This window comes from Phyllobates terribilis, unplaced genomic scaffold, assembly GCF_046119375.1.
Source record: "Phyllobates terribilis strain yellow unplaced genomic scaffold, ASM4611937v1 Scaffold_14__1_contigs__length_39327217, whole genome shotgun sequence".
Taxonomy (NCBI): Eukaryota; Metazoa; Chordata; class Amphibia; order Anura; family Dendrobatidae; genus Phyllobates; species Phyllobates terribilis.
The window spans coordinates 35,189,392-35,333,570 of NW_027362774.1; the positions used below are offsets into that span (position 1 = coordinate 35,189,392).

The following is a 144,179-nucleotide window of genomic DNA, read 5'->3' on the forward strand; positions in this document are numbered from 1 at the left end:
CTCCTGTACATTATTCTCCTCCTGTACATTTTTCCCCTCCTGTACATTATTCTCCTCTCCTGTACATTATTCTCTCCTCCTGTACATTTTTCCCCTCCTGTACATTATTCTCCCCTCCTGTACATTATTCTCCTCCTGTACATTATTCTCCCCTCCTGTACATTATTCTCCTCCTGTACATTATTCTGCTCCTGTACATTGTTCTCTCCTCCTGTACATTATTCTCCTCCTGTACATTATTCCCCTCCTGTACATTATTCTCCTCCTGTACATTATTCTCCTCCTGTACATTATTCTCTCCTCCTGTACATTATTCTCCCCTCCTGTACATTATTCTCCTCCTGTACATTATTCTCCTTGTATACATTATTCTCCTTCTGTACATTATTCCCCTCCTGTACATTATTCTCCTCTCCTGTACATTATTCTCCTTCTGTACATTATTCCCCTCCTGTACATTATTCTCCTCTCCTGTACATTATTCTCCTCCTGTACATTATTCTCCTCTCCTGTACATTATTCTCCTCCTGTACATTGTTCTCTCCTCCTGTACATTGTTCTCCTCTCCTGTACATTATTCTCCTCCTGTACATTATTCTCCTCTCCTGTACATTATTCTCCCCTCCTGTACATTATTCTCCTCCTGTACATTATTCTCCTCTCCTGTACATTATTCTCCCCACCTGTACATTATTCTCCCCTCCTGTACATTATTCTCCCCTCCTGTACATTATTCTCCTCTCCTGTACATTATTCTCTCCTCCTGTACATTATTCTCCTCCTGTACATTATTCTCCTCTCCTGTACATTATTCTCCTCTCCTGTACATTATTCTCCTCCTGTACATTGTTCTCTCCTCCTGTACATTGTTCTCCTCTCCTGTACATTATTCTCTCCTCCTGTACATTATTCTCCTCCTGTACATTATTCTCCTCCTGTACATTATTCTCCACTCCTGTACATTATTCTCCTCCTGTACATTATTCTCTCCTCCTGTACATTATTCTCTCCTCCTGTACATTATTCTCCTCCTGTACATTATTCTCCCCTCCTGTACATTATTCTCCTCCTGTACATTATTCTCCTCTCCTGTACATTATTCTCCTCCTGTACATTATTCTCCTCTCCTGTACATTATTCTCCTCCTGTACATTATTCTCCTCCTGTACATTATTCTCCTCTCCTGTACATTATTCTCTCCTCCTGTACATTATTCCCCTCCTGTACATTATTCCCCTCCTGTACATTATTCTCCTCTCCTGTACATTATTCCCCTCCTGTACATTATTCTCCCCTCCTGTACATTATTCTCCTCCTGTACATTATTCTCCTCTCCTGTACATTATTCTCTCCTCCTGTACATTATTCCCCTCCTGTACATTATTCCCCTCCTGTACATTATTCTCCTATCCTGTACATTATTCTCCTCCTGTACATTATTCCCCTCCTGTACATTATTCCCCTCCTGTACATTATTCTCCTCTCCTGTACATTATTCTCCTCCTGTACATTATTCTCCTCCTGTACATTATTCTCCTCCTGTACATTACTCTCCTCTCCTGTACATTATTCTCCTCCTGTACATTATTCTCCTCCTGTACATTATTCTCTCCTCCTGTACATTATTCTCCCCTCCTGTACATTATTCTCCTCCTGTACATTATTCTCCTCCTGTACATTATTCTCCTCTCCTGTACATTATTCTCCCCTCCTGTACATTATTCTCCTCTCCTGTACATTATTCTCTCCTCCTGTAAATTATTCTCCTCCTATACATTATTCTCCTCCTGTACATTATTCTCCTCTCCTGTACATTATTCTCCTCCTGTACATTATTCTCCTCTCCTGTACATTATTCTCCTCCTGTACATTATTCTCCTTCTGTACATTATTCTCCTCCTGTACATTATTCTCCCCTCCTGTACATTATTCTCCTCTCCTGTACATTATTCTCCTCCTGTACATTATTCTCCTCTCCTGTACATTATTCTCCCCTCCTGTACATTATTCTCCCCTCCTGTACATTATTCTCCTCTCCTGTACATTATTCTCCCCTCCTGTACATTATTCTCCTCCTGTACATTATTCTCCCCTCCTGTACATTATTCCCCTCCTGTACATTATTCTCCTCTCCTGTACATTATTCTCCCCTCCTGTACATTATTCCCCTCCTGTACATTATTCTCCCCTCCTGTACATTATTCTCTCCTCCTGTACATTATTCCCCTCCTGTACATTATTCTCCTCCTGTACATTATTCTCCTCTCCTGTACATTATTCTCCTCTCCTGTACATTATTCTCCCCTCCTGTACATTATTCTCCTCCTGTACATTATTCTCCCCTCCTGTACATTATTCCCCTCCTGTACATTATTCTCCTCTCCTGTACATTATTCTCCCCTCCTGTACATTATTCCCCTCCTGTACATTATTCTCTCCTCCTGTACATTATTCTCCTCTCCTGTACATTATTCTTCCCTCCTGTACATTATTCTCTCCTCCTGTACATTATTCTCCCCTCCTGTACATTATTCTCCTCATGTACATTATTCTCCTCCTGTACATTATTCTCCCCTCCTGTACATTATTCTCCTCTCCTGTACATTATTCTCCTCCTGTACATTATTCTCTCCTCCTGTACATTATTCTCCCCTCCTGTACATTATTCTCCTCTCCTGTACATTATTCTCCTCCTGTACATTATTCTCCTCCTGTACATTATTCTCCCCTCCTGTACATTATTCTCCTCTCCTGTACATTATTCTCCTCTCCTGTACATTATTCTTCCCTCCTGTACATTATTCTCTCCTCCTGTACATTATTATCCTCTCCTGTACATTATTCTTCCCTCCTGTACATTATTCTCCCCTCCTGTACATTATTCTCCTCCTGTACATTATTCCCCTCCTGTACATTATTCTTCCCTCCTGTACATTATTCTCCTCCTGTACATTATTCTCCTCCTGTACATTATTCTCTCCTCCTGTACATTATTCTCCTCTCCTGTACATTATTCTTCCCTCCTGTACATTATTCTCCTCCTGTACATTATTCTCTCCTCCTGTACATTATTCTCCTCTCCTGTACATTATTCTCCCCTCCTGTACATTATTCTCCTCCTGTACATTATTCTCCTCTCCTGTACATTATTCTCTCCTCCTGTACATTATTCTCCTCCTGTACATTATTCTTCCCTCCTGTACATTATTCTCCCCTCCTGTACATTATTCTCCTCCTGTACATTATTCTCCTCCTGTACATTATTCTCTCCTCCTGTACATTATTCTCCTCTCCTGTACATTATTCTCCTCCTGTACATTATTCCCCTCCTGTACATTATTCTCCTCTCCTGTACATTATTCTCCTCTCCTGTACATTATTCTCACCTCCTGTACATTATTCCCCTCCTGTACATTATTCTCCTCTCCTGTACATTATTCCCCTCCTGTACATTATTCTCCCCTCCTGTACATTATTCTCCTCCTGTACATTATTCTCCTCTCCTGTACATTATTCTCTCCTCCTGTACATTATTCCCCTCCTGTACATTATTCCCCTCCTGTACATTATTCTCCTATCCTGTACATTATTCTCCTCCTGTACATTATTCCCCTCCTGTACATTATTCCCCTCCTGTACATTATTCTCCTCTCCTGTACATTATTCTCCTCCTGTACATTATTCTCCTCCTGTACATTATTCTCCTCCTGTACATTACTCTCCTCTCCTGTACATTATTCTCCTCCTGTACATTATTCTCCTCCTGTACATTATTCTCTCCTCCTGTACATTATTCTCCCCTCCTGTACATTATTCTCCTCCTGTACATTATTCTCCTCCTGTACATTATTCTCCTCTCCTGTACATTATTCTCCCCTCCTGTACATTATTCTCCTCTCCTGTACATTATTCTCTCCTCCTGTAAATTATTCTCCTCCTATACATTATTCTCCTCCTGTACATTATTCTCCTCTCCTGTACATTATTCTCCTCCTGTACATTATTCTCCTCTCCTGTACATTATTCTCCTCCTGTACATTATTCTCCTTCTGTACATTATTCTCCTCCTGTACATTATTCTCCCCTCCTGTACATTATTCTCCTCTCCTGTACATTATTCTCCTCCTGTACATTATTCTCCTCTCCTGTACATTATTCTCCCCTCCTGTACATTATTCTCCCCTCCTGTACATTATTCTCCTCTCCTGTACATTATTCTCCCCTCCTGTACATTATTCTCCTCCTGTACATTATTCTCCCCTCCTGTACATTATTCCCCTCCTGTACATTATTCTCCTCTCCTGTACATTATTCTCCCCTCCTGTACATTATTCCCCTCCTGTACATTATTCTCCCCTCCTGTACATTATTCTCTCCTCCTGTACATTATTCCCCTCCTGTACATTATTCTCCTCCTGTACATTATTCTCCTCTCCTGTACATTATTCTCCTCTCCTGTACATTATTCTCCCCTCCTGTACATTATTCTCCTCCTGTACATTATTCTCCCCTCCTGTACATTATTCCCCTCCTGTACATTATTCTCCTCTCCTGTACATTATTCTCCCCTCCTGTACATTATTCCCCTCCTGTACATTATTCTCTCCTCCTGTACATTATTCTCCTCTCCTGTACATTATTCTTCCCTCCTGTACATTATTCTCTCCTCCTGTACATTATTCTCCCCTCCTGTACATTATTCTCCTCATGTACATTATTCTCCTCCTGTACATTATTCTCCCCTCCTGTACATTATTCTCCTCTCCTGTACATTATTCTCCTCCTGTACATTATTCTCTCCTCCTGTACATTATTCTCCTCTCCTGTACATTATTCTCCTCCTGTACATTATTCTCCTCCTGTACATTATTCTCCCCTCCTGTACATTATTCTCCTCTCCTGTACATTATTCTCCTCTCCTGTACATTATTCTTCCCTCCTGTACATTATTCTCTCCTCCTGTACATTATTATCCTCTCCTGTACATTATTCTTCCCTCCTGTACATTATTCTCCCCTCCTGTACATTATTCTCCTCCTGTACATTATTCCCCTCCTGTACATTATTCTTCCCTCCTGTACATTATTCTCCTCCTGTACATTATTCTCCTCTCCTGTACATTATTCTCCTCCTGTACATTATTCTCCCCTCCTGTACATTATTCTCCTCTCCTGTACATTATTCTCCTTCTGTACATTATTCCCCTCCTGTACATTATTCTCCTCTCCTGTACATTATTCTCCTCCTGTACATTATTCTCCTCTCCTGTACATTATTCTCCTTCTGTACATTGTTCTCTCCTCCTGTACATTGTTCTCCTCTCCTGTACATTATTCTCCTCCTGTACATTATTCTCCTCTCCTGTACATTATTCTCCTCCTGTACATTATTCTCCCCTCCTGTACATTATTCTCCTCCTGTACATTGTTCTCTCCTCCTGTACATTGTTCTCCTCTCCTGTACATTATTCTCCTCCTGTACATTGTTCTCCTCTCCTGTACATTATTCTCCTCCTGTACATTATTCTCCCCTCCTGTACATTATTCTCCTCCTGTACATTATTCCCCTCCTGTACATTATTCTCCTCTCCTGTACATTATTCTCTCGTCCTGTACATTATTCCCCTTATGTACAATATTCCCCTCCTGTACATTATTCTCCTCTCCTGTACATTATTCCCCTCCTGTACATTATTCTCCACATTTACATTATTCTCCCCTCCTGTACATTATTCTCCTCTCCTGTACATTATTCTCCTCCTGTACATTTTTCCCCTCCTGTACATTATTCTCCTCTCCTGTACATTATTCTCCTCCTGTACATTATTCTCCTCCTGTACATTATTCTCTCCTCCTGTACATTATTCTCCCCTCCTGTACATTATTCTCCTCCTGTACATTATTCTCCTCCTGTACATTGTTCTCTCCTCCTGTACATTATTCTCCTCCTGTACATTATTCTCCTCCTGTACATTTTTCCCCTCCTGTACATTATTCTCCTCTTCTGTACATTATTCTCTCCTCCTGTACATTTTTCCCCTCCTGTACATTATTCTCCCCTCCTGTACATTATTCTCCTCCTGTACATTATTCTCCCCTCCTGTACATTATTCTCCTCCTGTACATTATTCTGCTCCTGTACATTGTTCTCTCCTCCTGTACAATATTCTCCTCCTGTACATTATTCTCCTCCTGTACATTATTCTCTCCTCCTGTACATTATTCTCCCCTCCTGTACATTATTCTCCTCCTGTACATTATTCTCCTCGTATACATTATTCTCCTTCTGTACATTATTCCCCTCCTGTACATTATTCTCCTCTCCTGTACATTATTCTCCTTCTGTACATTATTCCCCTCCTGTACATTATTCTCCTCTCCTGTACATTATTCTCCTCCTGTACATTATTCTCCTCTCCTGTACATTATTCTCCTCCTGTACATTGTTCTCTCCTCCTGTACATTGTTCTCCTCTCCTGTACATTATTCTCCTCCTGTACATTATTCTCCTCTCCTGTACATTATTCTCCTCCTGTACATTATTCTCCCCTCCTGTACATTATTCTCCTCCTGTACATTGTTCTCTCCTCCTGTACATTGTTCTCCTCTCCTGTACATTATTCTCCTCCTGTACATTGTTCTCCTCTCCTGTACATTATTCTCCTCCTGTACATTATTCTCCCCTCCTGTACATTATTCTCCTCCTGTACATTATTCCCCTCCTGTACATTATTCTCCTCTCCTGTACATTATTCTCTCCTCCTGTACATTATTCCCCTTATGTACAATATTCCCCTCCTGTACATTATTCTCCTCTCCTGTACATTATTCTCCTCCTGTACATTATTCTCCTCCTGTACGTTATTCTCCTCCTGTACATTATTCTCCTCCTGTACATTATTCTCCTCTCCTGTACATTATTCTCTCCTCCTGTACATTATTCTCCTCTCCTGTACATTATTCTCCTCCTGTACATTATTCTCTCCTCCTGTACATTATTCTCCTCCTGTACGTTATTCTCCTCCTGTACATTATTCTCCTCCTGTACACTATTCTCCTCCTGTACATTATTCTCCTCCTGTACATTTTTCTCCCCTCCTGTACATTATTCTCTCCTCCTGTACATTATTCTCCTATCCTGTACATTATTCTCCTCCTGTACATTATTCTCCTCTCCTGTACATTATTCTCCCCTCCTGTACATTATTCTCCTCCTGTACATTATTCTCCTCCTGTACATTATTCTCCCCTCCTGTACATTATTCTCCCCTCCTGTACATTATTCTCTCCTCCTGTACATTATTCTCTCCTCTTGTATATTATTCTCCTCCTGTACATTATTCTCCTCCTGTACATTATTCCCCTCCTGTACATTATTCTCCTCTCCTGTACATTATTCTCCTCCTGTACATTATTCTCCTCCTGTACATTTTTCCCCTCCTGTACATTATTCTCCTCTCCTGTACATTATTCTCCTCCTGTACATTATTCTCATCCTGTACATTATTCTCCCCTCCTGTACATTATTCTCCTCCCGTACATTATTCTCCTCCTGTACATTGTTCTCTCCTCCTGTACATTATTCCCCTCCTGTACATTATTCTCCTCCTGTACATTATTCTCCTCTCTTGTACATTATTCTCCTCCTGTACATTATTCTCCTCCTGTACATTTTTCCCCTCCTGTACATTATTCTCCTCTGCTGTACATTATTCCCCTCCTGTACATTATTCTCCTCCTTTACATTATTCTCCCCTCCTGTACATTATTCTCCTCTCCTGTACATTATTCTCCTCCTGTACATTTTTCCCCTCCTGTACATTATTCTCCTCTCCTGTACATTATTCTCCTCCTGTACATTATTCTCCTCCTGTACATTATTCTCTCCTCCTGTACATTATTCTCCCCTCCTGTACATTATTCTCCTCCTGTACATTATTCTCCTCCTGTACATTGTTCTCTCCTCCTGTACATTATTCTCCTCCTGTACATTATTCCCCTCCTGTACATTATTCTCCTCTCCTGTACATTATTCTCTCCTCCTGTACATTTTTCCCCTCCTGTACATTATTCTCCCCTCCTGTACATTATTCTCCTCCTGTACATTATTCTCCCCTCCTGTACATTATTCTCCTCCTGTACATTATTCTGCTCCTGTACATTGTTCTCTCCTCCTGTACATTATTCTCCTCCTGTACATTATTCCCCTCCTGTACATTATTCTCCTCCTGTACATTATTCTCCTCCTGTACATTATTCTCTCCTCCTGTACATTATTCTCCCCTCCTGTACATTATTCTCCTCCTGTACATTATTCTCCTCGTATACATTATTCTCCTTCTGTACATTATTCCCCTCCTGTACATTATTCTCCTCTCCTGTACATTATTCTCCTTCTGTACATTATTCCCCTCCTGTACATTATTCTCCTCTCCTGTACATTATTCTCCTCCTGTACATTATTCTCCTCTCCTGTACATTATTCTCCTCCTGTACATTGTTCTCTCCTCCTGTACATTGTTCTCCTCTCCTGTACATTATTCTCCTCCTGTACATTATTCTCCTCTCCTGTACATTATTCTCCCCTCCTGTACATTATTCTCCTCCTGTACATTATTCTCCTCTCCTGTACATTATTCTCCCCTCCTGTACATTATTCTCCCCTCCTGTACATTATTCTCCCCTCCTGTACATTATTCTCCTCTCCTGTACATTATTCTCTCCTCCTGTACATTATTCTCCTCCTGTACATTATTCTCCTCTCCTGTACATTATTCTCCTCTCCTGTACATTATTCTCCTCCTGTACATTGTTCTCTCCTCCTGTACATTGTTCTCCTCTCCTGTACATTATTCTCTCCTCCTGTACATTATTCTCCTCCTGTACATTATTCTCCTCCTGTACATTATTCTCCACTCCTGTACATTATTCTCCTCCTGTACATTATTCTCTCCTCCTGTACATTATTCTCTCCTCCTGTACATTATTCTCCTCCTGTACATTATTCTCCCCTCCTGTACATTATTCTCCTCCTGTACATTATTCTCCTCTCCTGTACATTATTCTCCTCCTGTACATTATTCTCCTCTCCTGTACATTATTCTCCTCCTGTACATTATTCTCCTCCTGTACATTATTCTCCTCTCCTGTACATTATTCTCTCCTCCTGTACATTATTCCCCTCCTGTACATTATTCCCCTCCTGTACATTATTCTCCTCTCCTGTACATTATTCCCCTCCTGTACATTATTCTCCCCTCCTGTACATTATTCTCCTCCTGTACATTATTCTCCTCTCCTGTACATTATTCTCTCCTCCTGTACATTATTCCCCTCCTGTACATTATTCCCCTCCTGTACATTATTCTCCTCTCCTGTAAATTATTCTCCTCCTGTACATTATTCCCCTCCTGTACATTATTCCCCTCCTGTACATTATTCTCCTCTCCTGTACATTATTCTCCTCCTGTACATTATTCTCCTCCTGTACATTATTCTCCTCCTGTACATTACTCTCCTCTCCTGTACATTATTCTCCTCCTGTACATTATTCTCCTCCTGTACATTATTCTCTCCTCCTGTACATTATTCTCCCCTCCTGTACATTATTCTCCTCCTGTACATTATTCTCCTCCTGTACATTATTCTCCTCTCCTGTACATTATTCTCCCCTCCTGTACATTATTCTCCTCTCCTGTACATTATTCTCTCCTCTTGTAAATTATTCTCCTCCTATACATTATTCTCCTCCTGTACATTATTCTCCTCTCCTGTACATTATTCTCCTCCTGTACATTATTCTCCTCTCCTGTACATTATTCTCCTCCTGTACATTATTCTCCTTCTGTACATTATTCTCCTCCTGTACATTATTCTCCCCTCCTGTACATTATTCTCCTCTCCTGTACATTATTCTCCTCCTGTACATTATTCTCCTCTCCTGTACATTATTCTCCCCTCCTGTACATTATTCTCCCCTCCTGTACATTATTCTCCTCTCCTGTACATTATTCTCCCCTCCTGTACATTATTCTCCTCCTGTACATTATTCTCCCCTCCTGTACATTATTCCCCTCCTGTACATTATTCTCCTCTCCTGTACATTATTCTCCCCTCCTGTACATTATTCCCCTCCTGTACATTATTCTCCCCTCCTGTACATTATTCTCTCCTCCTGTACATTATTCCCCTCCTGTACATTATTCTCCTCCTGTACATTATTCTCCTCTCCTGTACATTATTCTCCTCTCCTGTACATTATTCTCCCCTCCTGTACATTATTCTCCTCCTGTACATTATTCTCCCCTCCTGTACATTATTCCCCTCCTGTACATTATTCTCCTCTCCTGTACATTATTCTCCCCTCCTGTACATTATTCCCCTCCTGTACATTATTCTCTCCTCCTGTACATTATTCTCCTCTCCTGTACATTATTCCCCTCCTGTACATTATTCTCCTCCTGTACATTATTCTCCTCTCCTGTACATTATTCTCCCCTCCTGTACATTATTCCCCTCCTGTACATTATTCTCCTCTCCTGTACATTATTCTCCCCTCCTGTACATTATTCCCCTCCTGTACATTATTCTCTCCTCCTGTACATTATTCTCCTCTCCTGTACATTATTCCCCTCCTGTACATTATTCTCCCCTCCTGTACATTATTCTCCCCTCCTGTACATTATTCTCTCCTCCTGTACATTATTCTCCTCTCCTGTACATTATTCCCCTCCTGTACATTATTCTCCTCCTGTACATTATTCTCCTCTCCTGTACATTATTCTCCTCTCCTGTACATTATTCTCCCCTCCTGTACATTATTCCCCTCCTGTACATTATTCTCTCCTCCTGTACATTATTCTCCTCTCCTGTACATTATTCCCCTCCTGTACATTATTCTCCTCCTGTACATTATTCTCCTCTCCTGTACATTATTCTCCCCTCCTGTACATTATTCCCCTCCTGTACATTATTCTCCTCTCCTGTACATTATTCTCCCCTCCTGTACATTATTCCCCTCCTGTACATTATTCTCCTCTCCTGTACATTATTCTCCCCTCCTGTACATTATTCCCCTCCTGTACATTATTCTCCTCTCCTGTACATTATTCTCCCCTCCTTTACATTATTCCCCTCCTGTACATTATTCTCCCCTCCTGTACATTATTCTCCCCTCCTGTACATTATTCTCTCCTCCTGTACATTATTCTCCTCTCCTGTACATTATTCTCCTCCTGTACATTATTCCCCTCCTGTACATTATTCTCTCCTCCTGTACATTATTCTCCTCTCCTGTACATTATTCTCCTCCTGTACATTATTCTCCTCTCCTGTACATTATTCCCCTCCAGTACATTATTCTCCTCCTGTACATTATTCTCCTCCTGTACATTATTCTCCTCTCCTGTACATTATTCTTCTCCTGTACATTATTCCCCTCCTGTACATTATTCTCTCCTCCTGTACATTATTCTCCTCTCCTGTACATTATTCTCCTCCTGTACATTATTCTCCTCTCCTGTACATTATTCCCCTCCAGTACATTATTCTCCTCCTGTACATTATTCTCCTCCTGTACATTATTCTCCTCTCCTGTACATTATTCTCCTCCTGTACATTATTCTCCTCTCCTGTACATTATTCCCCTCCAGTACATTATTCTCCTCCTGTACATTATTCTCCTCCTGTACATTATTCTCTCCTCCTGTACATTATTCTCCTCTCCTGTACATTATTCTCCTCCTGTACATTATTCTCCTCTCCTGTACATTATTCCCCTCCTGTACATTATTCTCCTCCTGTACATTATTCTCCTCTCCTGTACATTATTCTCCCCTCCTGTACATTATTCCCCTCCTGTACATTATTCTCCTCTCCTGTACATTATTCTCCCCTCCTGTACATTATTCTCCTCCTGTACATTATTCTCCTCTCCTGTACATTATTCTCCCCTCCTGTACATTATTCCCCTCCTGTACATTATTCTCCTCTCCTGTACATTATTCTCCCCTCCTTTACATTATTCCCCTCCTGTACATTATTCTCCCCTCCTGTACATTATTCTCCCCTCCTGTACATTATTCTCTCCTCCTGTACATTATTCTCCTCTCCTGTACATTATTCTCCTCCTGTACATTATTCCCCTCCTGTACATTATTCTCTCCTCCTGTACATTATTCTCCTCTCCTGTACATTATTCTCCTCCTGTACATTATTCTCCTCTCCTGTACATTATTCCCCTCCAGTACATTATTCTCCTCCTGTACATTATTCTCCTCCTGTACATTATTCTCCTCTCCTGTACATTATTCTCCTCCTGTACATTATTCCCCTCCTGTACATTATTCTCCTCCTGTACATTATTCTCCTCTCCTGTACATTATTCTCCTCCTGTACATTATTCTCCTCCTGTACATTATTCCCCTCCTGTACATTATTCTCCTCCTGTACATTATTCCCCTCCTGTACATTATTCTCCCCTCCTGTACATTATTCTCTCCTCCTGTACATTATTCTCCTCTCCTGTACATTATTCCCCTCCTGTACATTATTCTCCCCTCCTGTACATTATTCTCCCCTCCTGTACATTATTCTCTCCTCCTGTACATTATTCTCCTCTCCTGTACATTATTCCCCTCCTGTACATTATTCTCCTCCTGTACATTATTCTCCTCTCCTGTACATTATTCTCCTCTCCTGTACATTATTCTCCCCTCCTGTACATTATTCCCCTCCTGTACATTATTCTCTCCTCCTGTACATTATTCTCCTCTCCTGTACATTATTCCCCTCCTGTACATTATTCTCCTCCTGTACATTATTCTCCTCTCCTGTACATTATTCTCCCCTCCTGTACATTATTCCCCTCCTGTACATTATTCTCCTCTCCTGTACATTATTCTCCCCTCCTGTACATTATTCCCCTCCTGTACATTATTCTCCTCTCCTGTACATTATTCTCCCCTCCTGTACATTATTCCCCTCCTGTACATTATTCTCCTCTCCTGTACATTATTCTCCCCTCCTTTACATTATTCCCCTCCTGTACATTATTCTCCCCTCCTGTACATTATTCTCCCCTCCTGTACATTATTCTCTCCTCCTGTACATTATTCTCCTCTCCTGTACATTATTCTCCTCCTGTACATTATTCCCCTCCTGTACATTATTCTCTCCTCCTGTACATTATTCTCCTCTCCTGTACATTATTCTCCTCCTGTACATTATTCTCCTCTCCTGTACATTATTCCCCTCCAGTACATTATTCTCCTCCTGTACATTATTCTCCTCCTGTACATTATTCTCCTCTCCTGTACATTATTCTTCTCCTGTACATTATTCCCCTCCTGTACATTATTCTCTCCTCCTGTACATTATTCTCCTCTCCTGTACATTATTCTCCTCCTGTACATTATTCTCCTCTCCTGTACATTATTCCCCTCCAGTACATTATTCTCCTCCTGTACATTATTCTCCTCCTGTACATTATTCTCCTCTCCTGTACATTATTCTCCTCCTGTACATTATTCTCCTCTCCTGTACATTATTCCCCTCCAGTACATTATTCTCCTCCTGTACATTATTCTCCTCCTGTACATTATTCTCTCCTCCTGTACATTATTCTCCTCTCCTGTACATTATTCTCCTCCTGTACATTATTCTCCTCTCCTGTACATTATTCCCCTCCTGTACATTATTCTCCTCCTGTACATTATTCTCCTCTCCTGTACATTATTCTCCCCTCCTGTACATTATTCCCCTCCTGTACATTATTCTCCTCTCCTGTACATTATTCTCCCCTCCTGTACATTATTCTCCTCCTGTACATTATTCTCCTCTCCTGTACATTATTCTCCCCTCCTGTACATTATTCCCCTCCTGTACATTATTCTCCTCTCCTGTACATTATTCTCCCCTCCTTTACATTATTCCCCTCCTGTACATTATTCTCCCCTCCTGTACATTATTCTCCCCTCCTGTACATTATTCTCCTCTCCTGTACATTATTCTCCTCTCCTGTACATTATTCTCCTCCTGTACATTATTCCCCTCCTGTACATTATTCTCTCCTCCTGTACATTATTCTCCTCTCCTGTACATTATTCTCCTCCTGTACATTATTCTCCTCTCCTGTACATTATTCCCCTCCAGTACATTATTCTCCTCCTGTAAATTATTCTCCTCCTGTACATTATTCTCCTCTCCTGTACATTATTCTCCTCCTGTACATTATTCCCCTCCTGTACATTATTCTCCTCCTGTACATTATTCTCCTCTCCTGTACATTATTCTCCTCCTGTACATTATTCTCCTCCTGTACATTATTCCCCTCCTGTACATTATTCTCCTCCTGTACATTATTCCCCTCCTGTACATTATTCTCCCCTCCTGTACATTATTCTCTCCTCCTGTACATTATTCTCCTCTCCTGTACATTATTCTCTCCTCCTGTACATTATTCTCCCCTCCTGTACATTATTCTCTCCTCCTGTACATTATTCTCCTCTCCTGTACATTATTCTCCTCCTGTACATTATTCTCCTCTCCTGTACATTATTCCCCTCCAGTACATTATTCTCCTCCTGTACATTATTCTCCTCCTGTACATTATTCTCTCCTCCTGTACATTATTCTCCTCTCCTGTACATTATTCCCCTCCAGTACATTATTCTCCTCCTGTACATTATTCTCCTCCTGTACATTATTCCCCTCCTGTACATTATTCTCTCCTCCGGAGCTGCACTCCTCCCCTCTCTGTGTCGCCGCCCCCGGTCTCTGGGCTGCAGCAGGCGGAGGATGGCCGGGGAGAGCCGGAGCGCGGTGCTGAGCTGTTTGCTGATCTGCGCCCTGTGTGCGCCCTGCGCCGCCCGGAGCCTGAGGAAGAGGGCGCTGCACCCGCGGGTCACCGACAAAGACGAGGTAACCGAGCGCCAACACAGACCACATATACCGGGGGCACATGTCATGTATGCACTACTACTCTCATCCTGCATAGATGGACAGTGCACAGTACTACTACCCTCATCCTGTATAGATGGACAGTGCGCAGTACTACTACCCTCATTCTGTAAAGATAGACAGTGCACAGTACTACTACTCTCATGCTGTATAGATGGACAGTGCACAGTACTACTACTCTCATCCTGTATAGATGGACAGTGCACAGTACTACTACCCTCATCCTGTATAGATGGACAGTGCACAGTACTACTACCCTCATTCTGTAAAGATAGACAGTGCACAGTACTACTACTCTCATCCTGAATAGATGGACAATGCACAGTACTACTACTCTCATCCTGAATAGATGGACAGTGCACAGTACTACTACTCTCATCCTGAATAGATGGACAGTGCACAGTACTACTACTCTCATCCTGAATAGATGGACAGTGCACAGTACTACTACTCTCATGCTGTATAGATGGACAGTGCACAGTACTACTACTCTCATCCTGTATAGATGGACAGTGCACAGTACTACTACTCTCATCCTGTATAGATGGACAGTGCACAGTACTACTACTCTCTTGCTGCATAGATGGACAGTGCACAGTACTACTACTCTCATCCTGAATAGATGGACAGTGCACAGTACTACTACTCTCTTGCTGTATAGATGGACAGTGCACAGTACTACTACTCTCATCCTGAATAGATGGACAGTGCACAGTACTACTACTCTCATCCTGAATAGATGGACAGTGCATAGTACTACTACTCTCATCCTGAATAGATGGACAGTGCACAGTACTACTACTCTCATCCTGAATAGATAGACAGTGCACAGTACTACTACTCTCATCCTGTATAGATGGACAGTGCACAGTACTACTACTCTCTTGCTGTATAGATGGACAGTGCACAGTACTACTACTCTCATCCTGAATAGATAGACAGTGCACAGTACTACTACTCTCATCCTGAATAGATGGACAGTACACAGTACTACTACTCTCATCCTGAATAGATGGACAGTGCACAGTACTACTACTCTCATCCTGTATAGATGGACAGTGCACAGTACTACTACTCTCTTGCTGTATAGATGGACAGTGCACAGTACTACTACTCTCATCCTGAATAGATGGACAGTGCACAGTACTACTACTCTCATCCTGTATAGATGGACAGTGCACAGTACTACTACCCTCATCCTGTATAGATGGACAGTGCACAGTACTACTACCCTCATTCTGTAAAGATAGACAGTGCACAGTACTACTACTCTCATGCTGTATAGATGGACAGTGCACAGTACTACTACTCTCATCCTGTATAGATGGACAGTGCACAGTACTACTACCCTCATTCTGTAAAGATAGACAGTGCACAGTACTACTACTCTCATGCTGTATAGATGGACAGTGCACAGTACTACAACCCTCATTCTGTAAAGATAGACAGTGCACAGTACTACTACTCTCATCCTGAATAGATGAACAGTGCACAGTACTACTACCCTCATTCTGTAAAGATAGACAGTGCACAGTACTACTACTCTCATGCTGTATAGATGGACAGTGCACAGTATTCCTACTCTCATCCTGTATAGATGGACAGTGCACAGTATTACTACTCTCATTCTGTAAAGATAGACAGTGCACAGTACTACTACTCTCATCCTGTATAGATGGACAGTGCACAGTACTACTACCCTCATTCTGTAAAGATAGACAGTGCACAGTACTACTACTCTCATCCTGTATAGATGGACAGTGCACAGTACTACTACCCTCATTCTGTAAAGATAGACAGTGCACAGTACTACTACTCTCATCCTGTATAGATGGACAGTGCACAGTACTACTACCCTCATTCTGTAAAGATAGACAGTGCACAGTACTACTACTCTCATGCTGTTTAGATGGACAGTGCACAGTAATACTACTCTCATCCTGTATAGATGGGCAGTGCACAGTACTACTACCCTCATTCTGTAAAGATAGACAGTGCACAGTACTACTACTCTCATGCTGTATAGATGGACAGTGCACAGTACTACTACTCTCATGCTGTATAGATGGACAGTGCACAGTACTACTACTCTCATCCTGTATAGATGGACAGTGCACAGTACTACTACTCTCTTGCTGTATAGATGGACAGTGCACAGTACTACTACTCTCATCCTGAATAGATGGACAGTGCACAGTACTACTACTCTCATCCTGAATAGATGGACAGTGCACAGTACTACTACTCTCATCCTGTATAGATGGACAGTGCACAGTACTACTACTCTCATCCTGAATAGATGGACAGTGCACAGTACTACTACTCTCATCCTGTATAGATGGACAGTGCACAGTACTACTACTCTCATTCTGTAAAGATAAACAGTGCACAGTACTACTACTGTCATCCTGTATAGATGGACAGTGCACAGTACTACTACCCTCATTCTGTAAAGATAGACAGTGCACAGTACTACTACTCTCATCCTGTATAGATGGACAGTGCACAGTACTACTACCCTCATTCTGTAAAGATAGACAGTGCACAGTACTACTACTCTCATCCTGTATAGATGGACAGTGCACAGTACTACTACCCTCATTCTGTAAAGATAGACAGTGCACAGTACTACTACTCTCATGCTGTTTAGATGGACAGTGCACAGTAATACTACTCTCATCCTGTATAAATGGACAGTGCACAGTACTACTACCCTCATTCTGTAAAGATAGACAGTGCACAATACTACTACTCTCATGCTGTATAGATGGACAGTGCACAGTACTACTACTCTCATGCTGTATAGATGGACAGTGCACAGTACTACTACTCTCATCCTGTATAGATGGACAGTGCACAGTACTACTACTCTCATCCTGTATAGATGGACAGTGCACAGTACTACTACTCTCTTGCTGTATAGATGGACAGTGCACAGTACTACTACTCTCATCCTGAATAGATGGACAGTGCACAGTACTACTACTCTCATCCTGAATAGATGGACAGTGCACAGTACTACTACTCTCATCCTGTATACATGGACAGTGCACAGTACTACTACTCTCATCCTGAATAGATGGACAGTGCACAGTACTACTACTCTCATCCTGTATAGATGGACAGTGCACAGTACTACTACCCTCATTCTGTAAAGATAGACAGTGCACAGTACTACTACTCTCATGCTGTATAGATGGACAGTGCACAGTACTACTACTTTCATCCTGAATAGATGGACAGTGCACAGTACTACTACTCTCATCCTGAATAGATAGACAGTGCACAGTACTACTACTCTCATCCTGAATAGATGGACAGTACACAGTACTACTACTCTCATCCTGAATAGATGGACAGTGCACAGTACTACTACTCTCATCCTGTATAGATGGACAGTGCACAGTACTACTACTCTCTTGCTGTATAGATGGACAGTGCACAGTACTACTACTCTCATCCTGAATAGATGGACAGTGCACAGTACTACTACTCTCATCCTGTATAGATGGACAGTGCACAGTACTACTACCCTCATCCTGTATAGATGGACAGTGCACAGTACTACTACCCTCATTCTGTAAAGATAGACAGTGCACAGTACTACTACTCTCATGCTGTATAGATGGACAGTGCACAGTACTACTACTCTCATCCTGTATAGATGGACAGTGCACAGTACTACTACCCTCATTCTGTAAAGATAGACAGTGCACAGTACTACTACTCTCATGCTGTATAGATGGACAGTGCACAGTACTACAACCCTCATTCTGTAAAGATAGACAGTGCACAGTACTACTACTCTCATCCTGAATAGATGAACAGTGCACAGTACTACTACCCTCATTCTGTAAAGATAGACAGTGCACAGTACTACTACTCTCATGCTGTATAGATGGACAGTGCACAGTATTCCTACTCTCATCCTGTATAGATGGACAGTGCACAGTATTACTACTCTCATTCTGTAAAGATAGACAGTGCACAGTACTACTACTCTCATCCTGTATAGATGGACAGTGCACAGTACTACTACCCTCATTCTGTAAAGATAGACAGTGCACAGTACTACTACTCTCATCCTGTATAGATGGACAGTGCACAGTACTACTACCCTCATTCTGTAAAGATAGACAGTGCACAGTACTACTACTCTCATCCTGTATAGATGGACAGTGCACAGTACTACTACCCTCATTCTGTAAAGATAGACAGTGCACAGTACTACTACTCTCATGCTGTTTAGATGGACAGTGCACAGTAATACTACTCTCATCCTGTATAGATGGGCAGTGCACAGTACTACTACCCTCATTCTGTAAAGATAGACAGTGCACAGTACTACTACTCTCATGCTGTATAGATGGACAGTGCACAGTACTACTACTCTCATGCTGTATAGATGGACAGTGCACAGTACTACTACTCTCATCCTGTATAGATGGACAGTGCACAGTACTACTACTCTCTTGCTGTATAGATGGACAGTGCACAGTACTACTACTCTCATCCTGAATAGATGGACAGTGCACAGTACTACTACTCTCATCCTGAATAGATGGACAGTGCACAGTACTACTACTCTCATCCTGTATAGATGGACAGTGCACAGTACTACTACTCTCATCCTGAATAGATGGACAGTGCACAGTACTACTACTCTCATCCTGTATAGATGGACAGTGCACAGTACTACTACTCTCATTCTGTAAAGATAAACAGTGCACAGTACTACTACTGTCATCCTGTATAGATGGACAGTGCACAGTACTACTACCCTCATTCTGTAAAGATAGACAGTGCACAGTACTACTACTCTCATCCTGTATAGATGGACAGTGCACAGTACTACTACCCTCATTCTGTAAAGATAGACAGTGCACAGTACTACTACTCTCATCCTGTATAGATGGACAGTGCACAGTACTACTACCCTCATTCTGTAAAGATAGACAGTGCACAGTACTACTACTCTCATGCTGTTTAGATGGACAGTGCACAGTAATACTACTCTCATCCTGTATAAATGGACAGTGCACTGTACTACTACCCTCATTCTGTAAAGATAGACAGTGCACAATACTACTACTCTCATGCTGTATAGATGGACAGTGCACAGTACTACTACTCTCATGCTGTATAGATGGACAGTGCACAGTACTACTACTCTCATCCTGTATAGATGGACAGTGCACAGTACTACTACTCTCATCCTGTATAGATGGACAGTGCACAGTACTACTACTCTCTTGCTGTATAGATGGACAGTGCACAGTACTACTACTCTCATCCTGAATAGATGGACAGTGCACAGTACTACTACTCTCATCCTGAATAGATGGACAGTGCACAGTACTACTACTCTCATCCTGTATACATGGACAGTGCACAGTACTACTACTCTCATCCTGAATAGATGGACAGTGCACAGTACTACTACTCTCATCCTGTATAGATGGACAGTGCACAGTACTACTACCCTCATTCTGTAAAGATAGACAGTGCACAGTACTACTACTCTCATGCTGTATAGATGGACAGTGCACAGTACTACTACTTTCATCCTGAATAGATGGACAGTGCACAGTACTACTACTCTCATCCTGAATAGATAGACAGTGCACAGTACTACCACTCTCTTGCTGTATAGATGGACAGTGCACAGTACTACTACTCTCATCCTGAATAGATGGACAGTGCACAGTACTACTACTCTCATCCTGAATAGATGGACAGTGCACAGTACTACTACTCTCATCCTGAATAGATGGACAGTGCACAGTACTACTACTCTCATCCTGAATAGATGGACAGTGCACAGTACTACTACTCTCATGCTGTATTGATGGACAGTGCACAGTACTACTACTCTCATCCTGTATAGATGGACAGTGCACAGTACTACTACTCTCATCCTGTATAGATGGACAGTGCACAGTACTACTACTCTCTTGCTGTATAGATGGACAGTGCACAGTACTACTACTCTCATCCTGAATAGATGGACAGTGCACAGTACTACTACTCTCATCCTGAATAGATGGACAGTGCACAGTACTACTACTCTCATCCTGAATAGATGGACAGTGCACAGTACTACTACTCTAATCCTGTATAGATGGACAGTGCACAGTACTACCACTCTCTTGCTGTATAGATGGACAGTGCACAGTACTATTACTCTCATCCTGAATAGATGGACAGTGCACAGTATTACTACTCTCATCCTGAATAGATGGACAGTGCACAGTACTACTACTCTCATCCTGAATAGATGGACAGTGCACAGTACTACTACTCTCATCCTGAATAGATGGACAGTGCACAGTACTACTACTCTCATCCTGAATAGATGGACAGTACACAGTACTACTACTCTCATCCTGAATAGATGGACAGTGCACAGTACTACTACTCTCATCCTGAATAGATGGACAGTGCACAGTACTACTACTCTCATCCTGTATAGATGGACAGTGCACAGTACTACTACCCTCATCCTGTATAGATGGACAGTGCACAGTACTACTACCCTCATTCTGTAAAGATAGACAGTGCACAGTACTACTACTCTCATGCTGTATAGATGGACAGTGCACAGTACTACAACCCTCATTCTGTAAAGATAGACAGTGCACAGTACTACTACTCTCACCCTGAATAGATGAACAGTGCACAGTACTACTACCCTCATTCTGTAAAGATAGACAGTGCACAGTACTACTACTCTCATCCTGTATAGATGGACAGTGCACAGTATTACTACTCTCATTCTGTAAAGATAGACAGTGCACAGTACTACTACTCTCATCCTGTATAGATAGACAGTGCACAGTACTACTACCCTCATTCTGTAAAGATAGACAGTGCACAGTACTACTACTCTCATCCTGTATAGATGGACAGTGCACAGTACTACTACCCTCATTCTGTAAAGATAGACAGTGCACAGTACTACTACTCTCATCCTGTATAGATGGACAGTGCACAGTACTACTACCCTCATTCTGTAAAGATAGACAGTGCACAGTACTACTACTCTCATGCTGTTTAGATGCACAGTAATACTACTCTCATCCTGTATAGATGGACAGTGCACAGTACTACTACCCTCATTCTGTAAAGATAGACAGTGCACAGTACTACTACTCTCATGCTGTATAGATGGACAGTGCACAGTACTACTACTCTCATGCTGTATAGATGGACAGTGCACCGTACTACTACTCTCATCCTGTATAGATGGACAGTGCACAGTACTACTACTCTCTTGCTCTATAGATGGACAGTGCACAGTACTACTACTCTCATCCTGAATAGATGGACAGTGCACAGTACTACTACTCTCATCCTGAATAGATGGACAGTGCACAGTACTACTACTCTTATCCTGTATAGATGGACAGTGCACAGTACTACTACTCTCATCCTGAATAGATGGACAGTGCACAGTACTACTACTCTCATCCTGTATAGATGGACAGTGCACAGTACTACTACCCTCATTCTGTAAAGATAGACAGTGCACAGTATTCCTACTCTCATCCTGTATAGATGGACAGTGCACAGTATTACTACTCTCATCCTATATAGATGAACAGTGCACAGTACTACTACTCTCATCCTGTATAGATGGACAGTGCACAGTACTACTACTCTCATCCTGTATAGATGGACAGTGCACAGTACTACTACTCTCATCCTGAATAGATGGACAGTGCACAGTACTACTACTCTCATCCTGAATAGATGGACAGTGCACAGTACTACTACTCTCATCCTGAATAGATGGACAGTGCACAGTACTACTACTCTCATCCTGAATAGATGAACAGTGCACAGTACTACTACTCTCTTGCTGTATAGATGGACAGTGCACAGTACTACTACTCTCATCCTGAATAGATGGACAGTGCACAGTACTACTACTCTCATCCTGAATAGATAGACAGTGCACAGTACTACCACTCTCTTGCTGTTTAGAGGGACAGTGCACAGTACTACTACTCTCATTCTGTAAAGATAGACATTGCACAGTACTACTACTGTCATCCTGTATAGATGGACAGTGCACTACTACCCTCATTCTGTAAAGATAGACAGTGCACAGTACTACTACTCTCATCCTGTATAGATGGACAGTGCACAGTACTACTACCCTCATTCTGTAAAGATAGACAGTGCACAGTACTACTACTCTCATCCTGTATAGATGGACAGTGCACAGTACTACTACCCTCATTCTGTAAAGATAGACAGTGCACAGTACTACTACTCTCATCCTGTATAGATGGACAGTGCACAGTACTACTACCCTCATTCTGTAAAGATAGACAGTGCACAGTACTACTACTCTCATGCTGTTTAGATGGACAGTGCACAGTAATACTACTCTCATCCTGTATAGATGGACAGTGCACAGTACTACTACCCTCATTCTGTAAAGATAGACAGTGCACAGTACTACTACTCTCATGCTGTATAGATGGACAGTGCACAGTACTACTACTCTCATGCTGTATAGATGGACAGTGCACAGTACTACTACTCTCATCCTGTATAGATGGACAGTGCACAGTACTACTACTCTCTTGCTGTATAGATGGACAGTGCACAGTACTACTACTCTCATCCTGAATAGATGGACAGTGCACAGTACTACTACTCTCATCCTGAATAGATGGACAGTGCACAGTACTACTACTCTCATCCTGTATAGATGGACAGTGCACAGTACTACTACTCTCATCCTGAATAGATGGACAGTGCACAGTACTACTACTCTCATCCTGTATAGATGGACAGTGCACAGTACTACTACCCTCATTCTGTAAAGATAGACAGTGCACAGTATTCCTACTCTCATCCTGTATAGATGGACAGTGCACAGTATTACTACTCTCATCCTGTATAGATGGACAGTGCACAGTACTACTACTCTCATCCTGTATAGATGGACAGTGCACAGTACTACTACTCTCATCCTGTATAGATGGACAGTGCATAGTACTACTACTCTCATCCTGAATAGATGGACAGTGCACAGTACTACTACTCTCATCCTGAATAGATGGACCGTGCACAGTACTACTACTCTCATCCTGAATAGATGGACAGTGCACAGTACTACTACTCTCATCCTGAATAGATGAACAGTGCACAGTACTACTACTCTCTTGCTGTATAGAAGGACAGTGCACAGTACTACTACTCTCATCCTGAATAGATGGACAGTGCACAGTACTACTACTCTCATCCTGAATAGATAGACAGTGCACAGTACTACCACTCTCTTGCTGTATAGATGGACAGTGCACAGTACTACTACTCTCATTCTGTAAAGATAGACAGTGCACAGTACTACTACTGTCATCCTGTATAGATGGACAGTGCACTACTACCCTCATTCTGTAAAGATAGACAGTGCACAGTACTACTACTCTCATCCTGTATAGATGGACAGTGCACAGTACTACTACCCTCATTCTGTAAAGATAGACAGTGCACAGTACTACTACTCTCATCCTGTATAGATGGACAGTGCACAGTACTACTACCCTCATTCTGTAAAGATAGACAGTGCACAGTACTACTACTCTCATCCTGTATAGATGGACAGTGCACAGTACTACTACCCTCATTCTGTAAAGATAGACAGTGCACAGTACTACTACTCTCATGCTGTTTAGATGGACAGTGCACAGTAATACTACTCTCATCCTGTATAGATGGACAGTGCACAGTACTACTACCCTCATTCTGTAAAGATAGACAGTGCACAGTACTACTACTCTCATGCTGTATAGATGGACAGTGCACAGTACTACTACTCTCATGCTGTATAGATGGACAGTGCACAGTACTACTACTCTCATCCTGTATAGATGGACAGTGCACAGTACTACTACTCTCTTGCTGTATAGATGGACAGTGCACAGTACTACTACTCTCATCCTGAATAGATGGACAGTGCACAGTACTACTACTCTCATCCTGAATAGATGGACAGTGCACAGTACTACTACTCTCATCCTGTATAGATGGACAGTGCACAGTACTACTACTCTCATCCTGCATAGATGGACAGTGCACAGTACTACTACTCTCATCCTGTATAGATGGACAGTGCACAGTACTACTACCCTCATTCTGTAAAGATAGACAGTGCACAGTACTACTACTCTCATGCTGTATAGATGGACAGTGCACAGTACTACTACTCTCATCCTGTATAGATGGACAGTGCACAGTACTACTACTCTCATCCTGTATAGATGGACAGTGCACAGTATTACTACTCTCATCCTTTATAGATGGACAGTGCACAGTACTACTACTCTCATCCTGTATAGATGGACAGTGCACAGTACTACTACTCTCATCCTGAATAGATGGACAGTGCACAGTACTACTACTCTCATCCTGAATAGATAGACAGTGCACAGTACTACCACTCTCTTGCTGTATAGATGGACAGTGCACAGTACTACTACTCTCATCCTGAATAGATGGACAGTGCACAGTACTACTACTCTCATCCTGAATAGATGGACAGTGCACAGTACTACTACTCTCATCCTGAATAGATGGACAGTGCACAGTACTACTACTCTCATCCTGAATAGATGGACAGTGCACAGTACTACTACTCTCATCCTGAATAGATGGACAGTGCACAGTACTACTACTCTCATGCTGTATAGATGGACAGTGCACAGTACTACTACTCTCATCCTGTATAGATGGACAGTGCACAGTACTACTACTCTCATCCTGTATAGATGGACAGTGCACAGTACTACTACTCTCTTGCTGTATAGATGGACAGTGCACAGTACTACTACTCTCATCCTGAATAGATGGACAGTGCACAGTACTACTACTCTCATCCTGAATAGATGGACAGTGCACAGTACTGCTACCCTCATTCTGTAAAGATAGACAGTGCATAGTACTACTACTCTTATCCTGAATAGATGGACAGTGCACAGTACTACTACTCTCATCCTGAATAGATAGACAGTGCACAGTACTACTACTCTCATCCTGTATAGATGGACAGTGCACAGTACTACTACTCTCTTGCTGTATAGATGGGCAGTGCACAGTACTACCACTCTCTTGCTGTATAGATGGACAGTGCACAGTACTACTACTCTCATCCTGAATAGATGGACAGTGCACAGTACTACTACTCTCATCCTGAATAGATGGACAGTGCACAGTACTACTACTCTCATCCTGAATAGATGGACAGTGCACAGTACTACTACTCTCATCCTGAATAGATGGACAGTACACAGTACTACTACTCTCATCCTGAATAGATGGACAGTGCACAGTACTACTACTCTCATCCTGAATAGATGGACAGTGCACAGTACTACTACTCTCATCCTGAATAGATGGACAGTGCACAGTACTACTACTCTCATCCTGTATAGATGGACAGTGCACAGTACTACTACTCTCTTGCTGTATAGATGGACAGTGCACAGTACTACTACTTTCATCCTGAATAGATGGACAGTGCACAGTACTACTACTCTCATCCTGAATAGATGGACAGTGCACAGTACTACTACTCTCATCCTGAATAGATGGACAGTGCACAGTACTACTACTCTCATCCTGAATAGATGGACAGTGCACAGTACTACTACTCTCCTCCTGAATAGATGGACAGTGCACAGTACTACTACTCTCATCCTGAATAGATGAATAGTGCACAGTACTACTACTCTCATCCTGAATAGATGGACAGTGCACAGTACTACTACTCTCATCCTGAATAGATGGACAGTGCACAGTACTACTACTCTCATCCTGAATAGATGGACAGTGCACAGTACTACTACTCTCATGCTGTATAGATGGACAGTGCACAGTAATACTACTCTCATCCTGTATAGATGGACAGTGCACAGTACTACTACTCTCTTGCTGTATAGATGGACAGTGCACAGTACTACTACTCTCATCCTGAATAGATGGACAGTGCACAGTACTACTACCCTCATTCTGTAAAGATAGACAGTGCATAGTACTACTACTCTTATCCTGAATAGATGGACAGTGCGCAGTACTACTACTCTCATCCTGAATAGACAGTGCACAGTACTACTACTCTCATCCTGTATAGATGGACAGTGCACAGTACTACTACTCTCTTGCTGTATAGATGGACAGTGCACAGTACTACCACTCTCTTGCTGTATAGATGGACAGTGCACAGTACTACTACTCTCATCCTGAATAGATGGACAGTGCACACTACTACTACTCTCATCCTGAATAGATGGACAGTGCACAGTACTACTACTCTCATCCTGAATAGATGGACAGTGCACAGTACTACTACTCTCATCCTGAATAGATGGACAGTACACAGTACTACTACTCTCATCCTGAATAGATGGACAGTGCACAGTACTACTACTCTCATCCTGAATAGATGGACAGTGCACAGTACTACTACTCTCATCCTGAATAGATGGACAGTGCACAGTACTACTACTCTCATCCTGTATAGATGGACAGTGCACAGTACTACTACTCTCTTGCTGTATAGATGGACAGTGCACAGTACTACCACTCTCTTGCTGTATAGATGGACAGTGCACAGTACTACTACTTTCATCCTGAATAGATGGACAGTGCACAGTACTACTACTCTCATCCTGAATAGATGGACAGTGCACAGTACTACTACTCTCATCCTGAATAGATGGACAGTGCACAGTACTACTACTCTCATCCTGAATAGATGGACAGTGCACAGTACTACTACTCTCCTCCTGAATAGATGGACAGTGCACAGTACTACTACTCTCATCCTGAATAGATGAATAGTGCACAGTACTACTACTCTCATCCTGAATAGATGGACAGTGCACAGTACTACTACTCTCATCCTGAATAGATGGACAGTGCACAGTACTACTACTCTCATCCTGAATAGATGGACAGTGCACAGTACTACTACTCTCATGCTGTATAGATGGACAGTGCACAGTAATACTACTCTCATCCTGTATAGATGGACAGTGCACAGTACTACTACTCTCATCCTGTATAGATGGACAGTGCACAGTACTACTACTCTCTTGCTGTATAGATGGACAGTGCACAGTACTACTACTCTCATCCTGAATAGATGGACAGTGCACAGTACTACTACTCTCATCCTGAATAGATGGACAGTGCACAGTACTACTACCCTCATTCTGTAAAGATAGACAGTGCATAGTACTACTACTCTTATCCTGAATAGATGGACAGTGCACAGTACTACTACTCTCATCCTGAATAGATAGACAGTGCACAGTACTACTACTCTCATCCTGTATAGATGGACAGTGCACAGTACTACTACTCTCTTGCTGTATAGATGGACAGTGCACAGTACTACCACTCTCTTGCTGTATAGATGGACAGTGCACAGTACTACTACTCTCATCCTGAATAGATGGACAGTGCACAGTACTACTACTCTCATCCTGAATAGATGGACAGTGCACAGTACTACTACTCTCATCCTGTATAGATGGACAGTGCACAGTACTACTACTCTCTTGCTGTATAGATGGACAGTGCACAGTACTACTACTCTCATCCTGAATAGATGGACAGTGCACAGTACTACTACTCTCATCCTGAATAGATGGACAGTGCACAGTACTACTACTCTCATCCTGTATAGATGGACAGTGCACAGTACTACTACTCTCTTGCTGTATAGATGGACAGTGCACAGTACTACCACTCTCTTGCTGTATAGATGGACAGTGCACAGTACTACTACTTTCATCCTGAATAGATGGACAGTGCACAGTACTACTACTCTCATCCTGAATAGATGGACAGTGCACAGTACTACTACTCTCATCCTGAATAGATGGACAGTGCACAGTACTACTACTCTCCTCCTGAATAGATGGACAGTGCACAGTACTACTACTCTCATCCTGAATAGATGAATAGTGCACAGTACTACTACTCTCATCCTGAATAGATGGACAGTGCACAGTACTACTACTCTCATCCTGAATAGATGGACATTGCACAGTACTACTACTCTCATGCTGTATAGTTTGACAGTGCACAGTAATACTACTCTCATCCTGTATAGATGGACAGTGCACAGTACTACTACTCTCAACCTGTATAGATGGACAGTGCACAGTACTACTACTCTCATCCTGTATAGATGGACAGTGCACAGTACTACTACTCTCATCCTGTATAGATGGACAGTGCACAGTACTACTACTCTCATCCTGTATAGATGGACAGTGCACAGTACTACTACTCTCATCATGTGTGGATGGACAGTGCACAGTACTACTACTCTAATCCTGAATAGATGAACGGTGCACAGTACTACTACTCTCATCCTGTATAGATGGACAGTGCACAGTACTACTACTCTCATGCTGTATAGATGGACAGTGCACAGTACTACTACTCTCATCCTGTATAGATGGACAGTGCACAGTACTACTACTCTCATCCTGAATAGATGGACAGTGCACAGTACTACTACTCTCATCCTGAATAGATGGACAGTGCACAGTACTACTACTCTCATCCTGTATAGATGGACAGTGCACAGTACTACTACTCTCATCCTGAATAGATGGACAGTGCACAGTACTACTACTCTCATCCTGTATAGATGGACAGTGCACAGTACTACTACTCTCATCCTGAATAGATGGACCGTGCACAGTACTACTACGCTCATCCTGAATAGATGGACAGTGCACAGTACTACTACTCTCATCCTGAATAGATGGACAGTGCACAGTACTACTACTCTCATCCTGAATAGATTGACAGTGCACAGTACTACTACTCTCATCCTGAATAGATGGACAGTGCACAGTACTACTACTCTCATCCTGAATAGATGGACAGTGCACAGTACTACTACTCTCATCCTGAATAGATGGACAGTGCACAGTACTACTACTCTCATCCTGAATAGATGGACAGTGCACAGTACTACTACTCTCATCCTGAATAGATGGACAGTGCACAGTACTACTACTCTCATCCTGAATAGATGGACAGTGCACAGTACTACTACTCTCATCCTGAATAGATGGACAATGCACAGTACTACTTCTCTCATCCTGAATAGATGGACAGTGCACAGTACTACTACTCTCATCCTGAATAGATGGACAGTGCACAGTACTACTACTCTCATCCTGAATAGATGGACAGTGCACAGTACTACTACTCTCATCCTGTATAGATGGACAGTGCACAGTACTACTACTCTCTTGCTGTATAGATGGACAGTGCACAGTACTACCACTCTCTTGCTGTATAGATGGACAGTGCACAGTACTACTACTCTCATCCTGAATAGATGGACAGTGCACAGTACTACTACTCTCATCCTGAATAGATGGACAGTGCACAGTACTACTACTCTCATCCTGAATAGATGGACAGTGCACAGTACTACTACTCTCATCCTGAATAGATGGACAGTGCACAGTACTACTACTCTCAACCTGAATAGATGGACAGTGCACAGTACTACTACTCTCATCCTGAATATATGAACAGTGCACAGTACTACTACTCTCATCCTGAATAGATGGACAGTGCACAGTACTACTACTCTCATCCTGAATAGATGAACAGTGCACAGTACTACTACTCTCATCCTGAATAGATGGACAGTGCACAGTACTACTACTCTCATCCTGAATAGATGGACAGTGCACAGTACTACTACTCTCATCCTGAATAGATGGACAGTGCACAGTACTACTACTCTCATGCTGTATAGATGGACAGTGCACAGTACTACTACTCTCATCCTGTATAGATGGACAGTGCACAGTACTACTACTCTCAACCTGTATAGATGGACAGTGCACAGTACTACTACTCTCATCCTGTATAGATGGACAGTGCACAGTACTACTACTCTCATCCTGTATAGATGGACAGTGCACAGTACTACTACTCTCATCCTGTATAGATGGACAGTGCACAATACTACTACTCTCATCCTGTATGGATGGACAGTGCACGGTACTACTACTCTAATCCTGAATAGATGAACGGTGCACAGTACTACTACTCTCATCCTGTATAGATGGACAGTGCACAGTACTACTACTCTCATGCTGTATAGATGGACAGTGCACAGTACTACTACTCTCATCCTGTATAGATGGACAGTGCACAGTACTACTACTCTCATCCTGAATAGATGGACCGTGCACAGTACTACTACTCTCATCCTGAATAGATGGACAGTGCACAGTACTACTACTCTCATCCTGTATAGATGGACAGTGCACAGTATTACTACTCTCATCCTGTATAGATGGACAGTGCACAGTACTACTACTCTCATCCTGTATAGATGGACAGTGCACAGTACTACTACTCTCATCCTGTATAGATGGACAGTGCACAGTACTACTACTCTCTTGCTGTATAGATGGACAGTGCACAGTACTACTACTCTCATCCTGAATAGATGGACAGTGCACAGTACTACTACTCTCATCCTGAATAGATGGACCGTGCACAGTACTACTACTCTCATCCTGAATAGATGGACAGTGCACAGTACTACTACTCTCATCCTGTATAGATGGACAGTGCACAGTATTACTACTCTCATCCTGTATAGATGGACAGTGCACAGTACTACTACTCTCATCCTGTATAGATGGACAGTGCACAGTACTACTGCTCTCATCCTGTATAGATGGACAGTGCACAGTACTACTACTCTCTTGCTGTATAGATGGACAGTGCACAGTACTACTACTCTCATCCTGAATAGATGGACAGTGCACAGTACTACTACTCTCATCCTGAATAGATAGACAGTGCACAGTACTACCACTCTCTTGCTGAATAGATGGACAGTGCACAGTACTACTACTCTCATCCTGAATAGATGGACAGTGCACAGTACTACTACTCTCATCCTGAATAGATGGAGAGTGCACAGTACTACTACTCTCATCCTGAATAGATGGACAGTGCACAGTACTACTACTCTCATCCTGAATAGATGGACAGTGCACAGTACTACTACTCTCATCCTGAATAGATGGACAGTGCACAGTACTACTACTCTCATCCTGAATAGATGGACAGTGCACAGTACTACTACTCTCATCCTGAATAGATGGACAGTGCACAGTAGAACTACTCTCATCCTGTATAGATGGACAGTGCACAGTACTACTACTCTCATCCTGTATAGATGGACAGTGCACAGTACTACTACTCTCATCCTGTATAGATGGACAGTGCACAGTACTACTACTCTCATCCTGAATAGATGGACAGTGCACAGTACTACTACTCTCATCCTGAATAGATGGACAGTGCACAGTACTACTACTCTCATCCTGAATAGATGGACAGTGCACAGTACTACTACTCTCATCCTGTATAGATGGACAGTGCACAGTATTACTACTCTCATCCTGTGTGGATGGACAGTGCACGGTACTACTACTCTAATCCTGAATAGATGAACGGTGCACAGTACTACTACTCTCATCCTGTATAGATGGACAGTGCACAGTACTACTACTCTCATCCTGTATAGATGGACAGTGCACAGTACTACTACTCTCATCCTGAATAGATGGACAGTGCACAGTACTACTACTCTCATGCTGTATAGATGGACAGTGCACAGTACTACTACTCTCATCCTGTATAGATGGACAGTGCACAGTACTACTACTCTCATCCTGAATAGATGGACCGTGCACAGTACTACTACTCTCATCCTGAATAGATGGACAGTGCACAGTACTACTACTCTCATCCTGTATAGATGGACAGTGCACAGTATTACTACTCTCATCCTGTATAGATGGACAGTGCACAGTACTACTACTCTCATCCTGTATAGATGGACAGTGCACAGTACTACTACTCTCATCCTGTATAGATGGACAGTGCACAGTACTACTACTCTCTTTGCTGTATAGATGGACAGTGCACAGTACTACTACTCTCATCCTGAATAGATGGACAGTGCACAGTACTACTACTCTCATCCTGAATAGATGGACCGTGCACAGTACTACTACTCTCATCCTGAATAGATGGACAGTGCACAGTACTACTACTCTCATCCTGAATAGATAGACAGTGCACAGTACTACCACTCTCTTGCTGAATAGATGGACAGTGCACAGTACTACTACTCTCATCCTGAATAGATGGACAGTGCACAGTACTACTACTCTCATCCTGAATAGATGGAGAGTGCACAGTACTACTACTCTCATCCTGAATAGATGGACAGTGCACAGTACTACTACTCTCATCCTGAATAGATGGGCAGTGCACAGTACTACTACTCTCATCCTGAATAGATGGACAGTGCACAGTACTACTACTCTCATCCTGTATAGATGGACAGTGCACAGTATTACTACTCTCATCCTGTGTGGATGGACAGTGCACGGTACTACTACTCTAATCCTGAATAGATGAACGGTGCACAGTACTACTACTCTCATCCTGTATAGATGGACAGTGCACAGTACTACTACTCTCATGCTGTATAGATGGACAGTGCACAGTACTACTACTCTCATCCTGTAGAGATGGACAGTGCACAGTACTACTACTCTCATCCTGAATAGATGGACAGTGCACAGTACTACTACTCTCATCCTGAATAGATGGACCGTGCACAGTACTACTACTCTCATCCTGAATAGATGGACAGTGCACAGTACTACTACTCTCATCCTGTATAGATGGACAGTGCACAGTATTACTACTCTCATCCTGTATAGATGGACAGTGCACAGTACTACTACTCTCATCCTGTATAGATGGACAGTGCACAGTACTACTACTCTCATCCTGAATAGATGGACAGTGCACAGTACTACTACTCTCATCCTGAATAGATAGACAGTGCACAGTACTACTACTCTCATGCTGTTTAGATGGACAGTGCACAGTACTACTACTCTCATCCTGAATAGATGGACAGTGCACAGTACTACTACTCTCATCCTGAATAGATGGACAGTGCACAGTACTACTACTCTCATCCTGAATAGATGGACAGTGCACAGTACTACTACTCTCATCCTGTATAGATGGACAGTGCACAGTACTACTACTCTCATCCTGTATAGATGGACAGTGCACAGTACTACTACTCTCATCCTGAATAGATGGACAGTGCACAGTACTACTACTCTCATCCTGAATAGATGGACAGTGCACAGTACTACTACTCTCATCCTGAATAGATGGACAGTGCACAGTACTACTACCCTCATTCTGTAAAGATAGACAGTGCATAGTACTACTACTCTTATCCTGAATAGATGGACAGTGCGCAGTACTACTACTCTCATCCTGAATAGACAGTGCACAGTACGACTACTCTCATCCTGTATAGATGGACAGTGCACAGTACTACTACTCTCTTGCTGTATAGATGGACAGTGCACAGTACTACCACTCTCTTGCTGTATAGATGGACAGTGCACAGTACTACTACTCTCATCCTGAATAGATGGACAGTGCACAGTACTACTACTCTCATCCTGAATAGATGGACAGTGCACAGTACTACTACTCTCATCCTGAATAGATGGACAGTGCACAGTACTACTACTCTCATCCTGAATAGATGGACAGTACACAGTACTACTACTCTCATCCTGAATAGATGGACAGTGCACAGTACTACTACTCTCATCCTGAATAGATGGACAGTGCACAGTACTACTACTCTCATCCTGAATAGATGGACAGTGCACAGTACTACTACTCTCATCCTGTATAGATGGACAGTGCACAGTACTACTACTCTCTTGCTGTATAGATGGACAGTGCACAGTACTACCACTCTCTTGCTGTATAGATGGACAGTGCACAGTACTACTACTTTCATCCTGAATAGATGGACAGTGCACAGTACTACTACTCTCATCCTGAATAGATGGACAGTGCACAGTACTACTACTCTCATCCTGAATAGATGGACAGTGCACAGTACTACTACTCTCATCCTGAATAGATGGACAGTGCACAGTACTACTACTCTCCTCCTGAATAGATGGACAGTGCACAGTACTACTACTCTCATCCTGAATAGATGAATAGTGCACAGTACTACTACTCTCATCCTGAATAGATGGACAGTGCACAGTACTACTACTCTCATCCTGAATAGATGGACAGTGCACAGTACTACTACTCTCATCCTGAATAGATGGACAGTGCACAGTACTACTACTCTCATGCTGTATAGATGGACAGTGCACAGTAATACTACTCTCATCCTGTATAGATGGACAGTGCACAGTACTACTACTCTCTTGCTGTATAGATGGACAGTGCACAGTACTACTACTCTCATCCTGAATAGATGGACAGTGCACAGTACTACTACTCTCATCCTGAATAGATGGACAGTGCACAGTACTACTACTCTCATCCTGAATAGATGGACAGTGCACAGTACTACTACCCTCATTCTGTAAAGATAGACAGTGCATAGTACTACTACTCTTATCCTGAATAGATGGACAGTGCACAGTACTACTACTCTCATCCTGAATAGATAAACAGTGCACAGTACTACTACTCTCATCCTGTATAGATGGACAGTGCACAGTACTACTACTCTCTTGCTGTATAGATGGACAGTGCACAGTACTACCACTCTCTTGCTGTATAGATGGACAGTGCACAGTACTACTACTCTCATCCTGAATAGATGGACAGTGCACAGTACTACTACTCTCATCCTGAATAGATGGACAGTGCACAGTACTACTACTCTCATCCTGTATAGATGGACAGTGCACAGTACTACTACTCTCATCCTGAATAGATGAACAGTGCACAGTACTACTACTCTCATCCTGAATAGATGGACAGTGCACAGTACTACTACTCTCATCCTGTATAGATGGACAGTGCACAGTACTACTACTCTCTTTGCTGTATAGATGGACAGTGCACAGTACTACTACTCTCATCCTGAATAGATGGACAGTGCACAGTACTACTACTCTCATCCTGAATAGATGGACAGTGCACAGTACTACTACCCTCATTCTGTAAAGATAGACAGTGCATAGTACTACTACTCTTATCCTGAATAGATGGACAGTGCACAGTACTACTACTCTCATCCTGAATAGATAGACAGTGCACAGTACTACTACTCTCATCCTGTATAGATGGACAGTGCACAGTACTACTACTCTCTTGCTGTATAGATGGACAGTGCACAGTACTACCACTCTCTTGCTGTATAGATGGACAGTGCACAGTACTACTACTCTCATCCTGAATAGATGGACAGTGCACAGTACTACTACTCTCATCCTGAATAGATGGACAGTGCACAGTACTACTACTCTCATCCTGTATAGATGGACAGTGCACAGTACTACTACTCTCATCCTGAATAGATGAACAGTGCACAGTACTACTACTCTCATCCTGAATAGATGGACAGTGCACAGTACTACTACTCTCATCCTGTATAGATGGACAGTGCACAGTACTACTACTCTCTTGCTGTATAGATGGACAGTGCACAGTACTACCACTCTCTTGCTGTATAGATGGACAGTGCACAGTACTACTACTTTCATCCTGAATAGATGGACAGTGCACAGTACTACTACTCTCATCCTGAATAGATGGACAGTGCACAGTACTACTACTCTCATCCTGAATAGATGGACAGTGCACAGTACTACTACTCTCCTCCTGAATAGATGGACAGTGCACAGTACTACTACTCTCATCCTGAATAGATGAATAGTGCACAGTACTACTACTCTCATCCTGAATAGATGGACAGTGCACAGTACTACTACTCTCATCCTGAATAGATGGACAGTGCACAGTACTACTACTCTCATGCTGTATAGATTGACAGTGCACAGTAATACTACTCTCATCCTGTATAGATGGACAGTGCACAGTACTACTACTCTCAACCTGTATAGATGGACAGTGCACAGTACTACTACTCTCATCCTGTATAGATGGACAGTGCACAGTACTACTACTCTCATCCTGTATAGATGGACAGTGCACAGTACTACTACTCTCATCCTGTATAGATGGACAGTGCACAGTACTACTACTCTCATCATGTGTGGATGGACAGTGCACAGTACTACTACTCTAATCCTGAATAGATGAACGGTGCACAGTACTACTACTCTCATCCTGTACAGATGGACAGTGCACAGTACTACTACTCTCATGCTGTATAGATGGACAGTGCACAGTACTACTACTCTCATCCTGTATAGATGGACAGTGCACAGTACTACTACTCTCATCCTGAATAGATGGACAGTGCACAGTACTACTACTCTCATCCTGAATAGATGGACCGTGCACAGTACTACTACGCTCATCCTGAATAGATGGACAGTGCACAGTACTACTACTCTCATCCTGAATAGATGGACAGTGCACAGTACTACTACTCTCATCCTGAATAGATTGACAGTGCACAGTACTACTACTCTCATCCTGAATAGATGGACAGTGCACAGTACTACTACTCTCATCCTGAATAGATGGACAGTGCACAGTACTACTACTCTCATCCTGAATAAATGGACAGTGCACAGTACTACTACTCTCATCCTGAATAGATGGACAGTGCACAGTACTACTACTCTCATCCTGAATAGATGGACAGTGCACAGTACTACTACTCTCATCCTGAATAGATGGACAGTGCACAGTACTACTACTCTCATCCTGAATAGATGGACAATGCACAGTACTACTTCTCTCATCCTGAATAGATGGACAGTGCACAGTACTACTACTCTCATCCTGAATAGATGGACAGTGCACAGTACTACTACTCTCATCCTGAATAGATGGACAGTGCACAGTACTACTACTCTCATCCTGTATAGATGGACAGTGCACAGTACTACTACTCTCTTGCTGTATAGATGGACAGTGCACAGTACTACCACTCTCTTGCTGTATAGATGGACAGTGCACAGTACTACTACTCTCATCCTGAATAGATGGACAGTGCACAGTACTACTACTCTCATCCTGAATAGATGGACAGTGCACAGTACTACTACTCTCATCCTGAATAGATGGACAGTGCACAGTACTACTACTCTCATCCTGAATAGATGGACAGTGCACAGTACTACTACTCTCATCCTGAATAGATGGACAGTGCACAGTACTACTACTCTCATCCTGAATATATGAACAGTGCACAGTACTACTACTCTCATCCTGAATAGATGGACAGTGCACAGTACTACTACTCTCATCCTGAATAGATGAACAGTGCACAGTACTACTACTCTCATCCTGAATAGATGGACAGTGCACAGTACTACTACTCTCATCCTGAATAGATGGACAGTGCACAGTACTACTACTCTCATCCTGAATAGATGGACAGTGCACAGTACTACTACTCTCATGCTGTATAGATGGACAGTGCACAGTACTACTACTCTCATCCTGTATAGATGGACAGTGCACAGTACTACTACTCTCAACCTGTATAGATGGACAGTGCACAGTACTACTACTCTCATCCTGTATAGATGGACAGTGCACAGTACTACTACTCTCATCCTGTATAGATGGACAGTGCACAGTACTACTACTCTCATCCTGTATAGATGGACAGTGCACAATACTACTACTCTCATCCTGTGTGGATGGACAGTGCACGGTACTACTACTCTAATCCTGAATAGATGAACGGTGCACAGTACTACTACTCTCATCCTGTATAGATGGACAGTGCACAGTACTACTACTCTCATGCTGTATAGATGGACAGTGCACAGTACTACTACTCTCATCCTGTATAGATGGACAGTGCACAGTACTACTACTCTCATCCTGAATAGATGGACCGTGCACAGTACTACTACTCTCATCCTGAATAGATGGACAGTGCACAGTACTACTACTCTCATCCTGTATAGATGGACAGTGCACAGTATTACTACTCTCATCCTGTATAGATGGACAGTGCACAGTACTACTACTCTCATCCTGTATAGATGGACAGTGCACAGTACTACTACTCTCATCCTGTATAGATGGACAGTGCACAGTACTACTACTCTCTTGCTGTATAGATGGACAGTGCACAGTACTACTACTCTCATCCTGAATAGATGGACAGTGCACAGTACTACTACTCTCATCCTGAATAGATGGACCGTGCACAGTACTACTACTCTCATCCTGAATAGATGGACAGTGCACAGTACTACTACTCTCATCCTGTATAGATGGACAGTGCACAGTATTACTACTCTCATCCTGTATAGATGGACAGTGCACAGTACTACTACTCTCATCCTGTATAGATGGACAGTGCACAGTACTACTACTCTCATCCTGTATAGATGGACAGTGCACAGTACTACTACTCTCTTGCTGTATAGATGGACAGTGCACAGTACTACTACTCTCATCCTGAATAGATGGACAGTGCACAGTACTACTACTCTCATCCTGAATAGATAGACAGTGCACAGTACTACCACTCTCTTGCTGAATAGATGGACAATGCACAGTACTACTACTCTCATCCTGAATAGATGGACAGTGCACAGTACTACTACTCTCATCCTGAATAGATGGAGAGTGCACAGTACTACTACTCTCATCCTGAATAGATGGACAGTGCACAGTACTACTACTCTCATCCTGAATAGATGCACAGTGCACAGTACTACTACTCTCATCCTGAATAGATGGACACTGCACAGTACTACTACTCTCATCCTGAATAGATGGACAGTGCACAGTACTACTACTCTCATCCTGAATAGATGGACAGTGCACAGTAGAACTACTCTCATCCTGTATAGATGGACAGTGCACAGTACTACTACTCTCATCCTGTATAGATGGACAGTGCACAGTACTACTACTCTCATCCTGTATAGATGGACAGTGCACAGTACTACTACTCTCATCCTGAATAGATGGACAGTGCACAGTACTACTACTCTCATCCTGAATAGATGGACAGTGCACAGTACTACTACTCTCATCCTGAATAGATGGACAGTGCACAGTACTACTACTCTCATCCTGTATAGATGGACAGTGCACAGTATTACTACTCTCATCCTGTGTGGATGGACAGTGCACGGTACTACTACTCTAATCCTGAATAGATGAACGGTGCACAGTACTACTACTCTCATCCTGTATAGATGGACAGTGCACAGTACTACTACTCTCATCCTGTATAGATAGACAGTGCACAGTACTACTACTCTCATCCTGAATAGATGGACAGTGCACAGTACTACTACTCTCATGCTGTATAGATGGACAGTGCACAGTACTACTACTCTCATCCTGTATAGATGGACAGTGCACAGTACTACTACTCTCATCCTGAATAGATGGACCGTGCACAGTACTACTACTCTCATCCTGAATAGATGGACAGTGCACAGTACTACTACTCTCATCCTGTATAGATGGACAGTGCACAGTATTACTACTCTCATTCTGTATAGATGGACAGTGCACAGTACTACTACTCTCATCCTGTATAGATGGACAGTGCACAGTACTACTACTCTCATCCTGTATAGATGGACAGTGCACAGTACTACTACTCTCTTGCTGTATAGATGGACAGTGCACAGTACTACTACTCTCATCCTGAATAGATGGACAGTGCACAGTACTACTACTCTCATCCTGAATAGATGGACCGTGCACAGTACTACTACTCTCATCCTGAATAGATGGACAGTGCACAGTACTACTACTCTCATCCTGAATAGATAGACAGTGCACAGTACTACCACTCTCTTGCTGAATAGATGGACAGTGCACAGTACTACTACTCTCATCCTGAATAGATGGACAGTGCACAGTACTACTACTCTCATCCTGAATAGATGGAGAGTGCACAGTACTACTACTCTCATCCTGAATAGATGGACAGTGCACAGTACTACTACTCTCATCCTGAATAGATGGGCAGTGCACAGTACTACTACTCTCATCCTGAATAGATGGACAGTGCACAGTACTACTACTCTCATCCTGTATAGATGGACAGTGCACAGTATTACTACTCTCATCCTGTGTGGATGGACAGTGCACGGTACTACTACTCTAATCCTGAATAGATGAACGGTGCACAGTACTACTACTCTCATCCTGTATAGATGGACAGTGCACAGTACTACTACTCTCATGCTGTATAGATGGACAGTGCACAGTACTACTACTCTCATCCTGTAGAGATGGACAGTGCACAGTACTTCTACTCTCATCCTGAATAGATGGACAGTGCACAGTACTACTACTCTCATCCTGAATAGATGGACCGTGCACAGTACTACTACTCTCATCCTGAATAGATGGACAGTGCACAGTACTACTACTCTCATCCTGTATAGATGGACAGTGCACAGTATTACTACTCTCATCCTGTATAGATGGACAGTGCACAGTACTACTACTCTCATCCTGTATAGATGGACAGTGCACAGTACTACTACTCTCATCCTGAATAGATGGACAGTGCACAGTACTACTACTCTCATCCTGAATAGATAGACAGTGCACAGTACTACTACTCTCATGCTGTTTAGATGGACAGTGCACAGTACTACTACTCTCATCCTGAATAGATGGACAGTGCACAGTACTACTACTCTCATCCTGAATAGATAGACAGTGCACAGTACTACTACTCTCATGCTGTTTAGATGGACAGTGCACAGTAATACTATTCTCATCCTGTATAGATGGACAGTGCACAGTACTACTACCCTCATTCTGTAAAGATAGACAGTGCACAGTACTACTACTCTCATGCTGTATAGATGAACAGTGCACAGTATTACTACTCTCATCCTGTATAGATGGACAGTGCACAGTACTACTACTCTCATCCTGTATAGATGGACAGTGCACAGTACTACTACTCTCATCCTGTATAGATGGACAGTGCACAGTACTACTACTCTCTTGCTGTATAGATGGACAGTGCACAGTACTACTACTCTCATCCTGAATAGATGGACAGTGCACAGTACTACTACTCTCATCCTGAATAGATAGACAGTGCACAGTACTACTACTCTCATGCTGTTTAGATGGACAGTGCACAGTAATACTATTCTCATCCTGTATAGATGGACAGTGCACAGTACTACTACCCTCATTCTGTAAAGATAGACAGTGCACAGTACTACTACTCTCATGCTGTATAGATGGACAGTGCACAGTATTACTACTCTCATCCTGTATAGATGGACAGTGCACAGTACTACTACTCTCATCCTGTATAGATGGACAGTGCACAGTACTACTACTCTCATCCTGTATAGATGGACAGTGCACAGTACTACTACTCTCTTGCTGTATAGATGGACAGTGCACAGTACTACTACTCTCATCCTGAATAGATGGACAGTGCACAGTACTACTACTCTCATCCTGAATAGATAGACAGTGCACAGTACTACCACTCTCTTGCTGAATAGATGGACAGTGCACAGTCCTACTACTCTCATCCTGAATAGATGGACAGTGCACAGTACTACTACTCTCATCCTGAATAGATGGAGAGTGCACAGTACTACTACTCTCATCCTGAATAGATGGACAGTGCACAGTACTACTACTCTCATCCTGAATAGATGGACAGTGCACAGTACTACTACTCTCATCCTGAATAGATGGACAGTGCACAGTACTACTACTCTCATCCTGAATAGATGGACAGTGCACAGTACTGCTACTCTCATCCTGAATAGATGGACAGTGCACAGTAGAACTACTCTCATCCTGTATAGATGGACAGTGCACAGTACTACTACTCTCATCCTGTATAGATGGACAGTGCACAGTACTACTACTCTCATCCTGTATAGATGGACAGTGCACAGTACTACTACTCTCATCCTGAATAGATGGACAGTGCACAGTACTACTACTCTCATCCTGAATAGATGGACAGTGCACAGTACTACTACTCTCATCCTGAATAGATGGACAGTGCACAGTACTACTACTCTCATCCTGTATAGATGGACAGTGCACAGTATTACTACTCTCATCCTGTGTGGATGGACAGTGCACGGTACTACTACTCTAATCCTGAATAGATGAACGGTGCACAGTACTACTACTCTCATGCTGTATAGATGGACAGTGCACAGTACTACTACTCTCATCCTGTATAGATGGACAGTGCACAGTACTACTACTCTCATCCTGTATAGATGGACAGTGCACAGTATTACTGCTCTCATCCTGTATAGATGGACAGTGCACAGTACTACTACTCTCATCCTGTATAGATGGACAGTGCACAGTACTACTACTCTCATCCTGTATAGATGGACAGTGCACAGTACTACTACTCTCTTGCTGTATAGATGGACAGTGCACAGTACTACTACTCTCATCCTGAATAGATGGACAGTGCACAGTACTACTACTCTCATCCTGAATAGATGGACCGTGCACAGTACTACTACTCTCATCCTGAATAGATGGACAGTGCACAGTACTACTACTCTCATCCTGTATAGATGGACAGTGCACAGTATTACTACTCTCATCCTGTATAGATGGACAGTGCACAGTACTACTACTCTCATCCTGTATAGATGGACAGTGCACAGTACTACTACTCTCATCCTGAATAGATGGACAGTGCACAGTACTACTACTCTCATCCTGAATAGATGGACAGTGCACAGTACTACTACTCTCATCCTGAATAGATGGACAGTGCACAGTACTACTACTCTCATCCTGTATAGATGGACAGTGCACAGTATTACTACTCTCATCCTGTGTGGATGGACAGTGCACGGTACTACTACTCTCATCCTGAATAGATGGACAGTGCACAGTACTACTACTCTCATCCTGAATAGATGGAGAGTGCACAGTACTACTACTCTCATCCTGAATAGATGGACAGTGCACAGTACTACTACTCTCATCCTGAATAGATGGTCAGTGCACAGTACTACTACTCTCATCCTGAATAGATGGACAGTGCACAGTACTACTACTCTCATCCTGTATAGATGGACAGTGCACAGTATTACTACTCTCATCCTGTGTGGATGGACAGTGCACAGTATTACTACTCTCATCCTGTATAGATGGACAGTGCACAGTACTACTACTCTCATCCTGAATAGATGGACAGTGCACAGTACTACTACTCTCATCCTGAATAGATGGAGAGTGCACAGTACTACTACTCTCATCCTGAATAGATGGACAGTGCACAGTACTACTACTCTCATCCTGAATAGATGGACAGTGCACAGTACTACTACTCTCATCCTGAATAGATGGACAGTGCACAGTACTACTACTCTCATCCTGAATAGATGGACAGTGCACAGTACTACTACTCTCATGCTGTATAGATGGACAGTGCACAGTACTACTACTCTCATCCTGTATAGATGGACAGTGCACAGTACTACTACTCTCATCCTGAATAGATGGACAGTGCACAGTACTACTACTCTCATCCTGAATAGATGGACCGTGCACAGTACTACTACTCTCATCCTGAATAGATGGACAGTGCACAGTACTACTACTCTCATCCTGTATAGATGGACAGTGCACAGTATTACTACTCTCATCCTGTATAGATGGACAGTGCACAGTACTACTACTCTCATCCTGTATAGATGGACAGTGCACAGTACTACTACTCTCATCCTGTATAGATGGACAGTGCACAGTACTACTACACTCTTGCTGTATAGATGGACAGTGCACAGTACTACTACTCTCATCCTGAATAGATGGACAGTGCACAGTACTACTACTCTCATCCTGAATAGATAGACAGTGCACAGTACTACTACTCTCATGCTGTTTAGATGGACAGTGCACAGTAATACTATTCTCATCCTGTATAGATGGACAGTGCACAGTACTACTACCCTCATTCTGTAAAGATAGACAGTGCACAGTACTACTACTCTCATGCTGTATAGATGGACAGTGCACAGTACTACTACTCTCATGCTGTATAGATGGACAGTGCACAGTACTACTACTCTCATCCTGTATAGATGGACAGTGCACAGTACTACTACTCTCTTGCTGTATAGATGGACAGTGCACAGTACTACTACTCTCATCCTGAATAGATGGACAGTGCACAGTACTACTACTCTCATCCTGAATAGATGGACAGTGCACAGTACTACTACTCTCATCCTGTATAGATGGACAGTGCACAGTACTACTACTCTCATCCTGAATAGATGGACAGTGCACAGTACTACTACTCTCATCCTGTATAGATGGATAGTGCACAGTACTACTACCCTCATTCTGTAAAGATAGACAGTGCACAGTACTACTACTCTCATGCTGTATAGATGGACAGTGCACAGTATACCTACTCTCATCCTGTATAGATGGACAGTGCACAGTATTACTACTCTCATCCTGTATAGATGGACAGTGCACAGTACTACTACTCTCATCCTGTATAGATGGACAGTGCACAGTACTACTACTCTCATCCTGTATAGATGGACAGTGCACAGTACTACTACTCTCTTGCTGTATAGATGGACAGTGCACAGTACTACTACTCTCATCCTGAATAGATGGACAGTGCACAGTACTACTACTCTCATCCTGAATAGATAGACAGTGCACAGTACTACCACTCTCTTGCTGTATAGATGGACAGTGCACAGTACTACTACTCTCATCCTGAATAGATGGACAGTGCACAGTACTACTACTCTCATCCTGAATAGATGGACAGTGCACAGTACTACTACTCTCATCCTGAATAGATGGACAGTGCACAGTACTACTACTCTCATCCTGAATAGATGGACAGTGCACAGTACTACTACTCTCATCCTGAATAGATGGACAGTGCACAGTACTACTACTCTCATGCTGTATAGATGGACAGTGCACAGTACTACTACTCTCATCCTGTATAGATGGACAGTGCACAGTACTACTACTCTCATCCTGTATAGATGGACAGTGCACAGTACTACTACTCTCTTGCTGCATAGATGGACAGTGCACAGTACTACTACTCTCATCCTGAATAGATGGACAGTGCACAGTACTACTACCCTCATTCTGTAAAGATAGACAGTGCACAGTACTACTACTCTCTTGCTGTATAGATGGACAGTGCACAGTACTACTACTCTCATCCTGAATAGATGGACAGTGCACAGTACTACTACTCTCATCCTGAATAGATGGACAGTGCATAGTACTACTACTCTCATCCTGAATAGATGGACAGTGCACAGTACTACTACTCTCATCCTGTATAGATGGACAGTGCACAGTACTACTACTCTCTTGCTGTATAGATGGACAGTGCACAGTACTACCACTCTCTTGCTGTATAGATGGACAATGCACAGTACTACTACTCTCATCCTGAATAGATGGACAGTGCACAGTACTACTACTCTCATCCTGAATAGATGGACAGTGCACAGTACTACTACTCTCATCCTGAATAGATGGACAGTGCACAGTACTACTACTCTCATCCTGAATAGATGGACAGTGCACAGTACTACTACTCTCATCCTGAATAGATGGACAGTGCACAGTACTACTACTCTCATCCTGAATAGATGGACAGTGCACAGTACTACTACTCTCATCCTGAATATATGGACAGTGCACAGTACTACTACTCTCATCCTGAATAGATGGACAGTGCACAGTACTACTACTCTCATCCTGAATAGATGGACAGTGCACAGTACTACTACTCTCATCCTGTATAGATGGACAGTGCACAGTACTACTACTCTCTTGCTGTATAGATGGACAGTGCACAGTACTACCACTCTCTTGCTGTATAGATGGACAGTGCACAGTACTACTACTCTCATCCTGAATAGATGGACAGTGCACAGTACTACTACTCTCATCCTGAATAGATGGACAGTGCACAGTACTACTACTCTCATCCTGAATAGATGGACAGTGCACAGTACTACTACTCTCATCCTGAATAGATGGACAGTGCACAGTATTACTACTCTTATCCTGTATAGATGGACAGTGCACAGTACTACTACTCTCATCCTGTATAGATGGACAGTGCACAGTACTACTACTCTCATCCTGAATAGATGGACAGTGCACAGTACTACTACTCTCATGCTGTATAGATGGACAGTGCACAGTACTACTACTCTCATCCTGAATAGATGGACAGTGCACAGTACTACTACTCTCATGCTGTATAGATGGACAGTGCACAGTACTACTACTCTCATCCTGTATAGATGGACAGTGCACAGTACTACTACTCTCATCCTGTATAGATGGTCAGTGCACAGTACTACTACTCTCATGCTGTATAGATGGACAGTGCACAGTATTACTACTCTCATCCTGTATAGATGGACAGTGCACAGTACTACTACTCTCATCCTGTATAGATGGACAGTGCACAGTACTACTACTCTCATGCTGTATAGATGGACAGTGCACAGTACTACTACTCTCATCCTGTATAGATGGACAGTGCACAGTACTACTACTCTCATCGTGTATAGATGGTCAGTGCACAGTACTACTACTCTCATGCTGTATAGATGGACAGTGCACATTATTACTACTCTCATCCTGTATAGATGGTCAGTGCACAATACTACTACTCTCATCCTGTATAGATGGACAGTGCACAGTACTACTACTCTCATCCTGAATAGATGGACAGTGCACAGTACTACTACTCTCATGCTGTATAGATGGACAGTGCACAGTACTACTACTCTCATGCTGTATAGATGGACAGTGCACAGTATTACTACTCTCATCCTGTATAGATGGACAGTGCACAGTATTACTACTCTCATCCTGTATAGATGGACAGTGCACAGTACTACTACTCTCATGCTGTATAGATGGACAGTGCACAGTACTACTACTCTCATCCTGTATAGATGGACAGTGCACAGTACTACTACTCTCATCCTGTATAGATGGTCAGTGCACAGTACTACTACTCTCATGCTGTATAGATGGACAGTGCACAGTATTACTACTCTCATCCTCTATAGATGGACAGTGCACAGTACTACTACTCTCATCCTGTATAGATGGACAGTGCACAGTACTACTACTCTCATCCTGAATAGATGGACAGTGCACAGTACTACTACTCTCATGCTGTATAGATGGACAGTGCACAGTACTACTACTCTCATGCTGTATAGATGGTCAGTGCACAGTACTACTACTCTCATGCTGTATAGATGGACAGTGCACAGTATTACTACTCTCATCCTGTATAGATGGACAGTGCACAGTACTACTACTCTCATCCTGTATAGATGGACAGTGCACAGTACTACTACTCTCATCCTGAATAGATGGACAGTGCACAGTACTACTACTCTCATGCTGTATAGATGGACAGTGCACAGTACTACTACTCTCATGCTGTTTAGATGGACAGTGCACAGTATTACTACTCTCATCCTGTATAGATGGACAGTGCACAGTACTACTACTCTCATCCTGTATAGATGGACAATGCACAGTACTACTCCTTTCATCCTGTATAGATGGACAGTGCACAGTACTACTACTCTCATCCTGAATAGATGGACAGTGTACAGTACTACTACTCTCATCCTGAATAGATGGACAGTGCACAGTACTACTACTCTCATCCTGAATAGATGGACAGTGCACAGTACTACTACTCTCATCCTGAATAGATGGACAGTGCACAGTACTACTACTCTCATCCTGAATAGATGGACAGTGCACAGTACTACTACTCTCATCCTGAATAGATGGACAGTGCACAGTACTACTACTCTCATCCTGTATAGATGGACAGTGCACAGTACTACTACTCTCATCCTGAATAGATGGACAGTGCACAGTACTACTACTCTCATCCTGAATAGATGGACAGTGCACAGTACTACTACTCTCATCCTGAATAGATAGATGGATAGTGCACAGTACTACTACTCTCATCCTGAATAGATGGACAGTGCACAGTACTACTACTCTCATCCTGTATAGATGGACAGTGCACAGTACTACTACTCTCATCCTGTATAGATGGACAGTGCACAGTACTACTACTCTCATCCTGTATAGATGGACAGTGCACAGTACTACTACTCTCATACTGTATAGATGGACAGTGCACAGTACTACTACTCTCATCCTGTATAGATGGACAGTGCACAGTACTACTACTCTCATCCTGAATAGATGGACAGTGCACAGTACTACTACTCTCATCCTGAATAGATGGACAGTGCACAGTACTACTACTCTCATCCTGTATAGATGGACAGTGCACAGTACTACTACTGTCATCCTGAATAGATGGACAGTGCACAGTACTACTACTCTCATCCTGAATAGATGGACAGTGCACAGTACTACTACTCTCATCCTGAATAGATGGACAGTGCACAGTACTACTACTCTCATCCTGTATAGATGGACAGTGCACAGTACTACTCTCATCCTGAATAGATGGACAGTGCACAGTACTACTACTCTCATCCTGAATAGATGGACAGTGCACAGTACTACTACTCTCATCCTGAATAGATGGACAGTGCACAGTACTACTACTCTCATCCTGTATAGATGGACAGTGCACAGTACTACTACTCTCATGCTGTATAGATGGACAGTGCACAGTACTACTACTCTCATCCTGAATAGATGGACAGTGCACAGTACTACTACTCTCATCCTGAATAGATGGACAGTGCACAGTACTACTACTCTCATCCTGAATAGATGGATAGTGCACAGTACTACTACTCTCATCCTGAATAGATGGACAGTGCACAGTACTACTACTCTCATCCTGTATAGATGGACAGTGCACAGTACTACTACTCTCATGCTGTATAGATGGACAGTGCACAGTACTACTACTCTCATCCTGAATAGATGGACAGTGCACAGTACTACTACTCTCATGCTGTATAGATGGACAGTGCACAGTACTACTACTCTCATCCTGAATAGATGGACAGTGCACAGTACTACTACTCTCATCCTGTATAGATGGACTGTGCACAGTACTACTACTCTCATCCTGTATAGATAGACAGTGCACAGTACTACTACTCTCATCCTGAATAGATGGACAGTGCACAGTACTACTACTCTCATGCTGTATAGATGGACAGTGCACAGTACTACTACTCTCATCCTGAATAGATGGACAGTGCACAGTACTACTACTCTCATGCTGTATAGATGGACAGTGCACAGTACTACTACTCTCATCCTGAATAGATGGACAGTGCACAGTACTACTACTCTCATGCTGTATAGATGGACAGTGCACAGTACTACTACTCTCATCCTGAATAGATGGACAGTGCACAGTTCTACTACTCTCATCCTGTATAGATGGACTGTGCACAGTACTACTACTCTCATCCTGTATAGATGGACAGTGCACAGTACTACTACTCTCATCCTGTATAGATGGACAGTGCACAGTACTACTACTCTCATCCTGTATAGATGGACAGTGCACAGTACTACTACTCTCATCCTGTATAGATGGACAGTGCACAGTACTACTACTCTCATCCTGAATAGATGGACAGTGCACAGTACTACTACTCTCATCCTGTATAGATGGACAGTGCACAGTACTACTACTCTCATCCTGTATAGATGGACTGTGCACAGTACTACTACTCTCATCCTGTATAGATGGACAGTGCACAGTACTACTACTCTCATCCTGTATAGATGGACAGTGCACAGTACTGCTACTCTCATCCTGAATAGATGGACAGTGCACAGTACTACTACTCTCATGCTGTATAGATGGACAGTGCACAGTACTACTACTCTCATCCTGTATAGATGGACAGTGCACAGTACTACTACTCTCATCCTGTATAGATGGTCAGTGCACAGTACTACTACTCTCATGCTGTATAGATGGACAGTGCACATTATTACTACTCTCAACCTGTATAGATGGACAGTGCACAATACTACTACTCTCATCCTGTATAGATGGACAGTGCACAGTACTACTACTCTCATCCTGTATAGATGGACTGTGCACAGTACTACTACTCTCATCCTGTATAGATGGAAAGTGCACAGTACTACTACTCTCATCCTGTATAGATGGACAGTGCACAGTACTGCTACTCTCATCCTGAATAGATGGACAGTGCACAGTACTACTACTCTCATGCTGTATAGATGGACAGTGCACAGTACTACTACTCTCATCCTGTATAGATGGACAGTGCACAGTACTACTACTCTCATCCTGTATAGATGGTCAGTGCACAGTACTACTACTCTCATGCTGTATAGATGGACAGTGCACAGTATTACTACTCTCATCCTGTATAGATGGACAGTGCACAGTACTACTACTCTCATCCTGTATAGATGGACAGTGCACAGTACTACTACTCTCATGCTGTATAGATGGACAGTGCACAGTACTACTACTCTCATCCTGTATAGATGGACAGTGCACAGTACTACTACTCTCATCCTGTATAGATGGTCAGTGCACAGTACTACTACTCTCATGCTGTATAGATGGACAGTGCACAGTACTACTACTCTCATCCTGTATAGATGGTCAGTGCACAGTACTACTACTCTCATGCTGTATAGATGGACAGTGCACATTATTACTACTCTCAACCTGTATAGATGGACAGTGCACAATACTACTACTCTCATCCTGTATAGATGGACAGTGCACAGTACTACTACTCTCATGCTGTATAGATGGACAGTGCACAGTATTACTACTCTCATCCTGTATAGATGGACAGTGCACAGTACTACTACTCTCATCCTGAATAGATGGACAGTGCACAGTATTACTACTCTTATCCTGTATAGATGGACAGTGCACAGTACTACTACTCTCATCCTGTATAGATGGACAGTGCACAGTACTACTACTCTCACATCGGATCACTACACATGAGGCACCGGATCACTACATGTTCAGTAGCGGATCACTACATATGAGGCAGCAGATCATTACACGTGCAGCAGTGGATCACTACACATGAGGCAGCAGATCATTACACGTGCAGCAGCGGATCACTACACATGAGGCAGCGGATCACTACACATGAGGCAGCAGATCACTACACATGAGGCAGCTGATCACTACACATGAGGCAGCGGATCACTACACATGAGGCAGCGGATCACTACACGTGAGGTAGCAGATCATTACACATGAGCTAGCAGATCATTACACGTGCAGCAGCGGATCACTACACATGAGGCAGCAGATCACTACACATGAGGCAGCAGATCATTACACATGAGGCAGCGGATCACTACACATGAGGCAGCGGATCACTACACATGAGGCAGCGGATCACTACACATGAGGCAGCAGATCACTACACATGAGGCAGCAGATCACTACACGTGCAGCATCAGATCACTACACATGAGGCAGCGGATCACTACACGTGCAGCATCAGATCACTACACATGAGGCAGCGGATCACTACACGAGGCAGCGGATCACTATACATGAGGCAGCGGATCACTACACGTGCAGCATCGGATCACTACACATGAGGCAACGGATCACTACATGTTCAGTAGTGGATCACTACATATGAGGCAGCAGATCATTACACGTGCAGCAGTGGATCACTACACATGAGGCAGCAGATCATTACACATGCAGCAGTGGATCACTGCACATGAGGCAGCAGTTCATTACACGTGCAGCAGCGGATCACTACACATGAGGCAGCGGATCACTACACATGAGGCAGAAGATCACTGCACATGAGACAGCATATCACTACACATGCAGCAGCGGATCACTACATGTGCGGCAGAGGCGGTGGTTCGGGGGTCAGTACACGTGCGGCAGAAGTTCGGTGGTCAGTACACGTGCGGTAGTGGCGGTGGTTCGGAGGTCAGTACACGTTCGGTAGTGGCGGTGGTTCGGAGGTCAGTACACCTTCGGTAGTGGCGGTGGTTCGGAGGTCAGTACACGTTCGGTAGTGGCGGTGGTTCGGTGGTCAGTACACGTGCAGTAGTGGCAGTGGTTCAGGGGTCAGTACAAGTGCGGTAGTGGCAGTGGTTCGGTGGTCAGTACACGTGCAGTAGTGGCAGTGGTTCGGTGGTCAGTACAAGTGCGGTAGTGGCGGTGGTTCGGGGGTCAGTACACGTGCGGCAGCGGTTCTATGGTCAGTACACGTGCGGTAGTGGCGGTGGTTCGGGGGTCAGTACATGCGCGGCAGTGGTGGTGGTTCAGGGGTCAGTACACGTGTGGTGGTTCGGGGGTCAGTATACGTACGGTAGTGGCGGTGGTTCGGTGGTCAGTACATGCGCGGTAGTGACGGTGGTTCGGTGGTCAGTACACGTGCGGTAGTGGCGCTGGTTCGGGGGTCACTACACGTGTGGTAGCGGTGGTGGTTCAGGGGTCAGTACACGTGCGGCGGTGTTTCGGGGGTCAGTACACGTGCGACGGTGGTTCGGGGGTCAGTACACGTGCGGCGGTGTTTCGGGGTCAGTACACGTGTGGCGGTGTTTCGGGGGTCAGTACACTTATGGCGGTGGTTTGGGGGTCAGTACACGTGCGGTGGTGGTTCGGGGGTCAGTACACTTGTGGCGGTGGTTCGGAGGTCAGTACACGTGCGGTAGTGGCGGTGGTTCGGGGGTCACTACACGTGCAGTAGTGGCGGTGGTTCGGGGATACATGCGCCGTAGTGGTGGTGGTTCGGGGGTCAGTACACGTGCGGTAGTGGCGGTTGTTCGGGGGTCACTACACTTGTGGTAGCGGTGGTGGTTTAGAGGTCAGTACACGTGCGTCGGTGTTTCGGGGGTCAGTACACGTGCGGCGGTGGTTCGGGGGTCAGTACACGTGCGGCGGTGGTTGGGGGGTCAGTTCATGTGCGGCGGTAGTTCGGGGGTCAGTACACGTGTGGCGGTGGTTGGGGGGTCAGTACACTTGCGGCGGTGGTTCGGGGGTCAGTACACGTGCGGCGGTGGTTCGGGGATCAGTACACGTGTGGCGGTGGTTCGGGGGTCAGTACACGTGCGGCGGTGTTTGGGGGGTCAGTACACGTGCGGCGGTGGTTCGGGGGTCAGTACACGTGCGGCGGTGTTTGGGGGGTCAGTACACGTGCGGCGGTGGTTAGGGGGTCAGTACAGGTGCGGCGGTGGTTGGGGGGTCAGTACACGTGTGGCGGTGGTTCGGGGGTCAGTACACGTGCGGCGGTGGTTCGGGGGTCAGTACACGTGCGGCGGTGATTCGGGGGTCAGTACACGTGTGGCGGTGGTTCGGGGGTCAGTACACGTGTGGCGGTGGTTCGGGGGTTAGTACACGTGCGGCGGTGGTTGGGGGGTCAGTACACGTGTGGCGGTGGTTGGGGGGTCAGTACACGTGCGGCGGTGGTTGGGGGGTCAGTACACGTGCGGCGGTGGTTAGGGGGTCAGTACAGGTGCGGCGGTGGTTGGGGGGTCAGTACACGTGTGGCGGTGGTTCGGGGGTCAGTACACGTGTGGCGGTGGTTCGGGAGTCAGTACACGTGTGGCGATGGTTCGGGGGTCAGTACACGTGCGGCGGTGGTTCGGGAGTCAGTACACGTGTGGCGGTGGTTCGGGGGTCAGTACACGTGTGGCGGTGGTTCGGGGGTCAGTACACGTGTGGCGGTGGTTCGGGGGTTAGTACACGTGCGGCGGTGGTTGGGGGGTCAGTACACGTGTGGCGGTGGTTGGGGGGTCAGTACACGTGCAGCGGTGGTTGGGGGGTCAGTACACATGCGGCGGTGGTTAGGGGGTCAGTACAGGTGCGGCGGTGGTTGGGGGGTCAGTACACGTGTGGCGGTGGTTCGGGGGTCAGTACACGTGTGGCGGTGGTTCGGGAGTCAGTACACGTGTGGCGATGGTTCGGGGGTCAGTACACGTGCGGCGGTGGTTCGGGAGTCAGTACACGTGTGGCGATGGTTCGGGGGTCAGTACACGTGCGGCGGTGGTTCGGGGATCAGTACACGTGTGGCGGTGGTTCGGGGGTCAGTACACGTGCGGCGGTGGTTGGGGGGTCAGTACACGTGCGGCGGTGGTTAGGGGGTCAGTACAGGTGCGGCGGTGGTTGGGGGGTCAGTACACGTGCGGCGGTCGTTCGGGGGTCAGTACACGTGTGGTGGTGGTTGGGGGGTCAGTACACGTGCGGCGGTGGTTCGGGGGTCAGTACACGTGTGGCGGTGGTTCGGGGGTCAGTACACGTGTGGCGGTGGTTCGGGAGTCAGTACACGTGTGGCGATGGTTCGGGGGTCAGTACACGTGTGGCGATGGTTCGGGGGTCAGTACACGTGCGGCAGTGGTTCGGGAGTCAGTACACGTGCGGCAGTGGTTCGGGGGTCAGTACACGTGTGGCGGTGGTTCGGGGGTCAGTACACGTGTGGCAGTGGTTCGGGAGTCAGTACACGTGTGGCGATGGTTCGGGGGTCAGTACACGTGTGGCGATGGTTCGGGGGTCAGTACACGTGCGGCGGTGGTTCGGGAGTCAGTACACGTGCGGCAGTGGTTCGGGGGTCACTATGCTGTGGACTCGGCTTCTGTTGATACAGGCGAGGCACGTTTCGACCCCGATGTGGGTGGATCCGAGAGCTGCTGCGTTTCGGTCTCCGGTGATGAGGTGGAGACTCATTGGGGGATTAATGTGAATATTCGCTCTGCGATAACTGTGTTCAGCGCTGCAGCTCCTCACGTTCCCGGCAGGACGGGGTTAAGTGCACGGTTTGTGACGCGGTGAGGTGGGGACAGCTGCAGCCTACACAATGTACACAGTACATCCGAGAGGCGCGGGGGCACGGGAGCTGACAATCTACAGAGAACGCCCCTCACTATAGTTTGTACAGGAGCTCCCACAATCCCCTGCAGTGCGTGCTCATCCTGAGCCCCCTGGTGCAGTGAGGACTGACACAGGGACCGCCTCAGTGACGGTGCTGGGTGCGGTGAGGGCGCGGCTCCTGCTGGCGTTCATTTTCCGGTGTTTTCTTTGGATGATCCGGCATTAGCTCCGCTCTGGGATCCTTCTGCCTCTCAGCTGTCTGCGTCCTGGGAGTTCGGCTGAGGACATGCTCCTGTGACAGGAGAGGACTGGCAGTGCCAGGGCGGGCACTGAGGAGACGGACATACCGCGTCCGTATCTATGGCAACAACGCCAAGTCCAGCGCCATGAACCAGAACTCACCCGACATACGGGACCCTCGCCTCACGGTCACAGGACGCCAGCGCCCGAAAATGCTGGGGCAGATCAAAACTGCCTAGAAAGAAAGCTGTTGCCCTTAGCAACCAATCACAGCGCAGCTGTCATTTTACCACAGCTGTGTAAAAAATAAGAACTGAGATGTGATTGGTTGCTCTGGTGAAATGAAACCTCAGCCCTGATTGGTTGCTGTGGTAAAGCTGAGCTGTCATTGGTTGCCGTGTGCGGACTCCTCTGCGCTTCCGTTACCAGAGGCCGGTTGTGTCTCGTCGCCTCCGTCAGACGCGATTTTAGCAGCATTTTTAATCCCTTATAAAATTTTATAAATGACGCCGTAAATTTGGGGATTTTCTTGAATTTTTTGTTACATTTTCTCGCTGTTTTTTAATCCCTATAGAGAAGCCTATGAGAAAAGCGTTCCAGCTGTCCCTGTTGTCACCGACCTCGTCCGCAGAGCTGACAATCTCATGTGACTGTTCCAGGAATACTCCAGGAATGTCCCGGGATGTCAGGAGTAAATATAGTGCGGACTCCCATCATCCCGCAGCAGATGTTCCCGTCATGTGACCAGACATTCCAGGGCTGTGGCCGCGTGCTTGTCCTACAGCGCCATCTGCAGGACACTGCTGGCAGTGCGGCTGCTCTCCCCAGTGCCCCCTGACGTGTGCCCCTTTATCTCCCCAGGACTATGAATATCCGCTGCACCCCCACAATACCAACTACCAGAAGAACGACCGCTGCCCCCCGCCTCCACAGACCCTGCCGGAGCGAGCCTGCGACGTCCTGAGCTGCAGATCCGACTCTGAATGTGAACGCCACAAGCGCTGCTGCTTCAATGGATGCATATACGCCTGTCTGGAGTCCGTGCAGCCCCCCCCAGGTACCGGGACACCCCCACACTAGGACATGGGTGACCGCGCTCCTGGGACCATACTGGTGGTCACCCATCATCCCCCAGAACAGATATGTACAGCGCTGTGCAAAAGTTTTAGGCAGGTGTGGAAAATATAGTGCAGCGTAACAAGCTTCCAAATATAGGTAAGGCTGTGTGCCCACTATGCATTTTTCAAGTGTTTTTGCCGTGGAATTTCCGCAGCGAAAACGCTTAAAAAATGCTTGGTAATCCGTGCCCCATGGTCCCCAATGATAATCCGCTGTGCTGTGCACATGCTGCGGAAATTTCCGCTGCGGATTATCATTGCAGAAAAATCTGCAGCATGTCCATTATTTTTGCAGAAACGCGGCGTAATTGCTGCCATTGACTTGCACTGAATCGCTTAATATCCGCTTGACTACACGTGCACATGCAGATATTAAGCGATTCATGGTACCCGGGTCTGGAGAAGAGGAGACTCTCCTCCAGAGCCTGGACCATAGAACCTGTAAAAAAAAGAATTAAAAATAAAAAATAAACATTATACTCACCTTCCAATGGCCCCCAGTCTCCTGTACGGTGCATCCTGGCTCCCCGGTGGTTCGCGATGGTGTAAAAGGACCTTCCATGACGTCATTTAATCATGTGACAGGTCACGCGACCGCTGACGTCGGCGGTCGCGTGACCTGTCACATGACTAAATGACGTCATGGAAGGTCCTTTTACACCACCGTGAGCTGTACAAGAGACCGGACGCATCGGAGAGAAGACCGGGGGCCATCGGAAGGTGAGTATAATGTTTTATTTTTTACCATTTTTATTCTTTTTTTTTACTAATAACTTGGTCACAGTTTATAAATCCATGTCAGTTGCATGGATTTATATAGTGTGACCAAGTTGTCAAGCACTTTCCAAGTGATGCTAAAATCGCTTGCAAAAACGCTTGACAAACGCTCCTACCTGGCAGGAAAAACGCATGTACAGTCCACATGTACAATCCGCATGTACAATCCTCATGTACAATCCGCATGCTTTTTTCCTACCAGGGAGATGCAGAAAAAATCAGGAGCATTTCTGCATCATGGGCACTTAGTTTTCAAGGGGCTGTACGATACTGGGCATCCCAGCGCAGGTAATCCAGGCCTCGATTAAAATAAAACCAGAGACTACTCGCCTCCTGTGATGTCGGTGCTGCTGTCCCTAGGAGTAACGTGCCGGCAGCAGCCAATCAGGGGTCGCTCGTCAGCCGCAGCTCATCCGTATTCTGTCAGCCCGGACCTCTATTCTGATGAAAAAGGGAAGGCCGCCCATGACGAGTAACAAGTCACATCACCGGCAGGAGCAGCAGCACCGACATCGCAGGAGCACCGACATCAAAGGAGCAGCAGCACCGACGTCACAGGAGCAGCAGCACCGACATCACAGGAGCAGCAGCACCGACATCAAAGGAGCAGCAGCACCGACGTCACAGGAGCAGCAGCACTGACATCACAGGAGCAGCAGTACCGATATCGCAGGAGCAGCAGCACCGACATCAAAGGAGCAGCAGCACCGACGTCACAGGAGCAGCAGCACCGACATCACAGGAGCAGCAGCACCGACATCAAAGGAGCAGCAGCACCGACGTCACAGGAGCAGCAGCACCGACATCACAGGAGCAGCAGTACCGATATCGCAGGGGCAGCAGCACCGACATCGTAGACGCAGCAGCACCGACATCACAGGAGCAGCAGTACCGATATCGCAGGAGCAGCAGTACCGATATCGCAGGAGCAGCAGCACCGACATCACAGGAGCAGCAGCACCGACATCGTAGGAGCAGCTGCACCAACATCGCAGGAGCAGCAGCACCGACATCGCAGGAGCAGCAGCACCGACATCGCAGGAGCAGCAGCACCGACATCGCAGGAGCAGCAGCACCGATATCGCAGGAGCAGCAGCACCGACATCACAGGAGCAGCAGCACCGACATCGTAGGAGCAGCTGCACCGACATCGCAGGAGCAGCAGCACCGACATCGCAGGAGCAGCAGCACCGACATCGCAGGAGCAGCAGCACCGACATCAAAGGAGCAGCAGCACCGACGTCACAGGAGCAGCAGCACTGACATCACAGGAGCAGCAGTACACATATCGCAGGAGCAGCAGCACCGACATCAAAGGAGCAGCAGCACCGACGTCACAGGAGCAGCAGCACCGACATCACAGGAGCAGCAGCACCGACATCAAAGGAGCAGCAGCACCGACGTCACAGGAGCAGCAGCACCGACATCACAGGAGCAGCAGTACCGATATCGCAGGAGCAGCAGCACCGACATCGTAGACGCAGCAGCACCGACATCACAGGAGCAGCAGTACCGATATCGCAGGAGCAGCAGTACCGATATCGCAGGAGCAGCAGCACCGACATCACAGGAGCAGCAGCACCGACATCGTAGGAGCAGCTGCACCAACATCGCAGGAGCAGCAGCACCGACATCGCAGGAGCAGCAGCACCGACATCGCAGGAGCAGCAGCACCGACATCGCAGGAGCAGCAGCACCGACATCGCAGGAGCAGCAGCACCGATATCGCAGGAGCAGCAGCACCGACATCACAGGAGCAGCAGCACCGACATCGTAGGAGCAGCTGCACCGACATCGCAGGAGCAGCAGCACCGACATCGCAGGAGCAGCAGCACCGACATCGCAGGAGCAGCAGCACCGACATCGCAGGAGCAGCAGCACCGACATCGTAGGAGCAGCTGCACCGACATCGCAGGAGCAGCAGCACCGACATCGCAGGAGCAGCAGCACCGACATCGCAGGAGCAGCAGTACCGATATCGCAGGAGCAGCAGCACCGACATCACAGGAGCAGCAGCACCGACATCGTAGGAGCAGCTGCACCAACATCGCAGGAGCAGCAGCACCGACATCGCAGGAGCAGCAGCACCGACATCGCAGGAGCAGCAGCACCGACATCACAGGAGCAGCAGCACCGACATCACAGGAGCACCGACATCGACGTAGGAGCAGCAGCACCGACATCGTAGGAGCAGCAGCACCGACATCACAAGAGCTGCAGAACCGACATCGCAGGAGCAGCAGCACCGACATCGTAGGAGCAGCAGCACCGACATCACAAGAGCTGCAAAACCGACATCGCAGGAGCAGCAGCACCGACATCACAGGAGGAGCAGCACCGACATCACAGGAGGGGAGTAGACTCTGGTTTTATTCTAATTTGGGGCATGAAGTAATTAAGTTGTGATGTCCCGAATCAGAGAACCTCTGTAATATGTTATTCTCATCAATTAGCAAAATGCAAAGTCACTGAAGAAAAGAGAAATGTAAATTCCATCAGTATCTAGTGACCACCCGTCGCCTCCATGATCAGTATCTGGTGACCGCCCGTCTTCTCCATGATCAGTATCCAGTAACCACCCGTCCCCTCCATCATCAGTGTCTGGTGACCACCCGTCACCTCCAACATCAATGTCTGGTGACCGCCTGTCCCCTCCATCATCAGTATCTGGTGACCGCCCGTCCCATCCATCGTCAGTATCTGGTGACCGCCTGACGCCTCCATCATCAGTATCTGGTGACCGCCCATCACCTCCATCATCCGTATTTGGTGACCGCCCGTCATTCATCATCAGTATCTGGTGACCGCCCGTCACATTCATCATCAGTATCTGGTGACCGACCGTCACCTCCATCATCAGTATCTTGTGACCACCCGCCGCCTCCATTATCAGTATCTGTTGACCACCCGTCACCTCCATCATCAGTATCTGGTGACCACCCGCCGCCTCCATTATCAGTATCTGTTGACCACCCGTCTCCTCCATCATCAGTATCTGTTGACCACCCGTCTCCTCCATCAGTATCTGGTGACCGCCCGTCACCTCCATCATTAGTATCTGGTGACCACCCGCCGCCTCCATCATCAGTATCTGGTGACCACCCGCCGCCTCCATTATCAGTATCTGTTGACCACACGTCGCCTCCATCATCAGTATCTGATGGAATATACATTTTTCTTTTCTTGGGTCACTTTATTTTTATCTTAACAAAATACCATCTATTAACCCTTCTATATTTGGCAGCCGGTGTACTGTGCTCCCCCTGCCTTTTCCTTGTTCGCCCCCCCTTTTCCTTGTGCTCCCCCTGCCTTTTCCTTGTGCGCCCCCGCCTCTTCCTTGTGCGCCCCCCCTTTTCCTTGTGCGCCCCCTGCCTTTTCCTTGTGTGCCCCCCACCTTTTCGTTATGCGCCCCCGCCTTTTGCTTGTGCGCCCCCCATCCTTTTCCTTGTGCACCCGCCCGCCTTTTCCTTGTGTGCCCCTACCTTTTCGTTGTGCGCCCCCGTCTTTTCCTTGTGCGCCCCCTGCCTTTTCCTTGTGTGCCCCCGTCTTTTCCTTGTGCACCCCCCGCCTTTTCCCTGTGCGCCGCCTGACTCTTCCTTGTGCGTCCCCTGCCTTTTCTTTATGCACCCCCCGCTTTTTCCTTGTGCGTCTTCCTCCTTTTCCTTGTGGCCCCCTGCCTCTTCCTTGTGCGCCCCCTGCCTCTTTCTTGTGCGCCCCCCGCCTTTTCCTTGTGCGCCCCTTTTCCTTGTGCGCCCCTTTTCCTTGTGTGCCCCTTTTCCTTGTGCTCCCCCCTTTTCCTTGTGCGCCCCCTGCCTTTTCCTTTTCCTTGTGCGCCCCCCCGCCTTTTCCTTGTGCGTCCCCCGCCTTTTCCTTGTGCACCCCCCGCCTTTTCCTTGTGCGCCCCCTGCCTTTTCCTTGTGCACCCCCTGCCTTTTCCTTGTGTGTCCTCCTCCTTTTTCTTGTGCGCCCCCTGCCTTTTCTTTGTGCGCCCCCCCGCCTTTTCCTTGTGCGTCCCCCGCCTTTTCCTTGTGCACCCCCCGCCTTTTCCTTGTGCGCCCCCTGCCTTTTCCTTGTGCACCCCCTGCCTTTTCCTTGTGTGTCCTCCTCCTTTTTCTTGTGCGCCCCCTGCCTTTTCTTTGTGCGCCCCCCGCCTTTTCCTTGTGCGCTCCCTGCCTTTTCCTTGTGCGCCCCCTGCCTTTTCCTTGTGCGCCCCCTGCCTTTTCCTTGTGCGCCCCCCTTTTTCCTTGTGCGCCACCCCTTTTCCCTGTGCGCCCCCACCTTTTCCTTGTGCGCCCCCTGCCTTTTCCTTGTGCGCTCCCTGCCTTTTCCTTGTTCGCCCTCTGCCTTTTCCTTGTGCGCCCCCCTCCTTTTCCTTGTGCACCCCCCGCTTCTTCCTTGTACGCCCTCTGCCTTTTCTTTGTGCGCCCCCCGCCTTTTCCTTGTGCGCCCCTCTGCCTTTTCCTTGTGCGCCCCCCGCCTTTTCCTTGTGCGCCCCCTGCCTTTTCCTTGTGCGTCCTCCTCCTTTTTCTTGTGCGCCCCCTCCCTTTTCTTTGTGCGCCGGCCGCCTTTTCCTTGTGCGCCCCCCTTTTCCTTGTGCGCCCCCTGCCTTTTCCTTGTGCGCCCCCTGCCTTTTCCTTGTGCGCTCCCTGCCTTTTCCTTGTTCGCCCTCTGCCTTTTCCTTGTGCGCCACCCGCTTCTTCCTTGTGCGCCCTCTGCTTTTTCCTTGTGCGCCCCTTTTCCTTGTGCGCCCCTTTTCCTTGTGTGCCCCTTTTCCTTGTGCTCCCCCTGCCTTTTCCTTGTGCGCCCCCTGCCTTTTCTTTGTGCGCCCCCCGCCTTTTCCTTGTGCGCTCCCTGCCTTTTCCTTGTGCGCCCCCTGCCTTTTCCTTGTGCGCCCCCTGCCTTTTCCTTGTGCGCCCCCCTTTTTCCTTGTGCGCCACCCCTTTTCCCTGTGCGCCCCCGCCTTTTCCTTGTGCGCCCGCCGCCTTTTCCTTGTGCGCCCCCCTTTTCCTTGTGCGCCCCCTGCCTTTTCCTTGTGCACTCCCTGCCTTTTCCTTGTGCGCCCCCCTTTTCCTTGTGCGCCCCCTGCCTTTTCCTTGTGCGCCGCCTGCCTTTTCCTTGTGCGCTCCCTGCCTTTTCCTTGTTCGCCCTCTGCCTTTTCCTTGTGCGCCCCCCTCCTTTTCCTTGTGCACCCCCCCGCTTCTTCCTTGTACGCCCTCTGCCTTTTCTTTGTGCGCCCCCCGCCTTTTCCTTGTGCGCCCCCCTGCCTTTTCCTTGTGCGCCCCCCGCCTTTTCCTTGTGCGCCCCCTGCCTTTTCCTTGTGCACCCTCCTCCTTTTTCTTGTGCGCCCCCTGCCTTTTCTTTGTGCGCCCGCCGCCTTTTCCTTGTGCGCCCCCCTTTTCCTTGTGCGCCCCCTGCCTTTTCCTTGTGCGCCCCCTGCCTTTTCCTTGTGCGCTCCCTGCCTTTTCCTTGTTCGCCCTCTGCCTTTTCCTTGTGCGCCCCCTCCTTTTCCTTATGCGCCACCCGCTTCTTCCTTGTGCGCCCCCTGCCTTTTCTTTGTGCGCCCCCCGCCTTTTCCTTGTGCGCCCCCCGCCTCTTCCTTGTGTGCCCCCTGCCTTTTCCTTGTGCGCCCCCTGCCTTTTCCTTGTGCACCCTCCTCCTTTTCCTTGTGCGCCCCCCGCCTCTTCCTTGTGCGCCCCCTGCCTTTTCCTTGTGCGCCTCCCTTTTCTTTGTGCACCCCCTGCTTTTTCCTTGTGCGCCCCGCCTTTTCCTTGTGTGCCCCCCGCCTTTTCCTTGTGCTCCCCCGCCTTTTCTTTGTGCGTCCCCCGCCTTTTCCTTGTGCGCTCCCTGACTTTTCCTTGTGCCCCCCCGCCTTTTCCTTGTGTGCCCCCCGCCTTTTCCTTGTGCGCCTCCCGCCTTTTCTTTGTGTTCCCCCGCCTTTTCCTTGTGTCCCCCACCTTTTCGTTGTGCGCCCCCGCCTTTTGCTTGTGCACCCCCCATCCTTTTCCTTGTGTGCCTCCCCGCCTTTTCCTTGTGTGCCCCCCCCGCCTTTTCCTTGTGTGCCCCCTGCCTTTTCCTTGTGTGCCCCCTGCCTTTTCCTTGTGTGCCCCCGTCTTTTCCTTGTGCGCCCCCTGCCTTTTCCTTGTGCGCCCCCCGACTCTTCCTTGTGCGTCCCCTGCCGTTTCTTTGTGCGCCTCCTGCCTTTTCCTTGTGCGCCTCCCGCCTCTTCCTTGTGCGCCCCCTGCCTTTTCCTTGTGCGCCCCCTGCCTTTTCCTTGTGCGCCCTCCTCCTTTTCCTTGTGCGCCCCCCGCCTCTTCCTTGTACGCCCCCTCCCTTTTCCTTGTGCACCCCCTGCTTTTTCCTTGTGTGCCCCCCACCTTTTCCTTGTGCGCTCCCTGCCTCTTCCTTGTGCGCCCCCTGCCTTTTCCTTGTGCGCCTTCCTCCTTTTCCTTGTGCTCCCCCCGCCTTTTCTTTGTGCGTCCCCCGCCTTTTCCTTGTGCGCTCCCTGCCTCTTCCTTGTGCGCCCCCTGCCTTTTCCTTGTGCGCCTTCCTCCATTTCCTTGTGCGCCCCCCGCCTCTTCCTTGTGCGCCCCCTGCCTTTTCCTTGTGCGCCCTCCTCCTTTTCCTTGTGCGCCCCCCGCCTCTTCCTTGTGCGCCCCCGCCTCTTCCTTGTGCGCCCCCCCTTTTCTTTGTTTGCCCCCTGCCTCTTGCTTGTGCGCCCCCGCCTCTTCCTTGTGCGCCCCCCTTTTCCTTGTTCGCCCCCTGCCTCTTCATTGTGCGCCTCCGCCTCTTCCTTGTGCGCCCCCCCTTTTCCTTGTGCGCCCCCTGCCTTTTCCTTGTGCGTCTTCCTCCTTTTCCTTATGCGCCCCCTGCCTTTTCCTTGTGCGTCTTCCTCCTTTTCCTTGTGCGCCCCCGCCTTTTCCTTGTTCGCCCCCTGCCTCTTCCTTGTGCGCCCCCGCCTCTTCCTTGTGCGCCCCCCCTTTTCCTTGTGCGCCCCCTGCCTTTTCCTTGTGCGCCCCCTTCCTTTTCCTTGTGCGCCCTCCCCTTTTCCTTGTGCGCCCCCTGCCTTTTCCTTGTGCGCCCCCTGCCTTTTCCTTGTGCGCCCCCTGCCTTTTCCTTGTGCGCCCCCCCACCTTTTCCTTGTGCGCCCTCTGCCTTTTCCTTGTGCGCCCTCTGCCTTTTCCTTGTGCGCCCTCCCCTTTTCCTTGTGCGCCCCCTGCCTTTTCCTTGTGCACCCCCTGCCTTTTCCTTGTTCGCCCTCTGCCTTTTCCTTGTGCGCCCTCTGCCTTTTCCTTGTGCGCCCTCTGCCTTTTCCTTGCGCGCCCCCCTCCTTTTCCTTATGCGCCCCCCTCCTTTTCCTTGTGCGCCCTCCCCTTTTCCTTGTTCGCCATCTGCCTTTTCCTTGTGCGCCCTCTGCCTTTTCCTTGTGCGCCCCCTGCCTTTTCCTTGTTCGCCCTCTGCCTTTTCCTTGTGCGCCCTCTGCCTTTTCCTTGTTCGCCCCCCTCCTTTTCCTTGTGCGCCCCCCTCCTTTTCCTTGTGCGCCCCCCTCCTTTTCCTTGTGCGCCCCCTGCCTTTTCCTTGTGCGCCCCCTGCCTTTTCCTTGTGCACCCCCCTCCTTTTCCTTATGCGCCCCCCTCCTTTTCCTTGTGCGCCCCCCTCCTTTTCCTTGTGCGCCCCCCTCCTTTTCCTTATGCGCCCCCTGTCTTTTACTGAGCACATCGCCCTTTGTGTCATCGCAGTGCTGGATTGGCTTGTGCAGCCCAAACCTCGCTGGCTGGGGGGTAACGGCTGGTTACTGGACGGCCCAGAGGAAGCGCTACAAGGTACCTGAACTACTGATGACGGGTGATGATGTGTGATGACGGGTGATGATGTGTGATGGCGGGTGATGATATGTGATGATGTGTGATGGCGGGTGATGTGTGATGACGGGTGATGTGTGATGACTGGTGATGATGTGTGATGACTGGTGATGATGTGTGATGACGGGTGATGATGTGTGATGGCGGGTGATTATGTGTGATGACGGCTGATGATGTGTGATGACGGGTGATGTGTGATGACGGCTGATGATGTGTGATGACTGGTGATGATGTGTGATGACGGGTGATGATGTGTGATGACGGGTGATGATGTGTGATGGCGGGTGATTGTGTGATCATTAGTGATGACGGGTGATGACGGCTGATGATGTGTGATGACGGGTGATGATGTGTGATGACGGCTGATGATGTGTGATGACGGGTGATGTGTGATGACGGCTGATGATGTGTGATGACGGGTGATGATGTGTGATGACGGGTGATGATGTGTGATGGCGGGTGATTGTGTGATCATTAGTGATGACGGGTGATGACGGCTGATGATGTGTGATGACGGCTGATGATGTGTGATGACGGGTGATGATGTGTGATGACGGGTGATGATGTGTGATGACGGCTGATGATGTGTGATGACGGGTGATGTGTGATGACGGCTGATGATGTGTGATGACGGGTGATGATGTGTGATGACGGGTGATGATGTGTGATGGCGGGTGATTGTGTGATCATTAGTGATGACGGGTGATGACGGCTGATGATGTGTGATGACGGCTGATGATGTGTGATGACGGGTGATGATGTGTGATGACGGGTGATGATGTGTGATGACGGCTGATGATGTGTGATGACGGGTGATGTGTGATGACGGCTGATGATGTGTGATGACGGGTGATGATGTGTGATGACGGGTGATGATGTGTGATGGCGGGTGATTGTGTGATCATTAGTGATGACGGGTGATGACGGCTGATGATGTGTGATGACGGCTGATGATGTGTGATGACGGGTGATGATGTGTGATGACGGGTGATGATGTGTGATGGCGGGTGATTGTGTGATCATTAGTGATGACGGGTGATGACGGCTGATGATGTGTGATGACGGGTGATGATGTGTGATGACGGGTGATGATGTGTGATGGCGGGTGATTGTGTGATCATTAGTGATGACGGCTGATGATGTGTGATGACGGGTGATGATGTGTGATGGCGGGTGATGTGTGATGACGGGTGATGTGTGATGACTGGTGATGATGTGTGATGACTGGTGATGATGTGTGATGACGGGTGATGATGTGTGATGGCGGGTGATTATGTGTGATGACGGCTGATGATGTGTGATGACTGGTGATGATGTGTGATGACTGGTGATGTGTGATGACGGGTGATGATGTGTGATGGCGGGTGATGTGTGATGACGGGTGATCATGTGTGATGACGGCTGATGATGTGTGATGACGGGTGATGTGTGATGACGGCTGATGATGTGTGATGACTGGTGATGATGTGTGATGACGGGTGATGATGTGTGATGACGGGTGATGATGTGTGATGGCGGGTGATTGTGTGATCATTAGTGATGACGGGTGATGACGGCTGATGATGTGTGATGACGGGTGATGATGTGTGATGACGGCTGATGATGTGTGATGACGGGTGATGTGTGATGACGGGTGATGTGTGATGACGGCTGATGATGTGTGATGACGGGTGATGATGTGTGATGGCGGGTGATTGTGTGATCATTAGTGATGATGGGTGATGACGGCTGATGATGTGTGATGACTGGTGATGATGTGTGATGACGGGTGATGATGTGTGATGGCGGGTGATTGTGTGATCATTAGTGATGACGGGTGATGACGGCTGATGATGTGTGATGATGAGTGATCATTAGTGATGATGGGTGATGTCTGGATGATGAGAGTCTTCCCTTTCTCTGGGGATTTCCCTCCCATGGAGAATCATCCTTCTGCCCTTCGCAGCGGAGGCGTGCAGCACGACAGAAGACGGGGACGAGCCGCTGCACTGCCCCACCGGGTACGAATGCCACATCATAAACCCCGGCAGCCCGGCCGAGGGCATCCCGAACAGGGGCCAGTGCATCAAGCAGAGGGGGAGCTCAGGTCAGTGCTTTGCCTGCCCGCGGGAAAGCTGGGTGCTGGCCGGTCCGGCGGGTATGTCCAGGGTCCGGAGGCTGGGGGTGTATAGTGAGGTCGCTAAGGAGAAAGATATTCTGGGGGGGGGGTGTCCCTGTGACGGCTGCACTGCTTGTTATAACCCATGATGGGAGAGGGCGGCATGTGGCCCCGGGGCCTCCAGTATGGGATCCGTCACTTCATTTCTCATTTCTGTTTCATTCCAGATGGGAGAAGCCTGAGACACAAATATCCCAAAGATTATCACGGTGAGTGGTGGATCACCGCGGTGCCGGCGTCACACCAACTCAGCACTGGATCAGGCCTGGATCACTGCTTCATGTCAGTGAATGCAACACCCAGAGCCTGAAGGCCAATCGCAATGCTGCCTACAGCTGGGGGGTTGTTACAGTGGGTCAGTATCTCCTATATACCATGATGGAGGGTGATGTGTGAGGGCCTGGGGGGCAGAGACGGTGAGTGTGCAGCTCTGGGGGGATCGTCTGATGTCCCCATAATGTGATCTGGACCCTCTCTCCGTCCTGATAGTTTGTTACAGTGTATCAGCCTGGGCGGCCTTGCTATCGATCAGCCAGTAGGGGGCAGCGTCTGATCACATCGTTACTGCTGATGATATAACGGACGGCGTCTCTGTGTTGCAGGCGGGAATTACAACAACGTGGTGGTCGCGGTGGATAAACAGAGCCAGAAGCTGCTGGGTTAGAGGTCAGTACGCCGCGCACGCTCTCCGCTCCGCCCTCTACGGCATTCGCAGCCGTCCTCTCACTTTATGGCTTCTTTTTTTAGATACTTTTACATCATTTTCTCTATTCACATCCAAAGCTGCCACAACCTAAGCTCTGCGAATGCACTGCGTTCCCATAATAATAATAATGCAGCAGAACTGTGATTGCAGCTCTGGATGTGACTGGAGCAGACGACATGAGACGTTAAGCACAGGCTATAGTCCGGGCTGTGGTGGGATTCCTGTCACTGACATCCAGAGACTGAACCCTGACACTTCTCATGTCCTGCTGAGTTTGTTACAGTGTATCAGTGCAGGTGAATTGTATCAGCGTGTAGTGCAGGCTGTTCAGCTGGCAGAGGAAGTTACACTGTTACAAACCCTCAGCTGTGAGAAGTATTGGGATGGCTTCGGAGCAGTATTCAGGTTCACTGATAGGGAGCCGAGGTTGAGTGTGTCTGGAATTCATGTATCTGCAGGTAGTCGGCGCCCCCCTATAGAGGACGTCTGGAGCGATATCGGTGCCCCCCCCCCGGCCGTCATCGGACTCCAGCCTCCATCCCCCATCAGCCAATTATAAAGGATAAAGCTGCGCCATTATTCAGGACAGACGGAGACTCGCGAGGCCGAAAGAGCAGCGTATCCGGAGAGCCTGGATCCGAGAAGCCCTTCTGAGATGTATCCTGTAGTTTGCATAGAGCGCCGCCGGTAAGATGGCGGAGTGCCGCCGGTAATGGCGGAGCGTCATCACTGCAAGTGTAGGAGCCCAGCGCCAAATCCAATTAAAGCTTTTATGTTTGGAGCCATGTTGTGATTTCTCCGTTTATGGAAACCGTCCGTCGCCTACAAACAGCTGCAGTCAATGGCGAATACGACCGCTGCTGGCAGTCACCGCTGGTTTCTGTTGTCACATGACTCGGTTCTTACGACCGCCGCTGGCCATCACCGCTGGTTTCTGTCGTCACATGACTCGCTTCTTACGACCGCCGCTGGCAGTCACCACTGGTTTCTGTCGTCACATGACTCGCTTCTTACGACCGCCGCTGGCAGTCACCACTTGTTTCTGTCGTCACATGACTCGCTTCTTACGACCGCCGCTGGCAGTCACCACTGGTTTCTGTCGTCACATGACTCGCTTCTTACGACCGCCGCTGGCAGTCACCACTGGTTTCTGTCGTCACATGACTCGCTTCTTACGACCGCCGCTGGCAGTCACCACTTGTTTCTGTCGTCACATGACTCGCTTCTTACGACCGCCGCTGGCAGTCACCACTGGTTTCTGTCGTCACATGACTCGGTTCTTACGACCGCCGCTGGCAGTCACCACTGGTTTCTGTCGTCACATGACTCGCTTCTTACGACCGCCGCTGGCAGTCACCACTAGTTTCTGTCGTCACATGACTCGCTTCTTACGACCGCCGCTGGCAGTCACCACTGGTTTCTGTCGTCACATGACTCGCTTCTTACGACCGCCGCTGGCAGTCACCGCTGGTTTCTGTTGTCACATGACTCGGTTCTTACGACCGCCGCTGCCAGTCACCACTGGTTTCTGTCGTCACATGACTCGCTTCTTACGACCGCTGCTGGCAGTCACCGCTGGTTTCTGTCGTCTCACATATCTGAAGCTGCCATGTCGCTGGGTCCTGGCGGGCGTAGAACACGAAGAAATCTCGATGTTATCAGCGATGAGGAATCCAGTCTCACTGCCCATAAGAATTTAATAAAGATGGAATATTCCAGAAGATCGGGGACGATGGGCGAGAACGTGTGACCCGGGCAGGTATCTAGGTCAGCTGAGGCTTGGATACACGACTCCTTTATTATTAATCATGATTCGGCCGCTCCTGCATTCTGCGCAGTGATGATAGATAATTCCCGCGGCTGCTCCCCTGTGATGACGCCGCGGCCGCGATCTGAGGGGGAGACCGGTATGAATACAAGGTGTGGAGAGGAGCGATGGCAGCGCGGCCCCGGGCCGGTGACTCCTCACTGCAGATAATTACATCCTGTTACCGGCTGTTAATTGGGGAGAAGCCAAATTATTCAGAATGTAAGAAACTAATAATGTCAGTGCCGCCCCTGTGGCCACAATACCGTGAGACCCCCAGCCAGCGAGCCCTGACGTCTGTGCCGCCCTCTGTACAGCGGGGAAAATAAGTATTTGATCCCCTACAAACCATTATGAGTTCTGGCTCCTAATCAGCTCATTACCTGTATTACAGACGGCTGTCTTACATAGTCACCTGTATAAAAGACTCCTGTCCACAGACTCCATTAATCAGTCAGACGCTGACCTCTACAACATGGGCAAGACCAAAGAGCTTTCTAAGGATGTCAGGGACAAGATCATAGACCTGCACAAAGCTGGAATGGGCTACAAAACCATAAGTAAGACGCTGGGTGAGAAGGAGACAACGGTTGGTGCAATAGTAAGAAAATGGAAGAAATACAGAATGACTGTCAATTCACATCGATCTGGGGCACCATGTAAAATCTCACCTTGTGGGGTATCCTTCATCATGAGGAAGGTGAGAGATCAGCCTAAAACTACATGGGGGGAACTTGTTAATGATCTCAAGGCAGCTGGGACCGCAGTCACCAAGAAAACCATTGGTAACACATTACGCCTTAAAGGTTTAAAATGCTGCAGTGCCCGCAATGTCCCCCTGCTCAAGAAGGCACATGTGCAGGCCCCTCTGAAGTTTCCAATGAACACCTGGATGATTCTGTGAGTTATTGGCAGAAGGTGCTGTGGTCAGATGAGACAAAAATTGAGCTCTTTGGCATTAACTCAACTCGACGTGTTTGGAGGAAGAAGGATGAGTACAACCCTAAGAACATCGTCCCAACTGTGAAGCATGGTGGGGGAAACATTATACTTTGGGGGTGCTTTTCTGCAAAGGGGACATGACGACTGCACCATACTGAAGGGAAGATGGATGGGGTCATGCAGGGCCGGCGTCAGCACCCGGCGCACCCGGGCAAATGCCGGGGCCCTGAGCAGGCAGAGGGGCCCACTGGCGGTCGCGCACCCCGCTGGGCTATGGGCGGAGGAGAGCGGTGTCAGCGCCCGCCCTTCTCCGCCGCTTGCTCAGGGCCCCGGCAGCCGGATAATTGCCTCTCCCTGTGCCTCCGCAGATCAGCTGTCTTCCTGCTCTGCGCTCCCTGTGACGTCTCAGGTCAGAGGGTGCGGTGACGTCTTTCCACCGTGCCCTCCCCTGAGCCGTCGCAGGGAGCGCTGAGCGGGAAGACGCCGACAACGCTGGAGCGGGCAGCGGGCAGCAGGTAGCAGAAGGGAGGTGAGTATTTGATTTTTTTTTTTAAATGTATGGAGGCATGGGGCAGTATAAAGAGAGGGGGGGACATCCTGTATGGGGCATTATAAAGAGAGGGGGGGACATCCTGTATGGGGCATTATAAAGAGAGGGGGGGGCATCCTGCATGGGGCAGTATAAAGAGAAGGGGGGGGCATCCTGCATGGGGCATTATAAAGAGAGGGGGGGACATCCTGCATGGGGCATTATAAAGAGAGGGGGGGGCATCCTGCATGGGGCATTACAAAGAGAGGGGGGGGCATCCTGCATGGGGCATTATAAAGAGAGGGGGGGCATCCTGCATGGGGCATTATAAAGAGAGGGGGGGACATCCTGTATGGGGCACTATAAAGAGAGGGGGGGCATCCTGCATGGGGCAGTATAAAGAGAAGGGGGGGGGGCATCCTGCATGGGGCATTATAAAGAGAGGGGGGGACATCCTGTATGGGGCACTATAAAGAGAGGGGGGGGCATCCTGCATGGGGCATTATAAAGAGAAGGGGGGGGCATCCTGCATGGGGCATTATAAAGAGAGGGGGGGGCATCCTGCATGGGGCATTATAAAGAGAGGGGGGGAAATCCTGTATGGGGCATTATAAAGAGAGGGGGGGCATCCTGCATGGGGCATTATAAAGAGAAGGGGGGGCATCCTGCATGGGGCATTATAAAGAGAGGGGGGGGGCATCCTGCATGGAGCATTATAAAGAGAGGGGGGGTGACATCCTGCATGGGGCAGTATAAAGAGAGGGGGGGACATCCTGCATGGGGTATTATAAAGAGAGGGGGGGACATCTTGTATGGGGCATTATAAAGAGAGGGGGGGGCATCCTGCATGGGGCAGTATAAAGAGAAGGGGGGGCATCCTGCATGGGGCATTATAAAGAGAGGGGGGGCATCCTGCATGGGGCATTATAAAGAGAGGGGGGGGCATCCTGCATGGGGCATTATAAAGAGAGGGGGGGACATCCTGCATGGGGCATTATAAAGAGAGGGGGGGACATCCTGTATGGGGCATTATAAAGAGAGGGGGGGGCATCCTGCATGGGGCATTATAAAGAGAGGGGGGGGGCATCCTGCATGGGGCATTATAAAGAGAAGGGGGGACATCCTGTATGGGGCATTATAAAGAGAGGGGGGCATCCTGCATGGGGCATTATAAAGAGAGGGGGGGGCATCCTGCATGGGGCATTATAAAGAGGGGGGGGCATCCTGCATGGGGCATTATAAAGAGAGGGGGGGACATCCTGTATGGGGCAGTATAAAGAGAAGGGGGGGGGCATCCTGCATGGGGCATTATAAAGAGAGGGGGGGGCATCCTGCATGGGGCATTATAAAGAGAGGGGGGGACATCCTGTATGGGGCATTATAAAGAGAGGGGGGGGCATCCTGCATGGAGCAGTATAAAGAGAAGGGGGGGGCATCCTGCATGGGGCATTATAAAGAGAGGGGGGGGCATCCTGCATGGGGCATTATAAAGAGAGGGGGGGCATCCTGCATGGGGCATTATAAAGAGAAGGGGGGGGCATACTGCATGGGGCATTATAAAGAGAGGGGGGGACATCCTGTATGGGGCATTATAAAGAGAAGGGGGGGGGCATCCTGCATGGGGCATTATAAAGAGAGGGGGGGACATCCTGTATGGGGCATTATAAAGAGAGGGGGGGGCATCCTGCATGGGGCAGTATAAAGAGAAGGGGGGGGCATCCTGCATGGGGCATTATAAAGAGAGGGGGGGGCATCCTGCATGGGGCATTATAAAGAGAGGGGGGGCATCCTGCATGGGGCATTATAAAGAGAGGGGGGGGCATCCTGCATGGGGCATTATAAAGAGAAGGGGGGGGGGCATCCTGCATGGGGCATTATAAAGAGAGGGGGGGACATCCTGTATGGGGCATTATAAAGAGAGGGGGGGGCATCCTGCATGGGGCATTATAAAGAGAGGGGGGGACATCCTGTATGGGGCATTATAAAGAGAGGGGGGGCATCCTGCATGGGGCATTATAAAGAGAGGGGGGGACATCCTGCATGGGGCATTATAAAGAGAGGGGGGGACATCCTGTATGGGGCAGTATAAAGAGAGGGGGGGACATCCTGTATGGGGCATTATAAAGAGAGGGGGGGACATCCTGTATGGGGCAGTATAAAGAGAGGGGGGGGCATCCTGCATGGGGCAGTATAAAGAGAAGGGGGGGGCATCCTGCATGGGGCATTATAAAGAGAGGGGGGGACATCCTGCATGGGGCATTACAAAGAGAGGGGGGGGCATCCTGCATGGGGCATTATAAAGAGAGGGGGGGCATCCTGCATGGGGCATTATAAAGAGAGGGGGGGACATCCTGTATGGGGCACTATAAAGAGAGGGGGGGCATCCTGCATGGGGCAGTATAAAGAGAAGGGGGGGGGCATCCTGCATGGGGCATTATAAAGAGAGGGGGGGGACATCCTGTATGGGGCACTATAAAGAGAGGGGGGGGCATCCTGCATGGGGCATTATAAAGAGAAGGGGGGGGCATCCTGCATGGGGCATTATAAAGAGAGGGGGGGGCATCCTGCATGGGGCATTATAAAGAGAGGGGGGGAAATCCTGTATGGGGCATTATAAAGAGAGGGGGGGCATCCTGCATGGGGCATTATAAAGAGAAGGGGGGGCATCCTGCATGGGGCATTATAAAGAGAGGGGGGGGGCATCCTGCATGGAGCATTATAAAGAGAGGGGGGGTGACATCCTGCATGGGGCAGTATAAAGAGAGGGGGGGACATCCTGCATGGGGTATTATAAAGAGAGGGGGGGACATCTTGTATGGGGCATTATAAAGAGAGGGGGGGGCATCCTGCATGGGGCAGTATAAAGAGAAGGGGGGGCATCCTGCATGGGGCATTATAAAGAGAGGGGGGGCATCCTGCATGGGGCATTATAAAGAGAGGGGGGGGCATCCTGCATGGGGCATTATAAAGAGAGGGGGGGACATCCTGCATGGGGCATTATAAAGAGAGGGGGGGACATCCTGTATGGGGCATTATAAAGAGAGGGGGGGGCATCCTGCATGGGGCATTATAAAGAGAGGGGGGGGGCATCCTGCATGGGGCATTATAAAGAGAAGGGGGGACATCCTGTATGGGGCATTATAAAGAGAGGGGGGCATCCTGCATGGGGCATTATAAAGAGAGGGGGGGGCATCCTGCATGGGGCATTATAAAGAGGGGGGGGCATCCTGCATGGGGCATTATAAAGAGAGGGGGGGACATCCTGTATGGGGCAGTATAAAGAGAAGGGGGGGGCATCCTGCATGGGGCATTATAAAGAGAGGGGGGGGCATCCTGCATGGGGCATTATAAAGAGAGGGGGGGACATCCTGTATGGGGCATTATAAAGAGAGGGGGGGGCATCCTGCATGGAGCAGTATAAAGAGAAGGGGGGGGCATCCTGCATGGGGCATTATAAAGAGAGGGGGGGGCATCCTGCATGGGGCATTATAAAGAGAGGGGGGGCATCCTGCATGGGGCATTATAAAGAGAAGGGGGGGGGCATCCTGCATGGGGCATTATAAAGAGAGGGGGGGACATCCTGTATGGGGCATTATAAAGAGAAGGGGGGGGGCATCCTGCATGGGGCATTATAAAGAGAGGGGGGGACATCCTGTATGGGGCATTATAAAGAGAGGGGGGGGCATCCTGCATGGGGCAGTATAAAGAGAAGGGGGGGGCATCCTGCATGGGGCATTATAAAGAGAGGGGGGGGCATCCTGCATGGGGCATTATAAAGAGAGGGGGGGCATCCTGCATGGGGCATTATAAAGAGAGGGGGGGGCATCCTGCATGGGGCATTATAAAGAGAAGGGGGGGGGCATCCTGCATGGGGCATTATAAAGAGAGGGGGGGACATCCTGTATGGGGCATTATAAAGAGAGGGGGGGGCATCCTGCATGGGGCATTATAAAGAGAGGGGGGGACATCCTGTATGGGGCATTATAAAGAGAGGGGGGGCATCCTGCATGGGGCATTATAAAGAGAGGGGGGGACATCCTGCATGGGGCATTATAAAGAGAGGGGGGGACATCCTGTATGGGGCATTATAAAGAGAGGGGGGGGCATCCTGCATGGGGCATTATAAAGAGAGGGGGGGACATCCTGTATGGGGCATTATAAAAAGAGGGGGGGCATCCTGCATGGGGCATTATAAAGAGAGGGGGGAGCATCCTGCATGGGGCATTATAAAAAGAGGGGGGGCATCCTGCATGGGGCATTATAAAGAGAGGGGGGGGCATCCTGCATGGGGCATTATAAAGAGGAGGGGTGACATCCTGCTTGGGGCATTATAAGGTGTGGAACAGCCTGCATGGGGCATTATAAAGGGGGGGGAGGCAGCCTGCATCGTGCATTATAAGGGGGGGGGCAGCCTGCATAGTGCATTTTGTGGGGGGGGAACAGCCTGCATGGAGCATTATAAGGGGGGGGCAGCCTGTATGGGGCATTATGTGGGGGGTAACAGCCTGCATGGAGCATTAAAAGGGGGGGGGGCCTGTATGGGGCATTATGTGGGGGGTAACAGCCTGCATGCAGCATTATATGGGGACCGGTATCCTGTATGGAGCGTTATAAGGGGACCTGTATCCTGTATGGAGCGTTATATGGGGGCCAGTATCCTGTATGGAGTTTTATAAGGGGACCAGTATCCTGTATGGAGCGTTATATGGGGGCCAGTATCCTGTATGGAGCTTTATAAGGGGGCCAGTATCCTGTATGGAGCGTTATATGGAGGCCAGTATTCTGTATGGAGCCTTATATGGGGGCCAGTATTCCGTATGGAGCCTTATATGGAGGCCAGTATTCCGTATGGAGCCTTATATGGGGGCCAGTATTCCGTATGGGGCCTTATATGGGGGCCAGTATTCCGTATGGAGCCTTATATGGGGGGCCAGTATTCCGTATGGAGCCTTATATGGGGGCCAGTATTCCGTATGGAGCCTTATATGGGGGCCAGTATTCCGTATAGAGCCTTATATGGGGGCCAGTATTCCGTATGGAGCCTTATACTGGGGCCAGTATTCCGTATGGAGCCTTATACGGGGGCCAGTATTCCGTATGGAGCCTTATACGGGGGCCAGTATTCCGTATGGAGCCTTATATGGGGGCCAGTATTCCGTATGGAGCCTTATATGGGGGCCAGTATTCCGTATGGAGCCTTATACGGGGGCCAGTATTCCGTATGGAGCCTTATACGGGGGCCAGTATTCCGTATGGAGCCTTATACGGGGGCCAGTATTCCGTATGGAGCCTTATACGGGGGCCAGTATTCCGTATGGAGCCTTATAAGGGGGCCAGTATTCCGTATGGAGCCTTCTATGGGGGCCAGTATTCCGTATGGAGCCTTATATGGGGGCCAGTATTCCGTATGGGGCCTTATATGGGGGCCAGTATTCCGTATGGAGCCTTATATGGGGGCCAGTATTCCGTATGGAGCCTTATATGGGGGCCAGTATTCCGTATGGAGCCTTATATGGGGGCCAGTATTCCGTATGGAGCCTTATATGGGGGCCAGTATTCCGTATGGGGCCTTATATGGGGGCCAGTATTCCGTATGGGGCCTTATATGGGGGCCAGTATTTCGTATGGGGCCTTATATGGGGGCCAGTATTCCGTATGGGGCCTTATATGGGGGCCAGTATTCCGTATGGAGCCTTATATGGGGGCCAGTATTCCGTAAGGAGCCTTATATGGGGGCCAGTATTCTGTATGGGGCCTTATATGGGGCCAGTATTCCGTATGGAGCCTTATATGGGGGCCAGTATTCCGTATGGGGCCTTATATGGGGGCCAGTATTCTGTATGGAGCGTTATATGGGGGCCAGTATTCTGTATGGAGCGTTATATGGGGGCCGGTATTCCGTATGGGGCCTTATATGGGGGCCAGTATTCCGTATGGGGCCTTATATGGGGGCCAGTATTCCGTATGGGGCCTTATATGGGGGCCAGTATTCCGTATGGGGCCTTATATGGGGGCCAGTATTCCGTATGGAGCCTTATATGGGGGCCAGTATTCCGTATGGGGCCTTATATGGGGGCCAGTATTCCGTATGGGGCCTTATATGGGGGCCAGTATTCCGTATGGGGCCTTATATGGGGGCAAGTATTCCGTATGGGGCCTTATATGGGAGCCAGTATTCCGTATGGGGCCTTATATGGGGGCCAGTATTCCGTATGGGGCCTTATATGGGGGCCAGTATTCCGTATGGGGCCTTATATGGGGGCCAGTATTCCGTATGGGGCGTTATATGGGGGCCAGTATTCCGTATGGGGCCTTATATGGGAGCCAGTATTCCGTATGGGGCCTTATATGGGGGCCAGTATTCCGTATGGGGCCTTATATGGGGGCCAGTATTCCGTATGGGGCCTTATATGGGGGCCAGTATTCCGTATGGGGCCTTATATGGGGGCCAGTATTCCGTATGGGGCGTTATATGGGGGCCAGTATTCCGTATGGGGCCTTATATGGGAGCCAGTATTCCGTATGGGGCCTTATATGGGGGCCAGTATTCCGTATGGGGCCTTATATGGGGGCCAGTATTCTGTATGGGGCCTTATATGGGGACCAGTATTCCGTATGGAGCCTTATATGGGGGCCAGTATTCTGTGTGGAGCGATACGCTGGTTTCTGAGCTATTGTGGAATTTACAGTAGATATCACTCATGTAATGTAAGAAGTGAAATCTTTGCATTGTACTATATATATATATATTTCTCCGCCGTATCTCTGCATCATGAATCGTGGTATGTGTTAAAGAGGCCACTGAGACTCTTTCGCCCGGGGCCCAGAAAAACCTGGAGCCGGCCCTGGGGTCATGTATCGCGAGATTTTGGCTCACAACCTCCTTCCCTCAGTAAGAGCATTGAAGATGGGTCATGGCTGGGTCTTCCTGCAAGACAATGACCCAAAACATACAGCCAAGGCAACACAGGAGTGGCTCAAAAAGAAGCACAGTAAGGTCATGGAGTGGCCTAGACAATCTCCAGACCTTAATTCCACAGAAAACTTATGGAGGGAGTTGAAGCTCCGCGTTGCCAAGCGACAGCCTCAAAATCTGAATGATTTAGAGATGATCTGCGAAGAGGAGTGGACCAAAACTCCTCCTGACATGTGCACAACCCTCATCATCAACTACAAAAAACCTCTGACTGCTGTGCTGCCAACAAGGGTTTCACCACCAAGTATTAAGTGTTATTTGCCAGAGGGATCAAATACTTATTTCTCACTGCAAAATGCAAAAAAATGTATCTAATTTATACAATGTGATTTTCTTGATTTTGTTTTGGATATTCTATCTCTCAATGTTAATATTAACCTTCCCTTAAAATTATAGACTGTTCATGTCTGTGTCAGTGGGCAAACTTACAAAAACAGCAAGGGGTCAAATACTTATTTCCTTCACTGTATCTATACATCTGTGTAGCTACACTTTGTACAGTGCCTGAGAATGTGTTTGTAATACCATAAGGAACACCCAACAAGACCCGCCATATACCGGGGACACCCCTCGACACCAGCCATATACCGGGGACACCCCTGGAAACCAGCCTTATACCGGGGACACCCCTCGACACCAGCCATATACCGGGGACACCCCTCGACACCAGCCATATACCGGGGACACCCCTCGACACCAGCCATATACCGGGGACACCCCTCAACACCAGCCATATACAGGGGACACCCCTCGACACCAGCCATATACAGGGGACACCCCTCGAGACCAGCCATATACAGAGGACACCCCTCGACACCAGCCATATACCGGGAACACCCCACGACACCAGTCATATACCGGGAACACCCCACGACACCAGTCATATACCGGGAACACCCCACAAGACCTGCCATATACCGGGGACACCCCTCGACACCAGCCATATACCGGGGACACCCCACGACACCAGCCATATACCGGAACACCCCACAAGACCCACCATATACCGGGGACACCCCACGACACCAGCCATATACCGGGAACACCCCACAAGACCCGCCATATAACGGGAACACCCCATGACACCAGCCATATATCCCGGGAACACCCCACAAGACCCGTCGTGTACCGGGGACACCCCAAGACACCAGCCATATACCGGGAACACCCCACAAGACCCGCCATATACCTGGAACACCCCACAAGGCTCGCCATATACCGGGAACACCCCACAAGACCCGCCGTATACCCGGGACACCGCACGACACCAGCCATATACCGGGAACACCCCACAAGACCCGCCATATACCGGGGACACCCCACGACACCAGCCATATACCGGGAACACCCCACGACACCAGCCATATACCGGGAACACCCCACAAGACCCGCCATATACCGGGGACACCCCACGACACCAGCCATATACCGGGAACACCCCACAAGACCCGCCATATACCGGGGACACCCCACGACACCAGCCATATACCGGGAACACCCCACGACACCAGTCATATACCGGGAACACCCCACGACACCAGTCATATACCGGGAACACGCCATATACCGGGGACACCCCTCGACACCAGCCATATACCGGGGACACCCCTCGACACCAGCCATATACCGGGGACACCCCACGACACCAGCCATATACCGGAACACCCCACAAGACCCGCCATATACCGGGGACACCCCACGACACCAGCCATATACCGGGAACACCCCACAAGACCTGCCATATAACGGGAACACCCCATGACACCAGCCATATATCCCGGGAACACCCCACAAGACCCGTCGTGTACCGGGGACACCCCACGACACCAGCCATATACCGGGAACACCCCACAAGACCCGCCATATACCTGGAACTCCCCACAAGGCTCGCCATATACCGGGAACACCCCACAAGACCCGCCGTATACCCGGGACACCGCACGACACCAGCCATATACCAGGAACACCCCACGAGACCAGCCATATACCAGGAACACCCCACGAGACCCTCCATATACCGGGAACACCCCACGAGAGCAGCCGTATACCAGGAACACCCCACGAGACCCTCCATATACCGTGAACACCCCACGAGACCCGGCGTATATCGGGAACACCCCACGAGGCCCTCCGTATACCGGGAATACCCCACGAGGCCCACCAGATACCGGGAACACCCCACGAGGCCCTCCATATAAAAGGGACACCGCCACGAGACCCGCCGTATATCAAGAACACCCCACAAGACCTGCCGTATACCCGGGACACCGCACGACACCAGCCATATACCAGGAACACCCCACGAGGTCCTCCATATACCAGGAACACCCCCCGAGACCCGCCATATACCGAGAACACCCCACGACACCAGCCATATACTGGGAACACCCCACAAGACCCGCCATATACCGAGAACACCCCACGACACCAGCCATATACCGTGAACACCCCACAAGACCCGCCATATAACGGGAAGACCCCTCGACACCAGCCATATACCGGGGACACCCCTCGACACCAGCCATATACCGGGAACACCCCACGACACCAGCCATATACCGGGGACACCCCTCGACACCAGCCAAATACGGGGGACACCGCTCGACACCAGCCATATACCGGGGACACCCCACAACACCAGCTATATACCGGGAACACCCCACAACACCAGCCATATACCGGGAACACCCCACAACACCAGCCATATACCGGGGACACCCCACGACACCAGCCATATACCGGGAACACCCCACGACACCAGCCATATACCGGGAACACCCCACAAGACCCGCCATATACCGGGGACACCCCTCGACACCAGCCATATACCGGGGACACCCCTCGACACCAGCCATATACCGGGAACACCCCACGACACCAGCCGTACGCCGGGAACACCCCATAAAACCCGCCATATACCGAGAACACCCCACGACACCAGCCATATACCGGGAACACCCCACAAGACCCGCCATATCCGGGAAGACCCCTTGACACCAGCCATATACCGGGGACACCCCTCGACACTAGCCATATACCGGGAACACCCCATAAGACCCGCCATATACCAGGAACACCCCACAAGACCCGCCATATACCGGGGACCCCCCTCGACACCAGCCATATACCGGGGACACCCCTCGACACCAGCCATATACCGAGAACACCCCACGACACCAGCCATATACCAGGAACACCCCACAAGACCCGCCATATACCGGGGACACCCCTCGACACCAGCCATATACCGGGGACACCCCTCGACACCAGCCATATACTGAGAACACCCCACGACACCAGCCATATACCGGGGACACCCCTCGACACCAGCCATATACCGGGAACACCCCACGACACCAGCCATATACCAGGAACACCTCACAAGACCCGCCATATACCGGGGACACCCCTCGACACCAGCCATATACCGGGGACACCCCTCGACACCAGCCATATACCGGGGACACCCCTCGACACCAGCCATATACCGGGGACACCCCATTACACCAGCCATATACCGGGGACACCCCTCGACACCAGCCATATACCGGGGACACCCCATTACACCAGCCATATACCGGGGACACCCCACGACACCAGCCATATACCAGGAACACCCCACAAGACTCGCCATATACCGGGACACCCCACGACACCAGCCATATACTGGGAACACCCCACAAGACCCGCCATATACCGGGGACACCCCACGACACCAGCCAAATACCGGGAACACCCCACAAGACTCGCCATATACCGGGACACCCCACGACACCAGCCATATACTGGGAACACCCCACAAGACCCGCCATATACCGGGGACACCCCACGACACCAGCCAAATACCGGGAACACCCCACAAGACCCGCCATATACCGGGGACACCCCACGACACCAGCAATATATCCCAGGAACACCCCACGACACCAGCCATATATCCCAGGAACACCCCACGACACCAGCCATATATCCCGGGAACACCCCACAAGACTCGTCGTGTACCGGGGACACCCCACGACACCAGCCATATACCGGGAACACCCCACAAGACCCGCCATATACCTGGAACAACCTACAGGGCTCGCCATATACCGGGAACACCCCACGAGACCAGCCATATACCGGGAACACCCCACAAGACCCGCCATATACCGGGAAGACCCCTCGACACCAGCCATATAACGGGGACACCCCTCGACACCAGCCATATACCGGGAACACCCCACGACACCAGCCATATACCGGGGACACCCCTCGACACCAGCCAAATACGGGGGACACCGCTCGACACCAGCCATATACCGGGGACACCCCACAACACCAGCTATATACCGGGAACACCCCACAACACCAGCCATATACCGGGAACACCCCACAAGACCAGCCATATACCGGGGACACCCCACGACACCAGCCATATACCGGGAACACCCCACGACACCAGCCATATACCGGGAACACCCCACAAGACCCGCCATATACCGGGGACACCCCTCGACACCAGCCATATACCGGGGACACCCCTCGACACCAGCCATATACCGGGAACACCCCACGACACCAGCCATATGCCGGGAACACCCCATAAAACCCGCCATATACCGAGAACACCCCTCGACACCAGCCATATACCGGGGACACCCCTCGACACTAGCCATATACCGGGAACATCCCATAAGACCCGCCATATACCAGGAACACCCCACAAGACCCGCCATATACCGGGGACCCCCCTCGACACCAGCCATATACCGGGAACACCCCTCGACACCAGCCATATACCGAGAACACCCCACGACACCAGCCATATACCGGGGACACCCCTCGACACCAGCCATATACCGGGAACACCCCACGACACCAGCCATATACCAGGAACACCCCACAAGACCCGCCATATACCGGGGACACCCCTCGACACCAGCCATATACCGGGGACACCCCTCGACACCAGCCATATACTGAGAACACCCCACGACACCAGCCATATACCGGGGACACCCCTCGACACCAGCCATATACCGGGAACACCCCACGACACCAGCCATATACCAGGAACACCCCACAAGACCCGCCATATACCGGGGACACCCCTCGACACCAGCCATATACTGGGGACACCTCTCGACACCAGCCATATACCGGGGACACCCCATTACACCAGCCATATACCGGGGACACCCCACGACACCAGCCATATACCAGGAACACCCCACAAGACCCGCCATATACCGGGACACCCCACGACACCAGCCATATACTGGGAACACCCCACAAGACCCACCATATACCGGGGACACCCCACGACACCAGCCAAATACCGGGAACACCCCACAAGACCCGCTATATACCGGGGACACCCCAAGACACCAGCCATATATCCCGTGAACACCCCACGACACCAGCTATATATCCCGGGAACACCCCACAAGACTCGTCGTGTACCGGGGACACCCCACGACACCAGCCATATACCGGGAACACCCCACAAGACCCGCCATATACCTGGAACAACCTACAGGGCTCGCCATATACCGGGAACACCCCACGAGACCAGCCATATACCAGGAACACCCCACGAGACCCTCCATAAACCGGGAACACCCCATGAAACCCGGCGTATATCGGGAACACCCCACGAGGCCCTCCGTATACCGGGAACACCCCACGAGGCCCTCCATATACCGGGAACACCCCACAAGGCCCTCCGTATAAAAGGGACACCCCACGAGACCCGCCGTATATCAGGAACACTCCACGAGACCAGCCGTATACCGGGAACACCCCACAAGACCCTCCATATACTGGGAACACCCCACGAGACCTGGCGTATCCTGGGAATACCCTACGAGACCCGGCGTATACCGGGAACACCCCACAAGGCCCTCCATATACCGGGAACACCCCACGAGGCCCTTCATATACCGGGAACACCCCCCGAGACCCGCCATATACCGAGAACACTCCACGACACCAGCCATATACCGGGAACACCCCACAAGACCCGCCATATACCGGGAAGACCCCTTGACACCAGCCATATACCGGGGAGACCCCTCGACACCAGCCAGATACCGGGAACACCCCACGACACCAGCCATATACCAGGAACACTCCAAAAGACCCGCCATATACCGAGAACACTCCACGACACCAGCCATATACCGGGAACACCCCACAAGACCCGCCATATACCGGGAAGACCCCTTGACACCAGCCATATACCGGGGAGACCCCTCGACACCAGCCAGATACCGGGAACACCCCACGACACCAGCCATATACCAGGAACACTCCAAAAGACCCGCCATATACCGGGGACACCCCTCGACACCAGCCATATACCGGGGACACCCCTCGACACCAGCCATATACCGGGAACACCCCTCGACACCAGCCATATACCGGGGACACCCCACGACACCAGCCATATACCAGGAACACCCCACAAGACCCGCCAAATACCGGGGACACCCCACGACACCAGCCATATACCGGGAACACCCCACAAGACCCGCCATATACCGGGGACACCCCACGACACCAGCCATATATTCCAGGAACACCCCACGACACCAGCCATATATCCCGGGAACACCCCACAAGACCCGTCGTGTACCGGGGACACCCCAAGACACCAGCCATATAGCAGGAACACTCCACAAGACCCGCCTTATACCGGGGACACCCCACGACACCAGCGATATACCGGGAACACCCCACAAGACCCGCCATATACCTGGAACACCCCACAAGACTCGCCATATACCGGTAACACCCCACAAGACCCGCCGTATACCCGGGACACCGCACGACACCAGACATATACCAGGAACACCCCACGAGACCCTCCATATACCGGGAACACCCCACGAGACCCGGCGTATATCGGGAACACCCCACGAGGCCCTCCGTATACCGGGAATACCCCACGAGGCCCTCCATATACCGGGAACACCCCACGAGGCCCTCCGTATAAAAGGGACACCGCCACGAGACCCGCCGTATATCAGGAACACCCCACGAGACCAGCCGTATACTGGGGACACCCCACGAGACCAGCCATATACCGGGAACACTCCACGAGACCCTCCATATACCGGGAACACCCCTCAAGACCCTCCATATACTGGGAACACCCCACGAGACCTGGCGTATTCTGGGAATACCCCACGAGACCCGGCGTATAACGGGAACACCCCACGAGGCCCTCCATATACCGGGAACACCCCACGAGGTCCTCCATATACCAGGAACACCCCCCGAGACCCGCCATATACCGAGAACACCCCACGACACCAGCCATATACCGGGAACACCCCACAAGACCCGCCATATACCGAGAACACCCCACGACACCAGCCAAATACCGGGAACACCCCACAAGACCCGCCATATACCGGGAAGACCCCTAGACACCAGCCATATACCGGGGACACCCCTCGACACCAGCCATATACCGGGAACACCCCACGACACCAGCCATATACCGGGGACACCCCTCGACACCAGCCAAATACCGGTGACACCGCTCGACACCAGCCATATACTGGGGACACCCCACAACACCAGTCATATACCGGGAACACCCCACAACACCAGCCATATACCGGGAACACCCCACAACACCAGCCATATACCGGGGACACCCCACGACACCAGCCATATACCGGGAACACCCCACGACACCAGCCATATACCGGGAACACCCCACAAGACCAGCCATATACCGGGGACACCCCTCGACACCAGGCGTATACCGGGGACACCCCTCGACACCAGCCATATACAGGGAACACCCCACGACACCAGCCATATACCAGGAACACTCCAAAAGACCCGCCATATACCGGGGACACCCCTCGACACCAGCCATATACCGGGGACACCCCTCGACACCAGCCATATACCGGGGACACCCCACGACACCAGCCATATACCAGGAACACCCCACAAGACCCGCCATATACCGGGGACACCCCACGACAACCGCCATATACCGGGAAGACCCCACAAGACCCGCCATATACCTGAGACACCCCACAACACCAGCCATATATTCCAGGAACACCCCACGACACCAGCCATATATCCCGGGAACACCCCACAAGACCCGTCGTGTACCGGGGACACCCCAAGACACCAGCCATATTGCAGGAACACTCCACAAGACCCACCTTATACCGGGGACTCCCCACAACACCAGCGATATACCGGGAACACCCCACAAGACCCGCCATATACCTGGAACACCCCACAAGACCCGACGTATACCCGGGACACCGCACGACACCAGACATATACCAGGAACACCCCACGAGACCCTCCATATACCGGGATCACCCCACGAGACCCGGCGTATATCGGGAACACCCCACGAGGCCCTCTGTATACCGGGAATACCCCACGAGGCCCTACATATACCGGGAACACCCCACGAGGCCCTCCGTATAAAAGGGACACCGCCACGAGACCCGCCGTATATCAGGAACACCCCACGAGACCAGCTGTATACTGGGGACACCCCACGAGACCAGCCATATACCGGGAACACTCCACGAGACCCTCCATATACCGGGAACACCCCTCAAGACCCTCCATATACTGGGAACACCCCACGAGACCTGGCGTATCCTGGGAATACCCCACGAGACCCGGCGTATAACGGGAACACCCCACGAGGCCCTCCATATACCGGGAACACCCCACGAGGTCCTCCATATACCAGGAACACCCCCCGAGACCCGCCATATACCGAGAACACCCCACGACACCAGCCATATACCGGGAACACCCCACAAGACCCGCCATATACCGAGAACACCTCACGACACCAGCCATATACCGGGAACACCCCACAAGACCCGCCATATACCGGGAAGACCCCTCGACACCAGCCATATACCGGGGACACCCCTCGACACCAGCCATATACCGGGAACACCCCACGACACCAGCCATATACCGGGGACACCCCTCGACACCAGCCAAATACCGGGGACACCGCTCGACACCAGCCATATACTGGGGACACCCCACAACACCAGCCATATACCGGGAACACCCCACAACACCAGCCATATACCGGGAACACCCCACGACACCAGCCATATACCGGGAACACCCCACGACACCAGCCATATACCGGCAACACCCCACAAGACCAGCCATATACCGGCAACACCCCACAAGACCAGCCATATACCGGGGACACCCCTCGACACCAGCCGTATACCGGGGACACCCCTCGACACCAGCCATATACAGGGAACACCCCACGACACCAGCCATATGCTGGGAACACCCCATAAAACCCGCCATATACCGAGAACACCCCACGACACCAGCCATATACCGGGAACACCCCACAAGACCCGCCATATACCGGGAAGACCCCTCGACACCAGCCATATACCGGGGACACCCCTCGACACTAGCCATATACCGGGAACACCCCACAAGACCCGCCATATACCAGGAACACCCCACAAGACCCGCCATATACCGGGGACCCCCCTCGACACCAGCCATATACCGGGGACACCCCTCGACACCAGCCATATACCGAGAACACCCCACGACACCAGCCATATACCGGGGACACCCCTCGACACCAGCCATATACCGGGAACACCCCACGACACCAGCCATATACCAGGAACACCCCACAAGACCCGCCATATACCGGGGACACCCCTCGACACCAGCCATATACCGGGGACACCCCTCGACACCAGCCATATACCGAGAACACCCCACGACACCAGCCATATACCGGTGACACCCCTCGACACCAGCCATATACCGGGAACACCCCATGACACCAGCCATATACCAGGAACACCCCACCAGACCCGCCATATACCGGGGACACCCCTCGACACAAGCCATATACCGGGGACACCCCTCGACACCAGCCATATACCGGGGACACCCCATTACACCAGCCATATACCGGGGACACCCCACGACACCAGCCATATACCAGGAACACCCCACAAGACCCGCCATATACCGGGACACCCCACGACACCAGCCATATACTGGGAACACCCCACAAGACCCGCCATATACCGGGGACACCCCACGACACCAGCCATATACCAGGAACACCCCACAAGACCCGCCATATACCGGGGACACCCCACGACACCAGCCATATATCCCGGGAACACCCCACGACACCAGCCATATATCCCGGGAACACCCCACAAGACCCGTCGTGTACCGGGGACACCCCACGACACCAGCCATATACCGGGAACACCCCACAAGACCCGCCTTATACCGGGGACACCCCACGACACCAGTCATATACCGGGAACACCCCACAAGACCCGCCATATACCTGCAACAACCTACAGGGCTCGCCATATACCGGGAACACCCCATGAGACCCGGCATATATCGGGAACACCCCACGAGGCCCTCCATATACCGGGAACACCCCACGAGGCCCTCCATATACCGGGAACACCCCACAAGGCCCTCCGTATAAAAGGGACACCCCACGAGACCCGCCGTATATCAGGAACACCCCACGAGACCAGCCGTATACCGGGAACACCCCACAAGGCCCTCCATATACTGGGAACACCCCACGAGACCTGGCGTATCCTGGGAATACCCTACGAGACCCGGCGTATACCGGGAACACCCCACAAGGCCCTCCATATACCGGGAACACCCACGAGGCCCTTCATATACCGGGAACACCCCCCGAGACCCGCCATATACCGAGAACACTCCACGACACCAGCCATATACCGGGAACACCCCACGACACCAGCCATATACCGGGGAGACCCCTCGACACCAGCCAGATACCGGGAACACCCCACGACACCAGCCATATACCAGGAACACTCCAAAAGACCCGCCATATACCGGGGACACCCCTCGACACCAGCCATATACCGGGGACACCCCTCGACACCAGCCATATACCAGGAACACCCCACAAGACCCGCCATATACCGGGGACACCCCACGACACCAGCCATATACCGGGAACACCCCACAAGACCCGCCATATACCGGGGACACCCCACGACACCAGCCATATATTCTAGGAACACCCCACGACAACAGCCATATATCCCGGGAACACCCCACAAGACCCGTCGTGTACCGGGGACACCCCACGACACCAGCCATATAGCGGGAACACTCCACAAGACCCGCCTTATACCGGGGACACCCCACGACACCAGCGATATACCGTGAACACCCCACAAGACCCGCCATATATCTGGAACACCCCACAAGACTCGCCATATACCGGGAACACCCCACAAGACCCGCCGTATACCCGGGACACCGCACGACACCAGACATATACCAGGAACACCCCACGAGACCCTCCATATACCGGGAACACCCCACGAGCCTAGCCATAAACCAGGAACACCCCACGAGACCCTCCATATACCAGGAACACCCCACGAGACCCTCCATATATCGGGAAAACCCCACGAGACCCGGCGTATATCGGGAACACCCCACGAGGCCCTCCGTATACCGAGAACACCCCACGAGGTCCTCCATATACCGGGAACACCCCACGAGGCCCTCCGTATAAAAGGGACACCCCACGAGACCCGCCGTATATCAGGAACACCCCACGAGACCAGCTACTGTATATACTGGGGACACCCCACGAGACCAGCCTTACACCGGGAACACTCCCTGAGACCCTCCATATACCGGGAACACCCCTCAAGACCCTCCATATACTGGGAACACCCCACGAGACCTGGCGTATCCTGGGAATACCCCACGAGACCCGGCGTATACCGGGAACACCCCATGAGGCCCTCCATATACCGGGAACACCCCCCGAGGCCCTCCATATACCGGGAAAAAACCCCAAAACCCACCGTGTACCGCGGACACCCCCCGAGACCCGCTGTATTCCGGGAACACCCCAAGAGACCAGCCATATACCGGGGACACCCCACGAGGCCCGCCGTGTACCGGGAACACCGCCCGAGGACCGCCGTGTACGGGGACACCCCACGAGACGCGCCGTGTACTGGGGACACCCCACGAGACCCGCTGTATACCGTGGACACCCCACAAGACCCGCCATATACCGGGGACACCCCTCGACACCAGCCATATACCGGGGACACCCCTCGACACCAGCCATATACCGGGAACACCCCACGACACCAGCCATATACCAGGAACACCTCACAAGACCCGCCATATACCGGGGACACCCCTCGACACCAGCCATATACCGGGGACACCCCTCGACACCAGCCATATATCGGGGACATCCCTCGACACCAGCCATATACCAGAAACACCCCACAAGACCCGCCATATACCGGGGACACCCCTCGACACCAGCCATATACCGGGAACACCCCACAAGATCCGCCATATACCGGGGACACCCCACGACACCAGCCATATACCGGGAACACCCTACAAGACCCGTCATATACCGGGGACACCCCACAACACCAGCCATATATCCCGGGAACACCCCACGACACCAGCCATATACTGGGAACACCCCACAAGACCCGCCTTATACCGGGGACACCCCACGACACCAGCGATATACTGGGAACACCCCACAAGACCCGCCATATACCGGGAAAACCCCACAAGACCCGCCGTATACCGGGGAACACCCCACGACACCAGCCATATACCAGAAACACCCCACGAGACCAGCCATATACCGGGAACACCCCATCAGACCAGCCATATAGCAGGAACACCCCACGAGACCCTCCATATACAGGGAACACCCCACGAGACCCTCCATATATCGGGAATACCCCACGAGACCCTCCATATACCGGGAACACCCCACGAGACCCTCCGTATAAAAGGGACACCCCACGAGACCAGCCATATACTGGGTACAACTCACGAGACCAGCCATATACCGGGAACACTCCACGAGACCCTCCATATACCGGGAACACCCCATAAGACCCTCCATATACTGGGAACACCCCCCGAGACCCGCCGTATTCCGGGAACACCCCAAGAGACCAGCCATATACCGGGGACACCCCACAAGGCCTGTCGTGTACCGGGAACACCGCCCGAGGCCCGTCGTGTACCGGGGACACTCCACGAGACGCGCCGTGTACCGGGGACACCCCACAAGACGTGCCGTGTACCGGGGACACCTCACGAGACCCGCCGTGTACCGGGGACACCCGAGACCCTCCGTGTACAGGGGCCACCCCACGAGACCCGCTGTATACCGGGAACACCCCACGAGACCCGCTGTATACCGGGAACACCCCACGAGACCCGCTGTATACCGGGAACACCCCACGATACCCGCTGTATACCGGGAACACCCCACAAGACCCGCTATATACCGGGAACACCCCACAAGGCCAGATTTTTCCGGATGTATACAGCCCTATATACTGTAACTGAGCTGTGAACTGCGTAGTCAGTCATGTGACTGTGCCACCAACAATAACCAATCAAACTGCTGCTTTCATTTCTTCAGTGCAGGTTAAAAGATAAAAGCAGTGATCTGATTGGTTGATCATGTCTCTATGACAACAGCTGAGGTGATGGAGACTACAGGACAGACATGGACCAGGCCGCTGCTACCCCTGCGTCTGCCAGGCTGAAAGTATTAACCCCTCCATAATGTCACCTGCCACATAGCGGGCACGAGCGAGCGCGGCTCAGTGCGAGGAGTCTGACCGGTACATTATCTGTAATAGACCAACCAGCGAGCTAGTGGTAATAGTGGGGGTAATAGTGGCGGTAGTTGTAATAGTGTGCGTAGTAGTGGTAATAGTGGGGGTAGTAGTGGTAATAGTAGGGGTAGTAGTGGTAATAGTAGGGGTAGTAGTGGTAATAGTGGGGGTAGTTGTAGTAATAGTGGGGGTAGTAGTGGTAATAGTGGGGGTAGTAGTGGTAATAGTGGGGGTAGTTGTAGTAATAGTGGGGGTAGTAGTGGTAATAGTGGGGGTAGTTGTAGTAATAGTGGGCGTAGTAGTAATAGTGGGGGTAGTAGTGGTAATAGTGGGGGTAGTAGTGGTAATAGTGGGGGTAGTAGTGGTAATAGCAGGGGTAGCTGTAGTAATAGTGAGGGTAGTAGTGGTAATAGTGGGGGTAGTTGTAGTAACAGTGGGGGTAGTAGTGGTAATAGTGGGGGTAGTTGTAGTAATAGTGGGGGTAGTAGTGGTAATAGTGGGGGTAGTAGTGGTAATAGTAGGGGTAGTAGTGGTAATAGTGGGGGTAGTAGTGGTAATAGTGGGGGTAGTAGTGGTAATAGCAGGGGTAGCTGTAGTAATAGTGAGGGTAGTAGTGGTAATAGTGGGGGTAGTTGTAGTAATAGTGGGGGTAGTAGTGGTAATAGTGGGGGTAGTTGTAGTAATAGTGGGGGTAGTGGTGGTAATAGTGGGGGTAGTTGTAGTAATAGTGGGCGTAGTAGTAATAGTGGGGGTAGTAGTGGTAATAGTGGGGGTAGTAGTGGTAATAGTAGGGGTAGTAGTGGTAATAGTAGGGGTAGTAGTGGTAATAGTGGGGGTAGTAGTGGTAATAGTGGGGGTAGTAGTGGTAATAGCAGGGGTAGCTGTAGTAATAGTGAGGGTAGTAGTGGTAATAGTGGGGGTAGTTGTAGTAACAGTGGGGGTAGTAGTGGTAATAGTGGGGGTAGTAGTGGTAATAGTAGAGGTAGTAGTGGTAATAGCAGGGGTAGTAGTGGTAATAGTGGGGGTAGTTGCAGTAATAGTGGGGGTAGTAGTGGTAATAGTGGGGGTAGTTGTAGTAATAGTGGGCGTAGTAGTAATAGCAGGGGTAGTAGTGGGGGTAGTTGTGTGGTAATAGTGGGGGTAGTAGTGGCAATAGTGTGGGTAGCTGTAGTAATAGTGGGGGTAGTAGTGGTAATAGTGGGGGTAGTAGTGGTAATAGTAGAGGTAGTAGTGGTAATAGTAGTTGTAGTAATAGTGGGGGTAGTAGTGGTAATAGTGGGGGTAGTTGTAGTAATAGTGGGCGTAGTAGTAATAGCAGGGGTAGTAGTGGGGGTAGTAGTGGCAATAGTGTGGGTGGTAGTAGTATTAGTAGGGGTAGTTGTGTGGTAAATAATAGTGGGGGTAGCTGTGTGGTAATAGTGGGGGTAGCAGTGAGGTAATAGTGGGGGTGGGTAGTAGTAGTAATAGTGGGGGTAGTTGTGTGGTAATAGTGGGGGTAGCTGTGTGGTAATAGTGGGTGTAGTTGGGTGGTAATAGTGGGGGTAGTAGTAGTAATAGTGGGGGTAATGCTATGCTATCTTGGAGATGATGCTGTGCTCTGATGGAGGTGAAGCTCTGCTCTGATGGCAGTGATGCTCTGCTTTCATGTGGGCGATGCTCTGCTCTGTTGGGGGTGATGCTCTGCTCTGATGGGGGTGATGCTCTGCTCTGATGGGGGTGATGCTCTGCTTTCATGTGGGCGATGCTCTGCTCTGTTGGGGGTGATGCTCTGCTCTGATGGCAGTGATGCTCTGCTTTCATGAGAGCGATGCTCTGCTCTGATGGGGGTGATGCTCTGCTCTGATGGAAATGATGCTCTCCTCTGATAAGAGTGATGCTCTGCTCTGATGGGGGTGATGATCTGCACTGATGGGGGCGATGCTATGCTTTGATAGGAGTGATGCTCTGCTCTGATGGGAGTGAGGCTCTGGTCTGATGGAGGTAATGATCTGCTCTGATGGGGGTGATGATCTGGACTGATGGGGGCGATGCTCTGCTTTGATAGGAGTGATGCTCTGCTCTGATGCGAGTGAGGCTCTGGTCTGATGGAGGTGATGCTCTGCTCTGATGGGGGTGATGATCTGCACTGATGGGGGTGATAATCTGCACTGATGGGGGTGATAATCTGCACTGATGGGGGTGATGATCTGCTCTGATGGGGGTGATGATCTGCACTGATGGGGGTGATGATCTGCACTGATGGGGGTGATGATCTGCTCTGATGGGGGTGATGATCTGCACTGATGGGGGTGATGATCTGCTTTGATAGGAGTGATGCTCTGCTCTGATGGGGGTGAGGCTCTGCTCTGATGGGGGTGAGGCTCTGCTCTGATGGGGGTGATGATCTGCACTGATGGGGGTGATGCTCTGCTCTGATGGGGGGTGACGCTCTGCTCTGATGGGGGTGAGGCTCTGCTCTGATGGGGGCGATGATAAGCTCTGATGGGGGTGACTCTCTGCTCTGATGGGGGTGATGCTCTGCTCTGATGGGGTGATGCTCTGCTCTGTTGGGGGTGATGCTCTGCTCTGATGGGGGTGAGGCTCTGCTCTGATGGGGGGTGATGCTCTGCTCTGATGGGGGTGAGGCTCTGCTCTGATGGGGGTGATGCTCTGCTCTGATGGGGGTGATGGTCAGCTCTGATGGGGGGTGATTCTCTGCTCTGATGGGGGTGAGGCTCTGCTCTGATGGGGGTGAGGCTCTGCTCTGATGGGGGTGAGGCTCTGCTCTGATGGGGGTGATGGTCAGCTCTGATGGGGGGTGATTCTCTGCTCTGATGGGGGTGAGGCTCTGCTCTGATGGGGGTGATGCTCTGCTCTGATGGGGGTGAGGCTCTGCTCTGATGGGGGTGATGCTCTGCTCTGATGGGGGTGATGGTCAGCTCTGATGGGGGGTGATTCTCTGCTCTGATGGGGGTGAGGCTCTGCTCTGATGGGGGTGATGCTCTGCTCTGATGGGGGTGAGGCTCTGCTCTGATGGGGGTGAGGCTCTGCTCTGATGGGGGGGATGGTCAACTCTGATGGGGGGTGATTCTCTGCTCTGATGGGGGGTGATTCTCTGCTCTGATGGGGGTGATGCTCTGCTCTGATGGTGGGTGATGCTCTGCTCTGATGGGGGTGATGCTCTGCTCTGATGGGGGGGGGATTGGTCAGCTCTGATGGGGGGTGATGCTCTGCAGACCCCTCCTCGGGCTCCGCCGCAGCCTCAGTGCTGACTCCACACATGCGCGGTGCGGCCGGTGATGAGGAGCAGCTCTCCCCGTCCTCCTCTTCCTCCTTCAGGCATGGCCTCCTCCTCCTGTCCCCAGTGCTCGGGCTGCGGGATGGGCCGGCACCTGCTGGAGGAGGGCGGGGCCGCGCTCACCTGTCCCAGGTATAGTCCGGAGCCCCCCGCCCCTCTCCCGCCGGAGCCGACGATCGTGTCCGCGGGGAACATGGGGGGGAAGCGGCTGCAGCGACTGATGCACAACGTGCGCCGCCTGCCACACAAATACCATCTGCTGGGGGGCAGCGAGCTGAAGGCGGAGGTGAGTGCGGGGGATGCTGCCACCTGGGGGGCAGAGCCAGGCATCGATCACACCTGGGGGGCAGACACCGGGCACTGATCACACCTGGGGGGCAGACACCGGGCACTGATCACACCTGGGGGGCAGACACCGGGCACTGATCACACCTGGAGGGCAGACACCGGGCACTGATCACACCTGGGGGGCAGACACCGGGTACTGATCACAGACACCGGGCACTGATCACACCTGGGGGGCAGACACCGGGTACTGATCACACCTGGGGGGCAGACACCGGGTACTGATCACAGACACCGGGCACTGATCACACCTGGGGGGCAGACACTGGGCACTGATCACACCTGGAGGGCAGACACCGGGCACTGATCACACCTGGGGGGCAGGCACTGATCACAGACACTGGGCACTGATCACACCTGGGGGGCAGACACCGGGTACTGATCACAGACACTGGGCACTGATCACACCTGGGGGGCAGACACCGGGCACTGATCACACCTGGGGGGCAGACACCGGGCACTGATCACACCTGGGGGGCAGACACCGGGCACTGATCACACCTGGAGGGCAGACACCGGGCACTGATCACACCTGGGGGGCAGACACCGGGTACTGATCATACCTGGGGGCCAGACACCGGGCACCAATCACACCTGGGGGGCAGGCACCGAGCACTGATCACAGACACCGGACACTGATCACACCTGGGGGGCAGACACCGGACACTGATCTCACCTGGGGGGCAGACACCGGGCACTGATCACAGACACCGGGCACTGATCACAGACACCGGACACTGATCACACCTGGGGGGGGGGGGCAGACACCGAGCACTGATCACAGACACCGGACACTGATCACTTCTGGGGGGGGCAGACACCGAGCACTGATCACAGACACCGGACACTGATCACTTCTGGGGGGGGCAGACACCGAGCACTGATCACAGACACCGGACACTGATCACTTCTGGGGGGGGCAGACACCGAGCACTGATCACAGACACCGGACACTGATCACACCTGGGGGGGCAGACACCGGGCACTGATCACACCTGGGGGGGCAGACACCGAGCACTGATCACAGACACCGGGCACTGATCACACCTGGGGGGGCAGACACCGAGCACTGATCACAGACACCGGACACTGATCACACCTGGGGGGGCAGACACCGGACACTGATCACACCTGGGGGGGCAGACACCGGGCACTGATCACACCTGGGGGGGCAGACACCGAGCACTGATCACAGACACCGGACACTGATCACTTCTGGGGGGGGCAGACACCGAGCACTGATCACAGACACCGGACACTGATCACACCTGGGGGGGCAGACACCGGGCACTGATCACACCTGGGGGGGCAGACACCGAGCACTGATCACAGACACCGGGCACTGATCACACCTGGGGGGGCAGACACCGAGCACTGATCACAGACACCGGACACTGATCACACCTGGGGGGGCAGACACCGGGCACTGATCACACCTGGGGGGGCAGACACCGAGCACTGATCACAGACACCGGGCACTGATCACACCTGGGGGGGCAGACACCGGGCACCGATCACACCTGGGGGGGCAGACACCGGGTACTGATCACAGACACTGGGCACCGATCACACCTGGGGGGGCAGACACCGGGTACTGATCACAGACACCGGGCACCGATCACACCTGGGGGGGCAGACACCGGGCACCGATCACACCTGGGGGGGCAGACACCGGGCACCGATCACACCTGGGGGGGCAGACACCGGGCACTGATCACACCAGGGGGGCAGACACCGGGCACTGATCACATTTGTGGGGGGGAGCAGAAACCGGGCACGAGTCACATCTACTACATACAGGGCATGATGATGATACATTGTATAGGAGCAGGGTGTGTATGAGTGTGTGTGTATATATATGTGTGTGTTGTGTTTGCAAGGGCTCTCGTGCCGCTGACCCTCGTTCTTAGCTCCGCCCTCACCTGGGGGATTGTATTAATATGTGTAGTGAACATATTGCATCCTGGGGTGATCATAGAGCTGAGGAGTCGGGGGTCTTCATGGATGGAGTTGGGGGGGTGTCATCTGTGGATTATTATTACACCCCCATTATGATAAATCCTAAGAATGGAAATATGCTTCATACATTCGGTGCTTCATAGTAATGTCCTTTTAGTCCGGCCGTTGTGCCTGTGGGCGTCAGCTGCGCTGTGTACATCTGCTGGAGGATGAGATGTGACAGGTGCCGCGTCCCCCCGGAATCCTCCTGAGTGAGTGTAAGTGGGGTGACGTGTCCTTTGCGCTGGTTGCGGGGGGCCGATGTTGTCCTGCGGAGCGCGGCCATCAGATCTATTGTGAGGTTACAGGGAGCCGCACCGCCGTGATGTCCGGCACAAGCGCCACTGGATCTCTGCGCAGTTTGCAGTTAGATGGAGCCGCCATTCACCGGTCTGCTGTCTGCCGGAGCCTGTGCCGCTGTGATCCGTTGTGTTCTCTGCGCCTCCGTACAGGTGATGGATATAACGTTACCTGTAATTACCAGCTCATGTGAGGCTCCATTCATCCTGCACACTGAACCCTCATCCTCCTTGTGCCCCCGAACTGACGATGAGGTCCTGGCTCAGTTACCACAGGTTGTCGTGCTGCCGAATCTCAGACTATCACACTTTTAATACTGGAGTCACCGACTTTTGGCAGCCCCGTATCCCCAGAAAGATATTTGTCCAAACCCCCCCACCCCGCTGTCTGAGGGAGCCGGACATCTGCCCCACCCCCCCACTGGCTGGTGGAGCCGGGCGACTGGCCCCCCGCTGGCTGGTGGAGCCGGGCGACTGGCCCCCCGCTGGCTGGTGGAGCCGGGCGACTGGCCCCCCGCTGGCTGGTGGAGCCGGGCGACTGGCCCCCCGCTGGCTGGTGGAGCCGGGCGACTGGTCCCCCGCTGCCTGGTGGAGCCGGGCGACTGGCCCCCCGCTGCCTGGTGGAGCCGGGCGACTGGCCCCCCGCTGCCTGGTGGAGCCGGGCGACTGGTCCCCTGCTGGTGGCTTTTTCAGACTGCTGTTCTCCAATGTGGGGTAGGCATGGATGCATTTGGCTCTGTATTCTGGGTCAGGGTCCTTGTCATGTAGAGGTTCTGTTTGGGGCCGTGCCCTCATCATTGCCTATCACATAGGCCACAGGCGTTGTCATGAGTTCTTGGATGATTGACACTTGTCCCCGTCCCTAATTCACAGTTACTTATGACGGTTGCCACAACGTTTCGGCCTCGGTTGTGGTAGCTTTTCTGGAGCGCCTGCTGCTCCTCCAGATAGACCTGTTCTTAAACATATAGTCCACCGACATGTCTGCAGTCGGGGGGCTCCGCTTCCGTCCTAGAAGCTTCTTGGTTGTGCATGTGTCGTGTGGTCTGGACGACACATACGGGATGACCTCGGGTTTGAAAATGAATTTTCTGATGGCTTAATATGGCGGCGTCCGGGCCCCTCGGTATCCAGATTGGCTGCGCAGAGTATCTCGAGCGTCCTGCATTACACTGACCGTTGAGCTTATGCCTCATTACCCCTGAATATCCGCAGTCAGGTCACCCCATGAATACAGCTGCGGTCCCAGCAGGAGGCACCCCATAATCTGTTACTGTAATGGGGGCTGCAGGTGGCTTATCACTGCTCAGCTCGGGGGTCTTACTGTGTGGTGTCACCCTCCCCTTCATATGTCCGAATATCATGTTCCTGACATCATGTGATTCCCCCATAAAGTGCAGCATTCACGTAGAGAGATTGCAGTGTCCTGGACGATTATCAGAAGGAAGCTGCATTAATGCGGTTCTATGAGTTCAGCTCTGTGGATGAATATATCTGGTGTCCGCGCTGTACCGTAGCACTCGTGCCGGCCCATGTCTAACTCTACACTGTGGTTTGTGTTTGACTTCTGGGCGTTCAGTTTCTGAGAATCCGCATCATCCCACAGAACAATAGATTATTACTGCGGGAAAGCAAATATCAGGTTCTATGTGAATGGACCGAGCAGGAGTACGGCCACAAGAGGTCGGGTCAGCGCTGTTACCTCTTACCATAGACCTCACAGGCCATCACCAGCCTTTATCCCGTCACCTTGTGTCCGTGGGGCCTTTATCCCGGCGCCCTGTGTCCCCGTGGGGCCTTTATCCCGGCGCCCTGTGTCCCCGTGGGGCCTTTATCCCGGCGCCCTGTGTCCCCGTGGGGCCTTTATCCCGGCGCCCTGTGTCCCCGTGGGGCCTTTATCCCGGCGCCCTGTGTCCCCGTGGGGCCTTTATCCCGGCACCTTATATCCTTATATCCAGCAACAGATGAGAGGCCTTTATCTTGGTTCTGTATACAGCCATGTCCGCCCTGTATCCTGTTTCTACGCACCCAGTTCACCATACCCACCCACGCCCGCTGACACCCATGTTTACCAGTTTTATGACCCCTCGTCTTGAAGTGATTATGCGTCTTTTATTATCAGTATCAACCCTGAGGATCCTGACAGGCGAGTGATGGGTCTCTAGGACCAGAGACGCGTTAGTGTTGTCATGTGCCCGTTGTAGAAACGCAGTAAATCCCCGCAGTATGAGGCTGCGGTGAGCGGACGAAGCCCTGGGCCCCGGTCTTCCCCGACATGACACAGTCCTGGGCTCGGCACAGTTAGTGCACCTAGTCCGGACATATTATAACCTCTCGGCATTGCATTAGGGCCATGATTTGTGGTCGCTCCTTCTTTCTACCTTATGGACCGCTGCCGTCTCGGGGGTCTTCAGGTTATCACAATGCAGTGAATGAATGGGCTCCATAAAGGGTTAAGCCCATAGTCCTCCTGTGCCAGGCGCTGGAGCTGCAGGAACAATGCCCTGTGTGTACCTGTGCCGCCACATTGTGGGAAGTGGTTTTCCGCCGCCGCTGCTGCTCTTTGTTTCCCCTTTTTTCAGGAAAGCGAAGATTCCAGGTACCAATTAAGTGAGCGGCAGTTCTGGCTCCCCGGTGCTGGATTCTGGCACAAATAGGTCACCGGGAGGAGGATGGAGGCGGCCGGCCGGGAGCGAGGTGTAATATCGCACGGATCAGCTCCTCGTCCACCCCTTACGGCCGCCATCTTTGTGGCCTTTGTCTCCTCTCGGGATGTTCCACTGATGAATCCAGTGAACCCTCGGTGTTAGTACAAGCGTTTCCCGAGTACAGTCGCGTTTCCAGCCGGGCGTCTGCCATTTCACCAGACAGAGTAGCGCGGCACGCTGCGGCATTGGTACCAGGCTGGCCGGGAGATTTCCATTCAGTGGAGCAAGCAGAGATCCCGCATGATGGATAACTGGCAGACAAAGCCCGTGAGGAAGCAGCGAAACGTCTCGCCATACGCCGATGAATATTAAAGTACAGGGACGGGACGTGTGTGAGGCATTGATGGCAGATGGGTGTGGGAGGACAAGTCCCAGCATTCCCCGCCATCCTGCGGTGCGTGGGGCGCCGCTGATCGCTGACGTCTGGGGCCTCGTCACCTGCAGGATGGCGCCGTCACTCAGGTGCTGCACGTTCTGCTTTTATAACGATTTCCTCTTAAAGGCACAGTGCACCTATATATTCTCCTGTTTAGTCATTGTGGGGGGCACATCAGCAGCAGTGGTCAGTGCTGACAATAAAGGTGAAGAACCCTCCAGAGGCATCTAGTGCCCGCCAGGACTGAACGCCCCGTGGGCTCTGACCCTATATTGGGCGCTGACCAATGTCCTGGAGCCGCGGCCGTAGTACAACGTTCCCATAGACTGTTAGATCTCTGCTTCCGGTGAGTGAATGGATCCTTGTTGATCTCCAGAGGATGAGGTCACCTCGGTTCTGCACATACAGCTGGAGGGCTGTTACAGTGTAGCAGATTGTCTGTGCCCTGAGGACTGGCAATAACCATCCCCAGCTGCATCCGGATGGTTCTGACAGCAAGCGGAGGTACTGAACGTGATGAGCAATCTGCAGAACTCGTCATCTGTCAGTGACCCCAGAACAGCGGCAGACCCCCGCTCTGTGCCCACTATGGAGTATAAGGGTCTGGAGACCCCGCGGCCCCTCCTGTCACAGCTGCGCCTTCTCCCTTTCTTGCTCGTCAGGTTTCTCCGCTTCTTATTCTGTTCCTTAAATAAACTATTCACATTCCTGCATCACCTGAGATCTGACACCATCGATCCGCACCTGTCGTGACCTCGATGGAGGATTAATCACCTATCGCTCCGAGCGCTTCATTACCTAAGGTGGGGCAGCGGCGGGCGACTAACGCCATCACCGGCAGCCCCAGGTAGAGGAGCCATGTAAGAATCTGCAGGGAGCCACCGCCAGGACATCTCTGCTCACTGTCAGCGCTCTGATACATTGTAACAACTGTGACATTTGCATAGGATTAGAGCGTTCTGTACTGGGAGTGGCGGTAATGAGAGTGACAGCCATTCATGAAGCTGTCAGGTGGCAGCAATGACCTATATAGAGCCTGCAGGTAGACGGACCCGACCCTCCTAGAATGCAAACGTATGCACGAAATATAACTACTGCAATAATAATACCGCCCCTATGTACAAGAATATAACTACTATAATACTGCCCCTATGTACAAGAATATAACTACTATAATACTGCCCCCTATGTACAAGAATATAACTACTATAATACTGCTCCTATGTACAAGAATATAACTACTATAATACTGCCCCTATGTACAAGAATATAACTACTATAATACTGCTCCTATGTACAAGAATATAACTACTATAATCCTGCTCCTGTGTACAAGAATATAACTACTATAATACTGCCCCCTATGTACAAGAATATAACTACTATAATACTGCCCCTATGTACAAGAATATAACTACTATAATACTGCTCCTATGTACAAGAATATAACTACTATAATACTGCCCCTATGTACAAGAATATAACTACTATAATACTGCTCCTATGTACAAGAATATAACTACTATAATACTGCCCCTATGTACAAGAATATAACTACTATAATACTGCCCCTATGTACAAGAATATAACTACTATAATACTACCCCCTATGTACAAGAATATAACTACTATAATACTGCTCCTATGTACAAGAATATAACTACTATAATACTGCTCCTATGTACAAGAATATAACTACTATAATACTGCTCCTATGTACAAGAATATAACTACTATAATACTGCCCCTATGTACAAGAATATAACTACTATAATACTGCTCCTATGTACAAGAATATAACTACTATAATACTGCTCCCTATGTACAAGAATATAACTACTATAATACTGCCCCTATGTACAAGAATATAACTACTATAATACTGCTCCTATGTACAAGAATATAACTACTATAATACTGCTCCTATGTACAAGAATATAACTACTATAATACTACCCCCTATGTACAAGAATATAACTACTATAATACTGCCCCTATGTACAAGAATATAACTACTATAATACTGCTCCTATGTACAAGAATATAACTACTATAATACTGCCCCTATGTACAAGAATATAACTACTATAATACTGCCCCTATGTACAAGAATATAACTACTATAATACTGCCCCTATGTACAAGAATATAACTACTATAATACTGCTCCTATGTACAAGAATATAACTACTATAATACTGCTCCTATGTACAAGAATATAACTACTATAATACTGCTCCTATGTACAAGAATATAACTACTATAATACTGCCCCTATGTACAAGAATATAACTACTATAATACTGCTCCTATGTACAAGAATATAACTACTATAATACTGCTCCCTATGTACAAGAATATAACTACTATAATACGGCCCCTATGTACAAGAATATAACTACTATAATACGGCCCCCTATGTACAAGAATATAACTACTATAATACTGCTCCTATGTACAAGAATATAACTACTATAATACGGCCCCTATGTACAAGAATATAACTACTATAATACTGCCCCTATGTACAAGAATATAACTACTATAATACTGCCCCCTATGTACAAGAATATAACTACTATAATACTGCCCCCTATGTACAAGAATATAACTACTATAATACTGCTCCTATGTACAAGAATATAACTACTATAATACTGCCCCTATGTACAAGAATATAACTACTATAATACTGCTCCTATGTACAAGAATATAACTACTATAATACTGCTCCTATGTACAAGAATATAACTACTATAATACTGCTCCCTATGTACAAGAATATAACTACTATAATACGGCCCCTATGTACAAGAATATAACTACTATAATACGGCCCCCTATGTACAAGAATATAACTACTATAATACTGCTCCTATGTACAAGAATATAACTACTATAATACTGCCCCTATGTACAAGAATATAACTACTATAATACTGCCCCTATGTACAAGAATATAACTACTATAATACTGCCCCTATGTACAAGAATATAACTACTATAATACTGCCCCTATGTACAAGAATATAACTACTATAATACTGCTCCTATGTACAAGAATATAACTACTATAATACTGCTCCTATGTACAAGAATATAACTACTATAATACTGCTCCTATGTACAAGAATATAACTACTATAATACTGCTCCTATGTACAAGAATATAACTACTATAATACTGCCCCTATGTACAAGAATATAACTACTATAATACTGCCCCTATGTACAAGAATATAACTACTATAATACTGCCCCTATGTACAAGAATATAACTACTATAATACTGCCCCCTATGTACAAGAATATAACTACTATAATACTGCCCCTATGTACAAGAATATAACTACTATAATACTGCTCCTATGTACAAGAATATAACTACTATAATACTGCCCCTATGTACAAGAATATAACTACTATAATACTGCCCCTATGTACAAGAATATAACTACTATAATACTGCCCCTATGTACAAGAATATAACTACTATAATACTGCCCCTATGTACAAGAATATAACTACTATAATACTGCCCCTATGTACAAGAAAATAACTACTATAATACTGCCCCCTATGTACAAGAATATAACTACTATAATACTGCCCCCTATGTACAAGAATATAACTACTATAATACTGCTCCCTATATACAAGAATATAACTACTATAATACTGCCCCCTATGTACAAGAATATAACTACTATAATACTGCTCCTATGTACAAGAAAATAACTGCTATAATACTGCCCCCTATGTACAAGAATATAACTGCTATAATACTGCCCCCTATGGAGTGTGTTGGGGGCTTTTTCAGTGTGATGTCTGTTGGGGTTTGGCGGCACTTTTCTCGCTTCTGGGGGCGCTGAGCTCCATATATTCATGGCGCCGTCTTGTTTCTGCAGGCGGACGATCAGTGTGAGCTGCGGGCGGTGGGGCCGGAGGATGACGTTATCCCTTTAGCTGCCAAGCAAGCGAGTCGTCTGGAGGAGAGCGAGCTGCTGAAGTATTTGCATGTGAGCGTTTCCTTCTCTTCGCGGCAGTGATGGCGTCGGACCCTCCAGTTATTTTCTGTTCCTGCTGCTGCTGATGCATTTCTAACATTCTTCTTTATCCGTCTTGTCACAGTTTTGTGTCCGATGTGACTGGAGATCGTTACATAATATATACGTGTAGATCATACGCTCATGTTACATATAGTAACCAGAATGATGTCCTCTGTTCTTTACACTGCAGGCGGCATCAACTAAACAAAGCAAAGTAGAAAAGTTTATGTCCCTGATACTTTATGACTAATTGGCTTAAACAACAGTGGAAAAATGTGACAAGAATGAGGGTTATCTGTGAGCTGGAGACTAGAGAAGTCCCCATTAGCGGTCCTCGCGTGCAGTCTGTTCCTGTGTGCAGCTCCCTCCGGCGGTCCTCGCGTGCAGTCTGTTCCTGTGTGCTGCGCCCTCCGGCGGTCCTCTCGTGCAGTCTGTTCCTGTGTGCAGCGCCCTCCGGCGGTCCTCGCGTGCAGTCTGTTCCTGTGTGCAGCGCCCTCCGGCGGTCCTCGCGTGCAGTCTGTTCCTGTGTGCAGCGCCCTCCGGCGGTCCTCGCGTGCAGTCTGTTCCTGTGTGCAGCGCCCTCCGGCGGTCCTCGCGTGCAGTCTTTCCCTGTGTGCAGCGCCCTCCGGCGGTCCTCGCGTGCAGTCTTTCCCTGTGTGCAGCTCCCTCCGGCGGTCCTCGCGTGCAGTCTGTTCCTGTGTGCAGCGCCCTCCGGCGGTCCTCGCGTGCAGTCTGTTCCTGTGTGCTGCGCCCTCCGGCGGTCCTCGCGTGCAGTCTGTTCCTGTGTGCAGCGCCCTCCGGCGGTCCTCGCGTGCAGTCTTTCCCTGTGTGCAGCGCCCTCCGGCGGTCCTCGCGTGCAGTCTGTTCCTGTGTGCAGCGCCCTCCGGCGGTCCTCGCGTGCAGTCTGTTCCTGTGTGCAGCTCCCTCCGGCGGTCCTCGCGTGCAGTCTGTTCCTGTGTGCAGCGCCCTCCGGCGGTCCTCGCGTGCAGTCTGTTCCTGTGTGCAGCGCCCTCCGGCGGTCCTCGCGTGCAGTCTGTTCCTGTGTGCAGCGCCCTCCGGCGGTCCTCGCGTGCAGTCTTTCCCTGTGTGCAGCGCCCTCCGGCGGTCCTCGCGTGCAGTCTGTTCCTGTGTGCAGCGCCCTCCGGCGGTCCTCGCGTGCAGTCTGTTCCTGTGTGCAGCGCCCTCCGGCGGTCCTCGCGTGCAGTCTGTTCCTGTGTGCAGCGCCCTCCGGCGGTCCTCGCGTGCAGTCTTTCCCTGTGTGCAGCGCCCTCCGGCGGTCCTCGCGTGCAGTCTGTTCCTGTGTGCAGCGCCCTCCGGCGGTCCTCGCGTGCAGTCTGTTCCTGTGTGCAGCTCCCTCCGGCGGTCCTCGCGTGCAGTCTGTTCCTGTGTGCAGCGCCCTCCGGCGGTCCTCGCGTGCAGTCTGTTCCTGTGTGCAGCGCCCTCCGGCGGTCCTCGCGTGCAGTCTGTGTTACTGTGTTGACTTTTCTGTGACATTTTTCCATTGTTGTTGCAGGAAGTGTTACCTGAGTGTCGCTGCCACCGCCCTCCGCTCTATACCTGGCACATTCTTCTGGTTATTGTCTTCGATGTGTAGGAATGTGTCTCGCCCATGGGGTGTTATCTCCTCCATTGTGTGATCATAGTGTACAGTTATCAGATATCCTCTAGGGAGAACTGCAGATGATATGGAGGGGCCCGGGGGCCCAGCACGTGAGCCCCTAGTGGCCGGATGTTGTAATAACCCGCTCTAATGCTCCTCTCCCGCCAGGTGGATGTGGACTCCGGGCTGTCCGAGTGCGCCGTGCTCCAGCGCCGGATCAGACATGGCTGGAATGAGTTTCAGGTGGAGAATTCAGATCCCATCTGGAAGAAATACCTGGGACAGGTAGGAGCGCTCTACCTAGAGTCACTGAGCCAGTATGCAAGCTATTGTTCCCTGTTATCAGCCAATCCATGCATTATGTCACATGTCTCCTGTACTCATCAGCTTGACAAAGACCATATTGATCGAAACGTTGCTGCCTTTTTAACGTTGCAGCCCCCTGGTGAGCGCCGTCATTACTGTGTGTGGATGTAGGATTTACATCACACATGAAGCCCCCGTTCACACTCACCATTAGTTGGTCTTGTCTTAGTCTGGCTGATAACAGATGCTGCGCGGGTACAGGGGAGCGCTGATCGTCTCCGCAGGGCGCTGCGCGGGTGCAGGGGAGCACTGATCGTCTCCGCAGGATGCTGCGCGGGTACAGGGGAGCGCTGATCGTCTCCGCAGGATGCTGCGAGGGTACAGGGGAGCGCTGATCGTCTCCGCAGGATGCTGCGAGGGTACAGGGGAGCGCTGATAGTCTCCGCAGGATGCTGCGCGGGTACAGGGGAGCGCTGATCGTCTCCGCAGGACGCTGCGCGGGTACAGGGGAGCGCTGATCGTCTCCGCAGGGCGCTGCGCGGGTACAGGGGAGCGCTGATCGTCTCCGCAGGACGCTGCGCGGGTACAGGGGAGCGCTGATCGTCTCCGCAGGACGCTGCGTGGGTACAGGGGAGCGCTGATCGTCTCCGCAGGATGCTGCGTGGGTACAGGGGAGCGCTGAACGTCTCCGCAGGACGCTGCGTGGGTACAGGGGAGCGCTGATCGTCTCCGCAGGGCGCTGCACGGGTACAGGGGAGCACTGATCGTCTCCGCAGGACGCTGCACGGGTACAGGGGAGCACTGATCGTCTCCGCAGGACGCTGCACGGGTACAGGGGAGCACTGATTGTCTCCGCAGGGCGCTGCGCGGGTACAGGGGAGCACTGATTGTCTGCGCAGGGTGCTGCGCGGGTACAGGGGAGCACTGATCGTCTCCGCAGGATGCTGCGCGGGTACAGGGGAGCGCTGATTGTCTCCGCAGGACACTGCGCCGTTACAGATGGGTCCTGGTCGTCTCCGGAGGACACTGCGCGGGTACAGGGGAGCGCTGATTGTCTCCGCTGGACGCTGCGCGGGTACAGGGGAGCACTGATCGTCTCCGCAGGGCGCTGCGCATGTACAGGGGAGCACTGATCATCTCCGCAGGGCGCTGCGCGGGTACAGGGGAGCGCTGATCGTCTCCGCAGGGCGCTGCTCGGGTACAGGGGAGCGCTGATCGTCTCCGGAGGATGCTGCGCCATTATAGATGGATCCTGGTCGTCTCCGGAGGATGCTGCGCCGTTATAGATGGATCCTGGTCGTCTCCGGAGGATGCTGCGCCGTTATAGATGGATCCTGGTCGTCTCCGGAGGATGCTGCGCCGTTATAGATGGATCCTGGTCGTCTCCGGAGGATGCTGCGCCGTTATAGATGGATCCTGGTCGTCTCCGGAGGATACTGCGCCGTTATAGATGGATCCTGGTCGTCTCCGGAGGACGCTGCGCCGTTATAGATGGGTCCTGGTCGTTTCCGGAGGACGCCGCGCCGTTATAGATGGGTCCTGGTCGTCTCCGGAGGACGCTGCGCCGTTATAGATGGGTCCTAGTCATCTCCGGAGGATGCTGCGCCTTTATAGACGGCTCCTGGTCGCCTCTGGAGGACGCTGTGCGGTTACACTGATGGTTTCCAGAAGGCCCCGTGCTGATTTCTTGATCCGCGATGGTTTTCTTTCTTTACAGTTCACGAACCCCCTCATCCTGCTTCTGCTCGGCTCCGCTCTCGTCAGTGTTGTGACCAAGGAGTACGAGGACGCCGTCAGCATCACTGTGGTAAGACACCGGCGGAGGACGCCGCTGATCGTCAGCTCTGCTGCAGGCTGTGATGGTGTCTGCTGTTTCTTAATCTCTGATCTCGTGTCTCCACAGGCCATTTTAATCGTGGTGACCGTGGCGTTCGTGCAGGTAGGAGCTGTCAGCTGTCACTGAGGGCGCGGAAGGCATAGAGGACACCGCCGGCTATTGGCAGCCGTCCTGGCACACACTGTCCTGTATATAAACCTCCAACACGTTATAGAAACACTCCCACTCCTGTCTGTGGAATCCTGCGCCCTATGCAGGGGCCCACAGAGCCAAATCACCCCCCAACCTCCATCTCCTCACCCCACAGACCCCGGCGTCCATGGCCAGTACCCTGTAATGTTACTGAGAAGTAGATGACCCCATAGCCGACGCAGTGATGACCCCCATAGCCGACGCAGTGATGACCCCCATAGCCGACCGTCGTGAAGAGTAAAATTAAGATTAGATACCTATGCATTAGTAATTTGGGGGGGTAAGATGATTGCGGCAGATCACGGGCCGGAGCTGCAGATGATTGCGGCAGATCACGGGCCGGAGCTGCAGATGATTGCGGCAGATCTAAACCTGATCTCATTGATCTTTTATATCTGCAGGAATATCGCTCAGAAAAGTCTCTGGAGGAGTTGAACAAACTGGTTCCCCCTGAATGTAACTGGTGAGTAAATCTACAATCCTGACGAAAACCCGGAATTCTCCTTGTGGTCATGTGAGCGGCTCCGTTGTGTCTTACGAGCTGTCACAGATATATGTGTAGATATTTACAAGATCACCGCTTGCTGCCCATGAACGAGCGCCGAGGCTGAAGCCCCAGTTCTGGCAGACTCCTGTATCTGCATTGGCTGCTTTCCCCTGCGTGGCTGCTTTCCGCTGCTTTGCTCTGCGGGCGGCTGCTTTGCTCTGCGGGCGGCTGCTTTCCCCTGCAGTGCTACCCTGCGTGGCTTCTTTGCTCTGTGGGCGGCTGCTTTGCTCTGCGGCGCTCCCCTGCGCGGCTGCTTTGCTCTGCGGCGCTCCCCTGCGCGGCTGCTTTGCTCTGCGGTGCTCCCCTGCAGGCAGCCGCTTTGCCGTGCGGCGCCCCTTGCGCGCGGCCGCTTTGCTGTGCGGCCCCGCCCTGCAGGCAGTCGCTTTGCCGTGCGGCGCCCCCCCGCAGGCGGCCGCTTTGCCGTGCGGCGCCCCCCGCAGGCGGCTGCTTTGCCCTGCGGCGCCCTCCTGCGCGCGGCTGCTTTGCCCTGCGGCGCCCCCCTGCGCGTCGCTGCTTTGCCCTGCGGCGCCCCCCTGCGCGCGGCTGCTTTGCCCTGCGGCGCCCTCCTGCGCGTCGCTGCTTTGCCCTGCGGCGCCCCCCTGCGCGCGGCTGCTTTGCCCTGCTGCGCCCCCCTGCGCGCGGCTGCTTTGCCCTGCGGCTCTCCCCTGCATTCACCCCATCTCGTCTTCGCAGTGTCCGTGATGGGAGGCTTCAGCACCTTCTTGCTCGAGATCTGGTCCCTGGAGACGTGGTTTGCCTGACGGTCGGTGACCGGGTCCCTGCAGACATCAGGCTGATGGAGGTAGTTATCAATGTGCAGCCATACAGGGCAGGAAAGAGGTTCTGCAGCAATGTGGCAATCAGTGAGAGGGCGCTGGTGTGACTCCCCGGCAGATTGACTTATGAGGAGTGTAACCTCAGCCAATCCCAATCACCTGTAAACTGGTTCCCAGCGGGTTTACACCGGTGCCGCTGACCATCCCCTGGTGGAGCAGCATTGTGTGCAGCATTGTTCCTGCTGTGACAATGACGTGTAATCACAGACAGCAGTGTCCGGGTTGAGTGATCACGGTGTGCGCCCGTCCCCTGCCCGGGGCTCCTGTATCGGGCACTGATTACCCCTCGCCCCGTGCAGTCACGCTTCCCCGCCATTAGTCGCTGGGTGGAGCAGCGCGGCCTGGTGCAGAGTATTGTGCACTGCATCCCTTATGTAATGTCCTGCAGATGATCAGGGTTGTAGTCATAACCCCCCCACCGGGGCTACAAGTGGTCAGCAGCAGCTTATCCCTACAAACTGGCGGACAGCAGGTTCCAGCAAGACTTGGAGCGTGCCGGCTGCGAGTAGTTGCTCTCTGGGCCGGACACTCCTGCTGTTGGGTGTCAGAGGCAGTGTGCTCCTCTCTGCAGATAGGAAGGGGTTAAGTCTCCGTGCATTTCGCCCCTTTCTCTCTCCGTTCACAGGGGTCGTTATACTTGGTGGAGATCAGCGGCGGCCGCTCCACGTGTCAGGTCTGAGCCGCATTGTCTCCAAACTTGTCCGGTGTGAGGCGGAGGCTGCAGAGCCTGAATGCGGCCTCCACGAAGACACGCGGTACAATGACGCTGCTCCGCCGCAGAGCCTGAGTGCGGCCTCCACGAAGACACGCGGTACAATGACGCTGCTCCGCCGCGGAGCCTGAGTGCGGCCTCCACGAAGACACGCGGTACAATGACGCTGCTCCGCCGCGGAGCCTGAGTGCGGCCTCCACGAAGACACGCGGTACAATGACGCGGCTCCGCCGCGGAGCCTGAGTGTGGCCTCCATGAGTACACGCGGTACAATGACGCTGCTCCGCCGCGGAGCCTGAGTGTGGCCTCCATGAGTACACGTGGTACAATGACGCTGCTCCGCCACGGAGCCTGAGTGCGGCCTCCACGAAGACATTCGGTACAATGACGCTGCTCCACCGCGTAGCCTGAGTGCTGCCTCCATGAGTACACGCGGTACAATGACGCTGCTCCCCCGCAGAGCCTGAGTGCTGCCTCCATGAGTACACGCGGTACAATGACGCTGCTCCGCCGCGTAGCCTGAGTGCTGCCTCCATGAGTACACGCGGTACAATGACGCTGCTCCCCCGCAGAGCCTGAGTGCTGCCTCCATGAGTACACGCGGTACAATGATGCTGCTCCGCCGCGTAGCCTGAGTGCTGCCTCCATGAGTACACGCGGTACAATGACGCTGCTCCGCCGTGGAGTGAGTGACACCGCCACGGGTACACTCGCATCGCGTGCAGTGTCTGCTAATGAGCTAGAGAGTGACAGGTTTGAGCAGTGACCGTGGCGGATCCTGGCCGTCCCCCCCTGTGCTCAGCTGGTGTTTGCTCGCTGATCTGCACTGTGTACAGTGCGCTCCGCTGTGTAAACCTTCCTGAAATTTACACGGTAAAGACTGGGGAAAAGTATCCAATGAAAGACATCACCTCCATATTACATAGCCCTGACCACAAGAGCTGACAATCTAAGGCTGGGGGAGAGACGAGGGGTTAGAAGCTGCTGGGCAGCTCTGGATGAGCAGGAGAGGTCCAGAGGACGGGGGCTGCTCAGGAGGATCGGGAGAGGTCCAGAGGACGGGGGCATCTCAAGAGGAGCAGGAGAGGTCCAGAGGACGGGGGCAGCTCAGGAGGAGGAGAGGTCCAGAGGACGGGGGCAGCTCAGGAGGAGGAGAGGTCCACAGGACGGGGGCAGCACGGGAGGAATGGGAGAGGTCCCGAGGACGGGGGCAGCTCAGGAGGATCGGGAGACGTCCAGAGGACGGGGGCATCTCAAGAGGAGGAGGAGAGGTCCAGAGGACGAGGGCAGCTCAGGAGGAGGAGAGGTCCACAGGACGGGGGCAGCACGGGAGGAATTGGAGAGGTCCGGAGGACGGGGGCAGTCAGGATGTTGAGAGGTCCAGAGGACGGGGGCAAGTCGGGAGAGGTCTGGAGGACGGGGGGCATCTCAGGAGGAGCAGGAGAGGTCCAGAGGACGGGGGCAGCTCAGGATGAGGAGAGGTCCACAGGACAGGGGCAGCTTGGGAGGAATGGGAGAGGTCCAGAAGATGGGGGCAACTCAGGATGTTGAGAGGTCCAGAGGACCGGGGGCAGCTCGGGAGGATCGGGAGAGGTCCAGAGGATGGGGACAGATCGGGAGGATGGGGAGAGGTCCAGAGGACGGGAGCAGCTCGGGAGGATCGGGAGTGGTCCAGAGGATGGGGACAGATCGGGAGGATGGGGAGAGGTCCAGAGGACGGGGGTAGCTCGGGAGGATTGGGAGAGGTCCAGAGGACAGGGGCAGCTCGGGAGGAGCGGCAGAGGTCCAGAGGACGGGGGCAGCTCGGGAGGAGTGGCAGAGGTCCAGAGGACGGGGGGCAGCTCGGGAGGAGTGGCAGAGGTCCAGAGGACGGGGGGCAGCTCGGGAGGAGCGGCAGAGGTCCAGAGGACGGGGGGCAGCTCGGGAGGAGCGGCAGAGGTCCAGATGACGGGGGGCAGCTCGGGAGGAGCGGCAGAGGTCCAGAGGACTGGGGGCAGCTCGGGAGGAGCGGCAGAGGTCCAGAGGACGGGGAAAGCTCGGGAGGAGCGGCAGAGGACGGGGGCTGCTCGGGAGGAGCGGCCGAGGTCCAGAGGACGGGGGCAGCTCGGGAGGAGCGGCCGAGGTCCAGAGGACGGGGGCAGCTCGGGAGGAGCGGCCGAGGTCCAGAGGACGGGGGCAGCTCGGGAGGAGCGGCCGAGGTCCAGAGGACGGGGGCAGCTCGGGAGGAGCGGCCGAGGTCCAGAGGACGGGGGCAGCTCGGGAGGAGCGGCCGAGGTCCAGAGGACGGGGGCAGCTCGGGAGGAGCGGCCGAGGTCCAGAGGACGGGGGCTGCTCGGGAGGAGCGGCCGAGGTCCAGAGGACGGGGGCTGCTCGGGAGGAGCGGCCGAGGTCCAGAGGACGGGGGCTGCTCGGGAGGAGCGGCCGAGGTCCAGAGGACGGGGGCTGCTCGGGAGGAGCGAGCGAGGTCCAGAGGACGGGGGCTGCTCGGGAGGAGCGGCCGAGGTCCAGAGGACGGGGGCTGCTCGGGAGGAGCGGCCGAGGTCCAGAGGACGGGGGCTGCTCGGGAGGAGCGGCCGAGGTCCAGAGGACGGGGGCTGCTCGGGAGGAGCGGCCGAGGTCCAGAGGACGGGGGCAGCTCGGGAGGAGCGGCAGAGGTCTAGAGGACTGGGGCAGCTCGGGAGGAGCGGCAGAGGACGGGGGCTGCTCGGGAGGAGCGGCCGAGGTCCAGAGGACGGGGGCAGCTCGGGAGGAGCGGCCGAGGTCCAGAGGACCGGGGCAGCTCGGGAGGAGCGGCAGAGGACGGGGGCTGCTCGGGAGGAGCGGCCGAGGTCCAGAGGACGGTGGCTGCTCGGGAGGAGCGGCCGAGGTCCAGAGGACGGGGGCAGCTCGGGAGGAGCGGCCGAGGTCCAGAGGACGGGGGCAGCTCGGGAGGAGCGGCCGAGGTCCAGAGGACGGGGGCAGCTCGGGAGGAGTCCTGTGGCTGTATATGGAGGTGTATATACACTACCGTTCAAAAGTTTGGGGTCACCCAGACAATTTTGTGTTTTCCATGATACTTTTATTTATTAAATGAGTTGCAAAATGATTAGAAAATATCGTCCAGATATTGAGAAGGTTAGAAATAATGATTTTTATTAGAAGGAATAATTTTCTCCTTCACGCTTTGCTTTGGTCACAGAATGCTCCTTTGCAGCAATTCCAGCATTGCAGACCTTTTTCTAGCTGTTCATTTGCTGAGGTCATCTTGAGACATTTCCCCCCATGCTTCCTGAAGCCCCTCCACAAGTTGGATTGGCTTGATGGGCACTTTTTGCACCATACGGTCAAGCTGCTCCCACAACAGCTCAATGGGGTTGAGATCTGGTGACTGCGCTGGCCACTCCATTACAGATAGAATACCAGCTGCCTGCTTCTTTCCTATAGTTCATGTATAATTTGGAGGTGTGCTTTGGGTCATTGTCCTGTTGTAGGATGAAATTGGCTCTAATCAAGCGCTGTCCACAGGGTATGGCATGGCGTTGCAAAATGGAGTGATAGCCTTCCTTATTCAAAACCCCATTTACCTTGTACAAATCTCCCACTTTACCAGCACCAAAGCAACCCCAGACCATCACATTACCTCCACCATGCTTGACAGATGGCGTCAGGCACTCTTCCAGCATCTTTTCAGTTGTTCTGCATCTCACAAATGTTCTTCTGTGTGATCCAAACACCTCATACTTTGATTCGTCTGTCCATAAAACTTCTTTCCAATCTTCCTCTGTCCAATGTCTGTGTTCTTTTGCCCATATTAATCTTTTCCTTCTATTAGCCAGTCTCAGATATGGCTTTTTCTTTGCCACTTTGCCCTGAAGGCCAGCATCCCGGAGTCGCCTCTTCACTGTGGACGTTGACACTGGCGTTTTGCGTGTACTATTTAATGAAGCGGCCAATTGAGGAGCTGTGAGGCTTCGATTTCTCACACCAGAGACTCTAATGTCCTTGTCTTGTTGCTCAGTTGTGCAGCGCGGCTCCCACTTCTCTTTCTACTCTGGTTAGAGCCTGTTTGTGCTCTCCTATAATGTCCTTGTCTTGTTGCTCAGTTGTGCAGCGCGGCGCCCACTTCTCTTTCTACTCTGGTTAGAGCCTGTTTGTGCTCTCCTATAATGTCCTTGTCTTGTTGCTCAGTTGTGCAGCGCGGCGCCCACTTCTCTTTCTACTCTGGTTAGAGCCTGTTTGTGCTCTCCTATAATGTCCTTGTCTTGTTGCTCAGTTGTGCAGTGCGGCCTCCCACTTCTCTTTCTACTCTGGTTAGAGCCTGTTTGTGCTCTCCTATAATGTACTTGTTTTGTTGCTCAGTTGTGCAGTGCGGCCTCCCACTTCTCTTTCTACTCTGGTTAGAGCCTGTTTGTGCTCTCCTATAATGTACTTGTTTTGTTGCTCAGTTGTGCAGCGGGGCCTCCACTTCTCTTTCTACTCTGGTTAGAGCCTATTTGTGCTCTCCTATAATGTCCTTGTCTTGTTGCTCAGTTGTGCAGTGCGGCCTCCCACTTCTCTTTCTACTCTGGTTAGAGCCTGTTTGTGCTCTCCTCTGAAGGGAGTAGTACACACCGTTGTAGGAAATCTTCAGTTTCTTGGCAGTTCCTCGCATTGAATAGCCTTCATTTCTAAGAACAAGAATAGACAGTCGAGTTTCACATGAAAGTTCTCTTTTTCTGGCCATTTTGAGAGTTTCATAGAACAAACAAATGTAATGCTCCAGATTCTCAACTAGCTCAAAGGAAGGTCAATGTTATAGCTTCTCAAATCAGCCAAACCGTTCTCAGCCGGGCTAACATACTTGTGCAATAGCAAACACAATGTACCATTAACACACTGGAGTGGTGGTTGATGGAAATGGGCCTCTATACACCCATGTAGATATTGCAATAAAAACAAGACGTTTGCAGCTAGAATAGTCATTGACCACATTAACAATGTATAGAGGGTATTTCTGATTCATTTAATGTCGGCTTCATTGAAAAAATATGTGCTTTTCTTTCAAAAATAATGAAACTTCTAAATGACCCCAAACTTTTGAACGGTAGTGAATATAAAGTCATTGCCGCCATCACGAGACTCTTCAGACCTTTATCTCCGGGTTACATTGTGTCCTGTCCTTGTATTACAGTACAGGACATTATATTATATTTATTGTCACATTCAGGACGCTCACGGTCGAGGTCATATCTGTTTGCGTCCGCCCGGCTCTCGGCGCCACATGAAGGTATTTGTAGCCGCCTCTCCCCCTCGTGTCAATACTGAAAAGCAAATAGAACATAAATCGAGTTTTACCTGCCGCCATGAATGGAGACAGGAAGCTCACTGACTGTAGCCATCTGCCCTCACCCCGGACTGCTGGCTCGCTGAGATCAGGACGTCCTGGCAGTTATCAGCAGTCCTCAATCATCTGCTAATAAACTGTACAGAATCCAGACTTGTGGAATGGGGGAACTACAAGGCCCATATTAACCCACGGTGCGGAGAAGTCTTCATGTTACTGGGGGTCGCCCCCCCCACCCCCTCGCTGTCCTGTAGACCCCTAACACTTCTCCTCTCCCATCAGACAACTGATCTTCTAGTTGATGAATCCAGTTTCACTGGCGAGACCGAACCATGCAGCAAAACGCACGGATCCGTGGACGAAGCGAGCGGCCCCAGCACCCTGGGCAACATCGTGTTCATGGGCACTCTGGTCCGGTATGGGAAAGGGAAGGTAAGAGGCAACCACACTACCCCGTCACCGGAGATCAGCGGGGACGTCACCGGAGATCAGCGGCGACGTCACCGGAGATCAGCGGCGACCTCATGGATATAAATGTCGGATCTTCGTAGCTTTGTCGCTTTTCTCATTTCTTCTATTTGTTTTTCAGGGAATCGTCATTTGTGTCGGGGAGAAGTCGCAGTTCGGTGAAGTGTTCCGGATGATGCAGGCGGAGGAGGTTTGTGCTTCTCAGATTTTCCTGCTTCAGATCGATGATGTCATTTATGATTATTGCACTCATGACATCATCAGTAACCCTTCACACAGGAGCTGCCCCTTAGATCTGCAGTTCACACCGCAGTCGTAGCTCAGTATTGTGTGTTTTATGTTCATAGAATCTTAGAATGTTCTCGTTGGAGGGGACCTCCTGGGTCCTAGTGTCCATCCCCCCGGCTCAATGCAGGAGTCACTAGACCATCTCAGACAGATGTCTGTCCGGCCTCTGAAGACGTCCATTGAAGGAGACCTCACCACCTCTCGTGGCCGCCTGTTCCTCTCATTGATCTCCTCACTGTCATACAGGGTCTTCTAATATCTAATCTGTGTCTCCTCCCATTCAGTTTCATCCCATTGCGTCTTGTGTTTCCACTTCATCTTCTACTCCAATCACATCCAGAGCTGCTTTCCAAATTCTGCTGGATGTTCTGGCAACAAGACAATAGTTGTCCTTAAATCTCCCATAATGCACTGCCCCTGGTAAAAGAAACCCTGTGAATAATGATTGCAGCTCTGAAGGATGACACAATGTAACAGCAGGACAGTGACCGCAGCTCTGGAGGATAAGACCTGATGTAACAACAGAATAGTGACTGCAGCTCTGGAGGTGAATGGAGGATAAGACACAATGTAACAGCAGAATAGTGATCACAGCTCTGAAGGTGACTGGAGGATAAGACATGATGTAACAGCAGAATAGTGACTGCAGCTCTGGAGGTGACTGGAGGATAAAACATGATGTAACAGCAGAATAGTGACTGCAGCTCTGGGGGTGACTGGAGGATAAGACATGTTGTAACAGCAGAGTAGTGACTGCAGCTCTGGAGGTGACTGGAGGATAAGACACGATGTAACAGCAGAATAGTGAGTGCAGCTCTGGAGGTGACTGGAGGATAAAACATGATGTAACAGCAGAATAGTGACTGCAGCTCTGGAGGTGACTGAAGGATAAGACACGATGTAACAACAATAGTGACTGCAGCTCTGCAGGTGACTGAAGGATAAGACACGATGTAACAACAGAATAGTGAGTGCAGCTCTGGAGGTGACTGGAGTACTAGACACAATGTAACAGCAGAATAGTGACTGCAGCTCTGGAGGTGACTGGAGGATAAGACACGATGTAACAGCAGAATAGTGAGTGCAGCTCTGGAGGTGACTGGAGGATAAAACATGATGTAACAGCAGAATAGTGACTGCAGCTCTGGGGGTGACTGGAGGATAAGACATGTTGTAACAGCAGAGTAGTGACTGCAGCTCTGGAGGTGACTGGAGGATAAGACACGATGTAACAGCAGAATAGTGAGTGCAGCTCTGGAGGTGACTGGAGGATAAGACACGATGTAACAGCAGAGTAGTGACTGCAGCTCTGGAGGTGACTGGAGGATAAGACATGATGTAACAGCAGAATAGTGACTGCAGCTCTGGAGGTGACTGGAGGATAAGATGTAACAGCAGAATAGTGACTGCAGCTCTGGAGGTGACTGAAGGATAAGATGTAACAGGAGAATAGTGACTGCAGCTCTGGAGGTGACTGGAGGATAAGATGTAATAGCAGAATAGTGACTGCAGCTCTGGAGGTGACTGGAGGATAAGACACGATTTAACAGCAGAATAGAGACTGCAGCTCTGGAGGTGACTGGAGGATAAGACATGATGTAACAGCAGAATAGTGACTGCAGCTCTGGAGGTGACTGGAGGATAAGACACGATGTAACAGCTGAATAGTGACTGCAGCTCTGGAGGTGACTGGAGGATAAGATGTAACAGCAGAATAGTGACTGCAGCTCTGGAGGTGACTGGAGGATAAGATGTAATAGCAGAGTAGTGACTGCAGCTCTGGAGGTGACTGGAGGATAAGACACGATGTAACAGCAGAATAGAGACTGCAGCTCTGGAGGTGACTGGAGGATAAGACATGATGTAACAGCAGGATAGTGACTGCAGCTCTGGAGGTGACTGGAGGATAAGACAAGATGTAACAGCAGAATAGTGAGTGCAGCTTTGGAGTTGACTGGAGGATAAGACACGATGTAACAGCAGAATAGTGACTGCAGCTCTGGAGGTGACTGGATGATAAGACCCAATGTAACAGCAGAATAGTGAGTGCAGCTCTGGAGTTGACTGGAGGATAAGACACGATGTAACAGCAGAATAGTGAGTGCAGCTCTGGAGTTGACTGGAGGATAAGACACCATGTAACAGCAGAATAGTGACTGCAGCTCTGGAGGTGACTGGAGGATAAGACCCAATGTAATAGCAGTATAGTGAGTGCAGCTCTGGAGTTCACTGGAGGATAAGACACCATGTAACAGCACAATAGTGAGTGCAGCTCTGGAGTTGACTGGAGGATAAGACACGATGTAACAGCAGAATAGTGAGTGCAGCTCTGGAGTTGACTGGAGGATAAGACACGATGTAACAGCAGAATAGTGAGTGCAGCTCTGGAGTTGACTGGAGGATAAGACACCATGTAACAGCAGAATAGTGACTGCAGCTCTGGAGGTGACTGGAGGATAAGACCCAATGTAACAGCAGAATAGTGAGTGCAGCTCTGGAGTTGACTGGAGGATAAGACACCATGTAACAGCACAATAGTGAGTGCAGCTCTGGAGTTGACTGGAGGATAAGACACGATGTAACAGCAGAATAGTGAGTGCAGCTCTGGAGTTGACTGGAGGATAAGACACGATGTAACAGCAGAATAGTGAGTGCAGCTCTGGAGGTGACTGGAGGATAAGACACGATGTAACAGCAGAATAGTGACTGCAGCTCTGGAGGTGACTGGAGGATAAGACAAGATGTAACAGCAGAATAGTGAGTGCAGCTCTGGAGTTGACTGGAGGATAAGACACGATGAAACAGCAGAATAGTGACTGCAGCTCTGGAGGTGACTGGAGGATAAGACCCAATGTAACAGCAGAATAGTGAGTGCAGCTCTGGAGTTGACTGGAGGATAAGACACGATGTAACAGTAGAATAGTGAGTGCAGCTCTGGAGTTGACTGGAGGATAAGACACGATGTAACAGCAGAATAGTGACTGCAGCTCTGGAGGTGACTGGAGGATAAGACCCAATGTAATAGCAGAATAGTGAGTGCAGCTCTGGAGTTGACTGGAGGATAAGACACGATGTAACAGCAGAATAGTGAGTGCAGCTCTGGAGTTGACTGGAGGATAAGACACCATGTAACAGCAGAATAGTGAGTGCAGCTCTGGAGTTGACTGGAGGATAAGACACCATGTAACAGCAGAATAGTGAGTGCAGCTCTGGAGTTGACTGGAGGATAAGACACCATGTAACAGCAGAATAGTGACTGCAGCTCTGGAGTTGACTGGAGGATAAGACACCATGTAACAGCAGAATAGTGAGTGCAGCTCTGGAGTTGACTGGAGGATAAGACACGATGTAACAGCAGAATAGTGAGTGCAGCTCTGGAGTTGACTGGAGGATAAGACACGATGTAACAGCAGAATAGTGACCGCAGCTCTGGAGGTGACTGGAGGATAAGACACGATGTAACAGCAGAATAGTGACTGCAGCTCTGGAGGTGACTGGAGGATAAGATGTAACAGCAGAATAGTAACTGCAGCTGCAGAGTTTGGTGGGTGAGGACAGATCGTGGTCTCTGCGGCTCTGGCCTCCGTGTGGCGCTGTTTCTATTCTGCGGTTTCTCTTCCGTCCTCAGATTCCCCGGGCCGAGCAGTCACTTGTAGATGTCCTCACGCCCGGTGTGATCATTTGCTGGGTCTGAGTGGTCCTTGTCCTTCCGGCCTCCCACTATAGACCAGTGATATAATGGTTGCCTGCTGGGAGCCGGTCTCCCCAGGTTCATCACCTGTCACCAGCCTGTTGAGTGGGCCGTGGCGCTGACGTCCTGTTTCTCCCCCCGGCCGCCATTTCTTATCACTTTCTCTTGTATTTCAGACGCCTAAAACTCCACTACAGAAAAGTATGGACCGGCTGGGGAAACAGCTGTCCCTCTGCTCATTCGGGATAATTGGTGAGCCCACCCCAATATGTGCGATCCCACCCCAATCACAGCTGCTCTGCCTGCACTGCCAGCTAATAGAGGGGGGCTGTGTGGGATTCGGGGTACGATGGGCTTTGTATGGTCTGTGTGGGGTTGGCGGAGGGGGGGAGGGCTAAGTATATTTTTGTGCTACTGATTCTCTTAGGGTTGAAGTGAGTATATAGATGGGGCGCTGCTCATATTAGATTGGGGCTGTCTCTCCTGTCCTCCTTCCGTCTGACAGTTTCCCGCCCGTCTCTCCTGTCCTCCTTCCTTCCGACACTTGCTCACCCGTCTCTCCGTCCTCCTTCCTTCTGACCGTTGCTCCCCCGTCCTCCTTCTGACCGTTGCTCCCCCGTCCTCCTTCCTTCTGACCGTTGCTCCCCCGTCCTCCTTCCTTCTGACCGTTGCTCGCCTGTCTCTCCCGTCCTCCTTCTGACCGTTGCTCGCCTGTCTCTCCCGTCCTCCTTCTGACCGTTGCTCGCCTGTCTCTCCCGTCCTCCTTCTGACCGTTGCTCGCCTGTCTCTCCCGTCCTCCTTCTGACCGTTGCTCGCCTGTCTCTCCCGTCCTCCTTCTGACCGTTGCTCGCCTGTCTCTCCCGTCCTCCTTCTGACCGTTGCCCGCCCGTCTCTCCCGTCCTTCTGACCGTTGCCCGCCCGTCTCTCCCGTCCTTCTGACCGTTGCCCGTCTTTCCCGCGCAGGGCTCATCATGCTGATTGGCTGGCTCCAGGGGAAGCCTCTGCTTAGTATGTTCACTATCGGAGTCAGGTACGTTCCTCAGATCTCGAATGATGGGGGTTTTCCCGGCTCTGGTCCTGAGCTCTCGTCTCTGCTTTCAGTTTGGCCGTTGCCGCTATTCCTGAGGGTCTGCCCATCGTGGTCACAGTGACGCTGGCGCTCGGGGTGATGAGAATGGCCAACAAACGGGTGATCGTCAAGAAGCTGCCGATTGTAGAGACGCTGGGTGAGTGTGAGCGCCAACTGACCGGGGTGGGAAGTGCCAGCCTCGCCCCGATCCCTCCGACAACGCCATCCTCGTCCAGAGCCCTGACTGCACCAAGCTCGCCCAGAGCTCTGACAGCACCAAGCTCGCCCAGATCCCCCCGACACCACCAAGCTCGCCCAGATCCCCCCGACAACGCTATCCTCGCCCAGAGCCCTGACTGCACCAAGCTCGCCCAGATCCCCCCGACAACGGCATCCTCGCCCAGAGCCCTGACAGCACCAAGCTCGCCCAGATCCCCCCAACAACGCCATCCTCGCCCAGAGCCCTGACAGCACCAAGCTCGCCAAGATCCCCCCGACAACGCCATCCTCGCCCAGAGCCCTGACAGCTCCAAGCTCGCCCAGATCCCCCCAACGCCATCCTTGCCCAGAGCCCTGACTGCGCCGAGCTCGCCCAGATCCCCCCGACAACGCCATCCTCGCCCAGAGCTTTGACAGCACCAAGCTCGCCCAGATCCCCCCCGACAACGCCATCCTCGCCCAGATCCCTGACTGTGCGAGCTCGCCCAGATCCCCCCGACAATGCCATCCTCTCCCAGAGCCCTGACTGCACCGAGCTCGCCCAGATCCCCCCCGACGCCATCCTCGCCCAGATCCCTGACTGTGCCGAGCTCGCCCAGATCCCCCCAACAACGCCATCCTCGCCCAGAGCCCTGACTGTGCCGAGCTCGCCCAGATCCCCCCAACAACGCCATCCTCGCCTAGAGCCCTGACTGCGCCGAGCTCGCCCAGATCCCCCCGACAACGCCATCCTCGCCCAGAGCTTTGACAGCGCCAAGCTCGCCCAGATCCCCCCTGACAACGCCATCCTCGCCCGGAGCCCTGACTGCCCCAAGCTCGCCCAGATCCCCCCGACAACGTCTTCCTCGCCCAGATCCCCCTGACAACATCTTCCTCGCCCAGAGTCCTGACTGTGCCGAGCTCGCCTAGCGCCGAGCTCGCCCAGATCCCCCCCGACGCCATCCTCGTCCAGATCCCAGACTGTGCCGAGCTCGCCCAGATCTCCTCGACAACGCCATCCTCGCCCAGAGGCCTGACAGCACCAAGCTCGCCCAGATCCCCCCGACAACGCCATCCTCGCCCAGAGCCCTGACTGCCCCGAGCTCGCCCAGATCCCCCCGACAACGCCATCCTCGCCCAGAGCCCTGACTGTGCCGAGCTCGCCCAGATTCCCCCGACAACGCCATCCTCTCCCAGAGCCCTGACTGCGCCGAGCTCGCCCAGATCCCCCCGACAACGCCATCCTCGCCCAGAGCCCTGACTGCCCCGAGCTCGCCCAGATCCCCCCCGATGCCATCCTCGCCCAGATCCCTGACTGTGCCGAGCTCGCCCAGATCCCCCCGACAATGCCATCCTCGCCCAGAGCCCTGACTGTGCCGAGCTCGCCCAGATCCCCCCGACAACGCCATCCTCGCCCAGAGCCCTGACTGTGCCGAGCTCGCCCAGATCCCCCCGACAATGCCATCCTCGCCCAGAGCCCTGACTGTGCCGAGCTCGCCCAGATCCCCCCGACAACGCCATCCTCGCCCAGAGCCCTGACTGTGCCGAGCTCGCCCAGATCCCCCCGACAATGCCATCCTCGCCCAGAGCCCTGACTGTGCCGAGCTCGCCCAGATCCCCCCGACAACGCCATCCTCGCCCAGAGCCCTGACTGTGCCGAGCTCGCCCAGATCCCCCCGACAACGCCGAGCTCGCCCAGATCCCCCCTGACAACGCCATCCTCGCCCAGAGCCCTGACTGCCCCAAGCTCGCCCAGATCCCCCCGACAACGCCATCCTCGCCTAGAGCCCTGACTGAGCCGAACTCGCCCAGATCCCCCCGACAACGTCTTCCTCGCCCAGATCCCCCCGACAACGTCTTCCTCGCCCAGAGTCCTGACTGTGCCGAGCTCGCCCAGATCTCCCCGACAACGCCATCCTCGCCCAGAGCCCTGACAACACCAAGCTCGCCCAGCTCCCCCCGACAACGCTATCCTCGCCCAGAGCTCTGACTGCGCTGAGCTCGCCCAGATCCCCCCGACAACGCCATCCTCGCCCAGAGCCCTGACTGCCCCGAGCTCGCCCAGATCCCCCCGACAACGCCACCCTCGCCTAGAGCCCTGACTGCGCCGAGCTCGCCCAGATCCCCCCGACAACGCCATCCTCGCCCAGAGCCCTGACAGCACCGAGCTCGCCCAGATCCCCCCGACAACGCCATCCTCGCCTAGAGCCCTGACTGCGCCGAGCTCGCCCAGATCCCCCCGACAACGCCATCCTCGCCTAGAGCCCTGACTGCGCCGAGCTTGCCCAGATCCCCCCGACAACGCCATCCTCGCCCAGAGCTTTGACCGCACCGAGCTCGCCCAGATCCTCCCTGACAACGCCATCCTCGCCCAGAGCCCTGACTGCCCCGAGCTCGCCCAGATCCCCCCGACAACGCCATCCTAGCCCAGAGCCCTGACTGCCCCGAGCTCGCCCAGATCCCCCCGACAACGCCATCCTAGCCCAGAGCCCTGACTGCGCCGAACTCGCCCAGATCCCCCCGACAACGCCATCCTCGCCCAGAGCCCTGACTGCGCCGAGCACGCCCAGATCCCCCCGACAACGCCATCCTCGCCTAGTGCCCTGACTGCGCCGAGCACGCCCAGATCCCCCCGACAACGCCATCCTAGCCCAGAGCCCTGACTGCGCCGAGCACGCCCAGATCCCCCCGACAACGCCATCCTCGCCCAGAGCCCTGACTGCGCCGAGCACGCCCAGATCCCCCCCGACAACGCCATCCTCGCCTAGAGCCCTGACTGCGCCGAGCACGCCCAGATCCCCCCGACAACGCCATCCTAGCCCAGAGCCCTGACTGCGCCGAGCACGCCCAGATCCCCCCGACAACGCCATCCTCGCCCAGAGCCCTGACTGCGCCGAGCACGCCCAGATCCCCCCCGACAACGCCATCCTCGCCCAGAGCCCTGACTGCGCCGAGCACGCCCAGATCCCCCCCGACAACGCCATCCTAGCCCAGAGCCCTGACTGTGCCGAGCTCGCCCAGATCCCCCCGACAACGCCATCCTAGCCCAGAGCCCTGACTGCGCCGAACTCGCCCAGATCCCCCCGACAACGCCATCCTAGCCCAGAGCCCTGACTGCCCCGAGCTCGCTCAGATCCCCCCGACAACGCCATCCTCGCCCAGAGCCCTGACTGCCCCGAGCTCGCCCAGATCCCCCCGACAACGCCATCCTCGCCTAGAGCCCTGACTGCGCCGAACTCGCCCAGATCCCCCCGACAACGCCATCCTAGCCCAGAGCCCTGACTGCCCCGAGCTCGCCCAGATCCCCCCGACAACGCCATCCTCGCCCAGAGCCCTGACTGCCCCGAGCTCGCCCAGATCCCCCCGACAACGCCATCCTCGCCTAGAGCCCTGACTGCGCCGAACTCGCCCAGATCCCCCCCGACAACGCCATCCTCGCCCAGAGCCCTGACTGCGCCGAGCACGCCCAGATCCCCCCGACAACGTCTTCCTCGCCCAGATCCCCCCGACAACGTCTTCCTCGCCCAGAGCCCTGACTGCGCCGAGCTCGCCTAGCGCCGGCTGTTATTTCCTGGCTCCCGGTTGTTATTATGTTGTGAGGGCCACAGGGACCCCGCCGATCACCGTGCGGTGTCTCCAGGTGTCGCCGCGTGTCACTAACCCTCGCTTGTTCTTCGGTGTCAGGTTGCTGCAACGTCATCTGCTCCGACAAGACCGGCACTCTGACCGCCAACGAGATGACGGCCACCAGACTAGTGACGTCAGACGGGCTGCACGTGGAGGTAATGAGCTGCCATTTCCATATATTGGCCCCCAGGGGCCGGTCGTGGCTGTGGCCCCCGGAGCGCCCCCCTGCTTCTTTACATTGCCCTTTACTCCCTCAGGTCACCGGCGTCGGCTACGAGGGGAAAGGATCCGTCGTCTTACTGCCATCAAATGAGGCGGTGCGGGAATTCTCCAACATCTCTGTAGGAAAACTGGTGGAGGTGAGACGTCCGGGGGGCCGCCACAGCAGCACAGAGGATTTCACTTAGTAAATAGAGTAGACTGTGCTAACAGCAGCACAGAGCATTACAGCTCTTAGGTTATGTAGCATTTATACATTAGGAGGAGCTTGGTGAATGCCCCCAGCAGCACAGAGGATTTATGCAGGGGGGTTATCCTATTGATCCGCTTTCTCGTCTGCTCAGGCCGGCTGTGTCGCCAATAACGCTATTATCCGGGGGGAGACGCTCATGGGTCAGCCAACAGAGGGCGCCCTGCTGGTCCTGGCAATGAAGGTAAGAGGTCAGTGGTCACAGACCAGAGATCGAGGACACAGACAACAAGTGGTTAATGTGCACCAGATACAGGTCGCCTAGTCTGTGGGGGGCGCTCAGAGCCTGGTGTAAAGAGGTCACATCCTAGAATGAAATTCCTCAAAACAGGCGCAGCAGAATTATGAGTGCAGCTCTGGAGTTTCCTGCGACTTGTATAATCTGCCCCCCTTCCCCCAGTGCTGCGTTACACAGGCATGGTGGTAATGGACATGGCTGGTGGAGTCCACACACCGCTGTGGGCGTGGACTGTGACCGTAGGAGACTGCACTCTATTACTCCCTGTTATCAGCCATTTCCGTCACTATCTTCCCACAATTCCCTGTGAAACGTGTTGGAGGATAAGCCGTGCTTGTTCCGCACCTTTCCTGCGGATCATTTAGTCTGAGAAGTGATTCCTCTCGGCCGTGATCTGCGCCGTACGCGGTAATTTCCGGACCCCCGTTCTCGCAGTGGCTCTGTACGCGGTCATCTCCGGACCCCCGTTCTCGCAGTGGCTCTGTACGCGGTCCTCTCCGGACCCCCGTTCTCGCAGTGGCTCTGTACGCGGTCCTCTCCGGACCCCCGTTCTCGCAGTCGCTCTGTACGCGGTCCTCTCCGGACCCCCGTTCTCGCAGTGGCTCTGTACGCGGTCCTCTCCGGACCCCCGTTCTCGCAGTGGCTCTGTACGCGGTCATCTCCGGACCCCTGTTCTCGCAGTCGCTCTGTACGCGGTCCTCTCCGGACCCCCGTTCTCGCAGTGGCTCTGTACGCGGTCCTCTCCGGACCCCCGTTCTCGCAGTGGCTCTGTACGCGGTCCTCTCCGGACCCCCGTTCTCGCAGTGGCTCTGTACGCGGTCCTCTCCGGACCCCCGTTCTCGCAGTGGCTCTGTACGCGGTCCTCTCCGGACCCCCGTTCTCGCAGTGGCTCTGTATGCGGTCCTCTCCGGACCCCCGTTCTCGCAGTGGCTCTGTACGCGGTCCTCTCCGGACCCCCGTTCTCGCAGTGGCTCTGTACGCGGTCCTCTCCGGACCCCTGTTCTCGCAGTCGCTCTGTACGCGGTCCTCTCCGGACCCCCGTTCTCGCAGTGGCTCTGTACGTGGTCCTCTCTGGACCCCCGTTCTCGCAGTCGCTCTGTACGCGGTCCTCTCCGGACCCCCGTTCTCGCAGTGGCTCTGTATGCGGTCCTCTCCGGACCCCCGTTCTCGCAGTGGCTCTGTACGCGGTAATTTCCGGACCCCCGTTCTCGCAGTGGCTCTGTACGCGGTCCTCTCCGGACCCCCGTTCTCGCAGTGGCTCTGTACGCGGTCCTCTCCGGACCCCTGTTCTCGCAGTCGCTCTGTACGCGGTCCTCTCCGGACCCCCGTTCTCGCAGTGGCTCTGTACACGGTCCTCTCCGGACCCCCGTTCTCGCAGTGGCTCTGTACACGGTCATCTCCGGACTTTGCGTCGTTCACTTTCTTCTCCATTTCCAGATCGGCCTCGGAAACGCCGGCGAGAATTATATCCGCAAGAAGGAGATTCCCTTCAGCTCGGAGCAGCGGTGGATGGCGGTGAAGTGTGCAGACAAGATGGAGGTAAAGTGCGGCCCCTTCCCCAGCTGATTGCCCCCTCCCCAGCTGATTGCCCCCTCCCTTCTGATCGTCCCCCTCCCCCAGCTGATCGTCCGCCGGCCCCCTCCCCCAGCTGATCGTCCGCCGGCCCCCTCCTCCCAGCTGATCGTCCGCCGGCCCCCTCCCCCACCTGATCGTCCGCCGGCCCCCTCCCCCCAGCTGTTCGCCATCCGTTACCTGATGCGTTTTTCTAGGAGCAGGAGGAGCTGTACTTCATGAAGGGCGCGTACGAGGAGGTTGTCCAGTACTGCTCCACCTATAACAGCGGCGGGATGGCCCTGCCTCTGACCCCGCAGCAGAGGGCGCTGTACCTGCAGGAGGAGAAGACGATGGGCAGCCAGGGCCTGCGAGGTACGAGCCCCCCCACCTCTGGCCGGAATCCATCACCACCGACACATTGTAACAAACCCCCAGCACAGGAGGCACTGATGCTGTGGGAATGATGGGGGTTGTAGTGCTATAATGGCGTCTCTCATCTTCCAGTCTTGGCTTTGGCCTCCGGTGCGGAGCTGGGGACCCTCATCTTCCTGGGCCTGATCGGGATAATAGACCCCCCACGTAGCGGAGTGAGCGACGCCGTGCAGACCCTGCTGGACTCCGGGGTGGCGGTGAAGATGATCACAGGGGACGCACTGGAGACGGCACAAGCCATCGGTGAGCTGCGGACCCCCAGAACGGCCGATATATACTGCACAAATCCAACGCTCCAGTCACCTCCAGAGCTGCAACCAAACCTCTCCTGGTATCTGACTGCAGAGGTACAATTCAATACAGAAACAGCAGAATAATGAGTGCAGCTCTGGAGGTGACTGGAGGATAAGAGTGATTGCCCCCGCGCTCACCCCTGTGTCTCTCAGGCAGGAGCATCGGTCTGACTAATGGGCACCTGACAGCGATATCGGGGGAGGAGCTGGATGCTCTGGAGGAGTCGGCGCTGCCGTCAGTGGTCACTAAGGTCCGCTTTCCGTCTTCTTTCCGGGGGGCTTCTGCTGGTCGGGGGGATTCGGTTTCTAACCTCTGGTTTTGGATCTTCCAGGTGTCCGTTTTCTACAGAACCAGCCCCAAGCACAAGCTGAAGATCATCAAGGTAACGCGGCCCCCTGACCCTCTGCGGCGTGCAGTGCGCACGGCCCCCGACCCTCTGCGGCGTGCAGTGCGCGCGGCCCCCGACCCTCTGCGGCGTGCAGTGCACGCGGCCCCCGACCCTCTGCGGCGTGCAGTGCACGCGGCCCCCGACCCTCTGCGGCGTGCAGTGCGCAGTGCGCGCGGCCCCCGACCCTCTGCGGCGTGCAGTGCGCGCGGCCCCCGACCCTCTGCGGCGTACAGTGCGCGCGGCCCCCGACCCTCTGCGGCGTGCAGTGCGCGCGGCCCCCGACCCTCTGCGGCGTGCAGTGCGCGCGGCCCCGACCCTCTGAGGCGTGCAGTGCGCGCGGCCCCCGACCCTCTGCGGCGTGCAGTGCGCGCGGCCCCCGACCCTCTGCGGCGTGCAGTGCGCGCGGCCCCCGACCCTCTGCGGCGTGCAGTGCGCGCGGCCCCCGACCCTCTGCGGCGTGCAGTGCGCGCGGCCCCCGACCCTCTGCGGCGTGCAGTGCGCGCGGCCCCCGACCCTCTGCGGCGTTCAGTGCGCGGCTCCCCGACCCTTCCGCGGCGTGCAGTGCGCGGCTCCCCGACCCATCCGCGGCGTGCAGTGCGCGGCCCCCCACCCTTCCGCGGCGTGCAGTGCGCGGCCCCCGGATCTGTCCGCTGTGCAGTAACTCTGCCCCTCACGCTCCTCCAGGCGCTGCAGCGCACCGGGGCCATTGTGGGGATGACGGGGGATGGTGTTAATGACGCAGTCGCTCTCAAGTCTGCCGACATCGGCGTCGCGATGGGAAAAAGCGGCACAGACGTCAGTAAGGAGGCGGCGGACATGATCCTGGTGGACGACGACTTCTCTACTATCATGTGAGCAGATCAGCCTGATACATTGTCACGAGCCGTCAGCTCTGAAAACAAGATGGAGTCCAGCCGTTCACAGTGACCACATTCACTGGCAGCAAATGATGGAGACAAACTCTATAAAGTCCATAATTCTAACGAGTCGTCCTTCTGTACACGAGGGGACTGGCCCTTTAAGCTGCAGTAGTGGTTCTGCCTGTGAGATGATGGGGGTAGTCATCCTGCAGTGATTACTGTTAGCGGCTGACACCTGTAACGTTTCCGCTCCATTAGGCCGCATTAGTGTACGGATGTAACGGGTGACTGAGCACAGCGCCCCCCCATGTACCGCGCCGGCGCTGCCACTCATCCTGCGCTGCCGGGACAGGTCTGTGTGTACAGAGATGATGAGGATCCTGCTGTCCCCGGGCAAATAGTGGCCACCGGCCCCCCGCAGGTGACATTACTGGCCCCCGCCATCCTGTATCGCCGCTTCCTTCCTCACCACCGCTCCGGCTACTTATAGTTTATAATACTGCACAGATGTCTGAACCAGCTGACCTGCAGTGTAAAGCATGGAGGACAGAGCAGCAGCCTGATGAGGCAGAAGCTTCACACTCCAGGGGCCTATTGTAGGGCCACAGATGAGTAGTAATAAAGCAGAGCTGGGCGCACAACGTATGGCGTCGCAGGCGGGTGCATTGCATGACACACAGTGTAGACGGGACCGGGGGCGCGCCGCGTGGCGTAGACGGGACCGGGGGCACGCCGCGTGGCGTAGACGGGACCGGGGGCGCGCCGCGTGGCGTAGACGGGACCGGGGGCGTGCTGAAGCTCCGCATGTATTTTCGTGGATTGTCTGGAAATCAAATAGATGATACTTGGGGCTGGCGGTCAGCACTCAGGGGGGTGTCTCGGCGGGTAGCAATTAGGGGGTCTCGGGCCACTGCCTGCAAGCAATCATCTCCTGGTTGCGTCCCAGACTGGTGGCGGGGCACTACAGCTTCCAGCATGCCCTGCAGTGCCCTCTTCTCCTGCAGATAGTGATCCGTGTCTCTGCCCTCCGCGCCCACATTCTTCGGGGGTCTCTGCCCTCCGCGCCCACATTCTTCGGGGGTCTCTGCCCTCCGCGGCCACGTTCAGGGGTCTCTGCCCTCCGCAGCCACGTTCGGGGGTCTCTGCACTCCGCAGCCACGTTCTTCGGGGTCTCTGCCCTCCGCGGCCACGTTCGGGGGTCTCTGCCCTCTGCGGCCACGTTCGGGGGTCTCTGCCCTCTGCGGCCACGTTCGGGGGTCTCTGCCCTCCGCAGCCACGTTCAGGGGTCTCTGCACTCCGCGGCCACGTTCTTCGCGGTCTCTGCCCTCCGCGGCCACGTTCGGGGGTCTCTGCACTCCGCGGCCACGTTCTTCGGGGTCTCTGCCCTCTGCGGCCACGTTCGGGGGTCTCTGCCCTCTGCGGCCACGTTCAGGGGTCTCTGCCCTCCGCAGCCACGTTCGGGGGTCTCTGCCTTCCGCAGCCACGTTCGGGGGTCTCTGCACTCCGCAGCCACGTTCGGGGGTCTCTGCACTCCGCGGCCATGTTCTTCAGGGTCTCTGCCCTCCGCGGCCACGTTCGGGGGTCTCTGCCCTCCGCGGCCACGTTCGGGGGTCTCTGCACTCCGGGGCCACTTTCTTTGGGGTCTCTACCCTCCGCGGCCACGTTCTTCGGGGGTCTCTGCCCTCCGCGGCCACGTTCTTCGGGGGTCTCTGCCCTCTGCGGCCACGTTCCTCGGGGGTCTCTTCCCTCCGCGGCCACGTTCTTCGGGGGTCTCTTCCCTCCGCGGCCACGTTCTAAGGGGGTCTCTGCCCTCCGCGGCCATGTTCTTCGGGGGTCTCTTCCCTCCGCGGCCATGTTCTTCGGGGGTCTCTGCCCTCCGCGGCCATGTTCGGGGGTCTCTGCCCTCCGCGGCCATGTTCGGGGTCTCTGCCCTCCGTGGCCACGTTCGGGGGTCTCTGCACTCCGCGGCCATGTTCTTCAGGGTCTCTGCCCTCCGCGGCCACGTTCGGGGGTCTCTGCCCTCCGCGGCCACGTTCGGGGGTCTCTGCACTCCGCGGCCATGTTCTTCAGGGTCTCTGCCCTCCGCGGCCACGTTCGGGGGTCTCTGCCCTCCGCGGCCACGTTCGGGGGTCTCTGCACTCCGGGGCCACTTTCTTTGGGGTCTCTACCCTCCGCGGCCACGTTCTTCGGGGGTCTCTGCCCTCCGCGGCCACGTTCTTCGGGGGTCTCTGCCCTCTGCGGCCACGTTCCTCGGGGGTCTCTTCCCTCCGCGGCCACGTTCTTCGGGGGTCTCTTCCCTCCGCGGCCACGTTCTAAGGGGGTCTCTGCCCTCCGCGGCCATGTTCTTCGGGGGTCTCTTCCCTCCGCGGCCATGTTCTTCGGGGGTCTCTGCCCTCCGCGGCCATGTTCGGGGGTCTCTGCCCTCCGCGGCCATGTTCGGGGTCTCTGCCCTCCGTGGCCACGTTCGGGGGTCTCTGCTGTCCGTGGACTTATTTCCGTGTCTTGCAGGAACGCCATCGAGGAGGGGAAAGGAATATTCTACAACATCAAGAACTTCGTCCGCTTCCAGCTCAGCACGTAAGTGTCCCCTTGTCGCCCGCGGAGCAGGACGTGCGCAGTCGGCCGCCAAACTGTCACGACTGACACCGCTCAGTGTCCTGTTATAGACATGTGCAGTGTTATATCTACTCCAGTCACACCCAGAGCTGCAGACCGAGACTCCGCCACCAGCCTCTCCGGGCTCCCATCATGTGCAGCATTGCATTGTGGGAGATGCTCTGCAGCAGAAGCTGCGCCACCCTGAGCGAGCGCCAACAAAATGGCAGCCTGGATGTAGGTGCAGCTTTGAATGGGACTGGAGTAAAGCAAGATATAAGATGGGTGTAATCCCAGAGAGATGATGGGGGTCGTCCTTTCTGCTCATGAGCTCGTTATATTATCCGTCCTCCCCAGGAGCATCTCCGCCCTGAGTCTCATCACACTGTCCACCATCATGAATCTCCCCAACCCCCTGAACGCCATGCAGATACTATGGATCAACATCATCATGGACGGACCCCCAGCCCAGAGGTAACTGCACCAGCAGAACAGTGAGCGCCGCTCCGGAGGATAATGTATGTACAGTGACTGCACCAGCAGAATAGTGAGTGCAGCTCTGGAGTATAATACAGGATGTAACTCAGGATCAGTAATGTAATGTATGTACACAGTGACTGCACCAGCAGAATAGTGAGTGCAGCTCTGGAGTATAATACAGGAGGTAACTCAGGATCAGTAATGTAATGTATGTACACAGTGACTGCACCAGCAGAATAGTGAGTGCAGCTCTGGAGTATAATACAGGATGTAACTCAGGATCAGTAATGTAATGTATGTACACAGTGACTACACCAGCAGAATAGTGAGTGCAGCTCTGGAGTATAATACAGGAGGTAACTCAGGATCAGTAATGTAATGTATGTACACAGTGACTGCACCAGCAGAATAGTGAGTGCAGCTCTGGAGTATAATACAGGATGTAACTCAGGATCAGTAATGTAATGTATGTACATAGTGACTGCACCAGCAGAATAGTGAGTGCAGCTCTGGAGTATAATACAGGATGTAACTCAGGATCAGTAATGTAATGTATGTACATAGTGACTGCACCAGCAGAATAGTGAGTGCAGCTCTGGAGTATAATACAGGATGTAACTCAGGATCAGTAATGTATGTACACAGGGAATGCACCAGCAGAATAGTGAGTGCAGCTCTGGAGTATAATACAGGATGTAACTCAGGATCAGTAATGTAATGTATGTACACAGTGACTGCACCAGCAGAATAGTGAGTGCAGCTCTGGAGTATAATACAGGATGTAACTCAGGATCAGTAATGTAATGTATGTACACAGTGACTGCACCAGCAGAATAGTGAGTGCAGCTCTGGAGTATAATACAGGATGTAACTCAGGATCAGTAATGTAATGTATGCACACAGTGACTGCACCAGCAGAATAGTGAATGCAGCTCTGGAGTATAATATAGGAGGTAACTCAGGATCAGTAATGTAATGTATGTACACAGTGACTGCACCAGCAGAATAGTGAGTGCAGCTCTGGAGTATAATACAGGATGTAACTCAGGATCAGTAATGTAATGTATGTACACAGTGACTGCACCAGCAGAATAGTGAGTGCAGCTCTGGAGTATAATACAGGATGTAACTCAGGATCAGTAATGTAATGTATGTACACAGTGACTGCACCAGCAGAATAGTGAATGCAGCTCTGGAGTATAATACAGGATGTAACTCAAGATCAGTAATGTAATGTATGTACACAGTGACTGCACCAGCAGAATAGTGAGTGCAGCTCTGGGGTATAATACAGGATGTAACTCAAGATCAGTAATGTAATGTATGCACACAGTGACTGCACCAGCAGAATAGTGAATGCAGCTCTGGAGTATAATACAGGAGGTAACTCAGGATCAGTAATGTAATGTATGTACACAGTGACTGCACCAGCAGAATAGTGAGTGCAGCTCTGGAGTATAATACAGGAGGTAACTCAGGATCAGTAATGTAATGTATGTACACAGTGACTGCACCAGCAGAATAGTGAGTGCAGCTCTGGGGTATAATACAGGAGGTAACTCAGGATCAGTAATGTAATGTATGTACACAGTGACTGCACCAGCAGAATAGTGAGTGCAGCTCTGGAGTATAATACAGGAGGTAACTCAGGATCAGTAATGTAATGTATGTACACAGAGACTGCACCAGCAGAATAGTGAGTGCAGCTCTGGAGTATAGTACAGGATGTAACTCAGGATCAGTAATGTAATGTATGTACACAGAGACTGCACCAGCAGAATAGTGAGTGCAGCTCTGGAGTATAATACAGGATGTAACTCAGGATCAGTAATGTAATGTATGTACACAGTGACTGCACCAGCAGAATAGTGAGTGCAGCTCTGGAGTATAATACAGGAGGTAACTCAGGATCAGTAATGTAATGTATGTACACAGTGACTGCACCAGCAGAATAGTGAGTGCAGCTCTGGAGTATAATACAGGAGGTAACTCAGGATCAGTAATGTAATGTATGTACACAGTGACTGCACCAGCAGAATAGTGAGTGCAGCTCTGGGGTATAATACAGGATGTAACTCAGGATCAGTAATGTAATGTATGCACACAGTGACTGCACCAGCAGAATAGTGAATGCAGCTCTGGAGTATAATACAGGAGGTAACTCAGGATCAGTAATGTAATGTATGTACACAGTGACTGCACCAGCAGAATAGTGAGTGCAGCTCTGGAGTATAATACAGGATGTAACTCAGGATCAGTAATGTAATGTATGTACACAGTGACTGCACCAGCAGAATAGTGAGTGCAGCTCTGGGGTATAATACAGGAGGTAACTCAGGATCAGTAATGTAATGTATGTACACAGTGACTGCACCAGCAGAATAGTGAGTGCAGCTCTGGAGTATAATACAGGAGGTAACTCAGGATCAGTAATGTAATGTATGTACACAGAGACTGCACCAGCAGAATAGTGAGTGCAGCTCTGGAGTATAGTACAGGATGTAACTCCGGATCAGTAATGTAATGTATGTACACAGTGACTGCACCAGCAGAATAGTGAGTGCAGCTCTGGAGTATAATACAGGATGTAACTCAGGATCAGTAATGTAATGTATGTACACAGTGACTGCACCAGCAGAATAGTGAGTGCAGCTCTGGAGTATAATACAGGAGGTAACTCAGGATCAGTAATGTAATGTATGTACACAGTGACTGCACCAGCAGAATAGTGAGTGCAGCTCTGGAGTATAATACAGGATGTAACTCAGGATCAGTAATGTAATGTATGTACACAGTGACTGCACCAGCAGAATAGTGAGCGCAGCTCTGGAGTATAATACAGGATGTAACTCAGGATCAGTAATGTAATGTATGTACACAGTGTCTGCACCAGCAGAATAGTGAGTGCAGCTCTGGAGTATAATACAGGATGTAACTCAGGATCAGTAATGTAATGTATGTACACAGTGACTGCACCAGCAGAATAGTGAGTGCAGCTCTAGGGTATAATACAGGAGGTAACTCAGGATCAGTAATGTATGTACACAGTGACTGCACCAGCAGAATAGTGAATGCAGCTCTGGAGTACAATACAGGAGGTAACTCAGGATCAGTAATGTAATGTATGTACACAGTGACTGCACCAGCAGAATAGTGAGTGCAGCTCTGGAGTATAATACAGGAGGTAACTCAGGATCAGTAATGTAATGTATGTACACAGTGACTGCACCAGCAGAATAGTGAGTGCAGCTGTGGAGTATAATACAGGATGTAACTCAGGATCAGTAATGTAATGTATGTACACTGACTGCACCAGCAGAATAGTGAGTGCAGCTCTGGAGTATAATACAGGATGTAACTCAGGATCAGTAATGTAATGTATGTACACAGTGACTGCACCAGCAGAATAGTGAGTGCAGCTCTGGAGTATAATACAGGATGTAACTCAGGATCAGTAATGTAATGTATGCACACAGTGACTGCACCAGCAGAATAGTGAATGCAGCTCTGGAGTATAATACAGGAGGTAACTCAGGATCAGTAATGTAATGTATGTACACAGTGACTGCACCAGCAGAATAGTGAGTGCAGCTCTGGGGTATAATACAGGAGGTAACTCAGGATCAGTAATGTAATGTATGCACACAGTGACTGCACCAGCAGAATAGTGAATGCAGCTCTGGAGTATAATACAGGAGGTAACTCAGGATCAGTAATGTAATGTATGCACACAGTGACTGCACCAGCAGAATAGTGAATGCAGCTCTGGAGTATAATACAGGAGGTAACTCAGGATCAGTAATGTAATGTGTGTACACAGTGACTGCACCAGCAGAATAGTGAGTGCAGCTCTGGGGTATAATACAGGATGTAACTCAGGATCAGTAATGTAATGTATGCACACAGTGACTGCACCAGCAGAATAGTGAATGCAGCTCTGGAGTATAATACAGGAGGTAACTCAGGATCAGTAATGTAATGTATGTACACAGTGACTGCACCAGCAGAATAGTGAGTGCAGCTCTGGAGTATAATACAGGATGTAACTCAGGATCAGTAATGTAATGTATGTACACAGTGACTGCACCAGCAGAATAGTGAGCGCAGCTCTGGAGTATAATACAGGATGTAACTCAGGATCAGTAATGTAATGTATGTACACAGTGTCTGCACCAGCAGAATAGTGAGTGCAGCTCTGGAGTATAATACAGGATGTAACTCAGGATCAGTAATGTAATGTATGTACACAGTGACTGCACCAGCAGAATAGTGAGTGCAGCTCTAGGGTATAATACAGGATGTAACTCAGGATCAGTAATGTAATGTATGTACACAGTGACTGCACCAGCAGAATAGGGATTGCAGCTCTGGAGTATAATACAGGAGGTAACTCAGGATCAGCAATGTAATGTATGTACACAGTGACTGCACCAGCAGAATAGTGAGTGCAGCTCTGGAGTATAATACAGGATGTAACTCAGGATCAGTAATGTAATGTATGTACACAGTGACTGCACCAGCAGAATAGTGAGTGCTGCTCTGGAGTATAATACAGGATGTAACTCAGGATCAGTAATGTAATGTATGTACACAGTGACTGCACCAGCAGAATAGTGAGTGCAGCTCTGGAGTATAATACAGGAGGTAACTCAGGATCAGTAATGTAATGTATATACACAGTGATTGCACCAGCAGAATAGTGAGTGCTGCTCTGGAGTATAATACAGGATGTAACTCAGGATCAGTAATGTAATGTATGTACACAGTGACTGCACCAGCAGAATAGTGAGTGCAGCTCTGGAGTACAATACAGGAGGTAACTCAGGATCAGTAATGTAATGTATGTACACAGTGACTGCACCAGCAGAATAGTGAGTGCAGCTCTGGAGTATAATACAGGATGTAACTCAGGATCAGTAATGTAATGTATGTACACAGTGACTGCACCAGCAGAATAGTGAGCGCAGCTCTGGAGTATACATTACTGATCCTGAGTTACATCCTGTATTATACTCCAGAGCTGCGCTCACTATTCTGTTGGTGCAGTCACTGTGTACATACATTACATTACTGATCCTGAGTTACCTCCTGTATTATACTCCAGAGCTGCACTCACTATTCTGCTGGTGCAGTCACTGTGTACATACATTACATTACTTATCCTGAGTTACATCCTGTATTATACTCCAGAGCTGCACTCCCTATTCTGCTGGTGCAGTCACTGTGTACATGCATTACATTACTGATCCTGAGTTACCTCCTGTATTATACTCCAGAGCTGCACTCACTATTCTGCTGGTGCAGTCACTGTGTACATACATTACATTACTGATCCTGAGTTACATCCTGTATTATACTCCAGAGCTGCACTCCCTATTCTGCTGGTGCAGTCACTGTGTACATACATTACATTACTGATCCTGAGTTACATCCTGTATTATACTCCAGAGCTGCACTCACTATTCTGCTGGTGCAGTCACTGTGTACATACATTACATTACTGATCCTGAGTTACATCCTGTATTATACTCCAGAGCAGCACTCACTATTCTGCTGGTGCAATCACTGTGTACATACATTACATTACTGATCCTGAGTTACATCCTGTATTATACTCCAGAGCAGCACTCACTATTCTGCTGGTGCAATCACTGTGTACATACATTACATTACTGATCCTGAGTTACCTCCTGTATTAATGTATGTACACAGTGACTGCACCAGCAGAATAGTGAGTGCAGCTCTGGAGTATAATACAGGAAGTAACTCAGGATCAGTAATGTATGTACACAGCGACTGCACCAGCAGAATAGTGAGTGCAGCTCTGGAGTATAATACAGGATGTAACTCAGGATCAGTATTGTAATGTATGTACACAGTGACTGCACCAGCAGAATAGGGAGTGCAGCTCTGGAGTATAATACAGGAGGTAACTCAGGATCAGTAATGTATGTACACAGTGACTGCACCAGCAGAATAGTGAGTACAGCTCTGGAGTATAATACAGGATGTAACTCAGGATCAGTAATGTAATGTATGTACACAGTGACTGCACCAGCAGAATAGTGAGTGCAGCTCTGGAGTATAATACAGGAGGTAACTCAGGATCAGTAATGTATGTACACAGTGACTACACCAGCAGAATAGTGAGTGCAGCTCTGGAGTATAATACAGGAGGTAACTCAGGATCAGTAATGTAATGTATGTACACAGTGACTGCACCGGCAGAATAGTGAGTGCAGCTCTGGAGTATAATACAGGATGTAACTCAGGATCAGTAATGTAATGTATGTACACAGTGACTGCACCAGCAGAATAGTGAGTGCAGCTCTGGAGTATAATACAGGATGTAACTCAGGATCAGTAATGTAATGTATGTACACAGTGACTGCTCCAGCAGAATAGTGAGTGCAGCTCTGGAGTATAATACAGGAGGTAACTCAGGATCAGTAATGTAGTGTATGTACACAGTGACTACACCAGCAGAATAGTGAGTGCAGCTCTGGAGTATAATACAGGAGGTAACTCAGGATCAGTAATGTAATGTATGTACACAGTGACTGCACCAGCAGAATAGTGAGTGCAGCTCTGGAGTATAATACAGGAGGTAACTCAGGATCAGTAATGTAATGTATGTACACAGTGACTGCACCAGCAGAATAGTGAGTGCAGCTCTGGAGTATAATACAGGAGGTAACTCAGGATCAGTAATGTAATGTATGTACACAGTGACTGCACCAGCAGAATAGTGAGCGCTGCTCTGGGGTATAATACAGGATGTACACAGTGACTCCACCAGCCGTCATGTTGAGCCCCTTTAATTAACCATTTGTTTGTCTAGTTTGGGGGTGGAGCCTGTGGATAAAGACGCCATTAAGCAGCCCCCAAGAAACGCTAAGGAGGCGATCCTCAGTAAAGCGTTGCTCCTGAAGATCCTGCTCTCGGCCGCCATCATCATCAGCGGGACGCTCTTCGTCTTCTGGAAGGAGGTTAGATGTAATTGTGGGATAATTGGCTGTGAGTGAAGACGCTGGGGGGCCGGGGATGGTGGGGGTGGTGGTCTGGGGCGCAGTCGCTAATTGCTGGTTGTTTCCTGCACTAAGTGACTGATTTGCGCAGTGATGGGAGCCGGCGCCGCCGATCATTAACTCATTAGCTGCAGCCATTTGTTCTCATTAGAGCCTGAATCATGTGCGGAGGCGATGGGGCGAGTCAGATCCTGCACTACAACCCCCAGCATCCTCAGAGTGCTGATCTTTGTTCTGTTGGATTACATTAAAGGGGGGGGGGGGGGGGGCTCTGTGTCACATGACCTCACAGTTTATTCTTCACTCTCAGATTCCAGATGGGAAAGTGACTCCGAGAACGACCACCATGACCTTCACCTGCTTCGTCTTCTTCGACATGTTCAACGCCTTGTCCTGCCGCTCGCTGGTGAGTGACGCCCGTCTCTGCGCAGACGCTCCTACGGCTGGCGATCCAGCACCGCACCAACTCCTGCGCCGGCCCTTTAAGACTTCCATCTTTTCCAGAATAAAACCATCTTTGAGATCGGCCTCTTCAAGAACCGGATGTTCTGGTTATCAGTGGTGGGGTCCATCCTCGGGCAGATGGCCGTCATCTACATCCCTCCCCTGCAGAAAGTGTTCCTGACACAGAACCTGCACGCACTGGGTGAGTCCGCTGGGACGATGGGAGTGATGGTCTCATTACTGCCCCATCACAGGGCAACGATGGGAGTCCGGTCCCTGCGTCCAGTGACCGTGGGTGACCGCGCACATAGTGGTGGTCGCTCTGACCGCGCTTCTTCCCGCAGACCTCCTCTTCCTCACCGGTTTGGCCTCCTCGGTGTTCGTGGTGTCGGAGCTGGTGAAGTTCTGCGAGCAGTGCTGCTGCCGGAGGAGGACGGTGAAGGTCCTGGAGGAGGAGATCTGAAGCCGCAGCCCCCCGACACCTCGTCCCTCCCCCACCGCGTGCACCGTCCGCTGCGTTACCTATTTATGTGAGAAAACCCTTACCAGAAAGACTAAACCGAGGCGTCAGCGCCCGGCCGGAAGGAACAATCACCCCCATCGGATACTTTTTTTTTTTTTTTTATTGTACTGATTCATTTACAATTAAAGACGAATCTTATTTTTTAAATAATGAGAAAGTAACGAGTCTGAAAATCTGTAGAACGCTGCGCCCTGCAGAGCATCGCGCCTGGGAGACAGCGCCTCTGTGCAATGCTGCGCCCTGCAGAGCATCGCACCTGGGAGACAGCGGCTCTGTACAACGCTGCGCCCTGCAGGGCATCGCGCCTGGGAGACAGCGGCTCTGTGCAACGCTGCGCCCTGCAGAGCATCGCGCCTGGGAGACAGCGGCTCTGTACAACGTTGCGCCCTGCAGAGCATCGCACCTGGGAGACAGCAGCTCTGCACAACGTTGCGCCCTGCAGAGCATCGCACCTGGGAGACAGCGGCTCTGCACAACGCTGCGCCCTGCAGAGCATCGCATCTGGGAGACAGCGGCTCTGCGCAACGCTGCGCCCTGCAGAGCATCGCACCTGGGAGACAGCGCCTCTGCGCAACGCTGCGCCCTGCAGAGCATCGCACCTGGGAGACAGCGCCTCTGTGCAATGCTGCGCCCTGCAGAGCATCGCACCTGGGAGACAGCGCCTCTGTGCAACGCTGCGCCCTGCAGAGCATCGCACCTGGGAGACAGCGGCTCTGTACAATGCTGCGCCCTGCAGAGCATCGCACCTGAGAGACAGCGGCTCTGTACAATGCTGCGCCCTGCAGAGCATCGCACCTGGGAGACAGCGGCTCTATAGGTACAATGCTGCCCCCTGCAGGTTGTACAGAGCGTTGCACCAGGGTCACAGCCGCCGCTCACATCCTACACTCTGGAGACATCCGGGAGTCAGACACATCTGCAGAGGAGACTCCATGACATGAGGTCAATCCAGCGCTGCGGGGGCCCAGAGCAGACCCTGTATACACCTATAGAGACCGCACCGTATACAGAGGCTGCACAGTATACACCTATAGAGACCGCGCTGTATACAGAGGCTGCACGGTATACACCTATAGAGACCGCGCTGTATACAGAGGCTGCACGGTATACACCTATAGAGACCGCGCTGTATACAGAGGCTGCACGGTATACACCTATAGAGACCGCGCTGTATACAGAGTCTGCACAGTATACACCTATAGAGACCGCGCTGTATACAGAGGCTGCACAGTATACACCTAGAGACCGCGCTGTATACAGAGGCTGAGGCTGCACAGTATACACCTATAGAGACCGCGCTGTATACGGAGGCTGCACAGTATACACCTATAGAGACCGCGCTGTATACAGAGGCTGCATGGTATACACCTATAGAGACAGCGCTGTATACAGAGGCTGCACGGTATACACCTATAGAGACCGCACAGTATACACCTATAGAGACCGCACGGTATACACCTATAGAGACTGCGCTGTATACAGAGGCTGCACGGTATACACCTATAGAGACTGCGCTGTATACAGAGGCTGCACGGTATACACCTATAGAGACTGCGCTGTATACAGAGGCTGCACGGTATACACCTATAGAGACTGCGCCGTATACAGAGGCTGCACGGTATACACCTATAGAGACCGCGCCGTATACAGAGGCTGCACGGTATACACCTATAGAGACCGCGCCGTATACAGAGGCTACACGGTATACACCTATAGAGACCGCGCCGTATACAGAGGCTGCACGGTATACACCTATAGAGACCGCGCCGTATACAGAGGCTGCACGGTATACAACTATAGAGACCGCGCCGCATACAGAGGCTGCACGGTATACACCTATAGAGACCGCGCCGCATACAGAGGCTGCACGGTATACACCTATAGAGACCGCGCCGTATACAGAGGCTGCACGGTATACACCTATAGAGACCGCGCCGTATACAGAGGCTGCACGGTATACACCTATAGAGACCGCGCCGTATACAGAGGCTACACGGTATACACCTATAGAGACCGCGCCGTATACAGAGGCTGCACGGTATACACCTATAGAGACCGCGCCGTATACAGAGGCTGCACGGTATACAACTATAGAGACCGCGCCGCATACAGAGGCTGCACGGTATACACCTATAGAGACCGCGCCGCATACAGAGGCTGCACGGTATACACCTATAGAGACCGCGCCGTATACAGAGGCTGCACGGTATACACCTATAGAGACCGCGCCGTATACAGAGGCTGCACGGTATACACCTATAGAGACCGCGCCGTATACAGAGGCTGCACGGTATACACCTATAGAGACCGCGCCGTATACAGAGGCTGCACGGTATACACCTATAGAGACCGCGCCGTATACAGAGGCTGCACGGTATACACCTATAGAGACCGCGCCGCATACAGAGGCTGCACGGTATACACCTATAGAGACCGCGCCGCATACAGAGGCTGCACGGTATACACCTATAGAGACCGCGCCGTATACAGAGGCTGCACGGTATACA

The 144,179-nt window shown here is 51.1% G+C and overlaps 2 protein-coding genes across 3 annotated transcripts; both read left to right on the plus strand.

Moving 5' to 3' along the window:
• The first annotated feature begins 14,732 nt into the window (after positions 1 to 14,732).
• WFDC1 (WAP four-disulfide core domain 1) lies at positions 14,733 to 69,478 on the plus strand. Its single transcript, XM_073659960.1, has 7 exons — positions 14,733 to 14,918; positions 56,941 to 57,136; positions 65,711 to 65,794; positions 67,779 to 67,919; positions 68,159 to 68,200; positions 68,594 to 68,657; positions 69,156 to 69,478. Exons 1-6 carry the CDS (start codon positions 14,796 to 14,798, stop codon positions 68,653 to 68,655), a joined length of 648 nt encoding a protein of 215 aa, XP_073516061.1. The 5' UTR covers positions 14,733 to 14,795; the 3' UTR covers positions 68,656 to 68,657; positions 69,156 to 69,478.
• Positions 69,479 to 95,885: 26,407 nt separating this feature from the next.
• On the plus strand, positions 95,886 to 141,829 carry ATP2C2 (ATPase secretory pathway Ca2+ transporting 2). Of its 2 annotated transcripts, none has more exons than XM_073659906.1 (27): positions 95,886 to 96,205; positions 105,554 to 105,664; positions 107,463 to 107,579; positions 109,318 to 109,407; positions 109,504 to 109,539; positions 110,031 to 110,092; positions 110,870 to 110,978; positions 117,309 to 117,458; positions 117,616 to 117,684; positions 121,650 to 121,725; positions 122,437 to 122,503; positions 122,575 to 122,699; positions 126,425 to 126,522; positions 126,625 to 126,726; positions 126,931 to 127,020; positions 128,512 to 128,613; positions 128,850 to 129,000; positions 129,133 to 129,303; positions 129,507 to 129,604; positions 129,686 to 129,736; positions 130,427 to 130,593; positions 133,111 to 133,179; positions 133,555 to 133,671; positions 140,519 to 140,666; positions 141,016 to 141,111; positions 141,210 to 141,351; positions 141,494 to 141,829. In XM_073659906.1, the coding sequence occupies exons 1-27, from the start codon at positions 95,921 to 95,923 to the stop codon at positions 141,610 to 141,612; spliced, it is 3,018 nt and encodes a 1,005-aa protein (XP_073516007.1). In that variant the 5' UTR covers positions 95,886 to 95,920; the 3' UTR covers positions 141,613 to 141,829. The 2 variants fall into 2 exon arrangements, with proteins under 2 accessions (XP_073516007.1, XP_073516006.1); XM_073659905.1 differs by having other exon boundaries at positions 95,887 to 96,205; positions 128,844 to 129,000.
• Positions 141,830 to 144,179: the final 2,350 nt, after the last annotated feature.

Coding starts and splice junctions, on each gene's coding strand:
- WFDC1 (XM_073659960.1), top strand. CDS start 14,796: ATGGCCGGGGAGAGCCGGAGCGCGGTGCTGAGCTGTTTGCTGATCTGC. Junction 14,919..56,940: donor GGGTCACCGACAAAGACGAG/GTAACCGAGCGC, acceptor TTATCTCCCCAG/GACTATGAATATCCGCTGCA. Junction 67,920..68,158: donor CAAGCAGAGGGGGAGCTCAG/GTCAGTGCTTTG, acceptor GTTTCATTCCAG/ATGGGAGAAGCCTGAGACAC.
- ATP2C2 (XM_073659905.1), top strand. CDS start 95,921: ATGAGGAGCAGCTCTCCCCGTCCTCCTCTTCCTCCTTCAGGCATGGCC. Junction 109,408..109,503: donor ACGCCGTCAGCATCACTGTG/GTAAGACACCGG, acceptor GTGTCTCCACAG/GCCATTTTAATCGTGGTGAC. Junction 117,459..117,615: donor TCCGGTATGGGAAAGGGAAG/GTAAGAGGCAAC, acceptor TTTGTTTTTCAG/GGAATCGTCATTTGTGTCGG.